The sequence below is a fragment of the Vipera berus genome, assembly GCF_964194415.1.
Source record: "Vipera berus genome assembly, chromosome: 12".
In the NCBI taxonomy this organism is placed as follows: Eukaryota; Metazoa; Chordata; class Lepidosauria; order Squamata; family Viperidae; genus Vipera; species Vipera berus.
Genome location: NC_138215.1, coordinates 18224925 through 18366162, shown reverse-complemented (window position 1 = coordinate 18366162; position 141238 = coordinate 18224925). Strand labels below are relative to the sequence as shown.

Genomic DNA, 141238 nt, shown 5'->3' with positions numbered 1-141238 from the left:
AAGGCAAAAAAGAAGGTGGCTGTTATTTAAAGCCTAAAGAGATTTCTACACTGATTTTTTTTCATCCCCATGTAGGTCAAAATCCTTTGTATTGCCATAAAGCTGGGTTGGCTGCCAATCGCTGTCTGGGTCAGATTTTAGCAGTTGCAAAGCCTATCAAAACTGGCATGATGGAAAGGAAATTGAAAGGTCGGGTGAAGGGAAACAGAAAAGGGGAGACCTGGAGCCAGATGGGCTGTATGTGGAAGAAGTAGCAAATTTGCAGCCAAAGGTGATGAGATCTTCCACAAGGCCCTACATACGGAGCCTTCTGGTACAAACTGGGACGATGAAAATTGACAAAACATGAGCCAGTGCAATGCTCCACTTTTCCTAGTTGTGTCCTAGCACTGGATGCAAGTATGTAAGTCAAGGATTTGCAGCACGACACCGCAGTGTAGTTGTTGTTATTTTCCCCCTTTGTCCCTCCCTGGCTCTTCTATAACTTAGTTAGCAGGTTAGCTACTATTGGGTGTAATCTACCATTATAATGCTCAGGATGGCTTCCCCTAAATGGCCTACATCCACCATGCATGTTTGTGAAATCTATTTGGCCCTTTTTTTTTGCACTCCTTTGAGTGACAAAAGTCATCCACCCGGATCGCTCGGATTGAAATCTGGGAGAACTGGAGAAAGAGAGAGGAGGAAGAGTGATTTTCTTTCCCAGAATGGAGCAGATTTGTGTGAATTCACTAAAACAAAACAATTCACTAAAAGAGTCACTTGGGAGAGATGGCTGGGGTGGAAATTTGATAAATAAAAAAGGTGCCTGCAGGCGTATCAGAGGGTAGCAAAAAGGCACGGCAGTGTTCAGACGCGCAAACACTGTTCTTCTTTAAATGACCGCCTTCATTGTTGTGATGCTTTTAGCCAGACAGTTTGTGTTTCCAATTGTTAACGTGGCCTCGAGAGCCACTTTGGTGTAGAGGCATCAAGCTAGAAAGCAGGCTGTGAATTCTAGTCTCGCACCAAGCCAGCTGGGTGACCTTGGGCCACTCGCTCTGTCTCAACCCTGGGTGGGAGAGAAGGGCAGACCACTTCCGGAGGACCTTGTTGAGAAAACAGCAGGGACTTCTCCAGGCAGCCCTCAGGAGTAAAGAAGGAAGGGAAAGGAAAAAGAGGAAAAGGAAGGAAGGAAGGAAGGAAGGAAGGAAGGAAGGAAGGAAGGAGAAAAGGAAAAGAGAAGAAAGGAAAAAGGAAAGGGGGAGGAGGAGGAGAGGAGAGGAGAGGAAACCTTGGTTTGACAAACTCAACCTATTCATTCTATGTGGCCAATTCCCAGTGAAGCTTTTTGAAGTCTTAGCTATTTCAAATCCCCACTCCAACTTCTGCTCAATATTTCCACTTCTGGAGCCAAACACGACTGCTTTCAAAACTCCGTCCGTACCTAAAGAACGAGCCAGAAAGCCAGGGAAACCTCTTGAGTTCACATTTCATTTCCGCAGGGAGCACGTTCACATTCCATCTTTCCTTTCCTCCCCCCCCCCAGTATTCAAGATTCAAGGACAGAGTCCTCCATTCCGACCCCAACAGGGCTCCACCGGTTTGTTTCGTGTGTTGGGTTGTTGGGCCTGTCTGTGTGCTGACAGCCCAAGAAGAACCAATCTGGTTCCTTGGGAGCACGTATCGGAGTGTGGTTCTGCCGAGTTTCACACTATGGGTTGCATGGCCAGGTTGCGTGTTGCGTGCTGGATGAAAACGAGGGATGGTCGTGCCCTTTGTAAACCAAGATAAAATGAAAAGCAGGCAGTCTGTGAATTCTGCTCTTAAAAGGAGAGGATCGCAACAACTTGGATTTAACGTTTTAGCTAGCTTCGTCTGCTGTGTTTTTAGCTTTCTCCACTGCTCAGAGCCCACTGGAGTTGGGTAGCCGATAAATACCAATCGTCCATCAATCCATCTATCTTTCCATCAATCTTTGATCTGATTCTCCAACTTTGCGGTCACAAAAGAAGGGGGGCTACGGAGGTTCTCAGTCATCATCAGGTCCTCATTGTCCCAAAGACGCTTTTTCACAAGGCAACTTTCAAAAGAAAACAAGAAACGCCAGTTGCCTTGTGAAAAAGCGTCTTTGGGACAAAAGAAGGGGGTGTAGGAAGGAAGGCAGAACCATTGCATTGCGATCCTGACCTAGGATGAACCCCATAGAGCCAGGCTTCTCATTTCATGCCCCCAACTGCCCCTTCTTTTGAAGACCCACTAAATTCACATTACACCCTACTTTTGATTGCGTGCACCTAAAGCACAAATCCTGGCAGGGAGGAACATGGGTCTGTTTCGAGTGCAAGAATCGTCATTGGAGCATGTTGGATTCTCAAGTAGCATGGCACCATCTGGGCAGGCCTTCTGTGGCCCTGGCACACTGTGGGCATCAGATCCTCTCCCAACTGGGCTGAAATTGTGAATTACAGGTGGATGCCTGGAGAAATCTGGGCAGCGTTTCAAATTATTTTTTCCCCAAGGAATTCTTGGCGGACTTGGGTTTTCTTTGGGGTTTTTTGCAGTCTTCCTACCACCATCTAGCGGACAATACTTATATTAACAGCTGTCCTTTTCATCTTGCCAACTTGAAGACTTGTGGACTTCAACTCGCAGAATTCCGGCTGGGGAATTCTGGGAGTTGAAGTCCACAAGTCTTAAAAGTAGATTCTACACCCCTGTCTTAGAGGTTCTGCTAATATTGCTTGCATCCAACCTGCCTTCCTCGAAACATGTGGGCACTACAAACCCCAGATGTCTCAGCCGGCTGGTAGATGATCCTCCATCCTTTGAGCTGCAGTTCTCAAACATCTGGACGGTGATAGGTTGAAAAGGATTAAGTGATAGTCTTTAAATCTTGTAAAGTAGCTTTTTAAAAAAAAAACTTCTGCTAACTTCGGAGACCTATCATATCCCATCCTTTTGTTGATTACTCCATCTAGCCTACTTAAAAGAAAGGAAGGAAGGAAAGAAAAGAGGGAAGGGCAGCCCTTGCATTTTGTAGCAGTCTCCATCTCGGTACCAACCCAGAACGCTCACTGAATTCATGCTCCTAGAAACACTGGCCAATTTCTTGCACAACTTTGAATGGAGAGATGTTGTAAAAATGGCTGATCATGCCTCTTTTGCACCTTTATTTCACTCAAAATGAGGAAAGGGAGATGCAAGCCTCTTAAAGAAATGAATACTCAGCCAAGAATAGTGAGGTATACATGAGAGACAATCGTTTTTTGCTTTGCAGAACATATTTCCACCCCCCCTCCAAAACTGGCTTAGTATTCAAATAAAAAACGCAGGGTTCGGAGTACCGAATTTTACTTCTCCGTGGCTTCCTTGTTTTTTTCCTAGAAAAGGAGACATAGATAGATAGATAGATAGATAGATAGATAGATAGATAGATAGATAGATAGATAGAGAGATAGAGATAGAGAGATAGAGAGATAGAGAGATAGAGATAGAGATAGAGATAGAGATAGAGATAGAGATAGAGATAGAGATAGAGATAGAGATAGAGATAGAGATAGAGATAGAGATAGAGATAGAGATAGAGATAGAGATAGAGATAGAGATAGAGATAGAGATAGAGATAGAGATATATACTGGATGTTGTTGTTGTTAGTTGCGAAGTCATGTCCGACCCATTGCGACCCCATGGACAACGTTCCTCCAGGCCTTCCTGTCCTCTACCATCTTCTGGGGTCTTCTGCAGTCCATTTAGTCCTCTCCTTTACCATCTTCTGGAGTCCATTTAGGCTCTTGGTTTGCTTCCTGCAAAAACACACACACACAATGAAGAGATTGTGTGCCATAGTAATTTGAAAGCATCCCGCCCATTCAGCCTTGCTTCAAAAACCTTGTTGCCTTTGTCACAAAACACTTGATTGCTGAATGATGTGCAGCTAATTCCACAAGCCAAACAGAGCTTTTGAAGTGCTAATTAGCAGCCCCAGTGAAAGAAGCTCATTAGTAGTTGTTATAGCTAACTCATTGACAAACCTCAATTGTTGCCGCTAATTAGAATCCTAAGCCAAGCAGAATAGGATGGCCAAATCGAAACAGACAGGCAGGGCTGAAGAGTGAGAGACAAACAAGAGACAGACAGACAAATGGAACAATGATTTAGTATTTTAATTCCTTTCTTTCTTCATTAACCAAATCCACCATAAGGACATGTCCACGTTGAATGGCTCAAACCTTGACTTAACAACAGCTTGTTTAGTGACCATTCGAATTTACGACGACACTGAAAAAAGTGGCTGACGACCATTTTTCATACTTCGGACCATTGCAGCATCCCCACAAAATGCAGACGCTTGGCAACTGACTCATATTTACGACGGTCGCAGTGTCCCGGGGTCACGTGATCTCCTTTTGCAACCTTCTGACAAGCAGAGTCACCAGGGAAAGCCAGGTTCACTTAACAACCGTGTTACTTAACATCCGCGGTGATTCACTTAACTCTGGCAAGCAGCGTTATAAAACGGGAACAAACTCACTTAACAAATGTCTCACTTAGCAACAAAAATTTTGAGCTCAGTTGTGGCTGTAAGCCGAGGACTAATTACATTATTTGGGTGCCTTCAGATTAGTTTTTCCCTCTTGGCAACTGCTTGAACAAGTCTCTGCCATTTTCTTGGCCAGGTTTTTCAGAAGTGCTTTGCTATCTCCACCTTTCCTGTGTCCAAAGTAGAATGATTTAAGCCTGGTCATTAATTAAACAGCAGCATTAAAAAAACAACAACCCAAAAAGATGCTTTTGGTCAGACCAGGTACTTTTAGTGGGGCTCAATTAAGCTGCCCACCTTGTACTGTGGGGACCCACCTCCCAATCTCCATCAAACCACAGCTCCTTGGGTCAATTAAATTCCCATTTACAACCCATTTCCCAGAAATGAGTTCTGGGGCTAAAAATCAGCCGAAGCCCTTTGGAAAGCTGCCTTGAGTGTTCTCATATATAAACGCAACGAACAAATCAACCAGTGATTGGTAGCAGAACTAAATAACCCAGTTCCAAATTCCATTCCACTTTAAAACAATAAGTAGGACCTTTTCAATTTTCCTATTTATGGCTCCTGCTATTAAGTATGGCGTGGCTTGAAGTCCGTATCCTACTGGTTATTCAAGCAACGTTCTTTCTCAAAGTCTGCCTCTTCTTTTAAAGAAGCAATTGGATGGCCATTTGTCCAAAATGGTAGAGGGTTTCATAATGCTAGGGAGCCCTTTACCCCAGAGGTCCCCAACCTTTTGGGCACCAGGGACCGGTTCTGTGGGGAAAGGTTTTTCCACGGACTGGAGGGTGCGTGGTTTTGTGTGCTGCCTGCATCCCACAGATGGGGTTTTGCTTGTTTGTGTGGACCGGTTGCTGGCATGCCGCGGCCCCGTACTGGTCCACGGACCAGGGGTTGGGGACCCTTGCTTTATATAGAGACAAAGAAGAGCATGACATCCTCTGAAAAAGTCAGCCGGGGTTGTGTGTCTGTGTGTCCTTTCACCTCTTCTTTGCATCTTAGATTGAAAAGGTGGCCTGCAATTTTGTGATTGTGGAAGGGATGGACACTTCCTGAGTTTCTCTTTGGTGCCTTTGAAGATGCTCAATTAAAGATGGTGGGTGGGGAAGTCCTTGGAAAGTTGCCCCCACTTGCAAAATGCATCGCTCGGAAATCCTGGTGGTGGAATGGCGTTATTTCAATTTTCTAGACTGCCTCCTTATCTCTGGAAAACAGGCTGACCCAAACTGGTTAAATGCTTGTCTGTTCAGAGGGCTTGCCTGTGTAATCTGTCTGCTTTTATTGTCTTGCTCAATATCCTATCAGCATTTGGCAGCTGGGACTACACACCCTGGTGGCGATGACCATCTCCTTGGCCTGCTTAAAAATCACCCCTTTCGAATGGGGAAGCAAGTCACGGAGAGGGCTGGCGCATCTCTATAAAACCAGCTTCCGGGGAGATTAAATGCTTTTCGTTACAATCCAATTAACTCTCAAATTGAATAGCAATGTGACTATATGGTGGCATTCCCAAACATCTGTGTATAAGCATATACATATATATTTTCCCCTTCCTTGCTTATCTGGAAGACCGTTTGTAAATAACTAGAGTTCACCTCTAGTTGAATCAGATAAAGAAGGATTAATTGCAGTTGACTTCTACCTGGGTGAATAGAGAAGCAGATGAGATGGGCAATTCACAAAGGAGGCATGTTTGGACAAGGGAAGGCAAATTGATTTAATGTTAAGAAATTTACCCTTCCAGCACCCAGCAGCTGTTCAGTCTCAAAACCTCAAGGTTTGTTTCTCCCACCGATGACCAAGATTGGAATCCAACCCATGAAATTTGCAATTGATTTTGGATGCTTGACTCATTAGTTAGAATTAAGGAGATTTCACCCAGTTCCTCTGTGGGTAAAATTCCCACAAATGACATTCAGCCTCGTCCTGTGAGTAAGTTGGACCACAGCAGATGTCGTAGTGTACTGTGGGGCAGCTGCTTGCAATCTTCTGGTAACCTTCTCCTCCAACACTTAGCTAACAGTCCTTGACTACTAGTCATACTTTTGACTTTATGAAGTAGTTTTGAGTTTATCCCATTTAAGCCCTTCTTCCAAATATTTTGCAGTTTCACAAATGTTGGATTCCTTCGTGTTACGAGGCTTCCCTCTTTGGCCACGAATTGTGCAGTTTTGGCTACTCAAACTCGTGAGTGCTGGAAAGGGAGGGAAAGCTACTGAATTCTTAATAAGAATCCCAATTTTGAACCCATAAATTCTTCTCCAGATCTTCTATCTCATAGGATAAAAAAGTCTATCACTTTAGAAGATGGAAAATAGAACATTTATATAGCGTTCCAATATCTGAGGGGCTGCCACAAAGCAGAGGAGGGGGTCAACTTATGTTCCAAAGCACCAGAAGGCAGGATAAGAAACAATGGAGGGAAACTAATCAAGGACTAGAAGACCTCCAAGGCCCCTTCCAACTCTGCTATTCTGTTAACATCCTGTAGGCAATATCCTAAGAAGCTCCTGAAATGCCAAATATCTTAACGGATGATTGGTGGCCCTCGTTAAAACACCGTGTCCTTCTGCGTGAGGTTAATTCCTAAATATCCCCATGCGAGGCACAGCCCAGGTCCACCCCTTGCTCTAAGTTGTCCTGGCCTAATGGCTCAAGAAAGGCCATCGGGTCAATTCTCATGATCAACTCTCATTCCCAAGCAATTACGGTCCTGTCTCCAAGGAGAAGCTGGAGATGGTGCTTGTAATTAAAAGCCACGGAAGCATAAGATGCACACAAGGCAAGATTTACCACGGAAGGCCACTTGCTTGAAAGGTTGATTAATGTACCAGGATGTGCTTCGGCATTGCTTATTATGCTCCTCTGCTTCAAGAACCAAATCACCACCTGCCATTCTTAGATTCTAAGCGTTTGAGAAGACAGTAATCACGGTCAGCTTGTCACCGGCCCCTCCCTCTCACAGGAGACCCATCTTTCTCCTCTGCTGCCCTAGATGGCAAGGGGAATGAGGCTAAGATTATGAGGGGAGAATCTGGCTGGATGTTAAAAGCTTCCTCAATAGGATAGTGGAGAAGCCAACAATTGGGGGAAACAGAATGAGCAAAGCTTTAGAAGAAGCTAAACTTTGGAGAAATTTCTTTAGGGGAATTTGAGAAGATGCTGACCCCTATACAAGTGGTCCTCAACTTACAACGGTTGGTTTAGTGGCCGTTCAAACTTACAACGGCACCGGAAAAAAGTGACTTAGGACCGTTTTTCACACTTACGACCCTTGCAGCTTCCCCATGATTACGTGATCCAAATTCAGACACATGGCAACTGACTCGTATTTACGACTGTCGCAGTGTCCCCGGGGGTCACTGCGACCTCCTGACAAGCAAAGTCAATGGGGGAAGCTAGATTCACTTAACAACTGGGTTACTCATTTAACGACTGTAGCGATTCACAACTGTGGCAAGAAAAGTTGTAAAGCGGGACAAAGCTGACTTTTAACAACTGACTCACTTAGCAACAGAAATTCTGGGGGGCCCTGTGGTTATAAACTGAAGACTTCCTGTATAATTTGACAGGCCTATTAATATAATGTCTGTATAATGTCTCAGTCTCCATGATTCAACAAACTTTCCCCACACCAAACAGGCTGTGCGGACACAACACCGACTAACATACTTGGCTGGTTTTATGTTTCAGACTATAGTTGAAAACATGCCCCTGATATTATAGGAAGGTTGAGTCAAGGGGGGGGGATAAAATGACATAAGTTCTGTATTTCCACATTTTATTTGCACCCCGTGGTTTCCTTATCAGGACTTACAGTTTTTCGAACTCCCAAATGTTCCTTTCAAGCCACTGGGAGATAAATAAGTTCCACTGGTTGAAAACCCATCCTGCTGACAGCAAAGACCCCCAAATCTGTTTGCAAAACAAGCCAACCAATCAGGCAACAAACCAAGATAGGAAAGGTGGGAGGGAGGGGGGGGAGCTGAGCTGGAGAAAGATCCTGTTTCAATCCCGTATGAAAGGCTTGTGTGAAGGGAAAAGGGAAAACGGGACTTTTGAAAAAAAAATCACCCAGTTGCAGACAGAGCGAAGATAAACTGCCGGCTAGTGAAAATAAAAGCTTGGCAATAACCATCAAGGAGCCGTGTGGTTTGATTTTTGGCAGCCTTGCCCGTTCTCCTCGAATGGAGTTGGGTTTTATCGCCTTCTGGCTTCAGACGTGGGATGTGTCGGGGTTTTTTTTCCCATGGCCTGCGAACTAATGGGTGTGTGTGTGTGTGTGTGTGTGTGTGTGTGTGTGTCATCTTTTATGTCACCCCAGCATTTGATGTGAATCCCACTTCAAAGGGTTAGGACATGATCTGGATTTTGCACCTGTTTGCCTTGCTTGTATAGCTAATATAGATGTGTGTGTTCCCCACCAACAAAACAGCCTGGTCTTCATCTCTCCTAGACTGAGCTACTCAGAGGATCCTAGTAGGACGTAATTAACTATCGGCTCAGCTTTGCCCACCCATGCAATATTTCACCTGGAAATAAATCTTCCTTTGGTTATAAAACCTTCCCTTCTACCTTCCCTCCTTCCTTCCTCCCTCCCTCTCCCCCTCTCTCCTTCCCTTCCCTTCCCTTCCCCTTCCTTCCTTCCTTCCTTCCTTCCTTCCTTCCTTCCTTCCTTCCTTCCTCTCTGCCTCCCTTTTCCTCCCTCCCTCCCTAGAAATGGCTAGTTTATACTATTATGTAAAAGCAAAAAGCTGAGATTTGATGCTATTATCTTATTCTACTGCACCAAAGGGAGTTGGAAGTCAGAGCCTTTTCTTTCTTTTTTCCCTTCTTTTCTACACTTTTCTCTTCCTTTTTCCCACCCCGGCTTTTCCTATAATTTGCTTTTGTATTTTTGTATTTTATATTATAAACTAATAAAAAGGTCAAGCAAAAAAAAATGGAAAGCAGGACCAATTTCTAATCATCATCTTCTGCTTATTAATATTATTAGTAACCATACACTACGTGCTTCCCCTTCCCTCCTTGTCTGTCTTTGGAAAACAATGACCGAAAATCGATATTTTTCATTTTTAAGGAGTCCTACATCGAACCAGACCGTACGTCTTCCTACTTTGACCTGACAGAGGTGAGTACAAACCATAGCAGCATCTAGCTTTCTAGATGTCTGGGGAATTCTGGGAATCGAAGTCCACCCATTTTCAAGCTGCCCAGGTTGAGAAACCCTGGTCTGTTTCATGGATTCGTGGAGCCAACGATTCCGATCAGATTCACAAGTGTCCTGTAAGATATTTGGGATCCTGTCCTTCTCTCTATAACTCTTGCCTCTTTGTGAAGTGGCCCACGAAGGCTAAAGCCTCATTTGCAAATTCGTTTGTTGTGGTTTTTTTTGCTAAGACGCTTGCACAAATCGGAGCCATGGAAACTGCCAAGTGGAATTGGGAATCGCTGCAGGGGGGGGGGAAGGAGTCTCATCTCTGGGGTCTCCCTCCTGTCCGTGGCTAAGGGGAAAGTGTTTTCCGTGACTGATAGGTCTCCTGTATTCTTGTCACCACCTGGTAGTCCACCATCCACCTGCTGTTGCTTTCCTGTCACTCTCTGCGGTCTTTTGCTTACAGCCTAGTTGCTAAGAGAAGCTGGGTCTGTTATAGCAACAGCCGTTACCGGAATGCAAAAGAGAGGACGGCAGATTCCTTGAAAGCGGATCCAAGCTTCTGGATCACTCTGCTCCCTGCTAGATCCTTTCTCCCTCCCTCCCTTCTCACCGCCAGCCAGGCTGCAGATCCCCTCTTTTAAGTTTAAGCACTGAGAGATCTTCCTTGTCGTAATAAGCCATCCTGCCTGGAATTAGTCCATGCCAACGTTTACCTGGGCATTTCTGCTTGAGGAAATGCCAGCGCACCTGTTTGCTTTGTTCTTCTGGAGCGCCTGTGGTTTCCTTGGGTGTGGTCATTCGGAAATGACAGGCACCTGGCAACCGGGACGGAAGCTGGATCAGTCACGCTTGCAAAGGCAGGAGAAAGCGGGAAGAAGTATCCTGAAGGATTCCCTAGATCTGGGCTGCTTAGCTTCTGCAAATGGCCTTGTACTACCGGCCGTTCTCCTCAACAGTGAGTAACCAAGGATTCCTCAGCTCTCAGGGGGCACGTAGGTATTTCCCCCCCCCCCACCCCTATGCAGCAGAAGGCAGACCTGTTCACACAAAGAAGTCTGTTGAATGATAGGGAATTACGCAATTGAAGGGCCAAACGTTTCCTTCCTTCCTCTCTCTCCTTCCTTCCTCTCTCCCTCCCTGTCTCCCCTGTCTCCCTCCCCCCTTCCTTCCTCCCTCCCTCTCTCATTTTTCCTTTCTTTTGCTCTCTCTCCCTCATTTTTCCTTCCTTCCTTCCTTCCTTCCTTCCTCCCTCCCTCCCTCTCTCTCTCTCTCCCTCTCTCATTTTTCCTTTCTCTTTCTCTCCCTCCCTCATTTTTCCTTCCTCCTCCCTCTCTTATTTTTTCTTTCTTTCTCTTTCTCTCCCTCCCTCATTCTTCCTTCCTTCTTCCCTCCCTCCCTCTCTCATTTTTCCTTTCTTTCTCTTTCCCTCCCTCCCTCATTTTTCCTTCCTCCTCCCTCCCTCCCTCTCATTTTTCCTTTCTCTTTCTCTTCATCTCCCTCCCTCATTCTTCCTCCCTCCCTTCATCCCTTAATTTCTACATTTTGAGAGCGACCATCTGCTTCTTGTTTCACAGATGCAAAACCAGAGGTTTCCATTACCTGATGCTGTAGCCAAGATCCTGCCTGGGAATGACAACCGGTAGGTCCTGTCTTAGCCCATGGGCCTTGCAGAACAGTAGCAGATATGCTTAACAACTGTGTTACTAACTTAACAACTGCAGTGATTCGCTTAACAATTACGGCAAGAAAGGTCATACAATGGGGCAAAATTCAATGAACAAACATGCCACTTAGCAGCAGATGTTTTGGGCTCCCTTCTGGTCGTAAGCCAAGGACCGCCTGTACTGCATTTACAGTTTTACATTGCACAAAACTATACCAGGTGCGCCAGGCGCCACGCATACATGTCGAAAATTGCTCGCCAAAAACGTATGCTACGGAATGCAACAATACTTAATTGACTGATTAATGTGTATGCATTAGCAGGAATGGTATAGAAATAAGGAACTTTATGCAGCTTCCCCCCCCCTTCTGCTTTGCAAGCTGCTAAAGAGACAGATCAAAATAAACATGTGATCAAGAAAAGAAAAAGAAAAAAACTAAATTAAATTGTTTTGCTAATTTTTCAGACCAGTCATTGAAGAGATCCAAGATCTGGTAAGGCAAATATAATTAGAAATAATAATAATAATTCATCAATCATTAATATTTAATGTATTACAATATTTTGCTCTTCCTTCCATCCTTTTTAATCTTTGGGTTGTTTTTTTTGTGCTTTTGAGAAGTTGATCAGCATAACAAATGGACTTCCCTCGATTTTACAATCCATCAAAAACGTCTACCCCTTTTTCACAGCTGCCACAAGCAAGCTACAGAGCGCTTTTCAGGAAGGAGGAGGAGAAAAGCAAAATGCTTGACAAAACTAATCCTTCCCCTCTGACTTGAAGGAACTGCCAAGCTGATTAATAGCCCGGTTCTAATCCTGCTGTATGTCTCGCCCTTGGCATTTGCAAAACTATCAGAGAACCACTTGAAAGATTTTTTTAAAAAAATTGGAATGAGATATAAAATGCTGCCCTCTGCAGCAAGAAAGTAACTTAGCAGGTTGGTTAAAACAAAACCAGAATAACAAGAGTTGGAAGGGACCTTGGAGGCCATCTAGCCCATCCTCCTGCTCAAGTAGAAACCCTGTACCATTTCAGACCAATGGTTGCCCAGTCTTTTCTTGAAAACCTCCAGTGTTGGATCACACACACACACACACACACACACACACACACACACACACAAAAGATCTGAAAGCACAGAAAAGCAAGTTTGACTCAGTTAAGTAAAAAGGCTGTGAAGGAAAGTAAGAAAGAAAGAGTGGAAAAGCCAAAAGAGAAGAGAAGAATTCAACCGAACCGCTCTTGGCTGGAGTAGATATGATCGGCTTTGTTTATTGTCAGGGTTGTCCACAAAATGTGCTCAAAACAACAAGATGATGTCCACAACTGTGAAATCAAAACTGAGAATAGAATAGAACAGAACAGAACAGAACAGAACAGAACAGAATAGAAGTAGGAATAGGAATAGGAATAGAATAGAATAGAATAGAATAGAATAGAATAGAATAGAATAGAATAGAATAGAATAGAATAGAATAGAATAGAATAGAATAGAATAGAATAGAATAGAATAGAATAGAATAGAATAGAATAGAACAGAACAGAACAGTAAAAGGAAGAGTAGGGAAGGGAAGGGAAGGGAAGGGAAGGGAAGGGAAGGGAAGGGAAGAGAAGAGAAGAGAAGAGAAGAGAAGAGAAGAGAAGAGAAGAGAAGAGAAGAGAAGAGAAGAGAACAGATTGTAGAATAAGAAAAGAAAAGAAAAGAGTAGAGTAGGGAAGGGAAGGGAAGAAGAGAAGAGAATGCTTTATTTCGCCAAGGGTAATTAGACACACAAGGAATTGGTCTTGGATGCAGAAGCTCTCTGTATGCAAAACAATAGAGTAATAATAATAATAATAATAATACCAATAAGAAAGGGTCGTAGAGAAGATGAGAATAATACTGCAGCCAGAAAAACATGGATAAATATACAGTGCTTACACATAAGACAGTACTCTGAGTTCTTTACTCAGACTGAAAAGAAGGGCATGAAAGAAGAGAGGTCTTCAAACAATTGTTCCATAAGGAGTATTTCAGTAGCAAATTGCACATTTGACTCTAATTTTCTCCTCTGGGGTGAAAGGAATTTCGATAGCTTCTATATTTGAGCCATTTCAAAATCCACTAGTTGAGGCCTCCGTCAAGCTGCTTAACCTTCCTCCAAGCCTTGCAAACATTGGGGTGTCCTTGTCTGTTTCTCATCTTCCCAGCTGATGGTGACTGTTCAGCAGAACCACGTGGTCCTGGGCCAAAAAATGAAGAGAAAGAAGGGGGAAAAAAGGTGGATCCATGACATACATCTCTTGACAGCCAGTCGGGGACAAGGCTGTGCCAACATCAGCAGCATTCTGTACATGCGTCAGTTTCTCTCTGGAAGACACCCAGGAAGATTGCTGGGATGCCCAAGCCTTGTGCCAGCTTGACGGGGTGACACTGAACCCAACCATCCCCCATGGCTCATCCTGTGTCCGAAAGAGCAGGAAATGAGGCATCACGCCCATAAATTCCTTGAAATCAATCTCCTTGGTCTTTAAACAAATAAACCAGCCTTATCTCTTGACGTCCTGTTGAAGGCTCGGGCGAGGTTGAGATCGGAGAAGGTCACCAGCCTGGTCCAAGGAGAGGTCTCCCCGGCCTCACAGCTGTTCTTCTACAAGGCTGTCGCATCAGCCAAAGAGTCAAAAAATCGAAGGATGTTGGTTGACTTGATGTTCAGCTCAAGGCAATTTTTAGAGGCTCTCATTCAGCAACCGCAGCAAGCTGAATGTTCGCAGCGTTCTTTTCATGTGATGCCTCCTTCCCAGAAAACCCCACCACAAAAACGCCATTGCAGACTAATTCTAGGCAACAGCGAATTTCCAGTGAGAAATGAATCTGCGCTCAGAAGCCGAGTTTGCATTTTTATACCCTTAGCACTGAGGAAGCACTATGCTATCTAGTCTGGATTTAAACACAAGGTTAAGGATTAAATTAATTTCATATTGCTATCAAGAGTTAATTAGATGGCACTTTTTTCCCCTTTTGTTCATGCTGTTAATTTGTCCCTCTATTTTCTTCCTTCCTCCCTTTCTCCATCTTCCTTCCTTCTTCTCTCCCCTTCTTTCCTTCCCTCCTTCTTTCCTTCCTCCCTCCCATTTTTTCCTCTCTCTCCTTCCTTCCTTTCTTCCTTTTCTTCTTTCCTTCTTCCCTTCCTCTCTCTCCATCTTCCTTCCTTCCTTCCTTCCTTCCTTCCTTCCTTCCTTCCTTCCTTCCTTCCTTCCTTCCTTCCTTCTTTCCTTCTTTCCTCCTCCATCTTACTTCCTACTTTCCTTTCTTCCTTAGGAAATAGACAATTACCGCACAGCCCTAAAAAAAATGGCGGATGACATTGTGTCTTTGCGCCAACATATTTCCACGCTGGAGAGGGAAAACAGTGCGTTGAGACGCAACCTTGCCTTGCATGAAGATATTGGCCGCGCTCTTCTCCAGGACATTGATCTGGATGTTATGACCAAGGCAGAAATAGTCGACAGAATATGTAAGAGAATTGTCTCCTCCTTTTCGGCCCATTCAGAAAATGGCGGGGGGGGGAGGGAGGGAGAGGGTCTACTTAAAAGGAAAGGAACCAGAGCAACCCAGAAGTCTTCATTTTCTTTGAAAATGTGTCTCACATCCATCCAGGCCAAGGAGGTCTCCTTGCAAAAAGTTAACGTTGGATACCTAAATGGCAAGATTGCCACATGTCATCCTATGACTTCCATCATTGGGTTGGGAGAAGAATTCTGACTACCTTCATTGGAGTTTTTGCCTTTGTTGTTGTTGTTGTTGTTGTTCTCAGTGGTCCTCAAGCAAAAATTATCTTCTGGGGCTCGCGAGATGGCCCGGATGAAGGATCGGATACAAAGACTGCAAAACGAATTGATTCGGGTAAAGTGTTCTTGGGATTGATTCCCTTTGGCTGCATCTTTTATTGCTCTGGCCTTCTCAACTGCTTGACAGGACAACAAAGTCTTCGTTTATTGATCATTTTTGCCCCCAGCCTAGGCTGCTGAATTAGTTCTGGCTCTCCCAGACTGAGGAATTTCTCTCCTCTCACTTTATTTTTTTCTTCCTGCAGAAAAATGACCGAGAAAAAGACCTGGTGATGTTGCAGAAAGCTCACCAACAACAGCAGATAGTGCTTCGAAAATATCAAGCCAAGATCGCCAGGATGCAAACTCTTGAAGATGCCGTCAGACAGCAGGAAAAGGTGTAGGGCTACTCTCTGGTACCTTCAAGGTGTGGGGAAGGGGCCTTTTCCTGGACAGTCATGCTCATCCGTTTCCACAAAAGGTAATCGAGAGGATGGAGAGGATGCTGGAAGGGAAGATGAAGGAACGGATCAAAGAAGCCTCATTTGGAGAGTTAACCAAAACGGCAGGTAAGTAAGCCACAAGTACAGCAGATCTTCTGTTATTCCTTCCCAGGAGATTTGGCTGCCATCCTGAACGAGATGGTTGAGTATTTCTGCTCCCAAGTAGAGAAGAGATTCTTGGTACTCACGAAGCTCTTTCCTTCTGTCTCTTTTTGTTGTTGTTGTTGTTGTTGTTGATCATCCCATACCTGACCTGTTCTCAGGTGACAATAGCTCCAAAGATGTCTACTCCACCCTATTGATGGAGAACATGAGGCTACGGGATGAACTGGGGAATACTTTTCGTTCACCCATCATATTGCAACAGCAAGCATTACCAGTAAGACTCAATAACCATTTCTCTCTTTCCTCTCCTTTCCTCTCTTCTCTTTACTTTTTGTACCTATTTATAAGTATATCCATACATCCTTCCTTCCATTAATCCATCCATCCATCCATCCTTCCTTCCTTCCATCCATCTCTTTATCTGGTTTGTCATCTCTATGTATCACCTGAGAAGTATCTTCTATTTCTTCCTTCTCCCACTTCTGTCTGTCTACATGTAAAAAAAAAGGTAAAGGTTCCCCCGCACATGCATGCTAGTTGTTTCCGACTCTAGGGGCCGGTGCTCATCTCCATTTCAAAGCCAAAGAACCAGCGCTTGTCCGAGGACGTCTCCGTGGTCATGTGGCCGGCATGACTAGATGCCAAAGGCGCACGGAACGCTGTTACCTTCCCACCGTAGCGGTCCCTATTTTTCTACTTGCATTTTTACATGCTTTCGAACTGCTAGGTAGGCAGAAGCTGGGACGAGTAACAGGCGCTCACTCTGTTATGCGGCACTCGGGATTCGACCCGCCAAACTGCTGACCTATGTCCCTAACTGTCCCATGTATCAACTGCCTGTGTTCATTTGATGGTGCCCCTGATGGGTCTGATCCAAAAGGCAGTCATACAGAATAACAGAACAAGGCTGGAAGGGACCTTGGAGGTCTTCTAGCCCACCTTCCTCCCTCAAGCAGGAGACCCTCTACCATTCCAGACAAATTGTTGTCCAATCTTTTCTTTAAAACCTCCAATGTTGGAGCACCCAGAACTTCTGGTCTCCAGTGCATACTTTCCCCACCAGCTGATTCCTTTAACCGAATAGACGAGCCCTTTGTAACCCCAAACCACACTAGTCTTTATTTGTATTTCTTGACTTTCTCCTCCATCTGTGAACAACAGACCCTTATTGATGTTCCCCCAGGACACATTTTCATCCAGCTCAGAAAAGCTCTCGTTGATTTCAAAACTGGAGAAGGCTGAAGCACGCATCCTTGCCTTGGAACACCAGGTAATTGTCATCTCGCTGGCACGAAGTTTTGGGATGATCCCTCCCCAGATGTTCCTTGGAATCCAGAATGAAATCCAACCCCTCTTCATATGTGCTCAGACAGAGCAGCGTTTCTCAACATCAGCAACTTTAGGATTGCGGGGACTTCAATTCCTAGAAGCCTTTGCTGACTAGGGAATTCTGGGAGTCCACCCATGTTAAAGTTGCTGACATGGAGCAGTGCTGAAACAGACCATTGATGTATAACTGGTGCTAACTCTTAGTGTCTTCAGTTTATGGCTCATAGCTAAATTCTGCCTGGCAAAGCTCGGAGGCAAATTCAAAAATGAGTTCTTCTAAGTTTGGGCATTTGGCCAATGCTGATGATAGTTTATTTGTTAATTCGATTTATATCCTGCCTTTATTTGGACAGCTTACCAGCAACGTTCATAATCCTATTCCTCCTATTTCCCCTTACCCCCGATAACAATTTGTGCAGTGGGTTGTGCTGTGAAGAGATGAGAGAAGGCCAGATCTTACCATCTCTCAATTCCTTGTCCAGCTCCTTAACGTACTCCTGGTGGTCAACCATCAAATGCTAAAGCATCTGCTGTATGTCATAATTGAGGCTCTAAGCCTGTAAGCATTTCTCTTCTTTGGTACAGCTGGTGGACTCTGCCAAGAACTGGGGACGAGACAAGCAGAATTACAACACTCGTCAGCTTGAAAACGACCTTGGGTTTGACCGATCGCCGTCCTCGTTCGTAATTCATGATATTTTTCCGGTGAGGAGTGGACACAAACAACAGAAAACAGACCAGGAGGGAAGGCCAGATAAAACTTCTAGGTGGCTTCAGTGCTGGTACCCATGTCTAGAACCATCCAAGATGGTTTGCTTTTTTAGATGAAACATGGTTTCACATTGAAGTCAACCAAACAGGGAGCTGAACCTTCCTCCAGCATTAGGGATGGGACAGTGTCCATCACTGCAGCAGAATAACAGAATAACAGAATTGGAAGGGACCTTGGAGGTCTTCTAGTTCAACCCCTGCTCAAGCAGGAGACCCTAAGTGGGATTTTCCTCCAATGGGATGTTCCCATGTATTTTACCAGGAAACATAGGGCAGCCTAGAAAAGTCAGTGCCCTCCTAACCATACAAAAGCACTCCAAATTTGTTGGCAAATGTCCATTTTGCTCTTTGGGTTCATGGTGACCTAACCCTAACCCTAAGTCCGTGGTGGCGAACCTATGATTCAATCAATCAATCAATTTCAACTTCTCGCGGGGGAAAAAAAGGATCTCGCAAAGTTGGAATTGATTGATTGAACTTTTTAGTCCCATCCAGTCTGCTGTTATCACCACAGCCACGCCCACCCAATGGGCCACGCCCACCCAATGGGCCACGCCCACCCAGCACCCGAGGATACATAAGTGGTTTTGGGTTGCAGTTTGGGCACTCAGTCTCTAAAAGGTTCGCCATCACTGCCCTGTACCAATCCAGACAAGTGGCTGTCCAGTCTCTTCTTAAAACCTCCAGTGATGATGGAGCACCCACAACTTTTGAAGGCAAGCCTTTCCACTGGTTAACTGTTCTGTCAGGAAATTTCTCCTTAGTTCTAAGTTGCTTCTCTCCTTGACTACTAGTTTCCATCCATTGTTTCTCGTCTTGCCTTCTGGTGCTTTGGAGAATAGGTTGACACCCCCCACACACACACCTCTTCTTTGTGGCAGCCCCTCAAATATTGGGCCACTGCTATCATGTTACCCCCAGTCCTTTTCACTAGATTGGACATAGCCAGTTCCTTCAACAGTTCGTCATATGTTGCATAAGTAGCACAACCTCCAAACATCTATTCTTCAGGGTTAGGACAGAATTTGTAAGAAAGAATTTGGAAATGGAGACCAGCTTTTGATCTGAAGGAGAACCTTTGTTCTTTACCCTTTCACAAGTCTCCCCTTTATCCACAGGACGAGAAGGAAAGGAGAGCAGATGAAGAGAAGTACAAAAAATCAGGGAGCGTCATACAAAAGTAGTTAGTGAAAGGGCTGAATCTCCTTAGAGGTCAGTGTTAATTCTTAGCCACAGTTGTAAGCCAAGATTGCAGAGCTTTGGGTGGGGGGTGGGGGAGGAGGCCACATTGGTCCTTACAGGAATGCCTTGTAGACCAATCTTCCAAAGATGGAAGAATCGGGACAAAACCTGAGCAAAGAATATTGTCGTGTATTCTTTTAAAAAAAATCAGAGGAGAAAGATAAGTGATTAATCTCTGTGTTCATAAAGGTTATTTGTGGAAATGAATACCCCAAACCACTCTTGTTTTGTGTCTGAGGTTTCTCTGAATCACATTGCTCTTTCTTTGCTGGGGGGGGGGGGTTGTTTTAAAAAATTAACCTCATTGAACCCTACCACCTTGTTCTACTAAGAGGAAGTATTTTTTAACAGTCCCTGTCTTTCCAACTTCTCAAAATAAAACCATATCTAGTTTCAAACAGGGATTCCCAATTTTCCCACAACTGATGTTTGCTCTTTTCTCTTCCATTGATTATGGAAAATTACCGTTCTTGTCAAACACAATCAGTCTGAGGGGCTACCAGGCAGAGAGGGACCTTCCACAGCAGGGGGTCTTCAAACTTGGCCCTTTTATGACTTGTGGACTTCAACTCCCAGAATTCCTCAGCCAGGCACGCTGGCTGAGGAATTCTGGGAGTTGATGTCCACAAATCATAAAAGGGCCAAGTTTGAAGACCCCCTACTCCACAGCCTTTCTGGGGGAAAAGTTATAGGCCACGCTGGAGTAGTTGCAATATTGCTATTCCTGAGAAGGAGAAAAAGGCTGGCATTTTCCTACCATCAGAACTGGTTTGTTGCGATATAGCCAATCCTGTGTGTCTTGAACCTCAGCCAATGAGTGGGAATCTCCTCAGTGGGGAAAAAAACCTTCCCTGCAACCACGTTTTTGGTGGTTGTATAGAGTCAGCATGTCCTCAGCTCAGCCTGCTTTCACTACATTGCCATGAAGTTAGACTTGGGTCAAAGGCTGTCCACACCCAATGACGGGGGGTCTTCAAACGTGGCCCTTTTATGACACGTGGACTTCAATTCTGGGAGTTGAAGCCCACAAGTCATAAAAAGGCCATGTTTGAAGACCCCTGCCCAATGACATAGGATGTTTGGGTTGGGTCCACTGGTCCCCAGAGGGGAAGGACGAGGCAACAGTGAATTGCGTTCTGACGCCGCTTCTCCCATCCTTCCTAGAAACCGCATTAAATTAACACAACTCAAGAGCCATTGGAACCCACCGCCTTTGACGTAAGTCTGGGAAGAAACTCTGGAATTCTACCTGCTGCAGCAGAACAAAATCTCTATTGTGAAATATATACCGTTATATACCTCTTTCCTGGAGAGATGAGCTGAATACAGACTTCTCTGTAAAACTACCTTATAGTCTTGGTGCCTGTTCTGTAAATTTTGTACGGCATCTAAAGCGTCTCAGCCTTTTGAGTTTGCTAATGGCAGGTGAAGATGTGCCTTGGGAAAGAGGAGGAAGAGCGGACGAGATCAGCTGATTCTACTGCAGGAAAGTGACTGTGTATATCCTCTCACAAGGGACCCTCCCTAATATTTTGGACTATTAAAGGGGTGAGGGAACGAGATACCCTTTCAGACTTCCAGGATTCTATTCATGTACCACAAAGCTAGAGATTCTGGGTGTCATACGAGCTGATTTTTTCCCCCTACTTCTGTTCTCATTTATCTGCATGCTTAGCCAACCCTTAGGTCAATGGTTCTGTTTCGAAAAGTGAGTCCGTAGCAGTCATCTTTCACTGACTATTATTATGACCTTAGTTTTCTGACTTGGCTATAGAATGCTCAATTTCAAATTTTAGCTGAGCATAAGAAAAATCCTGGTTGGAAATTGCAGAGAAGGTCTGGCCATCTAACTGTGGTTACTTTAAAACTAGGACTCCTCCATTATTTCCTCCGTTGGCCTAGGTTTTCAGGATGGGCTGTCTTTCAGGAAAAGAATAGTTCTCCTCATCTGCTAGAGGCGTCCAATGCGGTGGTTCATCAGAAGACTTGGAATGAGGAAAAGTACTTTATTTCATCCAGCACACATAATTCACATATAATCACTCGGAAGGTTGTAATGGCCGTGACAGAGCTATCATTAATAAAGGACTAGAGAAATGGACAGAGAAGAGGTCAACCAGAAGATGTAGCCTCTGTCTTCAGAAGTAGCCTTCTACCATTGGCCAAGAGGAGAAATCAAGAGTTGAGAGAACTTATAAATGTCATATCTTCTTTGAAATCTTCCCAGAGGGAATCTGGTTGGACATTATGGAAAACATAAAGATGGATGAGATGGAACATCAGTCCAGCTAGAAGCTACTTCCATCCAATGAGAAGGGATCTTCTTAAACCTAGTAATATTAAGCCTGGTAGAGTGCTCTGTGTACAGGAAGATCTGGACAGAAGAGCCTTCTTTTTTCTTATCTCAACTGTATTTATATGAGTAAAAAATGAGACCAAAAGCCAGAACATTCTTCTGCACTCCAACCTTTGTTTGATTTCTATATTTTTAGTAAACATCGGACATCGAGAACACCATTGGACTGTGATCCTAAGAGCTGGGCAGGCAACGCCATCCTTTCTCCGAGTGTTTTGAAAGAGACAACAGATGCTTGTGGAGAATTTCACCCAGTTCATTAATGGGATTGATGAGGCCGTAGCGTCAGATAGATTGGTTTCTCTGGAATCAGGATAAGGCCAAAAGTGGTACCCACCTCCACGCCTCTCTTTATTTCGACCTTGAATTTTTCCAGCATCTGAGGAAGGGGGAAAAAACAAGAGGAAGTCATACATCCCTACATAGCAAGGATTGGCCAGTGTCACCTGAGTTCTTGAGCCTGGTTGTTTTTTTGTAGAGGTTTCATGACCTAAGTAGGTAACATCATCAGTGCTAGAAAGAAGTGAGGGGAGGAAGAGGAGGAATGCTGTGGGGTCCTTGATGCTCTCTGAGCTTGGTTGTTTTCTTCAAGACATTTCATGACACAACTAGATAATATCATCAGTGCATTGATGATGTTACCTAGAAGATGTTACCTAGTTGGGTAATAAAATATCTGCAAGAAAACAACCAAGCTCAGAGAGCACCAAGGACCCCACAGTTCCATCCTGAGCTAAAGAAATATTCTCTTCTATCATCACCTGATTTGGCCCTGATCTGCCAAGTCATGATTCTTATTCAATCTTCTAAAATGGTAGCTGAGGACTTTCCCAGACATATATGTGTAAGACAGAGGACCAGCCCACCCTCTCCATATTTCTCCAGCCTGTCTTCCATTAGGAGTCGGTGGCAAAACTGGACTCACATGGATCAAAAACAGCTGCATCTCCATCTCGGCAATTCTGCGGCCAAGACACTGACGTGGCCCAAAGCCGAAACTTAGTCCTCTGAAATATTTGGAGTCCTCAGTCTTAATCCATCTTTCTGGGTTGAACTGCAGAGGTTTGGAGAAAAATCTGGAATCCCGAAACATGGCATAAAGTCCCACCTGGACTAATGTCTGTGAACAAAAGATGGGAAGGAAAAGCCAATAAATCAGAGTTGATGACTTGTATCTAGATTAAAAACAGTATCAGCCAGAATGACTTCCAGCAACTTCTAGATGTCTTCAACCATCCTTGGGCCAGCGTGCTATTAATGAGGACAAGCTCACCACCACAATAGGTCAGGTGATGCTAGAAGACAATACAAGTCACCAATGGGAACATGGTCCCAAACCAACACACACACACACACACACACACACACACACACACACACACACACACATAAGTATGGAATAATGTGTTGCACTGCTTCAGAGTGTGGAATGCTCCTTGTGCAATATCAAGTGAATGACTGTCTTCAACTTCAGAACTTTGGAGACAAGGCAGAATTTGAAACATTGTTAAAAACCACCACCACCCTCATTATCAGCGTGCTGATTACTCACATTGGTTGGGATACGGTAATTTTGAAGGACAATCTCTTGAGTTGTGTATCTCTGTAACGTCACTGCAACTGGATGGAGCCTGGGTTGAAATTGGAGGAAGAAGAGAGATCTTTTATCATCTAAAAATTTTTTTTTCCATCCTAATCTAACATAGCATGAAACAACAATTATAATGGCAGAAAGTGAAGAAGAACTAAAGAGCCTCTTGTTGCAGGTGAAGAAGGAGAGTGCAAAACTTGGGTTGAAACTTAACATTAAGAAAACCAAGATCATGGCATCTGGCCCTCTCAATTCCTGGCAAATAGATGGGGAAGAAATGGAGGTAGTGACAGATTTTATTTTCCTGGGCTCCAAGATCACTGCAGATGGGGACTGTAGCCAAGAAATTAAAAGACGCTTGCTCCTGGGGAGGAAAGCCATGGCAAATCTAGACAGCACACTAAAAAGCAGAGACATCACCCTGTCAACAAAAGTGCGTATAGTCAAGGCTATGGTCTTCCCAGTTGCAATGTATGGCAGTGAAAGTTGGACCATAAGAAAGGCTGAGCGCCAAAGAATTGAGGCCTTTGAACTGTGGTGCTGGAGAAGACTCCTGCGAGTCCCTTGGACCGCAAGGCGATCAAACCGGTCAGTCCTAGAGGAGATCAATCCTGACTGCTCTTTAGAAGGCCAGATCCTGAAGCTAAAACTCAAGTACTTTGGCCACCTAATGAGAAGGAAGGACTCGCTGGAGAAGAGCCTAATGCTGGGAAAGATCGAGGGCAATAGAAGAAGGGGACGACAGAGAATGAGGTGGCTGGATGGAGTTACTGAAGCAGTAGGCGTGAGCTTAAATGGACTCCAGAAGATGGTAGAGGACAGGAAGGCCTGGAGGAATGTTGTCCATAGGGTCGCGATGGGTCGGACACGACTTCGCAGCTAACAACAACAGGCAACCTGTGTCCCTTTGGGATATGGTTTCCAACACATTGCCTGACCAGATTCCTCAACCTCTTCAATTATACCTTCTAATGTACTTGAAAAATGTTTACAAATTCAGGGACATATTCCGAGATGAACATGTCTTGAAAGTAGCCCATGTTGAGCTGTGTAGCACATTCAGAAATTAGGAGTTGACCACGGGAAATATTTTTTTTGACCTTAGTGTTTCTTTGATGGCTGCTTTGATCAATGGGGTTGACTTCATCATCTTCACAACGTCTCCCTGGGACGATGCTCTGGCTGCAGAGATTTCGGATCTCAGTTCTTCTTGAAGGTGTGGTGCCCGCGCGAGTTCATACAGAGCCCACTGGAGGGTGATGGAAGTCTGAAAATACATCACATCAGCCCATGAGTGTTTTCTTAAGTGTGCCTTCTCAGCCACCCCTGCAAAAATGTGTGTGCTTCCCTTGGTGCAGGGCTGTCCAAACTTGTGGACTGGCTGGGGAATTCTGGGAGTTGAAGTCCACAAGTCTTAAAGTTCTCCAGTTTGGAGAGCCCTGTACAAGATTCCAGGTTCCTAACTGGACTGGAGTACCTCTGGACCTTCTTAATGTTTTAGGTCCACCAATTTATCGAGGTAGAGTGGCCACCTCTTTAATTTAGCTCAGACAGAGGAAGAGAGGTTTGAAGTGGCTGGAGATATGGAATTAAAGAAACCATCAGTGAGCAGAGGAATGCTCTGAATGGTTTTAATGAGCAGAAGAATGCAAAGACCACTGATTCCTCAGAGACTCTTGTAAAAACCTTGAATAGAATCAAAGAAACCATTTGAAGGGGACATCATGAACCTGTCAAGGTCTCTCCTTACCGTGTCCACCCCTCCTGCCATCATCTCAGTTATGCTGGCTTTGATGTCTTCTATTGGCATCTTGTTCTGTACCAAAAGACTACAGAGAATGCCTCGGTACTCTTTGGCACACTTCTGGTTGAAGCAGAGCTCTTGGTAGATGTTCTGTATACATTTGTCAGCTGGTGAGATAGAGACATCATGATAGACGTACAAATAAATGCAATACAATACAATTTTATTGAAACAAGAACATCACTGTGGAAGCTTCCTCACCAAGTTCTCACCAGACTATCAACTTTCTATCCTGTCCCTTGGTGAAGGTTGGAAGTGCACAGGTTCACACAACCATCACAGGTCACTCACCATGCATGAAGATGATATCCCAAGCGTTGACGTGGTCCTGCCAAAATTTGGAATTGATCCTGCGTAGAAATTCTGGCGGTATGTACAACATGGGTGCAGTGGAATTAAACATCAAGGTGATGGCATCAATGAATCTCTGTGCCTCAGGGTCAATGAAATCCTGAAGAAGTCCCAACCGGGTGCCGTAGAGGACATTGCATACAGCTGTGGGAAGAGAGAGATGGAGAAGATGGATGAAGATATCAAGGCCGTGTCTCCCACTGGGGCAGAGATGACCTTCTAATGAATTTGCTGCACATCACATCTGTTCCTGTGGGGTCCTTGATCTCTGAGCTTGTTTTCTTGCAGACGGTTCATTACCTAACTTGATCACATCATCACCACTGATATTGTTACCTAGTTGGATAATGAAACATCTGCAAGAAAACATCCCAGCTCAGAGGGGGCCAAGCACCCAACAGTTCAACCCTGAGCTACAAATTCCCTTCTATCAATGCTTCTGTTCCTCAAGAAGTGGGTGGTTCTCTTCCTTCTGACCCAGATTACTGAATTAGTGCATTTTCTGAGTTTGCACATACTGTATGGACTTGCACACTCCACTAAACCTTAAAGTAAGCCAATGGGCTCTTTTGCAGCTCCAGCAAAGCACCTTCCCCAAGGCCTGCCAACAGAGCTAAGCTAAAATTAAAAGGGCCCAAACTGAAGTCTGTCGAGGAGAAAAAAGTACGTGGTTGCCTAATTCTTGAGCTGCCCCCTCCACCCATCCCAATCCAACTCTTTCCCTTCCACTCACATTCCAAGGCAAACCGGAAAAGCTCGTGGGTCAGGTCAGTTGTCCATTTATCTTGCGGACTGCTTCCAACCTTTATCTCCATCCGCTTGACAAAATCCTCCCCCACTTCGTTCAGGAGAGGTATGAAGTTATCCGTGACTTTGAGGGACATGGCTTCTTTGTTCAGGGCTAGGCGATCCTGGCGCCAGCTGTCTCCTTTCCTAGAAGGTAGGAAAAAATAAGTAATCCCAAGGTTGTTTCGCTCATAATTTCTCCAATTTCTCAGCTCTTTTTTTACCTTTGGGGGGGCGGTCTCCCCATTTGCATTAAATCACAAGGGGGAACTTTTTATGACTCCTTCCCCAGCACCCTTTTCAGAGAGGGGCAGCTGAGCAGCCAAGGGAAGCATAGCAAAACCCTCAACTACAATCATGTGAACTCATTAGTGGCCAAAGAAATTCTCAAGAAATTCTAAAGCAGGGGTCTTCAAACTTGGCCCTTTTATGACTTGTGGACTTCAACTCCCAGAATTCCTCAGCCAGCGGCTGCAGAATTCTGGGAGTTGAAGTCCACAAGGCATGAAAGGGCCAAGTTTGAAGACCCCTGTTCTAAAGCAAGCTGAAGAAGAAATGGAGAAATAAAATACTCTTCCCCCCCTCCCCATGACCAAATAACCCTCAAGTTCACGTGAGCTTCAGATTTCTCTTTTTTCTGAAGCATCTCCAATCCCAACCCCTTGGTTCTGGTGTGGGGTTCAGGCTTGGCGGCCATTGTCTCATCACAAAACCTCTGGGCTCGTCCTACCACATCTTGGGGGCTTCTTACTTGAGGAGAACCCCACAAGGCTTGTTACGGAAGTCCCGATAGGCGATCCAAGGGGGCACAGTAAATCTCTCCGGGTACAGTCCTTCAGATTTGAAGAGGATAGCGGCGTCCTTGGGATCGATGATGTTGATGCTCTCGTAGCTGCCCAGTTTCTCCCTGTGAAGACATGGCACCATCTCATTTGGGGCATTAAAGACTGGACGGTGTCACAGGTGTGAAGTTATTTAAACTGAAATCTTGAGGCAGTCATGGGTGCCCAGTTTCCTCCAGTAATAATAGCAGTGTTGGGTTAAAGAATGGGAAAGAAATGATCTCCTCTCTGAGCTTGCTTATTTTCTTGCTGATGTTTCATTACCTAACTAGCTAACATCATCAGTGCTAGAAGGGAGTGGCATTCATTGAGTGTAGGAGAAGCAAAGGGGGGAGGAGGAGGAGGAGGAGGAGGAGGAGGAGGAGGAGGAGGAGATGTTGAAAAAAACTCTGTGAGATGTTTAAAAGAAATTGTCGGAACCGATCACTTTTCAAAGATCTTGAGTGTTCATTAGGAAGGACAATCCCCTGACTTTCTGAATCATAACGTTAGTTTTAAATCCTGTATTTCCCATTGCAATATCCTTTGATGAAGACTAACAGGGCAATCAATAGAAGAAAATATGTGTAGCTCCGGATTGAACTGTGGGATCCTCGGTGCTCTTTGAGCTGGATAGTTTTCTTGCAAACATTTCATTACCAAACTAGGGAGCATCAGACAGGGTTACCTAGTTTGGGCAAAGAAACATCTGCCAGAAAACCCCCAAATTCAGAGAGCACCAAGGACCCCACAGTAACAGAGGAGTGTTTGAAGCAAGAGAGAGCCAGATAGACAAAAAGAGGTGAATTGTTGCAAACTTTCACGGGGGAAACTAGCCAGTAATTTAGTTCCAGAAAGGAAAAACAAACCGGTGTCTATTAAACCTGAAAACCGTCTTGATCAAAGTGGGAGAGAGTATTTTACTTTGAGGAAGAAGAATGGGAAAAGTTTGGGAAAGGAGGCAGAATTCCACCAGATTTAAGTGACCCCACCACCACCACCACCTTACCTGTAAATAGGACCGAAGGTCTTAAACCTGTCCACCATAACGTTGTGAATGTTGTGGAAGCCATCGTCCTTCCAGAATTGATAGAGATTAAACCAACTGGATTTCCAGTTTCCTGGCAAATCGCTGAATGGCTTCAGTGCGTTTTCCCGGGCTGGAGCCAAAGGTACCTCTCTGGAAGCTGTATGGAGTTGGAGAAGGCCAGGACTAGATGCATCTTCAGGGCAGAATAGGGCCCGTAAAGGATTGGAGATGCCCAAAGCAGGAATGAAAGGATGGGGCCTGAGCAGCATTGCCACAGCAAAAGAGGAGGGGGGGGAAATAGGGAGGGGAGTCAGAAGCAGCCTGGAGGCAAAAAAAAAATCCTTGAAAATGATAGGAGGCCTCCAAAACTCACAAGTTTTATAGCCAAGGAATGGCTTGTTCAAGGATGAAGGTTGTCCAATCAGACCCGTTCTGAAATCCTAGCCTATCTGCTCATTGCGTTTTTCAAAACATATAAACACAGCTTCGCGCACACACAAACACAAGCATACATCACAAGGAGACTTGTTACCTTTAGAGCTTTTGTTAAGGTTGAGGTTTTGTTTTTGTTTTTTTCTCTCCAGTCCAATGATATAGATACGATAAAGAGAGATGAGAGAGAGAGAGAGATGAGATAGATACGATAGGTAGATAGATAGATAGATACGATAGGTAGATAGATAGATAGATAGATAGATAGATAGATAGATAGATAGATAGATAGATAGATAGATAGATAGATAGATAGATAGATAGATAGATAGATAGATAGATGGATGGATGGATGGATGGATGGATGGATGGATGGATGGATGGATGGATGGATGGATGGATGGATGGATAGATGATAGATAGATAGATAGATAGATAGATAGATAGATAGATAGATAGATAGAGATACATGAGAAACAGACAGACAGACAGACAGAGATGAGAGCTTGCGATGCACCAATAACTCAATGTTCAACTGAAAAATATTGTGGATGATCTTAAGCCAGCTTCTCCCTGTCCTGCCTTGTAAGGGAAGAGTCACATACACACAATATCCCTACCACTTTATGAACCTTTGGGCAATGTGAGTTTCAAAGAAGGGTAGGAACACCCTTAAAAACTCATAATCTTGGTAACTCCCGTCAGTAGGGATTAAGTAATTCTGAAGAACAATGTCTCGGCTGGGTATCGTGGTAGTGTCGTGATAACGGGGTGGTCTCTGAACTTGGTTGTTTTCTTGCAGATGTCTCATGACCCAACTAGGTAACAACATCATGCCTTTCAGGTGAATCAGGCCCCAAACCTCATAAGCTCATACAACTTTTAGGCAAAAGCTTCAAACTTTTCCCCCAGGTTGGGGGACAACAATTTGGAAAAAGCATTGCTTTTTCTTCTTCCGAAGAGCAATATGTTCACAAACCAAACTCATTCACAAGAAAACATCGGCCCTACGAAGTTTGGCCGTCCTTGGGACATCCCTGTTTTGGGTTCATGGAGCTAGCCTGTCTCTGTAATGTTCTACTTAAGAAAAACAATGAGAAAACCTCATTTCCCTGGGGCATCTCAAAGGAATCAAAATTGGTACCAAAGATCACGTTTACCAACAGACAAACTTGCTTGAAGAGTTTGCAGGAGGCAAAGAAAGAACTCAGCGTTCCAAAAGAGAGTCAGAAGACTGCGGTCCTTAAATATCTGGATAGCGAGCAGAACATTCTGACTTGCAATGACCACATTTGAAGATAATTTGTTCCCTGGTAATGAGTAGTTCTCATGTTTTTATGTCATGTAGATATCACAGCTGACTCATACTTACTTTTGACATAAAGTGACCTTTGCTGATTTATTAGAAATTTTTTTTAAATTTCACATAAGGTAAAGGTAAAGGTTCCCCCACACATGCGTGCTAGTTGTTTCCGACTCTAGGGGCCGGTGCTCATCTCCATTTCAAAGCCGAAGAGCCAGCGCTTGTCCGAGAACGTCTCCGTGGTCATGTGGCCTAGATGCCAAAGGCGCACGGAACGCTGTTACCTTCCCACCGTAGTGGTCCCTATTTTTCTACTTGCATTTTTTACGTGCTTTCGAACTGCTAGGTTGGCAGAAGCTGGGATGAGTAACAGGCGCTCACTCTGTTACATGGCACTCGGGATTTGACCCACCAAACTGCCGACCTTCTGATTGACAAGCTCAGCGTCCTAACCCACTGAGCCGCCGCGTCCCTACTAGTGTCCAATAGCCCAAGCTAATTACAGGATGTAACGTAACCGTCCTCTCTACAAAATCCCCTGTAGTTTTTATATTCTCATTTTATTTCCCCCCCACACCTAGTTAGCAATGAAGTCACCAGAGAAGTTGCTTGGTTTGAATCCCAGTTAATCATATTCTCCAGCCTTTGGAGAATAGGTGGACCCCCTCTTCTCTCTGGCAGCCTCTCAAATTTTGGAAGAGTGCTATAATGTGATTAGGGGTGACATCGTAGCAGTGTTCCAGTATTTGAGGGGTTGTCACAGAGAAGAGGGGGTCCACCTATTCTCCAAAGCACCTGAAGGCAGGACAAGAAACAACGGATGGAAACTCATCAAGGAGAGAAGCAACCTGGAACTAAGGAGAAATTTCCTAACACTGAGAACAATTAATCACTGGTGCAGCTTGCCTTCACAAGTTGTGGGTGCTCCATCACTGGAGTTTTTTATGAATATGCTGGACAACCATTTGTCCTGAATATTATAGGATCTACTGCTTGAGCAAGGGGTTCGACTAGAAGACTTCCAAGGCCCCGTTCAACTCTGTTACTCTGTATAAGTGATAAGGTAAAAGGGCTGCCAATTGTGTCTAGACCCTGAAGCTCAGCTTGAGTTTGGCTTTGTTGATCTTTAGATAGAAATTCACAGAGAAATCCTACAGTAGAATGCTAGGTTGGAAGTCGAAAAAAAATCCCTCCCCCAAAAGACCACTTCTGTCTTTAGAGCAACCTAAAAGTACCTAGTACAGATTTTATTTTCCTGGGCTCCAAGATCACCGCAGATGGGGACTGCAGCCAAGAAATTAAAAGACGCTTGCTCCTTGGGAGGAAAGCCATGGCAAATCTAGACAGCACACTAAAAAGCAGAGACATCAACAAAAGTGTGTATAGTCAAGGCTATGGTCTTCCCAGTTGCAATGTACGGCTGTGAAAGTTGGATCACAAGAAAGGCTGAGCACCAAAGAATTGAAGCTTTTGAACTACGGTGCTGGAGAAGACTCCTGCGAGTCCCTTGGACTGCAAGGCGATCAAACCGGTCAGTCCTTGAGGAGATCAACCCTGACTGCTCTTTAGAAGGCCAGATCCTGAAGCTGAAACTCAAAGACTTTGGCCACCTAACGAGAAGGAAGGACTCACTGGAGAAGAGCCTCATGCTGGGAAAGATTGAGGGCAAGAGAAGAAGGGGACGACAGAGAAGGAGGTGGCTGGATGGAGTCACTGAAGCAGTAGGTGTGAGCTTAAATGGACTCCAGAAGATGGTAGAAGACAGGAAGGCCTGGAGGAACCTTGTCTGTGGGGTCGCGATGGGTCGGACACAACTTCGCAACTAACAACAACAACAACAAAAGTACCTATAATAAGCAAATTAATTAATTTTGCATTGCCATCAATCAATCAATCACCAATGAAACAAACAAACATCCTTATTCTCTCCTTCTGCAGCTTAGTGTGATGCAGGATCCAAGAGGCCTCTTTCTTTTTTTAACCACACGATGGCAGTAAACATCTGCAAACATCTGCAAACAGCCAGAATCTTTCCTTCTATAGGGTGCATTCGTATCTCTGTCTGCTATTCAGATAGGCAAGAACAGACGGGACAGGGATTGCAATTCCAGCGGTCACCAGGATTTGAAGGCAACAAATAAGTCACAGTCCTATAAATTGTAGCTGCAGCAGCAACGGGAGAATTTTCAATAGAGTGTAGAGAACATCTTTCAAGTCGAAAGAATCAACAACGGGAGAGAAATCTACAGGATTTGGTGAAAACAGTCAGGATGGGGACCGTCATGCCTGTTTTTTGGTTTATTATGGCAGAAAATGGGTTTTTTTTAAAAAAAAATCAGTTGGAGCCCAGAGGGGACAATACAATCCATACAAGCAACCAAAGCATTTGGTGAGAAAGTACAAACGTACAAAAAGGAGATCTAAATAATGAGGAATTTCCTGACAGTTGGAATAATTAATCGGTGGAAGACTTTTGCCTCCAGAAGTCATGGGTGCTGCAACAGTGGAGGTTTTTAAGAGGAGATTGGATAACTATTTGCCTGGAATGATATAGGGCAGGAATATCTGGCTGGAGAATTCTGGAAGCTGAAGTCCACAAGTCTTAAAGTTTCAAGGTTGGATACCCCTGATATAGGATCCCTTGCTTGAGCAGGGGATTGGACTAGCCCAGAGGTCCCCAACCTTTTGGGCACCACGGACCAGTTCCGTGGAGAGAGGTTTTTCCACGGACCGGAGAGTGCGTGGTTTTGTGTGGTGCCTGCCTCCCACGGATGAGGCTTCGCTTGTTTGTACGGACCGGTTGCTGGCATACCATGGCCCGGTACCGGTCCACGGACTGGGGGTTGGGGACCCCTAGACTAGAAGATCTCTAAGGTCCCTTCCAACCCCATGGTTCTAATGTTCTACTTTTCCTGCAGGACATAAATACCTCGATTCCCTGGGATACAGAGAGCACCAGATTAGGATCAAAAAGTAAAGATCAGACGCGTGCAAGCAATCAGCAAATTTTCTAGACTTTATTTCCATTTCAGTCACTACAGAAAGTCACTCACTGGATTTCACTGGTAATTGAAAGTCAGAAATTTTATTTTAGGGAAATCTTATGGTGGAAGTTCAGCAAGTCAAACGCTGAAAGGTAAAGGTGCCATAAAATATGCACGAAAAATACCGAACAGTTCTGGAGATCCTTAAACAAAGACGTTTTCCACTTCAGAGGTGTATTCCTATTTTTAGCCCTCTCCACACGTGCCTTCCTTAATTATTTCCAGAAGCATTATTGTAATTACTGCTCTTCCTTTTGCATAGTTCCTTTTGTGCAAAGTTCAACAGAGAACCACTCCCAAGAAGGAGAAGCATCACACAAGAAGGAGAAGCATCACACAACTGAAACATCAAGCATCAACTTCCCCTCCTTGCCTTTTTCAACAAAGAGGTAAAGTTAAACTAAAGTTATAGAAAAACTCAACTCCTGAGGATTACCTGGGTACAACCACAGAGGTTGATTGATTGAGGACTGAATGTTGGCAATTCCAAATGATTTATTTGTTTAATTACAGATTTTTTTCCCCAACTCCCCACCCTAGCCTTCTGCTTTGGGACTTCCCTGTGAATTCCTGTCTAAGATCAATGAAACCAAATGCATCTGAGCTTCCTAGCGTAGACACAATTGTCCAGGTCTTGTACATGATCACTTATACAGACTAACAGAGTTGGAAGGGACCTTGGAGGTCTTCTAGCCCAACTGTCTGCCCAAACAGGAGATCATATACCATTCCAGACAAATGGCTGTCCAATCTCTTCTTTGAAAAACTCCAGTGATGGAGCATCAACAGCTTTTGGAGGAAAGCCATTCCACTGATTAATTGTTTTCACCATCAAGAAATTTCTCCTTAGTTCTAGGTTGCATCTCTCCTTGATAAGTTTCCATTCATTGCTTTTTCTCCTGTCCTTTGGAGAATAGGTTGACTGTCTCTTCTCTGTGATAATAATAATAATAATAATAATAATAATAATAATAATAATAATAATAATAATAATAATAATAATAATAATAATAATAATAATAATAAGTTGTCAGGGACCTTGGAGGTCATCTAGTCCAACCCCCTGCTCAGGCGGGAAACCCTATACCATTTCAGACAAATGGCCGGCCAGTCTCTTCTTAAAAACTTCCAGTGCTGGAGCATTCACCGCTTCTGGAGGCAGGTTGTTCCACTGGTTAATTGTTCTAACTGTCAGGAAGTTTCTCCTTAGTTCTAGGTTGCTTCTCTCCTTGACTAGTTTCCATCCGTTGCTTCTTGTCCTGCCTTCAGGCGCTTTGGAGAATAGCTTGACTCCCTCTTCTTTGTGGCAGCCCCTGAGATATTGGAACACTGCTAACATGTCACCCCTCACCCTTCTCTTCATTAAACTACACATACCCAATTCCATCAACCGTTCCCTATCTGTTTTAGCCTTCGGTCCCCCAATCATCTTTGTGATAACCTCTCAGATATTGGAACACTGCTATCATGTCACCCCTGGTCCTTAGACTAGACATACCCAGTTTCAACAACCGTTCTTAAAGCTTAGAATCCATCTATTCCTTTTATCCCGCTACATGGAATTTTAAACAGAGTGAGTCCCTTCCAACTTTGTTGGGGGCTAATTAGACTCAAGCAAATTCCAAGAGGTTGAATTTTAAGGATGGATTGGAAAAAACAAACAAACCTGCCGCTATTCTTTGTGGAGTTAGCCATGTTGACCAAAGTGTTTTATCACAGGGCAGAGCCTATTTCAAGATTTTTGACATACTTGGAAAGATTGACACAGCACTGGGAGAAATATCTCAATGTGTTCGTGCAAAACACACCCTGGCTGCACCCGGCAATTAACCAGCTTTATGAGGTTTTGGGTGATATTTCTAACCCACTGGTTCTATCAATCTTTTTGCTCTTACAAATGTTGACTCAGTTTTCCAGCTAAGACACGTATTCATGTCAACCAGTCTAATCCACACTATTGGTAATAATTTATGAGTGTTTTAGCTTACAAAGTTAACATTTTTTTGTTGTTATTATTATATGGATACAGTAGATTTACAGTCAAAGACTGGGGGAGACTGAACAATTCAAGTCTTGGCAAGGACCTAAGAATGATTACAGTATGACTAGGGAGATAGGCCATTCAAACTAGACAGCATTTTTTGTAAAATTAGGGTGTCCAAGTGTGATAAATTCCATATTACCAGATCTCCAGTGAGTTTAAGAAACATTTGTGCCTTTTTTTCCCTTCTGCATCAAGCCAGAAGTCCATCAGATCATTGATTCAGAAGTACAGATGGATTCGTGTTTTAAAACTGACGTTGGGAAATGGAAGTGGCTGAAATTTGGTGGGTTTCCATTGCCAAAGACGCAACGACACACACACGTGCACCATCCCTGTTATTGGCTGTGGCCCGGGAGCCAAAGGAGTGCCTCAACACCAATAGGAAATGACATTTTCTTCATGAAGCAGCTTCAGGAAATACCCTTTGGCCAAATAATAGGAAAAGGAACAATAGTCATTCTATAAGACTCCTACCGAGTCAAATTAACCATGCAAACCAGCTGTCGGGAGACAGAGGTCACTCAGAAGAGAGACATCGACACCAGCCAGAAAGAGTACGCAATTCTGAGTTGGCAAGATTAAAGATCAGCCTCTCCTTTTATTGTCTGAGGTAGTTTCGTAAAACTGCTGAAGTTGTGAGGTGTTTGTTTCTTTCTTTCTTTTTCACTGAGAGTGGGCTGTTCTTGAAAATCTCGGAAGAGGTAGAGAGGAGATTACAGGTGGTGACGGTTCAAAATTACAGTCTCACTGAAAATAGTGGCTAACAACCGGTTCGTATACAGATAAATCGCATGTGACGGGTATTATGTATTGGGCTCAATGGTAATACCAGGTGGGTTGCTGGAGCAGCTAACGGCTCTCCAGCAATCCAGACTACAAGTCTCCAGTGCTGCAATTGGCTATCCCTAGGCGGCAATGGTTGCTTCAAACCTATTGGCTGCCACCTAGGGGCTAGACTATATATTGCGGCTAGTTGCAGCCATTCCCCCAGTTCAGATTCTGCAAGAAATAAACCATGAGTTTTCCTGAACTCACTTGTCTCGTCTTCATTCCTGCGTTAAAGAACCCGCTACACAACAACGACTATAACTGAGCCCCAAATTTATGTGGCTAAGTGAAACATTTGTTAAGTGAGTTTTGCCCCATTTTATGGTCTTTCTTGCCCCAGTGGCGAAGTGCATTATTGTAGTTGTTCAGTTAGAAACACGGTTGTTAAGTGAATCTGGCTTCCCCATTGACTTGGCTTGTCAGAAGATCACAAAAGGGGACTCCGTGGCCCCAGGTCATAAGTACGAGTCAGTTGGCAAGTTACCAATTTTGATCATGTGATCCCATGACCATGGGGATGCTGTGAAAAATGGTCATAAGTCCCTGTTTTTCAGTGGTGTTGGAACTTTGAACTTTAGTTGTCACTAAATGAACTCGTGTAAGTTGAGGACTCCTACAGTGACCTGACCAAAATTCTGGTGCTGGGCAACTGGCACATATTTATAACGGTTGCTGTATCCCAGGATCATATGATCCCCATTCCCAAAGGTCCAGCTGGCTTTTGACAAGCAAAGTCAGTAGGGGAAGTTGGACTCGCTTAATGACTGCTTGATTCACTTAAGATTCACTTAACAACCTTGACAAAAAAATTGTAAAATCGGGGATTTTACATTTAACCGCTGCCTTGCTTAGCCATAGAAATTCTGGTCTCTCCATTGTGCTCATTAAATCAAGGAGACTGCCTCTGTTCTTTTTTATTTCTTTTATTCCATTTCATTCTTTGATTTCCCAAGGTTAGGCGTTCAGGTTGAACTCTACCTGTCTAGCATCTCACCTGGTTTGATGTTCTTACTCTGAGTCAGAGGAAGGATATGATTGTTAAAGGAGCAACATTTGTATATACTGGATAGGCATGCACGCTTATGTAATCTGAGGCTTTATGTGGATTTCATTAGTAATCTGGAAGTAGGGTTAAAAAAAGGAATGATTAATTTGAGAAAATAATGCACTGGAATAAATGCACTCAGGGATACCTCCTGAACATTTCCTATTCAATGAATAGCCTTCCTATTCAATGAATAGCCTTCAACATCTCAATCTAAAACGGACTACAAGGAAGCCCCACTTGTCTTTTCTAGACTTCTGGTCATAAGTCATTTCGGTCATAGGTCGAGACAGTCAGGTGACCAGAAGTAATTTTCTGACTTTTTTCGCAGTGATTGACAAGCAAAAGCTGCAGTTACTAAGCAGACGCCATGGTTATTAAATGAACTCCACAGTCATTAAGCATCTCCCTTCCTTCCTTCCTTCCTTCCTTCCTTCCTTCCTTCCTTCCTTCCTTCCTTCCTTCCTTCCTTCCTTCCTTCCTTCCTTCCTTCTTGCCTGCCTGCCTGCCTGCAGAAAATACTGAAAACTAACAAAAAACATTATGAATGGTGGTCACATGATCACAAGATGCCACAACACATTGTAAAGCAAACCCACCCAACCTACAGTTATGTGAGCACAGGTGGAGGATGGGGCAACCATTTATCATGACGGTAAGGCACCCGTTTTGTGTCCGTCATTCTTTTAACCGGTCATCCTTGACTGATGGTAAGCCGAGGGCTCCCTCTGGTTCTCTCATTCACTCCAGCTCTGGAACTGGAGTGACGTAGTTGGGAGAGGACTGGTCGTTTGAAATGGTACGTGGGGACGACCTTAGGAGATGGGAAGAGATGCATAGAAAGAGGCTCAGAAGGGACCCCCCTACACACACACACACATACACACACACTATGCTGGCTGAGGAATTCTGGGAGCTGAAGTCCACAAGTCTTAAAGTTGCCAAGGATGGAGACTCTAGACCTTACGGGTTCATCCGGTCCGCCTAATTCTAAAGAAACAAGCTGGCATCTGACTGTAATGAGATCAGACTTCTCAGGGAAGCCAAGCAGGAAACACAACAAGATGAACTAAGTAATACTTCACTGTAAGACGATATGAACAGGAACTGACTCTGAAAGTACTAATCTCCCACCGTCTCCTTTACAGCCTGAGAACCTCTGAGCCTCTTTCTCTACTTTTCCCACCTTCTAAGTTTGGAAAGGATGCCCCACTCCAATTCCATTCCCAGAATTCCCCAGCCAGCATTGTGTGTGGGGGGGGGGTGTGGGGGTCCCTTCTGAGCCTCTTTCTCTGTGTCTCTTCCCATCTCCTGAGGTCATTCCCATTTCAAATGACTAGACCTCTCTCAGCTAAGTCACTCCAGTTCCATTGCTTCTAAGAATGAAAGATCTACGGGGAGTCCTTGAATTATGATCATTCATTTTAAGACTGGTTGAAATAATGATGGAGACACAATGGGTCATCCTGAATGGTTGTGCCACTCTCCCATCTGTGAGCTCGTGACTGTAGGTTGGGGTGGTGGTGTCTGCTTTACGATGTGTCATGGCATCCTGCGATAGCTGGCTGGGGAATTCTGGGAGTTGAAGTCCACCAATCTTAAAGTTGCCAAGTTTGGAGACCTCCCTGGCCTAATGCCCTGCGAGGAATGATGTAGAACGGCCGTCTCCTTAGAGGTGAGCCTGCTTAATGACTTCTTTTCTCAAGGTTCTTACCTAGAACCAAGACACCATCCAGGGACCACCAGCAGGGCCCAGCAGAACATGATTTGCCTAGAACCCACTCAACCAAAGAGCCAGCGGACCGTGAGGATTAGATTTATTAAATCAACCCAACGTCCCCGCAGAAAAGTCCCCCTTTGTCTAAAACAAGAAAGTAAAAGAGGAAGTTTCGAGACCGCTAAGAAAGAGACGCCTCGCTAGTACTTCTGCATTGCTTCTTATCGAGGAGGTGGTTTGATTTCCACTGAATTTCGGAACAGGAATTATTTAGCTTTTCGAAGAACCCGGAAGGCTTGATAAAAGAAGACAAGATTATCTGGCTGAGGCTTGGGACTTTTCATGGCCGCTGAAGAGGCTGAGTTTGGCTGGCGTGACAGTGATGTTGGATGTACATCTTTGAGTAAAAATCCCTTTCCCACAGACGTTATCCAATGACGTGATCAGTTCCTGAATGACGGTAAACTGGCAATCAAGGCAAAGTCTTCTGATAAAAGTAGACAATGAAAAAAAGCATTTTTGCCTTTTTGTTTCAATCATGCACGTGGGCCTGAAGAAGGAAGAATGACTGGATGGGATTTTTCCTTAATGTTAATATTGAAGAGTCATTCAACGAAACTGTCTGGCAAGAATACACAAAGGACCAAAGAAAATCCAATTGTTAACAAGACGTGAATGGGACTTCCTGTTCCCAAGATACACTGAAGGGTGGGTAGGGCAGAATTTCAAAAGAAAATCAAGTATTTGGAAGACTAGCAAATTTTATCAAATGGCATCCACTTGTGCTGATGATGAATGTTATTGAAAACTTAAAACTATTCATGTAACCTTAGACAGAGAAAATGAAAATCGAACGCATTTATAACTGCTGTAAAGATCAGGTGCCATTTCTTTCCTTTTGCTTTGGCTTCTCTTTTTCTCCTTTCTCTTTCATTTTTCCCATTTTTTTCTCACCCCTTTTCTTTTCCCTTTCCTTTATTTTTCTCCTTCTTTTAAACATTTTTATTCTGTAAAAATTTCTTCAATAAATAACTCATTTAAAAAAAAAAGAAGAAGGTCCCTAGGAATTGAGTATTATTTCATACCCAGGAGAGAGAAAAATCCTATCCAGGTGAAAGGTAAAATTTACAGATCGTGAACTGTAATCTTGGAGCAGGTTGTTAATTATACTAAGATAGGGACGCGGTGGCTCAGTGGGTTAGGACACTGAGCTTGTCGATCAGAAGGTTGGCAGTTTGGCGGGTCGAATCCCGAGTGCCGTGTAACAGAGTGAGCGCCTGTTACTCGTCCCAGCTTCTGCCAACCTAGCAGTTCGAAAGCACGTAAAAATGCAAGTAGAAAAATAGGGACCACTACAGTGGGAAGGTAACAGCGCTCCATGCACCTTTGGCGTCTAGTCATGCCGGCCACATGACCACAGAGACATCCTCGGACAAGGGCTGGCTCTTCGGCTTTGAAACGGAGATGAGCACCGGCCCCTAGAGTCGGAAACGACTAGCACGCATGTGCGGGGGAACCTTTACCTTACCTTAAGGGTCTGCTTAAAATGTCTGGTTTCTTTTGAAGTCATCTTATTAATACAAACCAGAAATGCAAACTCTCTCTTTCTACCTGAATAGTCATCCCAAAGATGTGTTTTTTTTTTCACAAGGCAACTATGACCTGGATGATTGAGAATCTCTGTAGACATTTACCTGAATATTCATTTGCAGAAGTCGGGGTGGGGTGGGGGTGGGAAATCCCTGTGATATTCAAGGGTTTACAAATGGGAAGAAAGTAATTTAGGCAGACAAGATTTGACTAAAAAGAAGAATTGAAATTTGGGGCTTAGCTCTGAAAATTACCACTGAGAATGTCTGTCAACGCCTGCTAGGCTTGACTGCTTTTTTTTTTTTAAGTGAGCATCAGTACTGTTATTTATTAGAAGTGTGTCAGGATCACTACTCCCTGGGGGGAAAAAAGTCAAAATTGGTTTTCCAATCAAATTAAACCAGAATAACAACCACCAAGAGTTTCATTGGCTGGATAGATGATAGATGAGGGGAGAGGGAGAGAGATGTGACAGAGACACACGATAAAAATGAAGAGGAGGAAGAGGAAGAGGAAGAGGAGGGGGGATATATGATGGAGAGAGGGAGACAACAACAAAGATGAAAAGATAGATGAAGATGATGAAGATGATAAATAGATATGATACATGATAGACTAGATAGATAGATAGATAGATAGATAGATAGATAGATAGATAGATAGATAGATAGATAGATAGATAGATAGATAGATAGATAGATAGATAGATAGATGATAGATAGATTATGGATATAGATAAATAGATGATAGATGATAGAAGATAGATAGATAGATAGATAGATAGATAGATAGATAGATAGATAGATAGATAGATAGATGATAGATAGATAGATAGATTGATTATGGATATAGATAGATGATAGATGATTGATAGATAGATAGATAGATAGATAGATAGATAGATAGATAGATAGATAGACAGAAAGAGAGAGAGAGACAGACAGACAGACAGACAGACAGACAGACAGACAGACAGAAGATAGATTAGAGGGAGAAAGAGAGAGATGATAAGAGGGACAGAGAGCGATAAGAGAGACAAACGGAAGAATCCTTGGCGATTGGACTGGACTGTGAGCTGGATACCAAAAGCCACGGTGATGTCTCTTTGCAAGTGTGCTGCCACCCGTGGCGCATGTGTCCAGCGAGAGTAGACGCCTTTGGCAAGCACCTCTGATGACTCCTGCTGAGGTCAGAGGCTTCTGTCAACAGCTCTGCCCAGATGGGAAGCCCTTCCTTTCCCTCTTCCTGCTCTGCCCCAGCTGTGGCCAGACTTTTGCCCATCTGCTCTCCAGCCAGAGATGAGTCTCTTTGCTCCGTGGGCAATTTGAATTTGGTGAAAGTCCCTCCTTTTACAGAAAACCATCCAGTTTTGCAAGAACTAGCTAAGTAATCGTTCTTTTTCAGGCTGTGGGGGTGCTCAATTTCCCTTTTTCTAATGCCTTCTAAACTAGCCATGGTGCTCAAATAAAAGATATTCAAATCAGTGTTCTATCTTACAATGGCATGGAATATGCAAATAGCCAGCCCAGATGGGAAACCCCGTTTCAAAAATTGGAGGCTTAACATCTTCAATCCAAGAAGATCTGATGGAGTCGAACACCTTTGTAGTTAGAGTAAATGCACTTTACAGTCCTCCTTATGACCACAACTGAGTGGTCACTAAATGAACTGTTGTAAAATGAGGACTACCTATATATCCAAACAGATCCCAATAGGAGTTCAACCCACAATCGTTTTCTTTCTATAGGAAGAAAAAGAGGCAGAGCTGGAGGGCGGGATTAAACAGGTCATCAGTTTGGAATCCGTGCGTTGCCACAAGAGACCCACATCCAGCCCTTCTTGAATTCTGTTGACCCTCATCTCATGCCAATTTAGTGCTGACCGGTACTTGACTAGATTCTTGTGTAGAGGCTCTACAGGCGGTCCTTGGCTTACAATCGTTCATTTAGTGAACGTTCGAAGTTACATCTGAACTTGATGATCAGGTTGTCCAATATGGAGAGGTATAATTGGCGTCCTTCTGTTATTAGTATTCACCCCTGCACTGGGCAAGTTGTAGTTTAGCTCACTGTTTCTTAACTTGGGCAACTTCAAGAAGTGTGGACTTGAACTTCCCATGCTGGCTGGCTGGCTGGCTGGCTGGGGAATTCTGGGAGCTGAAGTCCACAAGCCTTAAAGTTGCCCAGTTTGAGAAACACTGAGTTAGGTGGTTGCTAAGATCTTTCACAACCCTTCCATCCTATAATTCTATGGTTCTCCTAGCAGATTCAGCAAGAGAGGTATTTCCATCAAGAACTGTTGTGATTCAGGGTCAGCCTGTGGGTTCGGCAGTTGGGTCGGACGACTCAGAGGAGGAGGAGGGGGGTGTTGAAGAGCTTGCTGAGGGGATTGATGAGAGCCCCCAGCCAGGCCCCTCTCATCTGGTCACGACGCAGACCCAGCTGTGTGAGCCTGACAGCGTGGATGAAGATGACCCACAGCTGGCCCTGTTCAAGGACGCCTGACGCAGGAGGCAGTCAATCAGGAGTAAACAGAGGAAGGCAATGGGGCACCTCGGAAGGAGGCAGAGAGAGGCCACGCCCTGAACTGTATTTAAGGGGAATGTGTGGGAGGGCTGGTTTGCTGAAGGCAACCGCTTGGATAGTTCCTGTTTCTTAAAGCTCCTGTTTCTTGGTTCGTTTCTTGTTCCGTTTGTTTTTGTAGCAATAAATTTGGCAGGCGTAATTCCAGCCTCTTGCCTTCTTGTAAAAGGGGTTGTCCCTGCTTTTGCTGCGGGGCCGGTAGCAGGCTGGTACAGAACAAGAACAAGACACTAGGGAAAACTCTTAGACGTAGTGACTCATCTCCAGTATTTGCTGTTGATGCTTTTATTTTTTGTTCTTTTTATTGTATTGACGAATTGAAAAATGGAAGGCTTATAACAGCTGCTGAAGCCATCAGTGTAAATAGAGCTGTGTGTGTGTGTGTGTATTATATTAGGAGCGGAACCAAGAAACAAAAAAAGGAGGAAGCAGGATAAAAGCAAGACTAATTTGGAGTTCTCTATATAGATCTAAAATACCATCACAATAGAACAGGAAAAGAAGAAACTATTCTAGAGCTGTTTTCCCCAGAGTGCCTGTGGGCAGACTTCAAAAGAAATGTGTACAAGGGCGCAACCAAAAATAACTTACAATCTGCGTCCAATCTAAGGCCAGCCGAATGACAGCAGATGTTTGTTGAGGTAGCCGTAGCTGAGCCCAGAATTAGGGTCATAAGCCGTGGTGGTGCTTAAGCGGGTCACCATGTGACTGCATCCGATTTTACAGCGTTTGTGTGGTGGTGCTTCTTAATGCTGCAGTTGTTAAGCAAATATGACAGTTGTTAAACAAACCCATTTCAGCCAAGGGCTGGGGTTGTTTTTTTTTTGCTGGAAAATGAAAGTAAAAGCCAGTTTCCAGCAAGAAGAGCCCAAAATCACAGTCACGTGACTATGGGATGTGGAAAGCGGCCATAACTGTGGATTGTTACAAATTGCTCCAAAAGCGATCATGTGATCTGCAGCTGTCAGAAGTTTGAATCCCAGTCATAAATAACCCCTGAGGAGATCTGGTGAAACTTCTAAGGTGTCTACATGCCATTAAGATTGGGATGGATTGATGCACCCACAATGAGAATTCACAGACTGCTAAGTCCCCAAAGAGTTAAGAAATGTAGACTTTACTCTGGTGGATTCTGACAACATTTTATTCTTTTATTTTTAAAGCTCTCTATTTAAAAAATACATTCAGGTACAAAGAAATTGGAAGCAAAAATATAAAAAAAGGAATGAGTCTTTGGTTCAGAGGTATCCATGAGAAATGTGCGTCAAACTCCCCTCTTCAAAATGGCGGCCACAGCCATGTGATTAAAGCCCCGGCCCCTTCTACCACACAGCTGCCATCTTGACTTTTTTGATTGCCCTTCCCCACAAAACACCCCGCTTTCGGTCCTTTCTGTTCATAATCAAAGGTTACAGCAGCTCAAAGTGTATTGAAGGACCACAAAATAACAATATCAACAACAAAGAAATGTACTGAAGCGAAATAAGAAATGGCTCTTTTTAAAAAAAAAAAAACAACCACCAATGTAGTGTAGCACAAAATTGCCTTTTGGGCTTGAAAGACCAAGAGGTACTCAATGGAAGGAAGACTGATTCTTTTCACAGTTGATTCTCCAGACAATGGTCCCTTAACAATGGTTGGATCACAAGTGAGCGTTGGGAAGTGGCTTAAGGATGAGTCTTGGTCGGCCATAAGGTGAGCAATTTTGCACCAGATTGGACAACTTCATTGCAAAGATTTACCCAAAAAACTCTCTGCTCCTCTTTAAGATCTGTTCTCCAGGAATCAGAACTTCCCCACCTCAAATGTTCAACCATTGCTTCTTCTTTCACCCACCATCTTGAAATGTGGGCATTTGCAACTAGCTCTCCTAGTCCATCTTTACATGATTGAAACCCTTCATTGACCAAGGAACATGAAACCACAACTTCCCAAAGGAAGCAATTGGGTGGATTTTTTTTAAAAAAAACAAAACGACAACAACAAACAGACCACAACTGTTTAAAGAAACAGGATACAACTGAATTGGGGGAAACGGGCAATATAGGTCAGGGAACAAATGTTTACAAAGGAAATAATTGGACGCGTTCTCTCCCACAAAGAGAAAATACAATAAATAAATATTCTGCAACCTTTCAGAAATACAAAAAGGGATTTTTCCGAAGGTTTATGGCCTACAGACCTGGACAGCTTTAGCTGGCAGTCGCTATTTTCTTTAATAAGCAGCAGTAAGACCAACAAAGGTGGTGGAGAATTGAAAATGCCATTTTCTCAAACTGGATTCCTGCACAAACATGGAATCAAGCTTGTTCTATGAATGGACAGATGAGGAGTTAACTTGTTGAAAAGCCACCGGACAGTCTTCTGGCAGAGATCCTGTGCAAATAGACCTTGTAAATCCTAATCTGCTTCTAGGCAACTCATCTTCATTTTCGAGGTTAGATTAGCCAAGGCCACCACAGAGTTTCTATGGTCTTCTTGCCTGATACATTTACTTATGATGTTAATTGTCCAATTTATAGAATTACCCATCTCAACAAGTGACTCTGAGGATATCAGTCATTTTCCTTCTCCGGAGTCTCTTCTCCTCCCTTGCCTCCATCCAGAGATCAAGAAGATCAAGGAGATGTTGCTTTGAAGACCATCTGCACTGACCTTCGATCCTCAACTCTACAGCCATCTGAACTGTGAGATGTCTTCAGCAGAAATGCTCCTGAATATCCAGCCAAGTAAGGACATGGTGTGAAAGTCTACAGAAGATCAGGCTTTATTGGATGATCAAGACTATGGCTAACATGTGCAGTAAACCCAGCCAGAACGATAAAAATGGCGTGGAGGTAAGCGCCACTGATTTTGCAAGCTTGTCCTCTTTGGCCTTAGAGGGGTCTTCCAGGTATTCAGTTAGGACTGTCTGAGAGAACCAGTCTTCGTTAGATACGCAGGAATACTTGCCATAGAGCTGGTCGGTCATATTGTCAATGAAATGAAGGCAGTGACGGTGTCCAGAACTGCAATTTGCAACTGAATGGTTATTATGGTACCAGGTGTAATTAGCATAATGAGATTCTTGAGAGCAAGTCAAGAAATAGCGGGAATGTAGAGTCACACTGACATTCTTTGAGTATGGGCCGCTAGTGTTTCCTGAGGAGAAGGAAGGAAAGGGGGAAGAAAAAAAAGGAAAGCTCAGTGGTGGGACAGACTGGGCATCCCTGTCTCCTTTTGTGAATATTTCTCATCTCCTTTTAAACAACCAGAAAAACAGGGTTGGAAGGGACCTTGGAGGTCTTCTAGTCCAACCCCCTGCTCAATAAGGGGACCCTCTACCATTCCAGACAAGTGGCTGTCCAGTCTCTTCTTAAAAACCTCCACTGATGGAGCACCCACAAGGTCTGGTGGCAAACTGTTCCACTGGTTAATTGTCCTCCCTGTTAGAAAGTTTCTCCTTAATTCTAGGTTGCTTCTCTCCTTCATTAGTTTCCATCTCTTGCTTCTTGTCCTGCCTTCAGGGGCTTTGGAACATAAGTTGACCCCCCTCTTCTTTGAGACATCCCCTCAAATACTGGAACACTGCTATCATGTCTCCTCTAGTCCTTCTTTTCTCTAGACTGGCCATACCCAATTCCTGCAACTATTCCTCATGTGTTTTAGCTTCCAGCCCCCTATTCATCTTTGTTGCTCTTCTCTGCACTCTTTCTAGAGCATGGGTATCAAACTCAATCGTGTCACATGAGGTATCATGACATTTTTTGCCTTTGCAAAGCCAGGGCAGGCATGGCTTGTGCACGACACATCTGGCTCACTGGCCACCAGTTTGACACCTCTATTCTAGAATCTCAACATCTTTCAAAGCCCTCAGGCTAGAGTCTTGTGGTAGTTCCCATGAAGTGTTTTTTTCAGGTTGCGAAGAGATTGTCTGCTCCACATCTATTGTCAAGCCAGCGTCATTAGAGGGCCTTTTTTCATATTTGTCACCAAACCCAACAAATTAAAATTGTTTATTGGTCTGGTCTGGTCTTCTTGGGAAAACTGGCTAAGAATCTCTTCCCTGTCCAAGCTTCATGGCTGGCCTTCTCTGTGGTTTCCTCCATATTATAGAACAGGGCTCCCCAACCCCCAGTCCATGGACCAGTACTAGGTCACAGCATGCCAGCAACCGGTCTGCACAAACAAGCAAAGCCCCATGCGTGGGATGCAGGCAGCACACAAAACCACACACCCTCCGGTCTGCAGTAAAAACCTCTCTCCACGGAACCGGTCCCGGGTGCCCAAAAGGTTGGGGACTTCTGTGATAGAAGATGCTAATTCCAGAGGTTCAGATGGTACCCGACTTCCAGGAAAAGCCTGAAAAATCTTCCTTTTCCAAGATGCTTTCAGCTGATTAGCACGTGTGCACCTTCACATTTCTGTATATTTTTAACTGATTATTTCAGGGTTGTGCGATTCCTAATTTGTTTCGCTTTGCTAGCCCAAAGTTTGGGGCAGCTACCACTTAACAAACCAACGAAACTGAATGTGGTGAGTTTTATAAGCCTCCATCAACTTTCAGAATACCAGGTCAGTTAATTATTCTTTCTGTTCGTTCTAAAATCACAAACTTTTTTTTCCTGCAATCCACTGCTACTTCAACACTTTGTCCGGGGGCTATTCTTTCTAACAAAACCTCATTTTCCCCCCCCTAACTTCTTCCTTTTCCTAATTTCTCATGGGCTTTTTAAAACGTATTTTCACAGATCTTTGCAGGAAACATCTGCTGCCGCCTTCTTCTTTACACTCAAGTATTTTTGTGAATATTACCTCCGGAGGTCAAGTTGTTTGAAGTAGGACAAATGTTTTGAGGGACATCATGGCTTAGAGACTGCAGTAAGGTTCTGAAAAAAAGAAAAAGAAAAATCAAGTTAAACATCATATTTCTTCATAAATTAGGCCATCAAAGAGTCAGCCTGCTGCATCTCCATAAAAGATATACAGTAGTACATGATTATTTACATTTGTTTAGCTGGTCAAAAAGAAAATAGCTGAAGATTCATAATCAATGAAGAAAATTTCATTGCCTTATTCGGAGGCCCCATTTTTACACATTTTTACTGGTTTGCTAAATTAACCACTTTTCTAGTTTTGTACAATAAACTACCGGTAGTTCAATCAACAATCAACTTGGTTGGCTTCATGCAAGAGAGAAGCCATTCAAAAAAAGTCAACACTAACCAAGCTTAGCATGTGGGAATATAACCCATAAGATCTTTGCCTGACTTAACTAGTTCAGTAGCAATCAACTTGGTTGGGTTCATGCAAGAGAGAAGCCATTCAAAAAAGTCAACACTAACCAAGCTTAGCATGTGGGAATATAACCCATAAGATCTTTACCTAACTTAATGGACCACAGTTGCATGAATACACCCAACTGAGAAAGTGACATCACACTTATGTTTTACAAACACTTGTCTGGTTTAAGAAGCTCTGGTGATCTCAGACGTGCCATGTCACCATCAAACCAATTATATAAATTATGTAACCTACCCATTTTCCTGCTCATAAATAGAAGTACATTCCTCATTGAGCCATCCACAGTAGGGGTCTCTGGACAGCACACAGCTCCCACAGTTGTTCTGATATGCCCCACAAGAGGCCATGGGGAGCTGCACCACCTCGTTGGCCGAAACCACAATTAATTCATTCTGCAAAATAAAACAAAGGAGCCATTGAAACGAGCTTCCTTGACCCATCAAGAGAGAGTCAACCAGCTGTGGAAAATGGGCAGCCATCCCAAGGTCATGAAACCAAAAGTTGACATCCTGGTCAGAAGGACCAATGATAGAGGAAGCTGGAAACCGGAGTCCAACAACAGCTGGACACTCACGTGCTACCACTCATCGTGATTTAAGTCTCCACACTGTAGAGTCTTTCTTACCCTTGAATGGTCTAAAGTCATGGCAAGGATGACCGCCTGGGATTGGAAAGGCTGGATTTCCAGAATATTCATGGGTCCTTTTGGCAAGACGACCACCTTATGGATGCTTCCTTTGTCTGTATGTGAGATGAGGAGAAAGAAGGATTAGCAAGATGAAGACAGGGACATGGATGGTGAGGAGGAAAAAAAACACACCACGAAATCATATAGAGGATTCCCTTAATATGAATTAGGATAAAGATTCATGAGTCAATAGAGGTATATATTATTCCCCACAGTAAAGAGAAGCAGAGATGGTCAAACTGATTCTTTTGTCCAAAGAAGAGAATATATCTAATCCTGTTTCTGTTTTGAAACTGCTTCCGGATACTGTGCTTGTAATGAAAAAGAATAAAGGAAGTTTTGCTTTTGCTTTTGCTAATTAGATAGGTTTATTGTTATAGAATAGGGACGCGGTGGCTCAGTGGGTTAGGACACTGAGCTTGTTGATCAGAAGGTCGGCAGTTTGGCGGGTCGCATCCCGAGTGCCGCGTAGCAGAGTGAGTGCCTGTTACTCATCCCAGCTTCTGCCAACCTAGCAGTTCGAAAGCACGTAAAAATGCAAGTAGAAAAATAGGGACCACTACGGTGGGAAGGTAACAGCGTTCTGTGCGCCTTTGGCATTTAGTCATGCCGGCCACATGACCACGGAGACGTCCTCGGACAAGGGCTGGCTCTTCGGCTTTGAAACGGAGATGAGCACCGGCCCCTAGAGTCGGAAACGACTAGCACGCATGTGCAGGGGAACCTTTACCTTTTATTGTTATAGAGAGGGTTTGCACACATTGTTGTGTAAAAGTAAAAAAGCTGCGATTGTAATGTGGTTATCTTCTCCTGCGCTAAAGAGAGTCGGAAGTCGGTGCTTTATTCTTTTCCCTCGTCACACTATCTTTCTTTCTTTCTTTTCCCTTCCCTTTCTTCTAAGTTTTCTATTACTTGTTAGAGTTTTCTCTTTGTACTTTATAGTTTGAGAAAACAACAAAATTAAAGTTTTGTCCATCCAAACGACAAGAGTCAAGGGCACCCGAGAGGCAAGATGGCGTTCTCCACTTTGGTGGATTTGACTATGTAACCCTTTGGAAAGGACCTTTTCTCCTGCTCTTCCATCCTTGACTAATTCCCATATTATGGCCTTATCCCAGCAATCAAACATTTGGATTCTGAGAATTCTCCGCAAGAGTTCTCATTCGAGAAATAGCCGGAAGATTCCAGGAAAGATGAGAGTGGAGCAGATGGCCACACAAGTGATCACACAATTCTTAACCCCACCCCCACCCCCCTGATAAGCAAGAGACAACACCTCTCGTCATGGTGACACGAACCCGATACGGGCAGCTCAGTCACACAGAAAGCAACAACACTCAACTGTGTAGCCCATCACGCCCAAAGCTGGTAGGACAGGGAATTGTTCAAGCATCAAATCTCCCTTTTCCAAGATCACAGCACTGAGAAGGCTGCTGAAAGGGAGAATGCAAATGAAAAGCCAAGCTCAGAGAATTCCTACCACCCATTTCTCCAACTCTGATTCATGGCTATATTCAGGCTACTGAAAGGGAGAATGCAAATGAAAAGCCAAGCTCAGAGAATTCCTACCACCCATTTCTCCAACTCTGATTCATGGCTATATTCTCCGCTGTTGCAATCTAACCTTTATCTGGGTCAAAGCAAGAGAGAGTTAATTCAGAGAGAGCTACAAGGTCCAGCACTTGCCAAGTTCAAGAGGGCACATTTCAGGAGTCTCCCCCTACAAAACAAGGGGGAGAGCAGCTGAGCCAAAGTTTTATACTGTTTGTAGGAGAACACACACACACACACACACACACACACACGCACACGCACGCACACCAAATGCTTTTATATTGAGTTGAGAAGATCTCTCGCACAGCCACAGAGGCTTCCTACCAAAACTTTCACGCACAACTTCTGGAACTAGCAGGCACATTACAGATTGCTTTGTTGTTTACCTGTGGCTAAATACAGAACATTGTAGATCTCGTTATTTGCCGCCTCAACCTGGTGGACGCCGAGTTGCTGATAGTGATGTTTGCTGTAGAAGACCATTTTCCCGTTCATTTGGGCGGCCAACTCTGGATAGCTGTCGATCACTTTGAAAGTCTCAGGTGGAGTCTTTTCATTTCCTTCTAGACACTGTCAAGAAAGTCACAGAGATGATAACAAGGAGATGAATAGAGAGTTCCACAGAGACCCAACATTACACGCTCTTTGGCCTTTTGATTTACTAAAAGCTTAATCAACCTGCAGGTTTGCAAGCCATGAGGAACGGAGTCCTGTTTTCAGAATGACTAAAGCAGTGGGGATACTCAACAGCTAATACTGGAGACATGTCCATCCTTTTCACAAACCTGTCATGGATAGGGAGGATGGGAGGGAGTACGGTCAAATATGTCGGAAAAGACACCAAGGATTGGATAGGTAGGCAGATGGTATAGATAGGAAAGTAGAATAGAGACAGGGCAGGAAAGAAATGGGAGGAAGGAAGGAAGGAAGGAAGGAAGGAAGGAAGGAAGGAAGGAAGGAAGGAAGGAAGGAAGGAAGGAAGGAAGGAAGGAAGGAAAAATGAGGGAGAGAAAGAGAAAGAAAGGAAAAATGAGAGAGGGATGGAGGAAGGGAGGAAGGGAGGAAGGCGAGAAAGAAAAAGGTGGGGTGTAGGGATAGGTAGAGAAATGGTTGAATGATGAAGGGTTGGAGAAAGAGAGATGGAGGGGTGAATGGATGGATGGATGGATGATAGAAAGAGAGAGAGAGAGAAAGAGAGAGAGAGATGACAATGGATAGGTGAATGCATGAATAGAGAGACAGAGAACTAGGATGGAAAAATGGATGGACAGATGGATGAATGAATAGTGGAGGGTTCAGAGAAAGAAAGAGAGAATAGATGGATGGATGGATGGATGGATGGATGGAGCAAGCCCCAGTTTGCTCCAGCGTGACATTTATTTTATTTTTTATTTTATTTTAATTCCATTTATATCCCGCCCTTCTCCGAAGACTCAGGGCGGCTTACAAGCTTAGCAGTAGCCTTCATTCTATGTATATGCCTGCTTATTAGGGCTTTCACACACACCCCAAGCGGCATTATTACAAAGTCAGCTTATTGCCCCCAACAATCTGGGTCCTCATGGATGGAGATGTGCTTTAAACTGAAGTAGACAAGTGTTCAGAAAAGAACTGCTCCTAAATGTTTCATGTGTGACTAGTGGAAGTAAAAACGAAAAGGAAAACTTGTACAAAGTTCATTTTCTGAAGCTAAAAATCCCTGATAATTTGGACTGGATAGACAGAGCATGGCGTGCAATCCGTTTTTAAACAAATGCTCTGTTGATTTCTTGTAAAATTATATACACATGTAAAAGACTAAGAAAAAATGAAATTAAATACGGACAAGCTGAAACCACAACATCAACACAACCCAAGTAAACTCATTAGTGATTTTATATTTCTGGCAGGCACTTCTGCATCTGCAGTAAAAAGGAGTGGAAGAAGATAGGATGGAGAAAATTGCCCTATACTATTAGTCATTATTATTTAGTCATTAAGCGCCGTGGTTAGAATGCAGTATTGCAGGTTAATCCTGCCGACTGCCAGCAGTTCGATCCTGACTGGCTCAAAGTTGACTCAGCCTTCCATCCTTCCGAGGTTGGTAAAACAAGGACCCAGATTGTTGGGGGCAAATAGGCTGACTCTGTAAACCACTTAGAGAAGGCTGTAAAGCAGTATGAAGCAGGATATAAGTCTCAGTGCTATTGCTATTGTCCTTCCTTCCTTCCTTCCTTCCTTCCTTCCTTCCTCCCTCCCTCCCTCCCTCCCTCCCTGCCATCTGCCAGGAGTTCGATCCTGACTGACTCAGCCTTCCAAGGTTGGTACAATGAGGATCCAGATTGTTGGGTGCAATAGGCTGAATCTGTAAACCGCTTAGAGAGGCCTGTTAAGCAATGTGAAGCGGTATATAAGTCTTATTGCTATTGCTATTATAGCTCATCCTCTCTGAGTTATCATGTAGTCTCCAAATTGACTACATATCGGAAGGATCACTTTTCCACCCAATCTTCATCGCTGCTTTTTACCTGTCCTGGCTTCACAGCAGGGGTTTTTCCACTATAGTTTTTCAAGGGAGACGTTCTGAAGAGTTTGCTGATGTCACTAACAGAATAGACGCAGACCGCCGAGTAACCCCTGCGGAAAGGAGACACAAGCAACCAGCCTTCCATCAATGGGCATTCTTATTTTTATGGCGTTTCTTGTTGCCAATAAAAGTGAGGCCCTTGCCATAATCTAATTCCATGCCACAAGGATAAAATGGGGAAGAAGGAAGAAAAGTTCCTGCAAGGGAAGAAGGTTCTCCACCTCCATGATGAAAGCCAACCCAAAGTCCCCTGGTGGTTTATTTATGGCCAAGGAGCAAAAGACTCACCACTCGTTGAGGAAAAGCCCGTAGATCTTGGTCTGAGACCACTGGTCCGATTCAACGATAAAGACGTCTTGAAGCCACTCAAAGTTTCGTTTAGTGGCTGAGTCCACACAGAGCAACATGGCCTTCAGGAGAGTTGTCCACTTGGCTGCTGAAAAGGACCCATTGCCCCCTTTGTCACCCTGCAGAGAGAAGGAAAGAAAGAGTTTACTAGGAAAGCAGCAAAAAAAAAATCTCCTGAGCTTTGAGTGGCCCTTCTGATTTTTTTTGAAAACAGAGAATTAAATGTGATCTTTGCGGAAGCCATTTATGGCTCCAGGTCAAAAACTAATCAGAGATGGTTTAGATGGACAGCATCCCATTTCACCAGCCTTCCCATTCCTTTTGCACAAATCTAAGTTCAGATATAAAATCTTCCAGGGGAATGAGAAGTCCCAAATTGGTTCATACATTCTGCTAAGCAATCATTTGTAAGAGAAGAGCAGGCAAAGCTAGAAGGGAGGAGTTAAGCATGTCATCAGCTTAGGATCATTGCGTTCCCACAAGCGCTCCAAGTCCAGCCCCTCCCGAATTCCATTGACCCTGATCTGGTGCCAATTTTGTGCTGAACTTTAGTTGACCAGATTCTTGTGCATAACCTTGAATAAATCTTTTATGTTGGAACCTTATGAATGGTCCCAGTTCTTTGCTTCTGACATCATTGATTGAAGAAGCCACCATGACTGGATTCAACTCTGGTTCCAAGCCACAGACCCCATTGGCTTCTACAGAACCCATAGCAAGCCACCTGGAGGTCACATTGCCTGGTGCAGCCTAGCATTATTGCACCATTGACGCAGTGGTATACCACTGAATGACTTCTACATATTGTGATGTCTGATGCAAGTAGGCGAGCCAAATTGTTTGCATCATAATATGCTTGTCATCATTCACCCAGGATTGTCGACAGTCATGGACTGGTTCCCACCAAAACTAAGCTACCAACATAGCAAAGAGTCCCAATAGTCTTCTCAAAACCCATTCTTGACCTTGCACACTTGAGCCACCCTGGAGATCTTCCTTGGGGCCAAAGGATTATTTGGCCAGTTCGGGTTGTCCTCTCGGAAGAAGAAGTAGATCTTGTCGTTATAGGCCTCTTCTTGCTTGATCGGTGCAATCTTCACAAACCGTGGATCTGGCAGGAGTGAGATTAGAATGAAAGCAGTCAGCCTGGGCAGATCTTTCTCCTCAGAACCTTCACAAAACACCCCATGCCTGGTTACTCTCAACCGTTTTAACGGTCATGCAATGCATTTAACCAGATCAAGGGAAAAACCGTTCAGGTGTACCACAGGAGTCCCCAACCCCCAGTCCGTGGACCGGTGCTGGGCCACAGGATGCCAACACCCGGTCCACACAAATAAGCAAAGCCCCATCTGTGGGATGCAAGCAGCACACAAAACCACGCACTCTCTGGTCCGTGGAAAAACCTTTCTCCATGTAACCGGTCCCTGGTGCCCAAAAGGTTGGGGACCTCTGGTGTATTAGATTCACACAGCAAGCCCAGTTAGAGTTAACCTTGGTAAAGCTTTGGGGCTTACTAAGTTGTGCAAACAAAGAAAATGAGTTAATTTAATCAGAAGACCCAGCAACACCAACACATCAGACAAGCTAAGTTTTCACCATCTGCTAAGCCCTCCCTGAATCTCCCAGTGACCTAGGTCCAACCATCCTTGAAGGTTTAGGCAAGAGATAAGTGTTTTTCCACCCATGAAGACAGTTTTGCACTTCTGAAATCCATGGCCTTCTCCGAGCTTGGCCACCCCTCCCTTCTGTGCATGGAAGGTGCCCCTTGGGCTCTGTTACATCAAGGCTTAAAGGCCAAGTTCGTAACTAGAGGAACGTCAACTCCCTGCATGGAGGGAAGCCCAGCCAGTCCCTTTTGTGCTGTTTGGAAAGGCCCCTGAGCTGGGAATGGAAAAGTCCTCCAGAGGGACCAAGGGAAGGAACTTTGAATCATCTGGGGCTCATCCCCAGAGATTTCCAACTTTCAAGAACTCATCCTCCATGACGTTAATTACACAGCAGACACCTGAATGGCTCTTTCTTGTTCCATCTAACTCCTGGGGGCAAGAGTTGTGTTTGTTTTAAGTCTTCCTCCATAAGCCCAAAGCTCATCTTCTACTTGGTGGGGGTTGAAGAACCCCTGGTCTCTCTGCTCTTGAGAGAACCGAGCCTTGTGAACAGGGGAATCCAATTTCCCATAGAGTTATGGTTGCAGCAACATTGATCTGCACCGTTTCTGGGTAGGTGGGAACACCTATTTTAAGAAGGCCCCCACAATGCCCCATGATCTTCCAATGCAGGGCGTCATGGGAAAATTGAAATGGTGGTCTTCAACCTCCTTGAAAAGGAGCTTCTGAGGACTTGATCAACCGGCTGAGCCAACTGAGTTTTTCTGACTAGCCATTCTGCCTTCCAGCCAGCCCTCAATGCAAGCCATGTTCTCACAGCACGTCTTGAAGGCAAAGCAGGAACTAACTGCGCACGTTGCCTTATCCCTCCTTGCCAGGCACTATAACCCTGTCATATTTTTTTTGCCAGGGTTAGAAAGCACAACATTGTCGCTCAATTGTCTCTTCCAGAACTGCAACACTTACTCGTCATGACTGTGTCACTGGTGTAAAGTTCGGCAGCTCCTCGGACCCGCCGGAAACGAGGGATCCGTCCATTGGATTGGTATTTCCGGATAGTCGAATAGATGTCATTGCCTATGAGACAAGAAGGAAGATGAGGAAGAAGCTGAAGAAATGTGTCAACCGACCAATTCCAAAAAGAGTTCTCACAAGGGAGATATGTAATTTCCCCTGGGGATTCCATCACGGGGATTGTGCAATGAGAAATGTCTACAACGAGCCTTCCCAACAGAAGGACGTACCCTTCAAGAGGGAACTTGGATTCCAGAAACAAGGGAGATACAAAAGACATCATATCCGTCTATTTAAATACTTACAAAAATTAAAAGGGGGTCCCAAAGCCACCCCAAGACCTTTTATGACATCATGGAGAATGTAAAACTAACTCTACAGTGAATGTGGAAGGTGGCTTCAGAGCAAACGATCTGGAGAAGTTCACTGGTGGATTCACCACGAAGAGCTTTGATTTCATTAGACTTACCATCAATAAGGACGAGGGAATTTTTATCAAGGCCAAAAGGAGCTAAGCTCTGGGCACCGATGCCCGGCTCTTTCTTCCCATCAACCTGCAGAGGACAGAAAATAAGGTCAAAGGTGATATCCTCAAGTCTCATTTTTGCCAATGTTCCACAAAGGTCACACAAAAGGGAGGAAGAGGCAACCATGGACCCTACCCAGTTCCAGCAGGTTGGCCTGCAGGCGTTGGTGCCACAAATCAACACCTTGTCCTGGTACTTCTTGATGAGGGTGAGATAATTGGTGGCTTCCTCCTGAAAAAGAAATGAAGAAAAGATGAAGATGAAGGTGAGGAAAAAGAAGGAGGAGGAATGGAGGGAAGGAAAGAAGGGAGGGAGGGAGGGAAGAAGGAAGGAAGGAAGGAAGGAAGGAAGGAAGGAAGGAAGGAAGGAAGGAAGGAAGGAAGGAAGGGAAGGAAGGAAGGAAGGAAGGAAGGAAGGAAGGAAGGAAGGAAGGAAGGAAGGAAGGAAGGAAGGAAGGAAGGAAGGAAGGAAGGAAGGAAGGAAGGAAGGAAGGAAGGAAGTATTAATCCAAACTTACGGGATTGTCACACAGGGACCTGGATATATCTACATCAAAATGTTCCTGTACAAAAGAGGAATGGGGAAGAAATAAGACAAGAAACAATGAAATGGAAATCAATCAAGGAGAGAAGCAACCTAGAGCTTAGAAGAAATTTCCTGACAGTGAGGACAATTAATCCGTGGAACTCCTTGCCTCCAGAAGTTGTGGGTGTTCCAACACTGGAGGTTTTTAAGAAGAGATTGGACAACCATTTGTCTGGAATGGAATAGGGTCTCCTGCTTGGATTAGAACAGGGGCCCCCAACCCCCAGTCTGTGTACCGGTACTGGTCTGTGGCATGCCAGCAACCGGGCCGCACAAACAAGCAAAGCCCCATCCGTGGGATGCAGGCAGCACACAAAACCACACACCCTCCGGTCCATGGAAAAACCTTTCTCCACAGAACCGGTCCCTGGTGCCCAAAAGGTAGGGGACCTCTGGATTAGAAGACCTCCAAGGTCCCTTCCAACTCTTGTTATTCTGTTCTGTTCTGGCTAGCGGGCCTACCGAAGGGGTGCGCTCCATTCTGCAACAGCTTTCTGCAGGTACTATAAAACTTTCCACCCCGGTTGTAAACATAACAACCCATCTCTTGTTGCTGCGGCAGTGCCATTAGCTACCGACACATTGCCAGTTTCTAAACCGGTCCCAGGGGAAGAGATGATTCAGAGAGGGGGGGGGAGTGGAAGTCCCTCATAAGTGGCAGGGGATACCAAGTGTTTTCCAGAATCCAGCACCTCTTGAGACGGCTGGATCGGAGAACTCTGCAACTCTAAAATTAACTCTCCAACTCTAAAATTAACGCTTGGAGGATCAATTTCGCCCTCCCTTTCCCAGCCTCCTTACCACGTGGCTGGTGGAGTCCTCAAAATTGTAGTAGTAAAGCTTGTTTTCTGCTCCCACCAAGACGGAAGAAGAGCCCTCTTCGTGGTAGAGGGTAACGTGTCTCTCCGTGGTATTAAACTGGAACTTTTTCCCACCTATGAAAGAGGGGGGAGGGGGGAGGGAAAATTCAGGATTGAGCCCAGACTGAGGGGAAGCGTTGAAGCATTTCATTCAAAGGAAACTCAAAGGTGATGATAGAAACGCTCAGACTGATCTGTGACTCAGTGAATGTCTGGTTTTTCCAGGAGCTTTAAATCAACAGTCTCATTCTTGACCAATTCACACTGTAGTGTATAAATAATATATACATCCAGCAGCCTGTGGAACCCCCCCACCCCCCACCCCTTTCTGTTTTTCCATTGTGAAGGGGTTGATTCCACAAGACTGCTTCTATATGTTTCAAACATCCCGGTTCTGGATATTTCTTTGTTTTATTCACTGGATTTTTATCTCACTTTTATTACTTTATAAGCAATTCGAAGAGGCAAACGTACCTAATGCTTCTTCCTCCTCCTATTTTCCCCATAACAACAACCCTGTGAGGTGTTTTCAGCTGAGAGAGAGAGATTGGGCCAAATTTACCCAGTCAGCTTTCATGCCTAAGGCGGAACTAGAATTCACTGTCTCCTGGTGATTGGGCCAAAGTCACCCAGCTAGCTTTGATTCCTAAGGCGGAACTAGAATTCACCATCTCCTGGGGATTGGGCCAAAGTTACCCAGCTGGCTTTCATGCCAAAGGCAGGACTAAAATTCACCATCTCCTGGTTTTTAGGCCAGCAGCTTAACCACTAGGCTGGTGGTGTAGTGTTGAAGGCATCGGGACAGAAACCAGGAGACTGTGAGTTCTAGACATCAAGTTAGCTGGGTAATCTTGGGCCAGTCACACCCTCTCAGCCCTAGGAAGGAGGCAACGGCAAACTGAAATCTGGCCAAGAAAACTGCTGGGACTTCTCCAGCCATTTGTTGAGAGTAAACCCTGATTTGAAGGCACCACCTCAAAAAAAAAAATAGATACAATCAGCACACATGAATCAACGCTACACCCACACCTTCCTTTGGTCCCTCTGCCCTGTGATGCATTTTCAAAATGTTGACACGTGAATATGACCCAGGAAAGCCTCCCGCATCAAATCAGCAAGCCCGCCGCCTCTTTCTTTCTCACTTCCTCTAATGCTACCCCAAGCTGCTTCCTCTTCTGATCTTAGATTGCAAATTGCTCCCCCAGACTGCAGAGAGCAGAATCCACGTTAATTGTTCAGATTGACCCTAACTCTTTCTCCGTTGCTTCGCTACCTCTTCCCTCCGCACGATGCTCAGGAATTGTCCAGATTGCGAGGAGGGGATCGAGGGAGGAAGGGATGAGAAAAGAGAGAACGGACAAAGAAGCCATTTGCTCAAGGATGGAACACCGTTTTCCACCGTGTTTTTTTGTTTTCTTCTCCTTGATCCAGCTGTCTGGGAAAAGCCAACCTACACACACACACACACACACACACACACACACAGAAAGACAACTGGATTTAAAGCTAACAACCACACCTAACCACACCACTTGTCCGGTCGACACTGGAATTGCAGAGGGAACTAACAAGAAGTTAGATAACAATACAGCTCCCTTGTAAACATCTGCTGACCTTCGATCGCCCAGCTTGGTTTGGGTTTCTACAGATGACCCTGAATCACATCGGTGGGAGGGAAGGAAACAAGCTTTTCTTTGTTCTCACTTCTCAGCCCCACTGAGTTTAGACATCTCCCTCTGCCCTGTTTGATTTTGCCTATCGTTGCTCTCTTTCATTCAACCCGACCCTGAGCCCAGGGGGAGGAGAGCAGCGGGGCTGGGTGGCCCACCTGCAACCAGCAGGTGGGCAGATGGACTTCCACCAAAGCCTTCTCACAAGGAGGCGCCCAGATGAAACGGTAGATAATCAGGCTGGGATAGCCTCTCCTACTCTCAACTTTGTCCATCCAGTTTGGCAACAGGATGAAATAAGAAGTCAGGCATCTAAAATACAGGTTGCTGATTGTCTGGGGAATCAGAGCTGCAGTGGAGGCAATACAACATCTCATTTGCTAAGTAATCTGACTTTTGACTCTCTCTCTCTCTCTCTCTCTCTCTCTCTCTCTCTCTCTCTCTCTCTCTCTCTGGAGGTATTGTGTCACGTTCTCAAGGGACAAAAACAAAGTCTTCTCTTGGGCCTTCTGACTCAGCCGTGATGACTAAAGCAGGGAATCCTCTGTTGTGACCATCCAAGGTGGAAGATAATCTCTCGACCTGGGTCCCTCAAGGCCTCTGAGCTCTTCTGCTTAAAGCAGATCAACAAACAACCTTGGAGCAGCTGGCATCGGACAGATGCTTTGTTGACAAGAGGAGAGAAATGCCAGTAGCCAGGGGGGCTGGGACTCCTTTCCAAAACAGGTGCTGTCTTCTTACACCCCCCCAGCCCCCAGCCAGGGGAGGGGGAAAAAAGATGGTTTCCTTCAGACCTTGGGGCTGAAGGAAGCTGAACTGCAACACAAAAGAGCACGTTCAGGAAACCAGGAGGTATAATCCTTGGTTGCTCTCCTTGGGAGTGTGGCAAAGATCTAAAAGAAGAACGTGACATCTTTGCAAGACTTGGGCGCAATCTGCCATGGGTGGATCAGCTGCAGTTCTACCTTGCTGAGGCTCAGGAAGGAAATACGCTGAGATATTCTCTTGAAATTGACCTCTATCCTTGTAGGGCCTATTTTGCCCCCTGACCCAAATTCCTCAACCTTCTTGGGGTTTGAAGTTGGCTTATGAGGGTGAGCTGCTGAAAATAGTGTTTTGACCTGAGGATCATTTTCGAACTTCCATAATCCAAAAATCCCCAGGGGCTTTGAGTGACAGATGCTTAAGTATATATTATGCTACTAAATTCTAGCTTCCGTCCAACCAGCTGTTTAATCAGCCAGTGGAACGGCTTGCCTTCAGAAGCTGTGGGTGCTTCATCATTCGAGGCTTTTAAGAAGAGACTGGACAGACCGTTGTCACAATTCATATAGGGTCTCCTTGCTTGAGGCAGGAGGTTGGACAACAGGACCTCCAAGTTCCCTTCCAGCTTTATTCTGATGGATTGAAACAGTTATACGTTGAGGACAACCTGTTAGGTCTCCACGGCTGTGGCTGTGTCTGGCTCGTACAAACGAAGGCGCAATGTTTGCAAAGCACAGCAATCCGCCTCGGCTTTCTGCTTTGCTCTGCAGTTCGGGCTGATGTCGGGCTGAAGACACGGTCCAGCAGCTGAAGGAGGGGATGTTATGAAACACACCCACACCTGACGCATGAAGTGTTTGCCAGGTGCCAGAGGCAGCTATCCCAGCATCCCGATCTGCACAAAAGCCAAAGGCTAAAGAACACACAGCGTCAGCTAGTCAAAACCTCCCTGTTCAGCAAAGCAGAAAGCCACGGCTTGTTCCAGAAAGAATGCTTACAAAGGTTTTATTATTCTTGCCCTCTCCATCGCATTCCAGACCTTGGTTTCCTTCCCTAAAACAGCCAGCTCTGCCCAGTTCCCCATAATCACGTTCAGTCACTGATTTTTTTTTAAAAAAAATAAATAAATAAACCCAAGGGTCACCCAGACTTCTTGAGTCTGCCAACTCTGATCTAAGACAGCCGGGGTCAAGAATCCTGACCTTTGACCTGGACAAGTTTAGCAAAAGCCATCCTATTTTCATCAAGCCCCACGTTCTGTCCAGCACATTCCTCCAATTCTGCATGTTTACGCCACAGTTCTTCCCTGCGCCTTTCAAAACATTTTCCCTCAACAGAGCATCAATTCATGCCCAGGGATAGGCTTGGCTCGGAGCCCACGTATGCCAGTGATCAGCAAAAGCACAAGTGGGCCAGGAGTGTCTTCAGCTTCTGAGCTGAGAAAGGCAACTTCAAGAAACGATTTCTCGTTCTCCTCAGTTCCTTCGTCTTGTCTGGTCTAGTCGTCGATTTTGCAGATCGTCTGTGAGATGCCCGCCTTTGTGAGTTGTTTAGTGTCCCGATATGTTTGGTGCCTGATGCCCAGTTGCAGCTGCCCGTGAGAGCATTGACCAGTCGAATCAGAGGACGGGCGAGGCCTTCAACGAAGGAGAAGAGGAAGGGAAAGGGGGAGAGGAGAAGGAGAGGAGGAGGAGGAGAAAGGGAGAAAGTGAAGAAGGAGAATGGAGAAGGAGGGGAAGCGAGAGAAGGGGGAGAAGGAGAAGGGAGGGAGGAGAAGGAGAAGGAGAAGGGAGAGAAGGAACCAGAACAGCCAAGGACTGTTTATTAAGACAGGGAGGTTTTAACAAAAAGATACTTGAAGAACACAACATCAACCACGCCAGCATTGTTCCTAAAAAATCCCTGCCTAGACGTGTCCAGGAAGCCATCAGGCAATGTCACAGTTTCCAGAGGGACACAATAACTTCATTTTAAAAGCATACACGCACACACAATTCAAATCACTGCCAAATTCAGCTATGCATTTGCTGGTGCTCTCCACCACTTGCTCAGACCTTCCGTTAAGTTATCTTTAAAAATTTAAAGCTGGGAAGTGTTGTGGTTGCCTCCCTAATGCATCTGCTCGAAAAGTCCAAGGAGAAGAAGAGCTGATGGGGGAGCATCGCAATGAGCAAAGGGAAACCACGATGAGTGGAGAGCAAGCCACGTTTGAAGGAAAATACTAGGAAAAAAGTACTTCAGGGACTAAAGCGGGGGGGGGGGGAGAAGAGAGAGAGAGAGAGGAGAAAGGTTAACTTAGACCTCTATCTCAATGTCCTTATGCAGATTCACACACTTTTGTAAGCCACATTGTGCTGAATGATGTTTTGTTGGGGGAAAAAAACCCACAATTAGCACTCCTCCGAGCCAAGAACCAGGTATCTCAACATGATCAAATTTTGAAAAGGTAAAAGGGTAAAAGTTTCCCCTGTCTGGTCATGTCTGACTCCAGGGGGTGTGCATATCTCCGTTTCTTGGCTGAGAGAGCCAACGTTGTCTGAAGACGTTTTTCTTGTTGTGTGGCCGCCATGGCTATACACCAAAGATGCATGGAACACTGTTACCTTCCCACGGGAATGGTACCTATTTGTCTACTTGCATTTGCATGCTTTCAAATTGCTAGATGAGCAGGAGCTGGAGCAAGGGATAGGAGCTCACCCCATCGCACGGTGCTCAGGTCTCGAACTGCTGCCAACCACCCGGCTGATAAGCCCAGCGTCTTAACTGCTAGGCCACCCCATCCCTGTTTTTGTAGAACGTTTGCTACACAAAGGCAGAACTTTCTCTGTAGGACGCAAATAAACGTCTGGACACTTTTAGAGACTGCCTTGGCTTTATTACTACGGTTGACCCCACGCCTTGCGACCACCCATGTTTTCGTGGGCGAATGTGAAGAAGCTGGGTGGTTTCTCTTGGTGGGCACCATTACTCATTCGGAAAACGGAAAAACAACAATGCCCTTGAAGGGAGAATGCGGGCTTTTTCCTTCCAACCTGACAGTCAGCCAAAAGTTAGTCAGAGCTGGAATGGATGAGCTTACAAGGCTCTTTCTGAAAAATTGCGGTCAAGATTTGCAAACTGCCAGGAGTCTAAGAGTCACTCATGGCTGGCGCAACCAAGCCCAGAAGGAGATAAAGAAAACATTGACCTGTTGTGGAAAAGGGAAGTATTTTCATTCCTGGAAAGGCTCTTTGGATGCATTTTCCTTTCCTCTGAAGGGCAGAGTATTTCCACCGCCCCCCCCCTTTCGAAATCAGGAAATTAAATTTTCTTTTTTGAAGCAAAATCGTAGGCCTCCATCTCCAGTCACTGAGGTCAAGGTTTCTTAATTTCAGCAACTTCAACAGGTACGGTGGACTGGAATGATGTAGACAGTTGAAGCCTATACTTTTTAAAGTTGTGGAGGTTGAGAAACGTTGATTTAGAGAGTGGCACAAACCACCTTTGTTGGCTTAATCCAGAGGTCCACCTAATTCAGCATCCTGTCTCCTACAGTGGTCTTCTGGAAGCCCGCAAAATAGCCCAAGGAGGACCTGTCAGTCATTAGACATTTGAACAAACAAGCATTATTTGGGTATCCTCTGAGAGGGGGGTTTCCAGCTTGTTTTATTAGCCATAATTGTTTTTAGAAATTGATTGATATCTTCCCTTTCCTGTCAAAACTCAGGGCTGCATTATTAAGGGGAAAAAAAAGACATTTATGTTTCTACTTGGAAACCACTTCTGGACTTCGTGCTTGAGGAAGAAAAAAAAATGAAACTCTGATTGTGGGTTTTACCAATTAGATAGGTTTGTGGTTCTAGAAGTGGCTAGTTTATACTATTACATAAAAGTAAAAAGCTGAGGTTTTTATCTTGCTATTATCTTATTTTACTGCATCAAAGGGAATCAGAAGTCAATACCTTTCCTTTCTTTCCCCACACTTTTTACTTCCCTTCTCCCTCCCCTATTTTCCTACAATTTTCCTTTGTATTTTTTTTTACTTTATATTACAAACTAATTTAAAAAAAAACACCTCACGGCAGCATTCATCCCCTTCTTTCCTCCAATTCTTTTTGTAAGAGAGGGAGAAAAACTTTCTCCATTTCTGTTAAGATGTCTGGGGGCGGGGGGGGGGAGGTGTTCCACCAACAACACAGTGTTGCAAGGCTGACACGGCACACTGATCTAAAATTAAAATATGTGGTCAAGACCACACCGCTGGCTAGACGCGTAGACTATCTTTCTGACGAGAACTGTATTTATGGAGGGGGAAAGTCAACAACCAGCTTGGAGAAGCTGCTAAACAGCTTCAGAAATATTTGTTCATGTTCTGGTGTTTCTCGATTCTCAAGAATACTCTGGTGTTGACACAGTTTTCTATGTAAATAGCATGGCTTACACTATTATAAACTGTCTCATTTGCAGATAGTAGGACTGCTGCCGCTCTGCCATTTCTAAAGGGCTGATCAGGAGATTCAACACATACTTCCTCGTGCATTAAAGTGAGATGCTGGCTAGCACAAGATATATTGTTAACCCTCAATTCAACAGCAGTTCATTTAGGGACCATTCAAAATGACAACGGCACTGAAACAAATGACTTAGAACCATTTTTCACACTTACACACTGCAGCATCCTTAGGGTCACGTGATTTACATTTGGACCAGTGGTGGGATTCAGCCACTTCGCACCAAAGGGCCTGGAGGCAGGACAAGAAGCAACGGATGGAAACTAACCAAAGAGAGAAGCAACCTAGAACTAAGGAGGAATTTCCTGACAGTGAGGACAATTAACCAGTGGAACTCCTTGCCTCCAGAAGCGGTCAATGCTCCAACACTGGAAGTCTTTAAGAAGAGACTGGACAGCCATTTGTCTGAAATGGTATAGGGTTTCCTGCCTGAGCAGGGGGTTGGACTAGATGACCTCCAAGGTCCCTTCTATTATTATTATTATTATTATTATTATTATTATTATTATTATTATTATTATTATTATTATTATTATTATTATTATTATTATTATTATTATTTTGGCAGAACTGGTAGCTAATTTTTTGTTGCCTAGGCCCACACAGAGAACCGGTCATTCACCTGTTTGAATCCCACCACTGATTTGGATGCTTGGCAACTGGCTCACATTTATGACAGTTGCAATGTCCTGAGATATTGTGATTCCCTTCTGCGACCTTCCGATAAGCAAAGTCAATGGGGAAAGCCAGATTCACTTAACAACTGTGTTACTAATTTAACAACTGCAATGATTCTTTTAACAACGGTGGCCTGAAAAAGCATTAAGTGAAGCAAAATTCTCTTAACAAATGTTTCACTCAGCAACCAATTTTGGGCTCAGTTGTGGACATAAGTTGAGGACGACCCGTATTGTACAGATGCAAGAATTTCTGTGTAAGGCTTTAATTTTCTTTAAAGGCATTATATCATACTGAAGTAGGCGATGACCTGGGAAAACTCATGCAATAAATTGCAATACCTTTCAGTGTACACAAAGTTGCGCTTGACTCCACCCAATCTGTTCAATCTAATTATTGACCTAATTTGTTTGTGTGTTTGCACAATGTACCAAACCTTAACCCAACCAAACATTCAGCATCAGGTGTCAATTGCACCACTGCCCAGATGCAGTTACATAAGAGAAACAATTTCTGTAACAATTAGTTCATTCAGATCAAGGACGAAGGTTATCTGCAGCCAAACTAAAGAAAATACATTTTTTAAAAAAAACACATACACAGTTAACCACCGCATGACCTGTTTCCCAAGAGACAGGGTAGAAAAAAAAATCTTTCAAACCGAAACATGTTTTCCAAACTGCCTTTTAAAATAAGGAACACAACAATCCCCATGCATTGTAAACAAAATTATTTCCTTTAAGAGGCAACATTTGGAGCAAGATAAGAACGAGAACAAACAAGGGAACAAAATCTCTCTTATCTTTTGAGAAACAATTACATATAAAACAGGGTGTTAAATGTTGCTGAGGCATGATTTTTCCTTAGAAAAAAATCTACAGCCAAAATATTACAGCTTATTCTGAGGAAGCAACATTGTTCATCAATGTTTTCATTGGCAAAACACGCTAAATTAACATCAAATTATGTAGTGTCTGGATTCAAATGAGTCAGCCATACAAAGACGGTTGCTTGCCCTGAACGTGCTGAATTACAACAACCTAAGCCATGAGCCATGGTTCACAAACCATGATGTTCCTAACATTCTAAGATATAAACTGAGCAATACTACTGCTTAATACAACCTGTTAACCTAGTCTGGGTTGTTCAACAAAACAGGTAAGCAAGCCATGGTTAGCATGAAGGGTGAAGCAAGCTATTGCACAGAGAACCACAGACTCGTAAAAAAATAGAAAGAAAGAAAGAAAATTAGTCAGTTGGGACGTTGGGAATGGAGAAAGATTTCAGCATCCCATCTTATAGATAGCAGTGAGCATTATTTAACTCAAAATGGAAAGAGCCTATTTTGAGAAAGAACTAGAGGAAATTGACTAATCAAGGAAGAGAGTAAAAAAAATAAAAATAAAGGCTATCTTGAGTCAAACTCTGTTTCTGTTCACCAACATGGACATATCTGTGCAATCTTCTTGCTGCGATATAGGAAATAACAGGGGCACTGCTACTGGCTTCGCAGAAACATTGCTTGTTGCAAGCCAGTGCCAAATGCTGGAACGAATAAGCTTTTCAAAAGGACCCTACGTCAACCAGGACTTGACCAGGACCCTGTGCTTCCATTATTTATTATTTTATTTATTTATTTATTTATTTATTAATGGGATTTATATCCCGCCCTATCTCCCGAAGGACTCAGGGCGGCTAACAACAAAACATATAATAAGTACAGAAATTAAGATAAAAATAAAATTAAAATCATCTGTGCAATAAATTAAAATTAAAAATTAAAAATAAATTAAAAATTGTAAATATAATTAAAATGCCTGTCAGTCCAGGTCAGCCAGGTGGAAAAGGAGTGTTTTGGGGGTGTTTTAACCGTTCTACTGTTTTTTAATGGTTTTATCATTTTAGAATGGGTAAGCCCCGCAGAGTCATTCGGTTGAGTTGGGCGGCTATAGAAACAGAACAGATCCATAAATAAATTAGGAAATGGAACAAGTTCGAGGAAGCAAACTTATCAAGTCCAGAAGATTTCCTCAAAAACCAACAATATCATGGATATCTGGAGATGCCCTAAGTTCTCAGTTATCTTGCCAACCACATGTCAACTATGTTCAGCCAACATTAGTCATGGTGATCGACTGACTCTTTGCTGTTTAGTTATGATTTAGCGCGCGGGTGTGTATCGCACAAACACATTTCCTCTTCTACACATAGATTATTCTACTCCATACTCTAACTAGAAAGTATGGTGGATGTTAGAGCTGGTGAAGAGTTTCTCCATTTCTCCTGCTCCACATATGACTGGTCGGTCATGTGGGTTTTAATTATTCATAAAACAGCCTTTCATTAGAGATCAATATTACTGTGGCCTTAACGGCCCAGCTCTTTCTAAAAACCCAGTGGTCAAATCTAGGTTAGAGAAGAATTTTGGTCAACACCCCACGCTGCTGTCTTTGAGTCAGGTCTGAAAGGAGAACGGGCTATGTCAAAGTCTGCAAACTCTCCTAGGTTGGAATAGCTTCCCAGGTTGTTGTTGTTGTGGGTTTGTTGTTGTGGGTATGTGTGTGTAGGGGGAACTCAGTGGAGCTCAGTTCTTACATACAAGTAATCCTCAAATTACAAACTCAATGACACTCAGCAAATTTGCCCCAAAACCGGTTCTTGGGTGATTTTAAACTCTAATAAATACCATGAGTTTGGGGGGGGGGAGTATTTATAGATCAGAATTAGTAATTGGACAAACTCACTCAAAAAGATTCTCTCGGCAAACACAACTCATTACATTATTATGAATCATTCTCCCTCTCTCTCTCTCTCTCTCTCTCTCACACACACACACACACACACACACACATACATGTATGTATATAGGGGAAACGTGACAATGCTATTTATTTCCTGCCGCATCAGGAAATGAACCCCATTGTTACATGATGAAATACAGCACAAAAGAAAAATCATGATCATAAAAGGCTTGAACCAAAGTTGCTTCAGCAGGAAAGAGGAATTATATATATATAAAAATGTTTGTGGTTTCTATTTTTTTCCTGCCAAGATGCCAAATATATCTACGTATGTAAATCGATCAATGCCAATAGGAAATTCTTCTATTAGAGAGTCTGAGCTATACCAAGTTAGAGAAATACAAGTTTTGGAAGACCATTTGCAAGACTTCTCGTTTTCAGTTTCAACTTCTAGAACTTCAACAAGGTGGATTCCAGCCCTTTTATAACTTCTTCCAGACATCTCTTTTCTTCAAAATCAGATAGGGGAAATAGAATATATATTTTTTTATTATTATTATTTTAATTCCATTTATATCCCGCCCTTCTCCGAAGACTCAGGGCGGCTTACAAGCTTAGCAGTCGCCTTCATTCTATGTATATGCCTGCTTATTAGGGCTTTCACACACACCCCAAGCGGCATTATTACAAAGTCAGCTTAATTGCCCCCAACAATCTGGGTCCTCATTTTACCTACCTCGGAAGGATGGAAGGCTGAGTCAAACTTGAGCCTGGTGGGACTCGAACCTGCACTAATTGCAGGCAGCTGGTGTTTTTATTTTATCAGAATTTCCTCTGATCTGGTGTTCTCCAGGAGTTGGAACTCTGAGGAGACCCAACTATCATGACCCACCTGGAACAGTATTATAGGAGTGCTTGTCCATAACTGTTACTCAACCTTGATAACTTCAAGGTGTGTGGATTTCAACTACCAGAATTCCCAAGCTAGCCATTCTGCAGAGTTGAAGTTCACACATCTTAAAGCATGCCAGTTGGGACTGTCTAGGACAGGGGTCAGCATGAGGAATTCTGGGAGCTGAAGTCCACAAGTCATAAAAGGGCCAAGTTTGAAGACCCCTGGTCTAGGAGGACAATGGTTGTCAACCTTTTCTTCCCCACAGACCACCAAGGCTTAACTCAAGATTTAAATCGTAACATTTCTTCAAGCCTTCGTGGATCCCCTGTGACAACACTGTAGCCCCTCCCCCGGGGTCCATGGACCACAAGTTGAGAACCACCGCTTTAGGATTTGAAGTCCACACAACCTTAAAGTTGCCAAAGTGAAGAAACACTAACCTAAACAAGTTACTTCTGTCAGACATGGCTGGATCTGGGATCAGCTTGTTTAACTGTGTGAGAAGTAGTGTTCACACAAACCCAGAGTTCATTTACACTTTCATCTTAGTTCAGGAGATACAGATTGTCAAATAATTCCACTTCGCAAACCATAACATGTAAGTGGTTGGATGACCCTTCTAAAGTTACATCAAATAAACGTTTCTACTAAAGGACGGGATCGTATCCAACAGTGTTGGATTGTGGAAGAACTTTCTTTGCCAGGTCAACATTAGCACACCTTGACTTTGGACTTTCCACCGGCCCCTAGATTTGGAAACGACTAGCACGCATGTGCGGGGGATCCTTTACCTTTTTATCACAATGCAGAAGTTTTAACTTTTCTCAAAGAGTGAGCACAGGCCAACGGTTGGAGAAGGACTGGGGGGAAAAATATAACTCCAGAACCAATCGTTAAGAAATACCTTGTGGCATTGTAGCTCTTTTATATATGCTCATTCATTAAGGCATTCTTTTCCTCCAGAAGCTCTTTCAGTAAAGAAAAAGCAGAAGATCAAGGGCTATGGGCTAAATTGCAGGATAAACTTGGCAGGAAAGGTTTAGAGAGACGATCACCTTCACCCTCTGAGAAGGAGATTGAAACAGAACATAGTTTAAACTTGAAGCCATAAAGATAACATGGGATAGTCTTGCTGTCCTCGGAATTTTCCATAAGGGGAGTTCAGATAAGATAGAAGATCAGGAGGATAACGAAGTAGGAGAAAGGTAAAAAGAGGGACGGAGTTCTGGATCCCTGCAAACTGGTCAGGCGGACTAAAGATGGACACTCCCACAGAGGTGAAGCAATCCCAGTTAGCCTTTAACCCATTCAAGAGCACTGTGTCACTTCCTAAAACCCACAGCCTGAGGGATGGTTGCGGTTTCGTCCTCAGTGTTTCTCAAGCTCAGCCGCTTGAAGATGGATGGACTTCAGCGCCCAGCCTTGGGACTTCAACTCCCAGAATTCCCACCACCACCACCACCACCATCACCAGCAATCTGGCTGGGGGAATTCTGGGAGTTGAAGTCCACCCATCTTCAAGTGGCTGAGCTTGAGAAACATTGAGCTACCGTAGGTTCATAAATAGGTAGGTAGGTAGGTAGGTAGATAGATAGATAGATAGATAGATAGATAGATAGATAGATAGATAGATAGATGAGAGAGATATATATAAGTAGATATATATATATATAGAGAGAGAGATTATATATATATATATATATATATAGAGAGAGAGAGAGAGAGAGAGAGAGAAAGAGAGATAGACAGACAGACAGACAAACAAATAAATAAATAATTTTTACACTCCTTAAGACCACAGAGTCCTTTCTGAATTCTTTGCATATTTATCTCACTAACTGGATTCACACACCCACACACCAACTCAGGCTAGCAGAATGCTTGCAGGTGGCTTTGGGTGGTGGCGATTCATGCTTTCTTCCTAAGCCTTCATGGATCAGGGCTTGAAATATTTGAGGCTACTCAACAAAAGGATTGATACTACCTGCAACTCACAACTGACTCATATTTACGACGGTCGCAGCATCTCCCGGGGTCACGTGATCCCCTTTTGCGCCCTTCTGATGAGCAAAGTCAACGGGGGAAGCCAGATTCACTTAACGACCGATTGACTAACTTAAACAACCGCAATGATTCACTTAACAACTGTGGCTAGAAAGATCATAAAATGGGGCAAAACTCAATTAACAACATCCATTTGGGGCTCAATCGGGGTTGTAAGTCAAGGACTTTCTATAAATCACATTATCGGTGGTGTGGTGATTATTTTTAAAAAGGGTCATTATAATCACGACGATGTCCGTGTTTCATTCAGGAAACATCCCATGGGGGTGTGTCAGGCTACCTTCTTGGTTGATGTGTGAACACGCAGAGCCAGCTCTCAAACTATACTATGGGCCATTTGGCCTCCTGAGATGACTTGTGGCAATTCGGGAGTTGTGAAATGATGCGTTAAATTGTTCAATTTGAGACTGTAATTTTTCTGCCTCTTGACTAACCTCACCGGAAAACATTTTACTACATTTCTCAGAAATATTTCAGGCAAATTTTAGCCTGTTCCTTACTGTATCACGTATACGCTCATCTGTGCATGTAATAAAGGAAGGAAATCAGATCTGAACTGTTCAACTTGCATGCAACAACAAACAAGGGGGGGAAAAACAAAAATACCCCAAGAAGAGCTTTAATACAAAATTACAAAATCTGGGAGCAAGAAGGAAGATGTATGTTGAAAGCAGATCAAATATTCTTTACGTACACAAATTTTCCCCACAATGTTTCCCTGCAAAGCAAATTTCTGCTAACCCTAACCCTACCTTGTCCTTTTAAAGGAAGGAAGGAAGGAAGGAAGGAAGGAAGGAAGGAAGGAAGGAAGGAAGGAAGGAAGGAAGGAAGGAAGGAAAAAAAATCTTTCTGACCCATTATATGCTAAATAAATCCAAGAGATGCTTTTTTTGAGTTTCTTTCTCATACTTGTTTCAATCTCTGGACTGAGCAATCCAAGGTTTCTCAATCTTGGCACATTTAAAAGGGGGTGGATTTCAACTCCCATGCTGGCTGGGGAATTCTGGGAGTTGAAGTCCACCCCTTGAAGAAGAGATGACACCAATGCCATCTCTTCTCCAAGGCAATCAACTTTTGTCCAGGGAATCACGGACGAGCGTCTAGTCAAGCCGGCCACATGACCACGGAGACGTCCTCGGACAAGCGCTGGCTCTTCGGCTTTGAAACGGAGATGAGCACCGGCCCCTAGAGTCGGAAACGACTAGCACGCATGTGCGGGGGAACCTTTACCTTTACCTATTCTATTCCTATAATACCTATCTAAATTCTGCAGGTTGCAGATCCACGGGCTGAGAGATCCCCATAAATTGGATTTAATCAACAATTCCAAGGCCGTGTGCAGCACCGGGATCAGAAAACAAAAGCTACAGAAGTTCCCATGCCAAGAAATAAGGTCATAATCCTCTCTTCGTAAGCAAGGTTGATTCATCTGGCACGGAAATCCTTTGGAGACCTCGTAATCCCATCTCGGGAATCAGGATGTATCTTTTATTATGTCATTCCCATCTGGGCCTGGCAATTTGAGCTGACATAACTCCTCTAACAGAGATTAGACACTACAATATGCAATGCACAAATACGCAAGGCTAACTCTCACAGTGTGCTGTTAAGATTCGTCTCACAGTTGCAGTTTCTCATCCGGACTCAGAAGAGTTCTGGATCGGAACACCCTAACCAACCCCCCCCCCCAGGATGACAAATGAAAGAAGCCTAGGTTAAATTAAGGGGTTCTGTACAAGTGATCCAGAACCTCCACCTTCAGGAGCAGTCTTCCACTGAATATCAATGCCTTGGTATTCATTCCTCCTCTCTCTTATGTTCCTCTGACCTGATTGGTTGAAGTGGGGATGAGTTGATTTCCCTCCCAACGAACTCTTGCCAAGTAGAAGTGAAATTGCCTTTATGTGGTCAAAACATGTAGAATTAAAAATCACATGAAGGATTAGTACCGCTTTATAGTAAGACCACAACTCGAATCCTGCATCCAGTTTTGATCATCACATTACAAAAAAGAGGTTGAGGTTTTGGGAAAAGTGCAGAGAAGAAGATCAAAGGCCTGGAGACTAAAACATAGGAAGAATGGTTGCAGGATTTGCGTATGGCCAGTCTAGAGAAAAGGACTTGTGTGTGTGTGTGTGTGTGTGTGTGTGTGTGTGTGTGACACGATAGCACTATTCCAGTATTTGAGGGGCTGCCACAAAGAAGAGGGGGGGGTCAAGCTATTCTCCGAAGCACCAGAAGGCAGGACGAGAAACAACGGATGGAAATTAATCAAGGAAAGAAGCAACCTGCAATTAAGGAGAAACGTTCTAATGGTGAGAACAATCAACCAGTGGAACAGCTTGCCACCAGAAGTAGTAGGTACTCCAACACTGGAGGCTTTGAAGAAGGGACTGGACTTGTCTGAAAAGGTATAGGGTCTCCTGCTTGAGCAGGGGGTTGAACTAGAAGACCTCCAAGATCCTTCTCAGCCCTATTCTGATTGATGGTTCATCCTTGATTTCTTTGGTGTGACTTGATAATGTCTATTGGAATTAACGGTTGTACAGATCCCTATTTATGCCTCCTACTGGAGATACAGATCTTGGAAGCAGATGAGTGAGAAAAAGTTTGCCTCCTTGATGCACACATATTTTTAGGAAAACATTAAAATATTCTCCCTGACAATTGGACTGCCGGTGGCCAAGTTAATGGAAGTAACCAGGGATGGATAAAATCCTATTTGGCAACCCTTTGCAACCACAAAAATATAACACAAAGAGAATGCATCCCTCGAAAAAAATCAATAAATCCGGTACATTCACGGATCATTTTGCCCGGCTATAAATCTCACGTCACCAGCGAGACTTTGCTGAACCCACAAAGAGCACCTTAAAGGTGACATTATTTTGACCTCTTAAAAAGTAAAACTACAGGGAAGTTAAAAGCAGGCTAACAAACGCACCCTCCATCCACACCTGTCATCCCACACAACTTTAGAACGCCACCGATGAGAAAAAACTCAGCCAGAATATGAACCGGTCCCTAAAGAAATCCTTGCGTGCACCTCCCCTGGTGACCTATTTAGAGAGAGCGTAGAAGAGCAAGCAAATCTCCGCTAGCCAGAAAGGAGAGAAGGATGAAGGGTTTTAGGAAACGGAGGCGTTTTCTACGGTCCTTGATCATTTCTCTCATTTCCCAGCACATCCCCTAGAAACCCCTGGAGATGCCTCCTCACCTTGCCAGCTCCAGGGCTGGAGAGGTAAGGGGTTTGATTGTTTGTTTTTCCCGTTCCCACCATCCAAACGAAAAGAGATGCAGCAGAGAAAGTTTTATTATTGCAGTAACAAGGTGAGTCAACAGAGTAGGCTAAGTTTGTGGCCAACGCAAGCAGGGCAGTGGGCGCATCCTTCTTAGCATGAGGGTAAATCCTACTAGCACTTATGGCGTTACCTTGTAATGAAACGTCTACAAGCAAGGAATCAAGCTCAGAGAGCACCAAGGAGCCCACGTGTTGCTTTGTTTTTATCTGGCTCCATCTCCCAGTTAGGTTCAGGATTAATGGACCTTCTCTCTCCCTTCCTTCCTTCCTTTCTTTCTTTCTTTCTTTCTTTCTTTCTTTCTTTCTTTCTTTCTTTCTTTCTTCTTTCTTTCTTTCTTTCTTTCCTTCCTTCCTTCCTTCTTTCCCTTTCTTTCTTTCTTCCTTTCTTTCTTTCTTTCCTTCCTTCCTTCCTTCCTTCCTTCCTTCCTTCCTTCCTTCCTTCCTTCCTTCCTTCTCTTTTTTTCTTTTTCTTTCTTTCTTTCTCTTTCTTTCCTTCCTTCCTTCCTAGTTGGGTAATGAAACGTCTACAAGCAAGGAATCAAGCTCAGAGAGCACCAAGGAGCCCACGTGTTGCTTTGTTTTTATCTGGCTCCATCTCCCAGTTAGGTTCAGGATTAATGGACTTTCTTTCTCTTTCTTTCTTCTTTCTTTCTTTCTTTCTTTCTTTCTTTCTTTCCTTCCTTCCTTCCTTTCCTTCCTTCCTTCTTTCCTTCTCTTTCTTTCTTTCTTTCTTTCTTTCTCTTTCCTTCCTTCCTTCCTTCCTTCCTTTTTTCTTGTCTTTCATCAGCCGCCCATCCCGCCCGCGGATTCCTCCCCCTCCCCAAAGTTCCCCTCCCGAACCGAACAGGTGGGAGGACGGCCTCGCAAGAGAGGGGGGTGTCGCCGCGTCCCCAGGAGCCCCGCGACCCCCCCCCCGCCCTCGCTCCCCCCCCCCCTGCCAGCGCCCCGGAGACGCGCCCGCCCGGCTTACCCAGCGCCCCGGTCAGGATGCGGGGACTGGCGGCGTGAGGGACGGCGGCGCAGCGCAGCAACGGCAGCACCAGCAGCAGCAGCAGCAGCGCCGGCGGGCGGCGGGCGACGGAGGCTGCGGGGCGGCGGCGCGGCGGCGGTGGGAACATGCTGAGCGTCTCTTCACTTCGGAGCGGCCCGTCTCCGACTTCGCTTTGGGAACCGGAGCGAAGGTGAAAGCGGCTATAAGAGCTGGCCAACCCCCGGCGGGGGCGGGGCAAGGTGAAGAAAGCGGCGTGGGAGAGGGGCGGAATTTGGAACCTGAGCTAGATGCCTCCATCCGGGGTCTCTCTTAGGTCTGTAGAGCAGGGGTCTTCAAACTTGGCCCTTTTATGACTTGCGGACTTCAACTCCCAGAATTCCTCAGCCAGCTTTGCTGGCTGAGGAATTCTGGGAGTTGAAGTCCGCAAGTCATAAAAGGGCCAAGTTTGAAGACCCCTGCTGTAGAGATTCTCAATCCTCCGGGTCCTGGGATTGTGTCCCCACCCCCTCCCAAAGATGCTTTTCCAAAAGGCAACTAGACTTTCTGGGGGTTCTCCCCCCCCCCCGAAACGATTCACCTCTCTGTCCCAGAAGCTTCTTCAGTTCTGCCAGATGTCAGAACTGGGGAGTATCTCTCTACAGATGGTCCCACACCTCCAGGGCCCAGGCGTAGCCACAGACATAGAATCTCTCTATCTCTACACCTACATCACACAGGTATTCTTAAGGTGCTAGCTGTCAATAGGTAGGTTAGGTGGTTAGGCAGGCAGGCAGGCAGAGGGAGGGGAGACAGATGAGAGAATAGAGATTAGATAGATAAGAAAGAGAGAGAGAGAGAGAGAGAGAGAGAGAGAGAGAGAGAGAGAGAGAGAGAGGAGAGAGAGAGAGAGAGGGAGAGAGAGAGAGAGAGAGAGAGAGGCAGGCAGGCAGGCAGATTATAAGTAGAAAGATGATAGAAGCACACATATACATACAGTGTATGTATATACACAATCTCTCTCTCTCTTTATCTATCTTATCTATCTTATCTATCTATCTATCTATCTATCTATCTATCTATCTATCTATCTATCTATCATACTATCCTCATCTTACAAATACAAAATTGGGACCAGAATTTCCATGGCTCTGCATTAAGTGAATCTTGCCTGATTTTTTTTTTACCACGGTTGCTAAGTGAATCAAAGCAGTCGTTAAAAATGTGTGTGGTCGTTAAGCCAATCTGGCTCCCCCTACCACATGACCCCCCAGGACAGTGCAATGGTCCTCAGTGCACGCCAGTTGCAAAGCACCCAAAATTTAATCTTGTGGCGATCAGGATATTGCGATGGCGTTCACTCCAAGGAGCGGTCCTAAGTCACTTATGAAGTCAAAGGACTTTTCAGCCCAGCCCTGAGAGCTACCCAAATGCCTCATTCTCCATTTGTATAATATGAATCATAAAAGGGCATCAGTAATCGCACACATTCTGTAAATGTTTATGGGGAAAGGAGGGGAGAGGAAACGAGCAGATAAAGAATTAAAAGTCTTCGTGCTGGGGGCCAAAAATTGGGGAAATCAAATCATTGATAGGTCCTAAAAGTTTAAATTGATCAGACAGATCCTAAAAGCTTCAGCTTAGGGGAGGAAGCAGTTGTTGTTGTTTTTTTCAGGAGTTGGGGTCTTGCGCACCTATACAGCTTTTAAAATTCTTACCATGGGTTGGAGTTACACGGGGGAGTAAGGTGGAAGGGGGTGGCTTCCATATCCTGAAGGACCTTTCTCAGCAGTTGCAACTAAGGAAATGGCGACACATTTATTCTATTATTCATTCATTCATTCATTCATTCATGGCATTGTTGCCCATATCACCATCTCTTTGTCTCGGCGATGCCAGGAAATGTCCTTTTAGCAACGACCAGAAAGGCAGAAATATTTAATAACTCCGGGCGAGAAAGCATTCAGAGGCTTTGGCTACACGGGAAAACTTTCACCGCCATTTACTGTAATAGTTTTGGGTTTCATAGTCTCTAATAGCAATAGCAGCGGGTAAAAGCAGCGGGAAGGAGCAGAGGGAAGCTGGTTGAACAATGCAGACAATGGGAGCGTGTTGCAGAGGGAAAGAGAGCAGAAGCCTCACCGGGATCGAACCTGCCACTGCAGCAAAAGTGAAAACATTGGGAAGAAGAGAAATATGGACAGCAAAGGGTTCCTCCTTGGGGAAATGATTTGACAGCCCAGGCTGGGGCGGTGGGGTGGGGGTATCACCCCCCAAAAAATTTCAGGGTTCATTTGCAATCCTCCCTTCAACGCATGGGAAAGCATTTGAACAAGAACGTGGATTGAAAGAAGGGACATCTGATCACACAAATGCATCAGTTCTTGCAAAAGGCGGTCCAAAATAGAGGGGGAGCAAACCGGTTTGGATAACAGAATAACAGCATTGGAAGGGACTTTGGAGGTCATCTAATCCAGCCCCCTGCTCAAGCAGGGGACCCTGTACCATTTCAGACAAATGGGTGTCTTCTTAAAAGCCTCCAGTGATGGAGCAGTCACAACTTCTGGAGACACGTTGGTCTACTGGTTAATTGTTCTCACTGTCGGGAAATTTCTCCTTGCTTCTCTCCTTGATGAGTTTCCATCTGTTGCTTCTTCTCCTGCCTTCAGGCGCTTTGGGGGAATAGGCTGACCCCCTTTTCTTTGTGGTAGCCCCTCAATATTGGAAGACTGCTATCGTGTCCCCCCTCGTCCTTCTTTTCACTAGACTAGACATACCCAATTCCTGCAACTGTTCTTCGTATCTTTTATCCTCCAGTCCCTTAATCATCTTTGTTGCTCTTTTCTGACCTGACCTTGATCACCTGACCTTGATGGCTAGCTGATCCCCAGATGTTAGTTAGTTAGTTAGTTAGTTAGTTAGTTAGTTAGTTAGTTAGTTAGTTTGCAAAAAGAAGGCTTGTGAGAGAGGCTAATACTCAGTCTTGTGTTTTCAGGCTGCAATGGGAAACATCAGATGAAACATTTTTCATCTTTCCAAGCAAGGTCTCCTGACCTCGTGATGAATGACAGACGGCTGTGTGATTATTGTAAGCAGTGTGTAAGCTTGTGTGATTACTGAAAACAAGTGGTGAGCAGGATATCAGGGGTGAATCCAGGGGAAACAGAGAACAAAGCAGAAGCAGGAGTTAACCAGATTCTCACAATCTGATTATTGGCGCCTCCCTGACACGGAGGGATGATGGTTCAGAACTCAGCAGCTTGCTTCTGGTCCTCTTTTCCTGAAACTAGGTGGAGTTGTTCTGGAGTAACTCAGCCACTGTTTCCCAGCTGACGGAGCTGGGTCAGGTTGGAAAAATAGTTTTAAAAAGAAGAGTTGGCCTAGAAAGCAGAAGGGTGCAAGTTCCAGATTTTCCTTAAGCACAGACACCAGCTGGGAGATTATTAGGTCAATCCTGACCCACCTGGCAGGGTTGTTGTGGTGGTGAAAATAGGAAGTGGGAGCATCCAGTACGCGGCTTTATGTTGCGCAAAATAAAGGGAGGATCTAAGAATGATTTTTCTTAACTAATGCAAGAACTGTATTCCTGGTTCTGCAAAAGGTTGCATTTCTGGAGGTAATTTATGTCATGCTAATTGCTCCAGCAGATTGTTATATTTATGATCATTTAGCCCATGAATAATATCATAATGCTGGAGATTTGCCAGCTGATTATCATAATGATATTTACGACACTTTATCCAGCTGGTGGTGAGGATTTATAATCATCTGTAGCTATAGATGTTAATTTATTTCAAATCCAACTGGACACTGATTTCTCATGGAAATTATTTTTTTTGATAAGCAATTTGCACTTCTGGTTTTTCGAGGAATACATCCTGATTAATGTTTTTTTTCCCTTAAGTCTGGCTGCCGTGTCTTCCTGTCCATCCTGGCCAAGTGGCCGGACATTTTTCTGGGATACAGGACTGGTTTGAGAGTGCCACTGAGTTCAAGGATGAATTTTTTTTATTTTTTTTATTTTAATTCCATTTATATCCCGCCCTTCTCCGAAGACTCAGGGCGGCTTACAAACGTAGCAGTAGCCTTCATTCTATGTATATGCCTGCTTATTAGGGCTTTCACACACACCCCAAGCGGCATTATTACAAAGTCAGCTTAATTGCCCCCAACAATCTGGGTCCTCATTTTACCTACCTCGGAAGGATGGAAGGCTGAGTCAACCTTGAGCCTGGTGGGATGCGAACCTGCAATAATTGCAGGCAGCTGGTGTTACTTAAGGAGGCATTAGCCCACTGCTCCACCAAGGCTCTGAATGGTGTGATTGAAGTCATTTCCTACAGAAAACTCAAATGACCATAACTATGCATGCTTACTGCAACTTCCCAAAAATCTTCCAGCCCTTTTGTTGGAGGAAAATACACCCAGTTTGGGAATGGAATGGACAATGGGGGTTGAGGGGAAACAACCAATTCAACCCCCTCTGGCCAGGGAGTTCTTTCAGGTAGTGAAAAACAATTCCTGCTCAGCGGACACAGGTTCAAATTTGTTCTCCAAAATTCCAAAAGCTTCTTTTATAATTTTCACCCTGTTCAGAAGGACAAGCAAAAGCTTGCTTTGAAAGCTTGGGAAATACAGGATAACAGAGTTGGAAGGGATCCTGGAGGTCTTCTAGTCCAACCTCCTGCTCATGCAGCATATCCTATGTCATTCCAGATAAGCGGCTTTTCTTAAAAGCCTTCAGTGATGAGACACCCACAACTTCTGGAGGCAGGTCGTTCCACTGGTTAATTGTTCTCACTGTCAGGAAATTCCTCCTTAGTTCCAGGTTGCTTCTCTCCTTGATTAGTTTCCATCCGTTGCTTCTTGTCCTGCCTTCGGGCGCTTTGGAGAACAGCTTGACCCCCTCTTCTTGGTGGCAGCTCCTGAGATACTGGAAGACTGCTTTCGTATCGTAGGCCTTCTTTTCACTAAACTAGACATACACAATCCCTGAAACCAGGAATTGTTTTCTAATCGGGGTTGATTTCAAGTGTCCTACTTGTCTTCTCGTGGAAATGGAAAAGATCCTGTCTTCTCCGAGCAAGAGGCTCATAGGTTTCATATTTCCCCAAGTGTTGTGGCTATCTCCCTTTTATCTACCTGCTGCCTCTTCGATCCCAATTTTTTTGCCTATGATGCACCACTTCGCTCAATGGAAAGTTGCAAACAATCAAAGACACACAGAAGTGTGCAGATGATAACCATGTCAAATTTAGCGTGGATGTTACTTTTTAACCTTGGGTTTCTGAACCCTACGGATTGCAACTCTGGCTAGTATTAGATGAGAACTCTGCCTCAATTAAATTACACCTGGTCTCAAGTGGACAGAAAGGATTAAATGATGGATTCAGAATTCAAGCAGAGAACAAACATTGTGTATAGTGCCGGATTGACCTTCACTGGTTGCGGTGGTGTAGAAAGCAGAGAGATACTTTCGCTTTGAGTACATACAGAATATCTTATCAGCCAGAGACAGTCGGTGAAAGTTTAAAAAGGAAAGCCAGTGAAACCTCCCACAAAGAATGTTCAGAATAATAGCAACAACAATAGCCCTTAAACTTATATACCGCCTCACCGTGCTTTACAGCCCTCTCTAAGCGGTTTACAGAGTCGGCATCTTGCCCCCCAACAATCTGGGTCCTCCTTTTACCGATCTCGGAAGGATGGAAGGCTGAGTCAACCTTGAGCTGGCCAGGATCGAACTCCTGGCGGTGAGCGGAGTCAGCCTGCAATGTTGCCTTCTAACCGCTGCACCGCCACTCTTTCACAAAGCTATTAAAGTGATTTCCAGATCTTAAACTGGCGCCATGGCTTAGGGGACAAGGGAACTCTCCTAGGTTGAGAGCAGCACAGCAGCAAGATGACTATTGCATATAACCTGCAAATATCTCACCTGGGTTTTCCAAAGGAAGTGGTTTAAAAAAAAAGTCAGCTTTCACAGTGGGGTCCAATCTTGGCAACTTTTAAGACTTGTGAGCTTCATGCCCACATATCTTAAAGCAGCGGACCCCAAGCTTTTGGGCACCAGGGGCTGGTTCCATGGAGAGAGGTTTTTCTGTGGGCTAAAGGGGACATGGTTTCACGTGCTGCCTGCATCCCATGGATGGAGCTTCGCTTTTTTTTAAATCCCATTTATATCCTGCCCTTCTCTGAAGACTCAGGGCGGCTTACAATTTAAGCACAAACCAATGTGCTTAGCAATAGCCTTCATTCTATGTATGTGCCTGCTTATTAGGGCTTTTGGGCCCCCGCAAGCGGCATTATTACAAAGTCAGCTTATTGCCTCCAACAATCTGGGTCCTCATTTTACCTACCTCGGAAGGATGGAAGGCTGAGTCAACCTTGAGCCTGGTGGGACGCGAACCTGCACTAATTGCAGGCAGCTGGTGTTACTTAAGGAGGCATTAGCTTGTTTGCATGGACCAATTTCTGGCATGCCACGGACCGGTGCCGGTCCACAGTCCGGGTGTTGGGGACTCCTGTCTTAAAGTGATCAAGGTTGAGAATCACTTCTCTAAGACATGACGGGACACCCTAGCATCCTTCAGCTACTGTAAAACCTATCATCCTGGCCAACAGCCAAGGAGGACAGGTTTGGGAGACCAACCTCTTGGAGATCACAAGTTCTCCAATCCTGGCCTTCCAGATTTTAGAGGTTGCCACAAATCTTACCTTAGGAGCCACCAGCTCCTATGTCCTATTTTAGGGAGACAAATCCTAAACTTATCCTCTGCCAATGCTCAGTGTCGCGCTTCCAAGTCTGAACCTAGCTTACATGGTTACCCCTATTTGCTTTAGCCCAGGGGTCCTCAACCCCTGGTCCGTGGACCGGCACCAGTCCATGGCAGGCCAGAAACTGGTCCGTGCAAACAAGCGAAGCCCCAACTGCAGGATGCAGGCAGCAGCCAAAACCACCTCCCCACCTCACCCCACCCCGGTCTGCGAAAAACATCTCTCGCCACAGAACCAGTCCCCGGCGCCCAAAAGGTTGGGGAGCTCTACTTTAGCCCCCAAGCCTGATCTTGCAAATTAAGCAAACCTTAAATTTTTAGAATCAGAGAAGCGGCAGCATTCTTGTCCCGCTGGATAGCGGTTGCTGCTTAACCAAAGCCTTCTCTGCGGCTATTTTAAGCTGCATTTGCTATTTATCCCACTCCAGTGAGATCATGGGCGTTTACAGGAATGAGATTGTTCAGTGTCCCCCTTGTAAAATAAATGTCATTCGAGGGGGGTGGGGGGGGCTATTTCCATTTATCCGCATTACTATTGATTTTGGCCTTGCCAGCAGTTGGGAGAAAATATGACTTCATTCTGAATGAACTGCAGGGAAAAATCAAGTTTTGGGGCCTGGAAATTCGTGTTGGAAAATTAGAAGGACTAAAATGTTGGAAACGGAGATTAGGAGGAAAATGTAAGGTGAGATTGCTCTGCTTAACCGCCCAGAGAGGAAGCTAAAAAAATGCATTTTAATGAGGGATGTGGGAATAAACACATTATTAACTATCCAGTGTTGCTTGGATAAACCCGCGTCTCGATATAACGGAAGCTTTTCCAGCAGCCTCCTAAGTGCCAGGGGATATTTGAGAATTCAGGGTGGCAGCATAAAACTCACCGAGCCAGAGAAAAGCAAAACGGATTTGAAACCATCAACCAATATTCTGGTTTAACGGCGTCTGGGGCAGGTTACTTCCTGCAAGCCCTGAAGGAGTCTCATAAATGTCTTTGGATACGCAAGTACGCAGCTAATAGTTTCTGCAAGGTGCAATTACTTGAATTCCAGTGTGTAATAAATACCACAAGAAGGCATAAATGCTAAGATGGGTTTTCAGTTATCTGCTTCAGATACCACATCAGTGTTTCTCATCCTTGGCAACTTAAAACTTTGTGGACTTCAACGCCAAGAATTTTTCAAGCTGCCAACTTTATGGACTTCAACTCCCATAATTCCCCAGCCTCCAATCCCAGGCTGGCTAGGGAATTATGGGAGTTGAAGTCCACAAAGCTTCAAGTTGCCAACTTTCTTTGTGGACTTCCAACTCCCAGAATCCCCCAGCCTGCAATCAGGTTGCCACAGTTGAGAAATACCAGTTTAGACCGAGCCTCTCCCAGTAGCTGTCTTTGGTCCCACTTTTCAGGAGACACAAGAATTTTATTAGTGGCTTTTAAGATCTGTTGATCATCCACTACAGCCATTTCCCTCAATCTTGGCTGCATTGAGATGACTGGAATTGGCAGAAGAAGGTCAGGATCTAGAGCAGGGGTGTCAAACTCAATTTCATTGAGGGCCGCATCAGCATTGCGGTTGCCCTCAAGGGGCCGGGTGGGTATGGCCTGGGTGGGCGTGGCCTACTGGGTGGGCGTGGCTAGAGTGCCTATGGCCTACTGGGTGGGCGTGGCCAGCTCTACATCATTCGCATCAAGGGTGCCCATGGGGGCCTGGGCAGGAGTGGGACAGATCTGGGGGTCTCTGCCAGAAGGAGGGTCTCTGGGCCAAGGCAGAGGGGGCCGTTCCCTCACTGTTTCCAGGATGGCTTCGCGGGCCGCATGAAACCACTTTGCGGGCAGGATTTGGCCCCCGGGCCTTGTGTTTGACATGTCTGCTCTAGAGAAAGCACACTCAGGGGCAACACAGAGTTAATCGGGAAGAAGAATTTGCAGGCAGGAAGCCTGTGGGTTGTTTTTTTTAAAAAAGGTTGATTTCCAGTGCACGCCTGAAGTGAGAAAGAAACAGTCAACCGTCCCATTGCAATCGGTTTTCCATTTTCCTCTGCAGCTCCGGAGGGCAAACGGTTCTCGTGGGCAGAGGTGCAAAGTAAAACAGCAGCAACCGCACCGCTAAATACGGTTAAACCTTTGCCACATCTCCACCTTTCTTATTTTTCCTCCGCTACTGCAGTTCCAATTTGCCAATCGTTACCTTCGGCGTGGGAAGAGGAACACTCGGTGTTTTGCAAAACTCATTCTGAAGGCAGCTTTGCGTCGATCTGAAATCACCCCTGGAAAACACACCCGGGGGGTGGGGTGGGGTGGGGTGGAATGAAAATTGTAGGTTCACACCTTTCACCCTCCGAAGGTTGGGTGGGTGTCCTGAGCCATCGTGGGTAAAGGTGAGCCTGCTTGCAGGTCTTCCATCACTTCTGAGGGGTTGAGTCGGGGGCTTCTGGAGATGGGGAAGGCCCTCAGCCCGAGACTCTAATCCAGTCTGATAAAAAGACAACTTTCAATAAAGGAGGATATTTGTAGTTTGGGGTTGAAATGAGGGCTCCTTGGTGCTCTCTGAGCTTGATTATTTTCTTGAAGACGTTTCATGACCCAACTAGGTAACGTCATCAGTGCTGTTGCCTAGCTTGGGTAATGAAATACGTGCAAGAAAAAAACCAAGCTCAGAGTGCACCAAGGGCCCCTCAAAGACAAGTTGGCCTTTAACCCAACAATATTGAAAAACGCAAACCGGGCTTTTTCAACATGAGATGCTGGAAAGGTTAGATTCTTTACATTCCATTTTAAAAGAGCGTTTAGTAGAATTGTGGGTAACCCTCGGCTTACAATCAGAATTTCCTTTGCTAAGCCAAAAGCTATAAAAGCATTCAATTCTGGTCCATCCTACTCCTGAGAAAGGATGTTTTTTGGAATTTCTGGAAAATCTCTTGCAATTCCTACATCTCCAACGTGGCACAATGCACTTTTCACTTTACTTGAAAGAATTCTTTCATTCCTGTTGGTCAAAGCAGCGATTCTGGTTCCAACCCAAGGATCCGCTGCCTGAAAAGTGCTCTAAAAGGTCACTGAGGCAGGAATCCAGCAGATTTTTTAAAAAATTATGGGAGGGGGGGAAAGAGAATTTTTGTTCCCCTGAATCTCTTTTCTGAAGAAGTTGGCTTGAAATCTTTAGGTGGTACTGCATTGTTGATGGAGAAACAGCGCCCTCTGCAGTCCAAAAAGATTATTATTTTTTCCTTCCATTCGATGGTTTCTCCAAGAATGTACGGAAAAATCCTTGCAGTTTTCTTGGCAAGGTTTTTCCAAAGTGGTTTGACACTGTCTCCTTCCTGGGGCTGAGAGAAAGGGACCGGCCCAAGAACACCCAGCTGGCTTTGTGGCTAAGGTGGGACTAGAACTCACAATCTCCTGCTTTCTAGCCCGCTGCCTTAACCACGACACTGAACTGGCCGTCAAATTAACAGACACTCCGCTATCTCAAGACCAGATTTGCAAATGTATCCCTAAAGGAACTAATATTAGATCACACTGAGCTTCAGAGTTTGCACAAGGACATAAAAATTACAGGGGGAAAGTTAATGGAAGCAAAAAGAATTCCTTTTTGCGTCTCAAGATGGCGGGCAGCGTGCCATTGGGTGAACGCCATCTGCCCTTGAATTCTAACGGCCCAAGCGAGAAAACCAATCTTGGAAAAGAAAGTAACAGTTGTTCAACATAGGATTCAAAAATCTTTTATGTCCCTTAATGGCATCTCGTGGGCCTCACGTACAGGCTAAGTCCTTGACTTACGTCCAAAATCGGGATTGGAATTTCCATCGCTAAGCGAAGAGGTCGTGCCCAGTTTTATGCCTTTTTTTTGCCATGATCATTGAGCAAATCACTGCAGCTGCTATGGGAAATGTGTGGTCATTAAGGAAATCCAAATCCCCCCACTGAGTTTACTTGGCAGAAGCCGGCTGGGATGGTCACAAACGGGGATCATGTAACACACACCCCCAAGACGTTGCAACCATCGTAAATCCATGCCAGTTGCCAAGCGCCCAAATTCTGATCAAGTGATGGTGGGAGATGCTGCAACGGTGGTTTAAGTAGGAAGACCAGTTGTATGGTCTTCCCAGTTGCAATGTACGGCTGTGAAAGTTGGACCATAAGAAAGGCTGAGCGCCAAAGAATGGAGGCCTTTGAACTCTGGTGCTGGAGAAGACTCTTGCGAGTCCCTTGGACTGCAAGGCGATCAAACCGGTCAGTCCTAGAGGAGATCAACCCTGACTGCTCTTTAGAAGGCCAGATCCTGAAGTTGAAACTCAAATCCTTTGGCCACTTAATGAGAAGGAAGGACTCCCTGGAGAAGAGCCTAATGCTGGGAAAGATGGAGGGCAAGAGACGAAGGGGACAATAGAGAATGAGGTGGCTGGATGGAGTCCCTGAAGCAGGAGGTGTGAGCTTAAATGGACTCCAGAAGATGGTAGAGGACAGGAAGGCCTGGAGGAACGTTGTCCATGGGGTCGCGATGGGTCGGACACGACTTTGCAATTAAACAACACCAGTTGTAAATCACTTTTTTCCCCAAGGCAGTTCCAACTTGGAACTAAAAACTACACAAATGGTTGTTGAGTCAAGGATTAGCTGCCGTGATAACCTCAGCAGCAGCAGGAGGAAGAAGCAAGCAAGAGATTGTCTGGAGGAAACTAAATTTAATGAGACAGTTTAAAAGTCCAGCAAACCACACGGGAAGCTCGGCCAGGGCAGGAATAAAAACCACCACAAAGCGGAGAGGGAAATGAGCGCATTCAATTCTTCAAATGATCAAGGAGCCCTCTGGGGATGGGGCACAGCTGGGGTCACCTCTGGAGCAGGCCATAACATTCTGATCCAGGAACGCTCCCGTCTTAAGGCAGCTGTTTTGCCAAACTGCAGTCCGGTGTTCAGAGCTCCTGTTGAAAGGGTCCTCGTCCGGAGTCAAGGAAAAAGAGACGGGACACAACGTTCTGGGACACCGCAATGAGAAGGGAGAAGAGCACACCGGGGAATGGGGGGGACGCATGTCAAAGGGCTGGCTTGGGGGGGTGTGCAGAGATCGGATGCGTCGCGTCACCTCCTGCGGGACCGGAGGCCTTGCGGAGGTTAAGGGGCTCCTCCTGCAAAGATGAGCTCCAGGGCAGCCTGGATGTCTCCCCCGGTGGCCTGCAGGGCGCGGAGGCTCAGCTCGTCATCGTGGATGCCCATGTCTCGCAGCTGCTGCAGCTGGGGTTGCCACTGGCTCTGCAAGGGGAAAGCGGACAAAGGAAGGGACACCAGGTCAAGCACCATCACGGACACGGAAATAGCCACTGCTGAGCCTGTCTTTCTGGGGTGTTGGGAAGAGGCCAGCAGAACCGGGTACTTTAGACAACTGCGGAGTCCTTGCGGCTCTCGGTGGTCTCTCGCAGATGTGTCATTACCCAAATAAGTATCGTCATCGGTGTGAGTGAGTGTGGGGTCTGCTCCCTGTTTGTGGACAGGGAGCGTGCCCTGCCAATGCTGGTGGGGGTGATGGGGGTTTTCTCCTTGGTAGTTTCCTGATTAGGGTGCCTGTTTGTTTTCCCCGTTTGGTAAGTTTGTCTGGTGTTAATCCCTGCTTATCTGAGTGTCAGCTACTGAAGAGGCTGCGTTCAGCTCTTTTCGTTTCCTTCTTAGCTTTTCCTTTTGCCTCTTTTGAAGGGTGTGGAAATGTGGTTTGCCTCCATGTGTCTGTGGATGGCTGATTTGACTGAATGCCAAGCTTCCAGCTATTCCCGGCATTTTTGAGATTTAGCCTGGCGGTCTAGGATGCCCACAGTTTCCCAATTCAGACTATTGGAGGGCTGAACCAAAATGCAAGGACATGAATGAATAAATGAATGAATGAATGAACGAACCATCCCAGCTTCATGAGGTTTACAGACCTGAAGATTAGGCTGTCCTGATGCCTGGAGGGCATGCTGCAAGGCCTGGCTGAAGAGGTCATTGGTGATGGGTGTTCCCGACTGCACACTAGAGGACATGGGAGATGTGCCGGAGGAATGTCCCTGAAAAGGCAGAAACTGTCGCTCAGGAGTAGGCCACGCCTCTCTACACTTGCCAGACCCATTCCTGGCTTACCAGCCAGCTTAGCACAAAGGAAGGCGACGTGTAACAACATTTATAACTCAGGATGTTTTTTTATCAAGAAACTACATGAGACTGCTTGCATGCCTCACAATAAGAAAAGGCTTATCCGCAGATTTATCCAAGTTTTTTTCCCCCCAGGCTTTCCTGCCAGCCTAAAGTTGCCGCTGCTTTCAGCGTCACGCTAAAGACGTGCTGCTTTAATGATTCCACTCATTAAAGCAGCTGCAGCATATCTTCCTTTTTTATATAAGTGTGATCAAGCCTGAAAGAAGATGAGATCCTTGCAGAAATCCAAAGCTCTTCTTCCAAACCACTTTTGAAGCCAGCGCTGGACTAATATCAACATTTCCTCCACCTGGTGCCCTCCAGGTAAATCAGACTGCAAGGCCTGCAACCCCAGACTGGCTGGGGAATTTTGGGACTTGAAGTCCACAATGCTTTAACGTGGCCAAGTCTGAGAAACGTTGCTTTAGACCATGGGTCTTCAAACTTGGCCCTTTGATGACTTGTGGACTTCAACTCCCAGAATTCCTCAGCCAGCGTGCCTGGCAGAGGAATTCTGGGAGTTGAAGTCCACAAGTCATCAAAGGGCCAAGTTTGAAGACCCCTGCTTTAGACCAAGTCTTTCCCACTGTCGCCTCTCAGGAGGGACTAGACCTCTCCTGGTGGCTTCTGAGATCAGCCAAACTCTCTCTGCATCCTGCTGACCTGTGTTCCGGGCGTTGGGGTATGCGAGCTGCTTTCCGGGGTGCTGGCCAGGGCCAGGGCGGTCGCCAACTCGCTCTGAGTGATGGGCCGAGGCCCTGCTGCGCCTGTGTAGCCAAGAGATGCTGGCCGGGATCCAGAGGTGCTGCTGGATGGGGTGGTCCTTGTGCTCTGTTGGGAGAGAACAGGCTTCACTCAGAACAAGGCTTGGCTAAAAAAAAATCCTTAATCCCCATTCCTACCAAGGATAAGAAGAAGCTGCTAAGAGTTCCAGAGTTTTTCAAAGCCACATTTTAAAGCCAGAATAATCATCCCATATTGCTCCCAAGAGAAGATCTGAGAAAGGTACAAGGGTGTAGATCTGGACCTTCTAAACTCACGGAAGTCCTGTATATTGCGCGGGTCGGAGGGCTGAGAAAATAACTAGAGACCCCTCGCATCCTGGACGTAAACTGTTTCAACTCCTCCCCTCTGGACGCTGCTACAGGACATTGCGTGCCAAAACAACTGGGGACAAGGAGAGGTTTTTCCCTCCTGCCTTCACTCCGCTGCACACCTCGCAGTACTGCCTAATGTCTATTAACCCATGTAGCATGGCTGCAGTATTATTTATCCTTATTATATTCTTTGCTCCCCCCTCTTGTTAGCACTGTGACTGTGATGATGATTATCATTATTCTGTTGCATTGCCTCTAAACTGAGAGCTTTTGCACTGGGGACAAATTCCATGTGTCTAATCATACTTGGCCAAATAAACCTAGTCTATTCTGTTCTGTTCTATTATTTCTGTTCTGATCTACTCTACTCTACTCTTATTCTAAAGGTAAAGGTAAAGGTTCCCCCGCACATGTGTGCTAGTCGTTTCCGACTCTAGGGGCCGGTGCTCATCTCCGTTTCAAAGCCGAAAAGCCAGCGCTTGTCCGAGGACGTCTCATGTGGCCGGCATGACTGGACGCCAAAGGTGCACGGAACGCTGTTACCTTCCCAACGTAGCGGTCCCTATTTTTCTACTTGCATTTTTACGTGCTTTCAAACTGCTAGGTTGGCAGAAGCTGGGACGAGTAACAGGTGCTCACTCTGCTACGCGGCACTCGGGATTCGACCCGCCAAACTGCCGACCTTCTGATCGACAAGCTCAGCATCCTAACCCACTGAGCCACCGCGTCCCTTTTATTCTACTCTCTTATTCTACTCTACTCTAATTCTATTCTATTCTACATTGTGTTCTATTTTATATTCTATATTCTGTTCTATATTCTACATTCTATTCTTTTCCATTCTAGTCTCTACTCTCTGTTCTCTATTCTGTTCATGCTTTGGCCTTCCCTTCTCAGAGATGCCATCTTCTCACGTTACCTGATGGAAGTCATCTTCATCGTCGGAGAGACCTTCAAACAGGAACCCTCCTGGACCAGAGAGAGAGAGAGAAAGAAAGAAGCCACGATGAACCTGCTCCCAAAGCCAGGCCTCTCCCACCAGGCGCCAAGGGCCATCATTTCAGTGACCAGGCATAAGCCACCATTCATTCAACGCCACCCTCACTTCAGGCGGCGAGGACCCCCTGTAGCCCCAAGGGTTAAATCCGGCCATTTGTGCTCCGTGCCATAGCTTCTTACCCGGCATGTCACGGTAGGAGCTGGAAGGCATGCTGCTGCGCGAGGAGGTCTCTGCGGTGGGCAATGGGGCACTGCCTGCCACAGAATGAAGGACCAGGACGATGGCGTTCACCAAGGCGGGATGGCTTGGGATGAGTCTAGGAAAAGCAGCGAGAACGAACCGGGGAGGAGGGCTAGAGAGGCGCTGAACCATAGAGTTGGATGGCGTCAAAGCTCGCCCAGTCGGGTCCCTCAGCCTAAAATCTGCTGGATTTCCAGAACACAGGCAAGTCCCCAATTTACACCCCTTTGTTGAGTGACCCTTCAAAGTCACAACACCACTGGGAAAAGCAACCAGTGACCGTTTTTCACACTTAACAACCGTTGCAGTTGTTAAGTGATTCAGTAACATTAACGTGCTACTTATTACATATAAGTAATATGTTACTTATATGTAAGGCTGTAGGTCTATGCATAAGTTGTATATAGTTGTATACATAAGTTGTATCTAGTATGTTTAAATGTGTGTTATGTATGTGTACATTTTGAGAGCAACTAAATTTCATTTTTAATGTATTCCATTGTGCCCACAGTAAAAAATGACAACAAAGATTATCTATCATCTACCTACCTACACACCTATCTACCTACCCATCTGCCCACCTACCTACCTATTATACAGTTTTATCTTTTAATATTGCGAGCCACCCAGAGTTACCGTATGGCAAAATAAGAAATTTTACAAATAAATAAATAAACAACATGATTTATTTATTTTTTTAAAAAAAAGCCTCTGTAGCAAACCTACGTGTCCAGCATGGCTGGGTCAGCAAAAACACAGAACAGGTCTTTATCTTGCAGGACCCCTGTGAGACAAAGAGAGCGGGATCACTAATGAGCAAACGGCAGACAATATTATATCTCCTGAAAAATAAGGAAGCCGAAAAACCAAACCATCCTCTTGGGAGTTGAAGATAAGACCTGATTAAAAAGACTGATCTTTCCTGCGCAGGCCAGGTTTTAATGTTCATCCTTTTCATTTTTATTTCCAGGTTGTTGTTGTTTTTCTTTGTCCCACCTCATACAATTCTTTCAAGCCTCTTTTAGAAATCCAATTTAGGAAAATGATCCAAGTCAATGGTGTGTACTCATAATTCTCGAGAAGAAAGCTTCGGCATTTGGCCGAGGAGTTACCACCCAGCTCTAACATCCCAGACGACAGCCTAACCCAGTTTGGGGTCTACGACTCACCCAAAGCGATTGGATCACCGCTGAGGCCTGGGGTAGCGACAATGATCTGATCCAGAGACTCCTTATTGCCCAGCATCTTGAAAACCTGCGTGGAAAAGCCAGGGAGATTCAGCTAGGCCAGAGGTCCCTAAACCTTTGGGCACCAGGGACTGGTTCCGTGGAGAGAGGTTTTTCCGGGGACTGAAAGATGCGTGGTTTTGTGTGCTGCCTGCATCCCATGGATGGGGCTTTGCTTGTTTGTGTGGACCGGTTGCTGGCATGCCGCGGCCTGGTACCAGTCCACGGACCAGGGGGTTGGGGACCCTTGAGCTAGGCCATGCTAGGAAACAGCAGACTAGACCCCGGACCCTCGGGAAGCCAAATAAAAAGCACAGAAATAAGAGCAGAGTTTTGAGACTCACCGAATCCCTGAAGACGGGGCTGCTGTGCAGCGCGGTGTGCAAGACGCGGAATTCCCGCACGGCAGCCATTTTATCCACCGGCTCTGTGGAAGAGACAAGCCACGGTCACTCTCGAAAAAGCGACACGGAACGAACCTTCGCAGAACTGAACTGCCCAGGGATTCCACCATCGGAAGAGATACGCAAGTAGAAATGTAATAAAGGCATTCCTCGCTTTCACAACCGGGGACTTAGCAGCTATCCCAAGTCATGACACGTTTTACGACTGTAATTCCAGGCTCAATTACGCTTGTTAAGTCGAGGACAACCTGGACTGCTAAATAACATGCCACCCCAGCCTCTCCTAAAAACCTGTCCAGTTTGGACTGTGGGATCCCGATGCAGCAATGAAGTCACTGTTGCTAAGGTTGTCGCCATTTCAACGCTTGGATTTTTTATTTTTTGCCAATAAAGGAACAACAAAGCAACCGAGAAGCACCTTCGGATTCAAAGCAGAAAATTTACCTGGTTTCTGTTCCGGTTCAGGCCAGGATTTTCGGAGAACGTGAATGGTGGAGCCAGATTGAATCCCATAGAATTCGAGGGTCTGTTCGTCCCGCAGTTTACGCCCACAATAGATCAGATCTGAAAGGCAGCCGAGGCTTATATTGAACCCCCCAAACACAAAATCCAGCCGATCGCACACTCAATGGATCTTAGTCATAAACGCCACCCATGTTTAATAAGGCCAGTAAAAAGGAGATGATTTAGAATGGACTGGAAAAGCATTAGAGATAGCCCTTGACATACAATCATTCATTTAGTGACTACTGGAAGGTACAAACAGCCTGGAAAAAGCGACTTATGACCATTTTTCACACTTATGACTGTTGCGGCATCCCCGTGGTCACATGATCGCAACTGACTCATGTTTATGACGGTTGCGTCGTCCCTGGGGGAATGTCGTGTGATCCCCTTTTGCATCCTTCTGACAAGCCATGGGGAAGCCGGGTTCACTTAACAACTCAAGCGATTCATTTAACAATTGTGGCCAAAAAAAAGGAATAAAACTCACTTAACAATTGTCTTGCTTAGCAGCAGAATGTTGGGTTCAATTGCAGTCGTAAGTCAAGGACTACCTATATTTGACATCGTCGCATCTCCAGTTTGATCCAAGGCCCAATTTTTTCAATAAAAAATAAAAAATCAAGGAGCTGGCTGGAGGATTCTGGGAGCTGAGGTCCATGCATCTTAATGGCCTATCACCCTTTCCCAGGGCCGTCAAGCTCAGCCTGGTGCAGCCACCTGGGTCTCTGAGAAAACCACGCAGTACCAGCTTACCAATGAACTCTGGGTCAGGGATGGACTCCTGTAACTTTCCCGTGATGAGCTGTTTCAGGTAGGAGATGCTACAACCCCCCAGCGGGCACTCGCCCAGCTCGCTTTCCGGCAGCCTCAAGATGGATTTGGGAGCCAAGGGTTGGTCGGCTAGCTTCACTGCGATGTAACACTCCGAGACAGACATGGTGGTGCTGGGGTGATTCGATTCTCCGAGGTCCCAGTCTGAATTCCAAGCAGAATCTGGAAAAGAAGCTATGTCAGAAACAAGAACATCCATCCATCCACCCATCTTCCATCTACCTGTCTATCATCTATACACAGCATCCATCCATTTATCCATCTTCTATCATCTATCTACAGCAATCTATCTATTATCCATCCATCTACGTTATCCATCTTCTGTCATCTATCAGTTGATCAATGTATAGCATCTATCTATCCATCTATCCCATCAATCCATCCACCCATCCACACCATCCATCTTCCATCTACTTATCTATCATCTATACACAGCATCCATTTATCCATCCACCCATATTTATCATCTAAATATCAGTTGATCGATCAATCTATTCCATAGCATCCATCATCTACCTATCATCTATTTACAGCATCCATTAATCCTACAACATCCATCTATCTTATCTTATCACTCTGGTGTGTGTGTGTGTGTGTGTGTGTTGCCATCTCTCTCCCACCTAAAACTAGCTCCAATCACCGTATGCATTCAATACTAGTCCTGCTTCTGCCAACTCCCATGAAGGCAAAAGGGAGCTAGTTGGGACGCGCTGGACTACCTCGCAGGGTTGTTATGAGGATACAAATTAACGGGGGTGGGGGCAGGGAGCCACTGAAGCCTTGGAAGAGGATCGGAGTAAACCATGCAGGAAAATAAGAGTTAAACCAAAGATAGGGGTTGGGCCTCCCTTCCCCCCGCCCCCAAAAAAATAAGGCCACACTCATCAGCTCTACCCATTGGGCAGTACTGCATTCCTTCTGACAGTGGCCCAGGCGAGTAATGACTCCGCTGAGGTTCACCGCTATGCCTTCTGGGAGAAAAAAAGGGGAGGGAAAGGGGACCCCCCACAAAAAAACAGACCCTCCATAGCACCCCAACCCGCCCCCTCCCCCACTAAGACCTTTTATTCTTCCTTACCTGGATGTTTACGACCAGCCGGCGGCTCCAACCGGAAACGCTTGCCCGAGCCCGCGCGAGGCATGCCGGGGATTGTAGGCGGCCGCAACCAGCGCTCACATTCTCCTGCTAAGCCAAGGCGCGCCGAGTGGAAAAGAAAGAGTCCGCCCGCGGGGTAGCGGCGAACGGCAGCGGAAGCTCCGCCCTCCGTATCAAAGGATGCTGGGAACTGCAGTCCTGAGGGAGGCGGGCTTGGGAGTCGAGGCGGGCGCATTGCGACGCCTCGGCCTTCCGCGTCCTCGCCAATCGAGAAAGAGAGGGAGGGAGGAGGCGGCCAATGGGCGCGCGGGGTTCAGGGGCGCGCGGAATTCAAAAGTTGCTAGAGGCATCCCAAGGAGGCATCCTTTGCTATGCGTGTATTTCACGCAAGAGACCGCGTGAAAGGTTTGCAGGGGGTGTGGAGCTTTTTATTCCCTGTGCAGGAGGACTACACAGCCCATTTGGGATGGGAGAGGAGTTTTCCTTTTACTGTCATTTTTTTTAAAAAAAACAGCCAGTTTTACTGATATTGACAGCCAGTAGAAACACACCAAGTCATAAAGAATATATCAAAGTCTGTAGACTCTTCCAATTATTTTTTTAATCACACAAGTTTTACAAAGATACTTTAAGATTGTTCTCCTGGAGGATCATGAACTAAGTATTCATTTGTTAAAATTTATTGTTGTTGTTGTTAGCTGCGAAGTCGTGTCCGACCCATCGTGACCCTATGGACAACGTTCCTCCAGGCCTTCCTGTCCTCTACCATCTTCTGGAGTCCATTTAAGCTCACGCCTCCTGCTTCAGTGACTCCATCCAGCCACCTCCTTCTCTGTCGTCCCCTTCTTCTCTTGCCCTCAACCTTTCCCAGCATTAGGCTCTGCTCCAGTGAGTCCTTCCTTCTCATTAAAATTTATAGGATTGCCTAACTCACATGCCGTGGCTCCAGGAGGCTTAAAAATTATTACAAATCCACAGTAACAGAAACCCATACACCAAATTTGCAGATGCAGAAAGGCCCAATTTGTCGTCTCCAGTCAAAAATCTCTTTTCTTTAGCTTTCTTTTTCTTTAAAAAGAAAAATAGTATCGGTGACGTATAACCACCAGAAAATAGGGCGAAGAATGACTAGAAATATAACAGGGCTATTAAAATCAGAAAAGAATATACAGTCATTAAATGAGAGGCATTCGAAGAAGCAAAAAAATATATCCATAAAACTCAATCCATTTATTAATAGCTAGATTTATTTATTTATTTATTTATGCCCTCTATCACTCCATTTTCTCAATTTTGGTATGTTTTTTCAATGCAATATTGATAGCATATCATTAGATTCCTGTAATAACAGAGTATTAATTAATAAGGAGCCTTAGAGTACTGAATATAGATAAGGGAGAAAAAGTAGATATTCTAGCAATATCAATTACAGATTCAGATACCGATCTTACAAGCATGATGATTATTCTCTCTCTTTTTTAAAAAGTTTCCATCCTTTGTGCCTTAGGATCAATAGAGTCAATATTCCAAGTGAATTATAAACTGGGACCGCTAAACAAGCATTCCCTTGCAGGTTGCCAATTCTTTTTTAGCCAGGCATCATTTCAGAGGCTGGAATGGTATAGGGTTCCCTGCCTGAGCAGGGGGTTAGACTAGAAGACCTCTAAGGTCCCTTCCGACTGTTATTCTGCTTCCAATACCACTTCGACATGTGGATAGTGAATAGAAGCAGCAAAAAAACCCCCAAAACCCTCATAAGCACTTTTGGTGTACAATAGCTGGGCCAAATTCCTCATACTCCTGTTTGCTGATGCACATATGCTGAAAGTGAGAAAGAGAAGCTAAGATGGATCCTCCGACCCATGCTGAGTAGGTGCGATTTGAGGGGGCAAAGATCTTGATCTCTGTATTTCGGGGAGCCAGTGCCTCCACCTCCGGCTGCAACCTTTCAACGAAGCCAGGGAACATGGAGGTGCCACCTGCCAGCACGACATTTTTCCACAGTGTGCGGCGGAGGTCCTGCTCACACTTCATGACGGCATTAAAGAGACTCTCGTGGATGCCACAACATATTTTACCTGCGAATCGGGCTTCGAAGAGGGCTTCGGGGCACCTGAAACGCTCACTGCCGATGGTGATCACTTGCCCGTCGGGTAGCTCATACTGCTTCTCCAGAGAGGCGGGCGTGCCAGCCGCCATTTCTTTCTCAAAATCCAGGGCCACGTAGCAAAACCTCTCCTTGATGTCCTCTACCGTCTCCCTCTCTTCTGGTTTGATGTGGTAGCCTTTTTCCTTCAGCATCCGCAGGAGGACGTCAGTCAGGTCTTCGCCACACAGCTCCATGCGAAAGAGAGCCTTGTTGACCACATGGCCTTCGTAGATGGGGATGGGATCTGTCCGGTTGTTCTTGATATCCAGAACTACTCCAGTGGTGCGGCCGGAAGCGTGGAGACAGAGAACGACTTGGATGGCCAGGTAGAAGGCGGACGTATTGAAGCTCTCAAACATAATCTGGGTCATCTTCTCCCGGTGGCTTCTAATGTTCAAGGGACACTCAGACAGCAAGACCGGACGGTCCTCGGGAGCCACCTGCAACTCGTTGTAGAAAACGTGGTGCCAGATTTTCTCCATGTCATCCCAGTTGCTAATATAGCCATTTTCAATGGGGTACTTCAAGGTCAGGATGTCTCTCCTGCTCTGTGCATCGCTTCCCACATAATAGGCCTTTCTGCTGGCGTCTTCCATGGCACTCTGCTGCTTGGGCCTCCCTATGACGGGAGGAAGTACTGCTCGGGGCAAGTCCTCTCCTGCAAACCCTGCCCTGCAAGTCCTAGTGCTGTTGTCCACCACAAGTGCTGTAATCTCTTGGCTGGCCATTGGTAGGTAAACCTAGGAGAGAACCAGGCAGAGACATGAAGGACACACTTCCTATTTCTATGGACTCTGTGTCCTGCAAATGCAGTACATAAGGGGGTCCTTGGTGCTCTCTGAGCTTGGCTGATTTCCTGCAGACCTTTCATTACCCCACTAGGTAGTGTCATCAGTGCCAGAAGGGAGGGGCGTTTGCTTGTATTTCATTTTTGTAATTGTTTTGACGCTTTTTTATATAATAAGAGCCTTGGTGGAGCAGTGGGCTAATGCCTCCTTAAGTAACACCAGCTGCCTGCAATTAGTGCAGGTTCGCATCCCACCAGGCTCAAGGTTGACTCAGCCTTCCATCCTTCCGAGGTAGGTAAAATGAGGACCCAGATTGTTGGGGGCAATAAGCTGACTTTGTAATAATGCCGCTTGGGGGGGCGAAAGCCCTAATAAGCAGGCATATACATAGAATGAAGGCTACTGCTAAGCACATTGATTTGTGCTTAGAGTGTAAGCTGCCCTGAGTCTTCGGAGAAGGGCGGGATATAAATGGGATTAAAATAAAATAAAATAATAAATAAATAAATAAATAATACACAGCACCGCAGATGATTGGACTGTGGGCTTTTGTTTTTAAATGAATATATACGGAATTGTTTCTCTTTTGTTTGGAGGGGCGGGTCAGTGACGTGCCAGCCGAGTCAAGTTAAGGCATTTTCCAAATTTTTGAGACGACAAGCCAAAACGTTGACCTAAAGTAACCTGTCTTTTTTTGTGCCCTTCCGTTTTCCCGTGTTCAAATGAGGGGGGAAAAACCCCACATAGAGTTAAGAGCTGAATAACTTGCGCTTTCAGGAGACAAGGGCTGGAAGAAATGGATTTAATTGACTATGACTTAATACAGTCGTAGCCAGGGTCCAATTGAACACGCAATTCCCGAAGAGCTTTGGTGGAGGAGCAGTGGGCTAATGCCTCCTTAAGTAACACCAGCTGCCTGCAATTAGGGCAGGTTCGAGTCCCACCAGACTCAGCCTTCCATCCTTCCGAGGTAGGTAAAATGAGGACCCAGATTGTTGGGGGCAATTAAGCTGACTTTGTAATAATGCCGCTTGGGGTGTGTGTGAAAGCCCTAATAAGCAGGCATATACATAGAATGAAGGCTATTGCTAAGCACATTGGTTTGTGCTTAGACTGTAAGCCGCCCTGAGTCTTTGGAGAAGGGCGGGATATAAATGGGATTAAAAAAAAAATACCTTTTCTGCAACAGCCCAGAATATATGCTAAAGTTCAGTGACATTGTGTCTGATGATTTTGGTAAGGAATATACAAATTAGGGCTGGGGAACGTCGTAGAAAAATCTTCTGGATGACCATTAAAAAGAGCTTCCTAAACAACCACCTATTTTCGGGCAGCATTAGCTGGACTACAAGGTCTTCCCAAGCTTCATTTAGTTCTCAGTTTGGTCTGGTTCTGTTCTGGCTCTGCGTCCCATCTCACTTGCTCTTCATTCCTTCGTTCCATATTCCTGTTTCTAGCCCGTTCTAGATGCTGCTCACAAGGGCAGGGTTCAAACCTAGAACTTTTTGAATGCAGAGGGGATGTTCTACCACCAAGCCAGCAGCTTCTGAGCTAGCTTTGAAGAGAAACTATAATTTCTTGGTCTTTTCATCTAACATCCTGTTACAAAATCAGCTTCTCTTAATCCGCTACTGGCAACTGCATTCAAACCAATATAGGCAGAACATTTAGGGAAAGTGATGGTTTAAATCTAGTCTATACTTACCCCAAGACAGAGTGGTTAACTCGGCAATTAATTCCACAATTGTCTCAGCAAGAATCAAAATCCTTTCCTTTCCTCTGATTTTTTCCCCACTGGTATTTAACAGTTTCCTGCTCGTTTTGCCCTTTGATCCTATACTTGACTTATCTGTGAACAAATGTGAATATAGGTTGCTTGTGCAATAAGTAAATATCATTAAAACATAACTATTCCGTAAGGAGGAAAACTGCAGTATAACCAAATAAGGCTAAACAGAAGCATTTATATCTTTGGATGTATTCCAAAAATCCTTCTGTGTATATTGCAAGAACATTTCCTGGTGCTTACTCAGTTTCAGAGAGCGCTATAATGTAAACCATGGGATGTCATAGAGATTTGCTTGTTAAACTAATCAAGATATATACATATATATAAAGTGTTTGTTAAGTATTTTGAATACCTTGCTAGGCCCCAAATATGGGGCAAATCTTATTTTCTGTTTCAGCCTAACCCAAGGCAATCTACAGGCTGTAGTCACAACAGTGACAGATCCAAAAAAATTACACACACACACATATATAAACATTTATTAAAATCAAGTGTTTGCAGTTTCTCAAAAACAGGGAGGGAGGGAGGGAAGGAAGGAAGGAAGGAAGGAAGGAAGGAAGGAAGGAAGGAAGGAAAGAAAGAAAGAAAGAAAGAAAGAAAGATACAGGCAGGCAGGAAAATGACAACTTTTCAACAACGTACTAAACCATTGCTTTAAAGTTAAATCACATAATGATCCTGCCCTTCCTTCCTTTGTTCCGATAGTCCAGTTCCTTCCTAAATCCTTGCCTTTTGCTTTCCTCTGAATTCAACTTTCTCATGGTCTGTTGACCTAATGGATCAACAACATCAGCTAGTATTGTGGGCCCAACTGGCAAGAGAAAGCTCAGGCCTGTATTGATTGGAAACAGGCGGAAGAGGCCTCCGTGCTGCAGTGGATAGAGCATGGCTACAACGAGGTTGATGGTGGTGGTGGTGATGGTTTGCAGCAAGCAACACAGCTAGTGTAAAGATACTTTTGAGGCCACAAAGCATGGCAAGATGGAATGAGTCAAGCCCAAGAGTCACATCTACCATCTGTTGTGAGACGTCAACAAGTACCACTGGTACTTGTTTCTCCATCCTCTTCAGTACAAAATTTAATCAAACCAGGTGACACTATTTTGTATTATTTTCCTTACAGTATTAAATCTCACCGTTTGCAGTTGGGTTGACCCAGTTTTGCACAATCCAGGTGTTTTCCCCTTATCTGTGCAAGATGAATGGCTTTGTTTCCCCAACCTTTTTTCTCCCTCATCCTTTAAATATTTCAAATGTGTGTTTCATTCTATTCTTGCACGCTGATAAGATCGCGAATCATTTCAGCGGATTTGGAATCCAATTGCCCCGGGAAGCAATGCAACAATGCATAAGACTAAACTATAATTTAAGAAACGTTGGACTGAATGCGTTGGCTAAAAAACACAATTGAGCATATGGTACTGTGGGAAGAATCCAGAGGAAGAAATATTTTGGGGAAATATTAGAAAGGCAGAATACATTTCCCCAAAGGAATAATGGAGAAGATCTTTAAAACAAAACAAAAACGACAGAAACCAGCCCTAGCCCCTCTCCCCCCAAGCAGAAACTAGGCAGAGGCCAGCTTTTAGAAATGCAGATGTGATAATCCTTTCAGAAAGGTTGGAGCCAGGAAGCTAGAAGCTGATGAGATTAGGAAGACAAAGACGCCTAAAATCTACATAGGCACTATCAGAATACACTCAGACTCAGGTCGAAGTTCACCACACAAGAAATAGAAAGCCTCAAACAGGAACAGGAAACAACTAACCAGTGGAACAACCTGCCTCCAGAAGTGGTGAATGCTCCAACACTGGAAGTTTTTAAGAAGAGACTGAACAGCCATTTGTCTGTCTGAAATGGTATAGGGTTTCCTGCCTTAGCAGGGGGTTGGACTAGATGACCTCCAAGGTCCCTCCCAACTTCTTCTTCTTATTATTATTATTATTAACCTCAAAAGCCCCACTCCCAGCTACATGTGATCTGCTTTCCCCGTCTCCTTTCTATCTGGCTCTGCTCTTCAATAAACCACAAACTTCTTTCTAAAGCAGCCTCCATTTTATTTATTCCCGACTTGGACTGGACCCCGATGAAGACTTCTCTTTCAACAGTATTTTTAAGCGAAATCAAAACGCTAAAGTGAGTTTGCCCAAACTTGGGAACCTGGGCTGCTATGCGCACGCGCCATCACCATAACTTTCCCCCCCTCCCGATGTAATTGCAATATTCTCGCGCCAGGAGGCATTTATATTTCCTGCGCGCTCCCATTGGCTGTCCACTATGGAAGGCCCGCCCTTTCCTGGAACGGAAGACTACGGCGCTGCCTTTGCTCCACCCCTTTCTTTGGCCTGCCGCTTCGCGGTTGCTATGGTAACCGCTCAAAGAATGGTTTCCCTAGCGTTGCTCCCGCTGCCTTTTTTTGTTCTTTCCATTCCCCCTCGTTATTTTCCTCCTGGTTCTGCCTCAGTTTTGTGCCTCCTATTCCGCAAACTAGAGACTACTAAAGCAACGTAAAAATAACAAATATAAAACCCGACTTCCGGTCTGAACGGTTTTCCTCCATGGAGGCCAACTACAACGTCGCTCTGTCTTTGAGATCTCTGTGGAAAAAGGGGCATCGAGGCACGAAGGGATAGAGTGGCACCCCGTTCACCAGTACAATACAGCCCTATAAAAAAAGGCACAAGTAAAAACCACCCTCGCAAAAGCCTGGACTTTCTGGCCTCCACCCAAAAAGCAAACCAACCCCAAACTAAACCGGAAGTGGCGAATGGGTCCGGGCCCGCCCGCTGACGCCTCTTCCGGCGCGTGGCCCATAGAGTCCCCTCCTCCCGCCCCTCTTTCCGGCCGGGTGGGGGAGGGGGTTGGGGGCGCGGCTGAGGCGGCTGTGGCTGTGGCGGGCGCCGCGCCTGTCGCGAAGGAGACCCCGCCGGAGGACGAGGAGGCGGCGGCGGAGGCCGAGGTGAGGGGCGGCGGGGAAGGAAGGGGATCGGGGCCGGGCTTTCCTCTGGAGGAGGGCCCCGGGGCGCTCTCCTGCCGCCTTCCCCAACCTGGCGCCCGCCAGACGCCTTGCAAGCGGCGCCCGCCCTCCCCTCCCCCAGCCTCAGCACGCCTCCCTACCCCCACCCGGGCCGAGGCGGTGGGCGGGGGGATGGGAGTTGTAGTCCAGAGCTCTAGGTAGCCTTGGGTCTGTGTGTGCGTGCGTGTGCGTGCGTGCGCGCGCGCTGCAGTTGTCCCCAACCTGGCGCCTGCAATGGGTTCACCTTCTTCCCTCCCCTCCCCTCCCCCGATACGTCCCCTCCCACCATGTGGGGGGGAAGCTGATGGGAGTTGTAGTCCAGAGCCCTCTAGAGCAGCGTTTCCCACCTTAGGAACTTGAAGATGCGTGGACTTCAACTCCCAGAATTCCCCAGCCAGCTATGCTGGCTGGGGAATTCTGGGAGTTGAAGTCCACGCATCTTCAAGTTCCTAAGGTTGGGAAACGCTGCTCTAGACAGCTGCAGGTTGAGGGGGGGGGTGTCTGCTGCTGCTGCTGCTGTCCCCAACCTGGCGCCCGCCAGAGGTGCTGCGGTGGCTTCCCGTGCTCCTTGCTAGGCCCCTCTCTTTGCTGTGATGTGAAAAGGATGGGAGCTGTAGTCCAGAGCACTAGACATCCCCAGGTTTGGGGGGAGGGAGGGTCTGCAGCTCTCCCCAGCCTGGCGCTCTCCTGCCCTCGTCTCCCCTCTTTGCTGCAGAGGGGGCTGTGAGTCAAGCCGCCAGATTTTATTCATTTATTTATATCCCGCCTTTATTATTTTCACAAATAACTCAAGGCGGCAAACATATCCAACGCACTTTCCTCCTCCTTTTTCTCCCACAACAACAACCCTGTGAGGTTGGTTGGGCTGAGAGAGAGAGAGTGACCCAAAGGCAGCCAGCCGGCTTTCATGCCTAAGGCGGGACTAGAACTCGCTGTCTCCTGGTGATTGGCCCAAAGTCACGTCTAAGGCAAAACTAGAACTCGCTGTCTCCCAGCGAGTTGGGACCTGGGGCCTCAACCACTAGACCAAATTGATAAGCCACAGTTGGTGATGGCAGCAAACGCTCTGCCTCCTTTATGTAGTGCTTTTAGTCGTGGCTTATACAGTGAAGAGCATCGCCCTCTGATCTCCCCCCCCCCCAGTCTTTTGGGGAGTAAACCTTGAGCGCTGCTAGAATAAGGACTGTATAATTAATTGCCTTTTCAACCTGCTGCTAATTAAGTCCCTTTCAGTTGCCCACTGTATAAAAAAGAAATTCTTTTTTCCGCCTGTCCATCATAACTTTATCAACCTGTTACAATGAAAGAGCTGACCGTTACATTCAGACATACTGAAAAGCTGTGGATTGTTGATACAAGATGAGACAAGCCTTCAGGTTCCATGTTCCCCTACCTGCCAAACATGGCTATGAGTTTTTGTATTTTCTTTTTTCTTTTAACTAACTGCTGGTTTGAGTTATGTCCATACTTAGAATTGTGGCTGATCTGGGCCTTTGGGATTTTTCAAAGCCAGCCTGTATCATGTCACTCAGCTGTGGGTTATCATTATGCACAAAGACTGTCTTAGTGCTGGGAGGGACTATCCTATTAATATGCAAATGTACTTCTTGCACAATTGAGGTTTCCAGGAAGCTCACTTTAGGCTGTCTGAGTTGGAATGAGAGGATGTTTGAAAGTGTACATAGATTTTCTTTGGAAATTAGTTTATCTCTCGCGATGTACGTGCATCTGGAGTGCAGGAATGTAGCTATTTTGTAGGTGGCTTTATGTGCAGGCGGCCCTCACTTAATGACTGGTGACTTAGCAATTGTGCAAAGTTGTGACAATGCTCCCCCCCTCAAAAGACAGTTATGACCAGATTTTGAAATTCTGATGGTTGCAATCTCCACCCCCCAATTTCAACCATCAGAACTTCAAAATCTGTCCTAACCACCATTTGGGAGTGGGGCTGTTTGACTTTGCACGGTGGTCACATGATTGCATTTTGGGCACTTGGTAAACGTGGGGATGCTATAGTGGTTTTAAGTGTGAGGACTAGTTTAATAGTGATTTTTTTCCAGTGCCATCATAAGTTCAAATGGTCACTAAACCAATGGTCATAAGTCAAGGACTACTTGTAATTTAAGCATGTTTCAAGTCGTGTTGTAAACCTGAAGAGTTTTATTAGCTGTTACCATTGTGGCCCTTAGAATAATGGTGGGATGGACGTTCCCGCATGCATTGAGTTGTCTTTGTAGTTTAAAAAGAACAACTGTAAAATCGGGAACAATCCTCAGTGTTAACAGGATTGCTTATGACCTTCCAATCTAGTTTCACAGAGCATTCAAGAGACTCACGGGAAATTCTTGATGAATCGGTCTTTCTTAAAATAGCAGAGGAGTTATTTTATTGCCGCTGGAGATGGCATATTTAATTTTAGCAAAATATCCTATTGCTCTTTTGGAGGGTCTGTTTTGCTAAAGCTATGCATCTTATCTCGGTTGAAGCTAAGTGTTTCTCTGCTGGCAGAGGAGCAGATACAACAAAAGCAAACCAAAAAACAGAGGGAATTATTCTTCTACCCTGCTTTGCAAGTTTGGGTTTCTCACCACATCAGGAAATTCTGCTCCAATAATGATTTCTCCCCACCCCACCCCCCAATGTATTTCCGCCCTTAATGATCGCGGGTGGCTTGTCGCCTTTCATCCTTTGACCATCAAGCTCATTCATTATTTATTATCCTCTTATTCGTTATCTCCTTGCAGATGGCACTTCACCGGGATCCGGTGCCCTGTGGTGTTTCTAAATTAAAATTTGGGCCTAGGGGAGAAAAGTAAACTTACCTGGAAGGCAGAAGTCGCAAACAAAGGGAAAGGTGTGCAGAGGGTGGGGGATACTAGGGGCTTATATTTGCCTTCAAATAGTAGGCCTCGGGTTTCATTAACACTTGTTATTACATCTGAAACTCCCAATTGCTTTTTTTTGATTGGGGGGGGAGGGGAAGATGGCGGACAGACACTTGATCTCATAATTGCCAGCTGCAAGAGTTTGCTTGTTACTTCTTGCCAGCCACTCGAGATCTGCAAACTCACTATAGGTTTGTCCTCGATGTACAGACGTACATCCATTTGTTTGCTGACTGAAATTACAACGGCGCTGGAAAAAAGGGACCGTTTGCGACTGTTTTTCACATGACCGTTGCAGCCTCCCTGTGATCACAACGATCAAAATTCAGAAGCTTGGCAACCGGCATGCATTTGCCACGATTGCAGCATCCCCGGTGTGTGTGGGTGTGTGTGTCTGTGTGTGTCTGTGTGTGTGTGTGACGCGATCACCCCCTTTTGTGATCTTCTGACCAGCAAAGTCCGTAGGGAAGCCAGCTTCACTTAACAACCGTGTTATTAGGTATAACTGCCACGATTCACTTAACAACCGCAGCAAGAAAGGTCATAAAGTGGTGCAAAACTTACTTAACTGTCTTGCTTTAGCGCTGGGCGCTTTGGGCTGAATTGCACTGCCTCTATTTTTTTCCTCTCTGGGGGTTGATTTCCACCTCCCAGTGCCTGAACGAAAACAGCTTTTGCCACTGTGAAAAGTAAAAGATGGCCCTTCGTTTGCATTGGTTTCTTGAATTGGACCGCCGAATGTTGTGTACGCCTTCAGCCACCCCACCTCCCGTTTTTATTCTAATAATTGCACTTAGACTTCTACACTCCTGCATAGGGCTTTACAGCCCTCTCTAAGCGGATCTCCTGGAATTACAGCAGCGTGTAGAACAGGGGTCTTCAAACTCGGCCCCTGTATGACTTGTGGACTTCGACTCCCAGAATTCCTCAGCCAGCGTGCTTGGCTGAGGAATTCTGGGAGTCGAAGTCCACAAGTCATACAAGGGCCAAGTTTGAAGAACCCCTGGCATAGAAGAAAGCAACGAAGGGGGGGAAAAGTTGCCTCTAGAAGACATTTCTGAATAAAGATCTTTCTGCATACCTTTCTTAGAGTGTAATGCCAGAACAACAATTGGTGGACATTGGGGCATGCGCGTGTGTGTGTGTTGGGTTTGTTGTTTTTTTGTTTTCCCCTTCCCTGGGCTGTAATCCTATTCTGCTCGGATTATACAGGAACCGAGTATTTGCATAGCATGAAGAGAAAGTGTCAAAGATGTTTTCAAAGAAAAAACACGGCAGGGTGAGAGGCAGAAAGTGGTCTTGCGTCCACATACGATAAAAGTCATTTCCGAGGCTGATTTGGGACTGGGTTTTAGACGAGGAAGTCATTCCCTTTGCAAAGAAGGCTTGGAATTCAGCAAAAAACGTGAATTCCACCTCGGCTTTCCCCCCCCCCCGTCTGCTTTCTTTCTTTTTTTTTTGCGGGCCCTTGGAGCAGGGTGAGGAGGGGTGGTGGTGGAAAGAAGTAATTCTACAGGCCAATATTTGTGTTTCAGATCCTGCGAAGGCTTTGTCTGGAGCCGCGTCCCTCCGAACTCCTTCCTCCACCCAGCCATGTTAACAACAGGATGAAGCTGGAGGCAGTTGTGGAGCAGCTGCAGAAGCAGCAGCAGCAGCACCAGCCCATGGAGTCCAGGGACCGGCCGCTGAGGCAGGTGAGAGAGAATCAGCTGCAGTTCCCCCAACAGATGACGGTCCAGCAAGCTGGCCTGGCTGCCGCGTCCGGCAAAGTGTCCGGTGGGCCCCTCCTTGGACCTTCGGCGAGAGTGCCCCCTGCCCTGGGGGCTTCTCGGACATTTGATCAGAGTGCTCTGAACTCCGAGGAGGAGGAGGAAGAAGAGGAGGAGGAAGAGGAGGAGGAGGAGGAGGAAGTTGAGGAAAATTCAGAAGACGGTGATCTGGAGGACAGTGCTCCCAGGACTGGCCAGGATGCGCGATCCGCTCTGAAATACTTTCACGCTTCCAAAGCGGTTTCCCACAACCAAAGAGTGACTCCTTCCTCTAAGCTTCTCCCAGTTCTGGGGGTCCAGCGGAACCTGCAAGGAAAGGACGAAGTGGGGAGAGAAGCCCCCAACTCGCTCTATTCCGGCCCCTCCTCTGGGAGACCAACGTGGAGGCTGGACGAGCAGCTCAAACAGGTCAGTCAAAATTTGCACACACACACACACACACACACACACACACACACACACACAGCCCTCCCCCCCCCCCCCCCCGGGATGCAACCGAAGCTCGCAAGTTTGGATTTTGTTGTGTCATCTTAGATGTGGCTCTTCCTTAAGCTGTACAGGGAAAGCCATGCACCGTATTTGGGCGTTAGTTTCCTTTTTTTTCCCTTTACAGGCAGTCCTCGACTTACGACCGCAGGGGAAATCACACACACACACCCAAAATTTCTGTTGCCAAGCGAGACTGTGGTGATGTGAGCTTGGCCCCGTTTGACGACCTTGCTTGTTAAATGAATGGCTGCAGTTGTTCAATGAGTCACACGGCTGTTAAGTGAATCTGGCTTCCCCATTGATTTTGCCGGTCAGAAGGTCGCCGTAAAAGTGGTCACATCACCCCAGGACATTGCGGCCCTCCGTAACTATGAACCAATTGCCCAGCGTCCAAATTTCGACCACCCGGCCACGAGGATGCCACGACGATTGTCGTGGGAAATGGCCCTAAGTCCCCTTTTCCCAGTGCTGTCATTTTGAACTAAATGGACTGTTGTAAGTCAAGGACTAACTGTGTGTGCCGCTTTTCACCAAGGAGTTGGTCTCCTTGTTTTATTTTCTTAGTCAGCCCCCCCCCTGCAAGGTAGTTGAGCCAGAAAGATATCGGGGGGGGGGATCCTTTGGTGAAGCAGAAAACAGGGTAAGAAACCTTAATCAGCCTTTGACTGCAGCCGAGCCTTCCATAATAGTGAGCTCTGGGAAGTGAGCCACCCCTTTCCTAAGCCCTCTCCTCTACACCCCCCTTCACACACACACACACACACACACACACACACAAACGCAGCAGCTCCTTTGCACTTTTTTTTTAATGAGCAGAAGTGAGAAACCTTTGGGGGCTCCTGACTGCCACTGTGAATTAGGCAAGGGGAAATGCGCATAGAAGAAAAGAAAGAAAGAAAGAGAGAGGGGAGGGAGAAAGAAAGGAAAGAGAGGAAAGAAAGGAGAGAGGAAGGAAGGAAGGAAAGAAAGAAAGAAAGAAAGAAAGAAAGAAAGAAAGAAAGAAAGAAAGAAAGAAAGAGGAAAGAAAGAAAGAAAAGAAAGAAAAAAGAAAGAAAAAGAAAGAAAGAAAAAGAAAGAAAGAAAGAAAGAAAGAAAGAAAGAAAGAAAGAAAGAAAGAAAAAGAAAGGGCTTTCTGTCTATATAGACTCCAGGAAGCCTCTCCTGTTTCCCCTCGCAAGTTCTGTCGTGGCTGAGAATAACTTGTGCTTTTCAGTGGCCGAAAGAGCCTTTGAAGTGTTGCAATTAACAAGCAGGCCGGGTGATGCAACTGGAAAGAGTATTTTGCTCCTCCTCCGGTGCAATTAGGCCTTTTGGTCTACTCACTTCCGGAATCTGTGTGTGCCTCAAGTCAGTGCACCGGTCATATTTACTACCACATTTCTGAGTTGGGTACCGCCTGCACGTTGCACAAAAGTTGCTGCGTGCAAAGGCCAAGGGGTAGTTGTGTGTTGTTGTTTTTTTAAAGAAAAACAAAGCCACTTTTTCTGGTGCTTAAGTGTGTAATTTGCATCTGCTTTGGTGGTGGGGGTGGGGGGGGGTTCCACGCTCCTTGCGGGGGGTCTAGTGCTGTGGGTGACCTTTTTTGTGGCTGTGAGGCTTCCCTTAAGTAGGTAAGCAAGCATTTCCTGCAGGGGTCCCCAACCCCTGGTCTGTGGTACCGGTACCGGGCCGCACAAACAAGCAAAACCCCATCCATGGGATGCAGGCGGCATGCAGAACCGGCCCCCTGGTGCCCAAAAGGTTGGGCACCTCTGATTTACTGGACCATTCTTAAAAGGCTGTATTGAGAAGGCAACTGAACTGGCTTGATTAATTTTATTTATTTATTTTAATTCTATTTATATCCCGCCCTTCTCCGAAGACTCAGTGCGGCAAGACGACTCTTTCACGGCTGCTTTTCCATCTGCCAATTTTCCCATCGTATTTCCATGCGCCTTTTTTTTTTTTTGTTGTTGTTGCACGGTCTCTCAGATGCTGAGCACACGGAGGGACTGGTTTTTGAGAGCGGGCGCTTCAAACATCTTTTTTTTAAAAAAAAAATTTCCAGGATATTTTGCCCTGGCTTTAGCAATGAATGTCTTCTCTTTCGCACTCGGATTCCGGAATGCAGCCCCTGAGGAGTTGGGCTAAGCCCTCCGCTCTTGCTCCCTTTCAGAAATCTACAGAAACGCATTTTCCAGCCAGGCCTTTAAAAATTAATTTGATGTGCAAGGTTGTTTTTTTTTTAAAAAAATTCTGTACCTTTAAAAAAAACAAACACAAGTTGCCTTAGAAACTTAGTGGCCGTTCAAAGTTACCACGGCCGCTGAAAAAAAGTGCCTTATCGTTTTTCACACGTACCACCGTTGCAGCATCCCCCATGGTCAGGTGATTTACATTTGGATACTGGACAGCTGACTCACATTTATGACAGTCGCAGTGTCCTGGGGTCACGTGATCCCCTTTTGTGACCACCTGACAAATCAGTGGGAAAGCCAGATTCACGTAACCGTGTTATGAATTTTAAGAGCAGCGATTCCCTGAACAAACATAGCAGGAAAAGTCGCAAAATGGGGGGGGGGGGCGAACTCGCTTAACAACTCAGACATGAAATAGCTCGGGTATCTGCGGAGGGCATTCAGATCCAGGCGGGCAGGGAGAAGCGGGGTGGGATTAGAATGGAGCAGCCAGCAACATTGTGAGCATTGCCTGAATGCCTCTTTCATGGAGTTAGAAGAGGATAAGTATATAGTGTATATATAGAGAGAGTGGAAACCGAGTTTAAAAAAAACTCAATTTTACAATGCCTTCTCTGCCATGGCAATCGAGCAGGCTTTGCACTGATAGCACCGTGGGGGGGGGGGGGAGAAATGGGAATTGTCTAGTTAGTAACTTTGAATAATTGTTTCAAAGTTCTACTGCAGTTATTTTTCAAATCCCTTCGAGTGTGACCACCAGCAATTGGGAGTTGAATGACAAGAGTTGGAAGGGACCTTGGAGGTCTTCTAGTCCAACCCCCTGCTCGGACAGGAGACCCTATACCATTTCAGGCAAATGACTGTCTAATCTCTTCTTAAAAACCTCCAGTGGGGGAGGGAGGGAGGAAGGAAAGAAGGAAGAATAGAAGAATATCAGAGTTGGAAGGGACTTTGGAGGTCTTCTAGTCCAACCCCCTGCTCAGGCAGGAGACCCTATACCATTTTAGTCTCTTCTTAAGAACTTCCAGCGTTGGAGCATCCACAACCTCTGGTGGCAAGTTGTGCCGCTGATTGATGTTCTAACTGTCAGGAAATTTCTCTTTCGTTCTAGGTTGCTTCTCTCCTTGATTAGTGCGGACCACTCTCACTCATTCACTCTCTCTCTCTCTCTCTCTCTCTCTCTCTCTCTCTCTCTCTCTCTCTCTCAATTACCTGTCACCTGTTTAGGGCACCACCTCACCTTTCCCTGGCCATGTCTTGCAGCCAAACAAAGCCAGTGCTTCAGATCCAAAGGCCACCCACCCCTTGTGTACTCTGCTTCTGTGGGCAGAAGAAAATGCCAGCGGATTGCAAAACATCCTTCTCGTTTTTGCATGTTGGAAGCTTTTGAGGGTTGAAAGCTTATTCGTGTTACCGTAATTGATGTTTACGCAAGGGATATTTATACCCCACGTGTATAAATGGTGCAGTGTGGGCTACTTCGTCGGAGAAGGGCTGCGCTGAGAACAAACAGCTTCAGTCACCATCGTCAGCTTTCTAAACCCTTTCACCGAAGGGGGAAAAACAACAACAACAACAAAAAACAGGCATACAGGTGGTCCTCGACTTAGGATGGTCCTTGAGCCCAAAAATTTGTGTTGCTAAGTGAGACATTAGTGAAGTGAGTTTTGCCCCATTTTTCCCTGCGACCTTTCTTGCCACAGTTTGTTAAGGGAATCGCTGCGGTTGTTAACTTAGAAACCTGGTTGTAAAGTGAATCTGGCCTCCCCTGTGGACTTTGCTTGTCAGAAGGTCGCAAAAGCAGATCACGTGACTCTGGGACATTATGACCGTCACAAATAGGAACCGGCTGACAAGCATCTGAATTTTGAACATGTGACCGTGGGGAGGCTGGCAATGGTCATAAGCGTGAAAAATGTCCCTTTCTTCAGTGCCAGTCTAACCGTGAGCAGCCACTAAATGAATTACTATAAGTCAAGGACTAAATACCTGGAGAAACCTACCTGTCTGAGGCCTCATGTGAAATAATCTCTTTTTTCTGTGCCGTGAGAGGTGGGTTTTCTGGAAAATGTTGAAAGAGAAGTGTCACTTTCTGCTGTTCCCCTCCCAAACTCCTTCCTGTCCCTTTAAAAAGGTTTCCAGTTGGGATCGTTTGCATCAGTCTCCATCTTACTTCCATCCAGTCCATGAAGCCACTGGGCTGTTCCTGGTTTCTAAGAATCTTTCCAGTTTGGCCTTTAATGAGGAGCTTTTTCCTCTGCGGGGGGTCCCCATGGCTGTAAAAGAAAAGCCCTGTATGATGGCATGGTGTCAAATTCCACACCTAGGACACCAAAGTGATGCTGGCCTAGAATCCAGATTTCTGAGTGACTTTGTTTTAAGATTCTTCTGGAAGTTAGGTTCTCTATATACGCCGCTGGAGGACTTTTTATTGCCGTGTTAAAAAAAAACAACCTCACAGGGTAATTGAATATACCTCTGATATTCCATTCTTCTCCTTCTTCTCCTTCTCATCATCTCCATTTTAGTCGGTTAGATAATTAAGAGTCTTGTTCTGTGCTGTCGGCAAAACTATCGTCCACTTCACGGGGGGGGGGGGAATACAGATAGTCCTCCACTTAAAACAGTTCATTTAATGACTGTTCGAAGTTACAACAGCACTGGAAAAAAGACTTGTGACCGTTTTTCACACTTAACGACCGTTGCAGCCTCCCTGGGATCACATCAAATTTCAGCCGCTTGGCCAGTGGCTCATTTTATGACGGTTGCAGTGTTCCAGGATCACGCGATTACCTTTTGCAACTTTCTGACCAGCCAAGTCAATGGGGAAGTAAAATGATAATTATTATTATTATTATTATTATTATTATTATTATTATTATTATTATTATTATTATTATTATTATTATTATTATTATTATTTTATTTATATACCGCCCTTCTCCCAAAAGACTCAGGGCGGTGAACAGGGCAAGCATAAAAAATACAATACAAAAGTTAAAAAGGATTAAATATATGCCCAACTAAAAACAGTAATTACAAATATTAAAATAGCAAGTAAAAACCCCACCCATTCCCCGTCAAAACTCCCTTAACAGCTTAAAACTCCCTTAACTCCCTTAACAGCTGTCTCACACAGCAACAGAAATGTTGGGCTCACTTGTCATAAGCTGAGGACTATGAGTGCACATTTTTTTACGTGTCTCTGTCGTGTTGTAAACCAGAGCTTATGATCATGATTTATTACTTGTATGTACACTGATATGAACCGGAGACAAATTCCTTGTGTGTCCCAACCATGCTTGGCCGATAAAGAATTCTTTTGTTGCAAACCAGAGAGCTGAAATCAGTTCTTCTTATTTAATTTAAAGGAGAATCTTTGCTTGCCAGGAGTTCTTTTGAGGAACATTCAGCAAAGGCATCCTCCATCCACAGTTCGTTTCACTACCCCGGGATTACGGTGTCTATTAATAGGCAAGGTTGACATTGGGATGGATGTCAGTCACCCATTTTGTAAGAGGAGAGAAGCAAGATGCCTATTTTTGTTCCAGGCAGCCCTCTCATCCCTTAATGTCTGGGAAGAATTAAGTCTTTTGCCTGCCCTTTGTAATGTTCTCCTGTCAGGAGCTACTTAAATTTGCATTTTGCATTAACCCAGAAGGGTGGTTTGATCTAAAAATGGCTTTCTGCGTAACGTCGTTTGAAACTGATGCATTCAGAACTAAGAGGTGTCTTTGGTGTTATATTTGTTTGGGGTTTTTTTTTAAATTTCCCTCTTCACTTCCCCGTTTTTCTTTCTTTCTTTCTTTCTTTCTTTCTTTCTTTCTTTCTTTCTTTTTTAAAAAAACCCCTTTCCTTTGGAGAAAAGTCAACTTAAAGCCCCCTTGAACGTTTTTTTTCGGTTAGCAAAGAGTCCTCTCAAAAGGAAGAAGGCTGTTGAGGCTTGTTTGCTTTGACTTCCATTCAGTGTCCACCACAAAGTAATTAATGGTCACAACAGCCTTGCCGACAAAAGAGCCAGCTCAGCTTCTGACCGAGGGGCGGTGAGAATATTGTCAACGCAGAACAAGGAGGAAGCTTTGGCTGTCTTTCAAGGGGTTGGCAAAAAAAAAAAAAATCCTCAAAGAAACGCGAAGGGAGTCGATTTAGTTTCTTTTCTCCCTTTCTAACACTTCCCAAATTCACGCAGAGTTAAACCACAAAGGCTGTAAGAGCAACAGAAGAAAAACATATCAAGGTATCAAAATATATCAAGGTATCTTGATGGCTGTGGTCAAAGGAAGTAGAAATTAAAATAAATAAAAAAATAAAAAGTTTCATTCAGGTTGAGATTTCTTTAATGTTGCTCCCTGCCTGTACAATAGACCTCGAGTTATGCGCACCGTTGAGCCCAAAATTTATGTTGCTAAGGGAAACATTTGTTAAGTGAGTTTTGCCTCATTTTACAACTTTTCTTGCCACCGTTGTTAAGGGAATCGCTGCACTTGTTAAGTCAGCAATACGCTTGGTAAGTGAATCAGACTTCCCCATTGACTTTGCTTGTCAGAAGGTCGCAAAAGGGGATCACGTGACTCCGGGACGCTGTAACTGTCGTAGGTATGAGTCAGTTGCCAGGCGTCCCAGTTCTGATCACGCGACCCTTGGGGATGCTGCAACAGTCGTAAGTGTGAAAAACGGCAGTCACTTTTTTCAGTGCCGTTGTAACTTTGAACGAACTGTTGTAAGACGAGGACTACCTGTGTAGTGGGTTTTTTTTGTTGGTTTGCTTGAAAAGTTTGAGGGAGAAATTATTTTTAGGGGTGCTCATTTGCACAGGTGCTTGTCTTTTGGCTCAATGCAAACTCAGCCCCTTCAAAGTTGTTGGAATTAAAGCTGAAGTAAGTCACGAGCATCGGAGTAGTGAGGGTCTATCTCAGGCTTCCTCAACCCTGGCAACCTGGTTGGCTAGGGCATTCTGGGAGTTGAAGTCCACATGTCTTGAACATGGCCAACCCAAACACTGTCCATTGTGGTAGGAATGTAGCCTTAAACAACACATTTAGAAGCTGGGGAGGAATTTGGAATCCAAAACAGCCATTTTTGAACCATCAAAGTAATCAGTAATTACATAAAGGGGCAGGAATTAAATTGACAAGCATTATTTCTGCTCTGTAGTTTTGGTGAAATGTTGTTTTTTTAAAAAAAAATCAGGGGGACCTGGCTCACAGCAAAACCTACTACTATAGTTGCAAAGTAATCTGGATTAAATATGCACTCTAAAAGGCCCACCTTTACACACACACACACACACACCCTTAAAAAGCATAACACAATCTATTTCTCAAGCATTTAAAAAGCTGTCGATGCCAGGAGAGGAATCTGTACCGATAAGCTTAGCGGTGCTTTTCCTCTTTTCTCAGACTGCGTTTGTTGTGAGACGACTGTCTTTATGGGCAACTTAATCTCAGCAGAGATTTATGCTACCGGAGCTTTTTTTTCCATGGCTCCCGGTTCACTTCCAACAGTTCCTCTCCACCCACAAAAGGAATTTGGCTTGTTTCTCTAATAATCCCCAAATTGCATCTCCCACCCACTTAATTCTCTGGACTGAATTCACACAGCTCCTCAAAATAGCTGCCTTCTTTAAGAAATAGCCAGGGTTTTGGAGGGGGGGAATTGTGGTATAGAACCACAGCGGTACAGGTAGTCTTTGACTTACGGCCACAATGGAGCCCAAAATTTACATCGCTAAGCGAGACATGCGTTAAGTGAGTTTTGCCCCATTTCCCAACCTTTCTTTCCACAGTTGTTAAGGGAATCACAGCAGTTGTTAGGGTCGTAACACCCGTCATTAAGTGAATAACTGACTCCCCCCCCCCCCCCCGTTGACTTGTCAAAAAGTCACAAAATAACCTCTGGCGCAATGCAACCCTATCCTAAATACATGCCCAGTTGCCAAGCGTCCGAATTGGCGATCCTGTGAATGGGGGGGGGGGTGCTGCCGCAACGGTGGTAATGTGAAAAACGATCACAAGCCACTTCCCCCCCCCCCAGTGCAGTTGTCATTTTGAACAGTCGCTGAACGGAACGGTTGTAATTTGAAGGCTAGAAATTGAACAAGGAAGCACGTTCTGAGCTCTCCAAGAAGAACCTTTGTGTAGAAAGCCTCTTGCACACATCAGCCTTGGCTGTTTTGTTTGTTTGTTTGTCCCCCCCCCCCCCCGCTACACACACCCACACACGCGTGCACAGGCAAACAGCTTTTGCAGTGAGAATAAACGGCTCCTTCACAAAAACCCTAAAAGGCGTTTGATGAGATTCCCCGTTGGTCTTAAAACGCCCTCTTTTCCAGAAGCAGGTCCCCAAATGATTGGCAGGGTTTCTTTTGTAGAATTCCAAAATCGGAGGGGTGGGGTGGGATGGGCTGGGGGGGCTCGCGATCATGTTAGGAATTTCTAGTGTTGCCCTCAAGGAAAGGATTCAACAGGCTTTTTGCAAGTGGGGGGGGGGCAGGGGCAGAGAGAGAGAGAGGGACTGCAATTGTTTTGGCCCTCTGCATTCCACTCTAATAAGATACTCCAGGTGGCTTGGGAGTAATCCTAAAATAGCTGCGGCTCTTAATTGCTTCTGTAGTCAAGCTTGCCTGCTCTGGGGAGGGGCCGACATGCTTTGATAGTTAACTGGAAGGTGCCAGCAGTTTGGGTAGAGACAAAGCTTTGGAGATGCCTGGAGGACTTAACACCCCCCCCCCACCGCCCTGTAGAACAACACCATTTCAAAATGCTTATTTGGAGCTGCCCGTCCTTTAGAGCTGACTGGAGACATAGCTGCGTGCCCTCACATGCCGGTTTATGACAAGCGCACGGGTGAATTCTACCCAATCTCGGTCAGAGACTCAAAAGAATAAAAACACGTTCTGTACTGGGACTATCCAGTCAAAATCCCAGGAAGTCAACAACAAATAGCTTGCAACCAGCTTGTAACCATCTGCAGCAATGTTCCCCAAGCTTCTGGGCGCCAGGGACCGGTTCTGTGGAGAGAGGTTTTTCCACGGACCGGAGGGTGCGTGCTTTCATGTGCTGCCTGCACCCCGCGGATGGGGCTTTGCTTGTTTGTGTGGACCGGTTGCTGGCATGCCGCAGCCCGGTACTGATCCACGGACCGGGGGTTAGGGACCCCTGATCTACAGCAAGGGTCCCCAACCCCCTGAGTTGTGGATCGGGAGCAGTCTGCAGCACGCTAGAAACTGGGTCACACAAACGAACAAAGCACAGACAGGATACAGGTGGTGCACGAAACACACACACACACACACCGGTCTGCAGAAAATCATCTCTCCATGGAACCGGTCCCTAGCACCCAAAAATTTGGGGGCCACTGGTCTATAGCATTGGTGTCCATCCTTGGCAATTTTAAGACCTGTGGACTTCAATACCCAGAATTCCCCCAGCCAGCATGACTTCTGGAAGTCCACAGGTCTTAAAAGTTGCCCGGGTTGGACACCCCTGGTCTACAAGATGAGTTGGGGGACAAAAGATTACCAAGGAACAAGATGGGGGGGAGAAAGAAAAGGAATTCCAGTAGGGTTAGTTTAGTTTAGTTTTTTTTAAGGGAAGAAAAAAGCTAGAATACAAAAAGATGTGTAGGAAAGAATGTCACTGGGGGACTAAATGGGTGCCGTCATTGACGGATGTTAAGGAGATATAAACCAATTCTTCTGCCAGCTTTGGAGAAGAGCAAATTCACGTAGTTCTGTCCTGTATTGGAATGTCCTACCAACACTAAAACATAGGGTGATTTGGTTTAAATTGGCACTTCCTGTTAAAAGTTCCCTCTGGAGGGAATGCATTCCCGTTTTAAGACCTCTTTTAAGAAGAGGTTGGACAACCGCTTGTCTGAAATGGTATTGTGTTGCCTGAGGAGGGGTTGGACTAGAAGACCTCCCGAGGTCCCTTCCAACTCTGTCATTCAACTGCTTGTGGTCACACTTAAAATGATTTGAAAACGAACGCAGTAGAGCTTTGAAACAATTATTCAAAGTTACTGACTAGACCAGGGGTCTTCAAACTTGGCCCTTTTATGACTTGTGGACTTCAACTCCCAGAATTCCTCAGCCAGCTTTGCTGGCTGAGGAATTCTGGGAGTTGAAGTCCACAAGTCATAAAAGGGCCAAGTTTGAAGACCCCTGGACTAGACAATTCCCATTCCCCCCCCCCCACAGTACAAAAAGCCTGTTCATTTTCCGTGGCAGAGAAGGCATTGCAAAATTGATAGGTTGTTGTTGTTTTTTTTAGATTAGATTAGATTAGATTAGATAACCTTCATTGTCATTTTTTTACTGTGTTTCCTCTATATATACACAAAATGCTAAGCCTGGTCACTTCCTTGAAGATAAAGGCAGAAGCTGATTTTTCTCTTAGCAAGGCTGGTCCTTGGAGAGATGTTTTTTTGCCCTGTTTTGAGATATAAACAGCAACAGTGTTTATTTCCTATCGAAAACATTTGAAATTTGCCACTGTGGTTAAGGGCGGCATATGGCCGGTTGCAAGGTATATACACAATAACAGATAAATATTTTCCTGTGCCTTGGGTAAATTCAAAAAATAAATCAATCCCAGGAGCGTGAATGTTAATATTGTGCGGCTTTAATAGGAGAACTTAAATCATAAGTATGAGTCACTTGCCAAGCGTCTGAAATTTTGATCACGTGACCACAGGATGGTGCGGCGGTCATAAGTGTGAAAAGCGGCCGTAAGTCACTTTTTCCCCAGCGTCGTCGTAACTTTGGAACGGTCTCTAAACAAACTGTTGTAAGCCGAGGACTGCTTGTGCCTGTATCAGGATGCTAACTTGCCTTTAGGGATGCCGGTTGGCCGGTATTGCGAGTGGCCAGTTTAGTCGCGTGGAGAACCTTTAGCCATCCTGCTTGTCAAGACGAGATTTGTGTCTGTAGCTCTTTCTGAAGTTGGCTCAAGAGAGGCAACAGCTGCAACAAAACAGCTGACACAACAGAAGCAGCCATAATCCTCCATTAAATACATTTCGGCTGATGGGCCTCACTGTATAATTGACTTTTCAGCCGGAATTGCTGGCTCATATAAAACCAGCAGGCTTTAAGGCAACCTGTGCCATTCAAAAGATTGGTGTGTGTGTGTGTCTGTGTTTGTGTCTGTGTGTGTGTGTGAGAGAGAGAGAGAGAGAGTCATACTGCCCATCCCCGAGCTATTCATCTTGTTAATTCAGTGTGTGTGTGTCACTGCCAGATGACACTAAACTGTAGGCATTAAAGTGGCTCTAATTAAAAACTGTTTTTTGTTTGGAAACCCCTCCCTGGATTCAGTGGCTTTTCATCTGATTTAAGATCCTGTGTGCTTACCACCAGATGGTGGGTCACACACACACATCCCCTGGCATTTGACCTTATTGGTTTCGCTTTTTGCCTGTTGCCCGGGCGTTTTTGCATTGCAATGTTTGCAGTTGGGAGGGCTATAGTAGTCATCCTTCTATTCCCACAATCCTTAGAAAGTCGGGACTACTCTTCCGTAGCCTTCTGGTCCCACCGCTGCTTGGGCTGTTTTAGTAATCCCTGGTTGGGTTTAGCCTCTTAAATTAGTAGTTCTCAACCTGTGGTCCACAAATCCCTGGGGCCACATGCTTTCACAGGCTTGAAAAAAGTGTTATAATTTAAATCTTAAATCTTGGGGGGGGGCGTCTGTGGCCATGGTCTGTGGCCACAAAAAGTATTTAAAGGAGGTCTGTGCTGAAAGAAAAGGTTGTCTTAAAGTAGAGGTGGGGAACCATAGCCCCTTTATGACTTGTGGGCTTCAGGAATTCTGGGAGTTGAAGTCCACAAGTCATAAAAGGGCCATCCTTCTCCACCCCTACAGTCTGGTTGCCTTTTTGAAAAGCACTTTTGGGACAGCCATGACGTGGACGATTGAGAATCTCCATCGATGCCTGCCGCTCTTTTCTTTTAATAGCTGTCTGCTTTTGGTTTTCTTCCTCTTCAGAACGGGAACCTAACTTGGAGCGAAGAAGCCGACAGTAGCAGAGGAAGAGAGATATCCCGTGATTTTGCCAAGGTCAGTGCAACAGCTTAGCTTTGATTGTCTGTTTGCATCAAGGGTGGAAATGATGCCTACTAAACTGTCGCAAAAACTCTGCTGCCTGGGGTGGCTCTGCTATCTGAAGGGGGCTTGAAAAAAGAACTTTCAAACAGTAACTTGAGTCTTTCGCAAAGGAGGCTTGAATTCCTTCCAAATCAGCTTTCATAGATCTCTTGATCCGGCTGGGCTGATCATCCCTTATCTAGCTTCCTTGGGTTGTAATTTTTAGTACCTCTTAATTATAGTCCTGGCTTCAAATCCACAGGGATTTATTTAGCAAGCATGTGGTGGTGATGGTGGAGCCATTGATCTGGATATCTTTGATAGCCTTGTGTCAGATTGTTTAGGAAAGTGTTTCTCTTAATCTTGGCCACTTTAAAATGCACAGACTTCAACTCTCACAATTCTGGCTGGGCTGGGCTGGGGAATTCTGGGAGTTGAAGTCCTCGCATCTTAAAGCGGACAAGATTGAGAAACGCTGGTTTAGGACATGTGTTTTCTTTATAGCCACCACCTTCTTCTTCAATCCTCACCTCCATTTCAGAAAATCGATAACTGCTGCAACGTTAGCCTCCAAGAACTCGATTTCTAGATCCATATTATCCGTGGCTGGAATGCAAACTACCTGTGTCCCCAGCCTGATTTTTTTTTAAAAAAAACTTGAGGCTGAATTAAACGGGAGCTTCAAATCTGAGTTGAATTGTGCTTTTCCACCCGCTGAACATGGCTCTGGAAACTTGTTTTCCTTTCTACGCCCAGCCCAAGTTAAACTGCGCTTGCTTCATTCCACAGTTGTATGAACTGGACAGTGACCCCGAACGGAAGAAGTTCCTGGACGATCTCTTCATTTTTATGCACAAGAGGGGTGAGTGGGCTTTAGCCTGAAAAAGGGGGAGACAAACACGTGGCTGCTTGTTCTGTATACTGGAGTGAGAAACCTGTGGGGAAGCAGTTTTGTGAGGTGGGAGGGAAAAGGACTCAGGACCTTTTCTTCCAAGGGTATCAGGTAGCACATTTATTGGACAATAGGTCATAAGGATGCCCTTTGTTCCATCTTCCTCAATATCCAGCTCAGTAAAATAGGCGTCGCTTACTAGAACAAAAAGATAAAAAAATCTTCATCTCTAAATTATCCAAAGTTTGGCAGGAAAAGGCAGCAAAGGGGGAACAGAGATGATCAACTGCAATTATTCCTGTTTGACTTGCAATTCAGGGTATATGAGAAGAATTGTGCAGAATCGAACCAGAAGCTCTGGCTCCGAGTTCTGTTCTCACAGTGGCCAAGAAGATGACAATAGGAAGCTGACAAGCAGGATATGCCTGCAGAAATCTTCCTTTTCTCTCTCTTACACACACACACACACACACACACACACACACACACACAGAGAGAGAGAGAGAGAGAGAGAGGTGTTCCCCAACAACTCATTTTGAGAAGCTGGCTACCTCTGAAATGGGAGGCGATACCTGTCTGTCCTGATTAATAGCCATAGATATCCTTCTCCCACAACCTGATACACAGAATAACAGAGTTTGAAGGGTCCTTGGAGGTCGTCTAGTCCAGACATGTCAAACACAAGGCCCGGGGGCCGGATCCGGCCCGCGAAGTAGTTTCATGTGGCCCGCGAAGCCATCCTGGAAACAGTGAGGGAACGGCCCCCACTGCCTTGGCCCAGAGACCCTCCTCCTACCAGAGACCCCCAGATCTGTCCCACTCCTGCCCAGGCCCCCATAGGCACCCTTGATGCGAAGGATGTAGAGCTGGCCACGCCCACCCAGCAGGCCATACGCACCCTAGCCACGCCCACCCAGTAGGCCACGCCCACCCAGGCCACACACACCCCACCCCGAGGGCAACTGCAATGCTGATGCGGCCCTCAATGAAATTGAGTTTGACACCCCTGTTCTAGTCCAACCCCCTTCTTGATCAGGAAACCCTGCACCATTTCAGGCAAATGGCTGTCCAGTCTCTTCCTAAAAACCTCCAGTGATGGAGCAGCCACAATTTCTGGAGGCAAGCTGAATTCCACTGATTAATTGTTCTCACTGTCAGGAAATTTCTCCTTAGGTCTAGGCTGGTTTTTCTCCTTGATTAGGTTTTTTCCTTCTTGTCCTTCCTTCCGCTGTTTTTCCAACTTGAGGAGTTGGTGGTCCTTGCAGCCTCTTGTGGCAGTGATTCTACTCTAGGCTGATTCTTTCCAGTCTGATGCAATATTTCATTTTGTCTCTTCTGAGTCTTCTTTCAGTTTTCATTCTTTGTTTTAGTTTTTTTCAGACAACTTTATCTTAATTACCTGGGCAACTGATCCTAATTATTAACTGGTTTACTTAACAACCAGCATGTCAGCTCTTCTGCACTCTTCTGATTCTCTTTTACCACTCTTCATGCTCATAAAATCCCAACAGGCTCAGTGACCTATGTGATTGATCTGTGTGGGGGTTTTTCAACAGCAATATGGAAATTGCTTTCCATTGCTTTATTTTGGGATGCTTTTCAATTTTCCAGTCCAGCTGACAGCCTCAGAATTTCAAAGTGGTCCTATTGAAGGACTAAGAAATCCTGATCCTTCTTAGGGTCCAGACATCAAATGTAAAAGATTGTCCTTGATAGAAACATGGCCGCAATCGGATCAATTTTAAGTCCTGCCAAAGGCTGAACACAAAGCATTAAGGTTGTGAAGTCAGCTGAGATGTGTTTGAATGGCCTCCCTATCTGTCTTTCAAACTCATCTGTCTTTGAACTATAAATGGATTTTTAAAAATCAATCCAGTCTCCTCGACTCTTAAAGAAACCAATCTTCAGGAGAGAGAAAGCTTTGATGTAGCTGGAATGCTCATGTACGGGCTACTTTTATCATAAAAAGAAACTCTTTGTGGTGTTTATCCTTTTACTTTGGTTGGCTACTTCCTTGTGGTAACTCACAAGACCCAAGAAAAAGACAAAATTATTTCTACTTAGTATAGGTAGGAATGCTTACTCTTGATTTTTTGAAAATCCATTTGAACTCAAGAATGTTTGTGCATTTTTATTTTTGATTTACGTTGCCTATAAATAATTTGTTGGAGTGGTTTATTCTCTTGAAGTTGCCATAGAAATACATAAGTTGTTGCAGGTTGGCATATTTGACAATCAAAAGAGAATATGGAAGAACCGCAATCACTGTAGAATTGTGCAGTTGAGGTTCTGGACATGTTAATTATAGAGTGACAGTTGTATAGATCATGAGTTCTTTCCCGAACAAGTCTCCATGATGGTTAGGGTTAAAACTAATAGCACAATAAACTGGGAAACCACAAAACCATCTAACTTTTGAGCAATGGCGTAAAATAGCTCATTCCAGTTTCAACTGACAAGCTATTTACTTCCCTAACTGTGGCCTTGAGTAGATGACAACATTTAGGAGACCAGGAGAATCTTTTAAGGCCTAAGAGTTCCCATTTGTCTGAGGCAATGGCTCTTAACAATTACGCTGTTGACAATTATGGTCTCGTCGAGAAGCAGATGAAAAATTAATACAGTTGTGACCAAGAACTGTTAACTCTCTCGCGCGCTCCAGTTTCCCAAATTCTCAGCGCCGTTCAAATTCAGGCAAAGTTTTTCAACTTTTCTGTTCAATGCACTGGCTTTCTCTTCTATTTTCTATTGGAGATATAGCCATCTGCTCACTCTCCCCCCCCCCCCCAGAAACCTTAATAGAAAGAGGTTGGCTGGGTGGAAAACTGAAGCAGGCAGAGACCATTTGCAGATTCTGCAACTCCAGTGCTGTAAACGTATGAATGATTCTGTGGTCATGAAAACGGTTTTGCTCACACCACACACACACACACACACACACGCACACACTTCAGATTATATAGCTTTGCCGCTGCTCAAGGTTGTACATGACCTCAGTTTTCCCAGATGGCTTGTTCTTCCTACATTTGATGGGTCTCTCCATAGAAGGAGCTTTGTGAGCCTGACTAAATGGCTTCCTGTTGTTGTGTATCTTATCTGCTTCTTTTCAGATGTGGAAAAACTCTTAATATTGCTAACTGCTGCTGCTGGAGGCTGGGGGGGGCAGTTTTATCTCCAGCCAGCAGTGGCACTAATCAAAGTATCTGGCAGGCAGCCTTATGAAGACCCCCTCAGTTGTTTTAAGTTTGCTGTCTTCCCATTTACCTTCCAGTTAGTTACAAGCATTTGAGCTTATCCACTGATGAACCTTTGATGCAGCAGGACAACGGCCCCCGTTGTTCCTCTCCTGTCCCAAAAGTGCTTTTTCAGGAGGCAACCGGACTTCCTTGTTCTTCTTTGAAGACGTTTCGCTTCTCCTCCGAGAAGCTTCTTCAGCTCTGACTGGAGGGTGGGGAATGGAGCTGTCCGAGCTGAAGAAGCTCCTTGGAGGAGAAGCGAAACGTCTTCAAAGAAGAACAAGGAAGTCCAGTTGCCTCCTGAAGAAGCACCTTTGGGTTAACTGTGAGCTGAGCATCTCCATAGACCAGGGGTCTTCAAACGTGGCCCTTTTGCAGCTTGTGGACTTCAACTCCCAGAATTCCTCAGCCAGGCGCGTGTGCCTATCAGGACTAACCCATTGGGCTGAGCTTAGTCGGTTCGGTTTTAATTTAGAAGGTTTTAGGCTGGTTTTGATTTAGAATATTGAGAATATTGGACGGCTGTGGCCAATTACAGTTTGTAAATCACTGCACAGGTAGTCCTCGAACTACAGCAGTTCATTTAGTGACCATTCAAAGTTACAGCGCCACTGAAGAAGAGCAACTGGCGACCGTTTTTCACCCTTCCAGACCAGTGCAGCATCCCCAGGGTCCCGCCATCGTGACATTCAGATGCTCAGAAACTCAGCCATTTTTGCAACGGCGGCCGGGTCCCCGGGATCCCCCTTTTGCGACCTTCCAACAAGCACAGTCGCCGGGGAAACCAGACTCTCTTTACCAACCGTTGTAACTGACTTGACCACCGAGGCGATTCATTTGACAGCGGTGGCACGCAACGTCGTAAAATGGGGCGAAGCTCACTTTCCAAAAAAAAAAAAAAAATGTCTCGCTTAGCGAGGGGAACTTTGGGCTCCCTCTGTGGTCGTACGTTGAGGACTAGACTTTTCGATGGCTTCGTGTGCTATTTTAAGGCCAAAATCTTTCGATTTCTTTGGTAAACCCGGCGTTTCTCCTTCCGATTTCACCGGGGAAGGAGAGCTGGCTCACGGGTCAGCAGTAGCCCAGCTGTCGAACATCTGGTGGAGGCGTTGAGAGAGAGCAACCTATATTAAACCCAGCTGGGCCAGGAGGTGTCCAGCAACAGAACCCTTTGGAGGCTGAAGGCATCCGGGGGCCGCTTCTGGCTTCTGGCCCAGCGGCTCCACGGGGCAGCAGGAGGTTTAGCAGCCATATTTGGGGGGGGGGGCAGGTATCTGTTAAGGCTGCCTTCAACTTGGCAACTAGGCTCCGAAATAGCTGTGATCTGTCAGTCTGGCCCTCTTTTCTGGGGGGGGGGGAAGCCGAACTGCATGGCATTTCCATAAGGTAAAGGTAAAACTGGGGCTCCTGTCAAATAAGGCGTGATTGATTGCTTCCCTGCTCCTGCTTTGATAAGCAGGCGTGACAGTCTGCAGGCTTGTGAAGTCAGGTAACTGAGCGCTGCTGCCACCTCCGGAGGTGCAAATACCCGCTGTGGAAACAGTCCAAGATGGGGCGGGGGGGGGGGGCTGGAGTAAATTAAGCTGGCCAGACCGAAGCTGCTTTCTCAGCTTTTTGCCTTACTTGTTTCCAAATAAAATTGAAGGGCAGAGCTGGTGTCCTTTCATGTGAAGAGAGAACCTAATGGCTGGCAACATGTCTTCATGACTGGTGCCTTCTGAGGTCTTCCTTCCTTCCATTCCCATCTTCCTTCCTTCCTTCCTTCCTTCCTTCCATTCCCATCTTCCTTCCTTCCTTCCATTCCCATCTTCCTTCCTTCCTTCCTTCCTTCCTTCCTTCCTTCCTTCCTTCCTTCCTTCCTTCCTTCCTTCCTCCCTCCCATTCCCATCCCCATCTTTCTTCCTTCCTCGCATCTCCCTTCCTTCCTCCCATTCCCATCTTCCTTCCTTCCTCCCCTTCCTTCCTTCCTTCCTCCCTCCCTCCCTCCCTCCCTCCCTTCCTTCCTTCCTTCCTTCCTCCCTCCCTCCCATTCCCATCCCCATCTTTCTTCCTTCCTCGCATCTCCCTTCCTTCCTCCCCTTCCCATCTTCCTTCCTTCCTCCCCTTCCTTCCTTCCTCCCTCCCTCCCTCCCTTCCTTCCTTCCTTCCTTCCTCCCTCCCATTCCCATCCCCATCTTTCTTCCTTCCTCGCATCTCCCTTCCTTCCTCCCATTCCCATCTTCCTTCCTTCCTCCCCTTCCTCCCTCCCTCCCTCCCTCCCTCCCTTCCTTCCTTCCTTCCATTCCCATCTTCCTTCCTTCCATTCCCATCTTCCTTCCTTCCTTCCTTCCTTCCTTCCTCCCTCCCTCCCATTCCCATCCCCATCCCCATCTTTCTTCCTTCCTCGCATCTCCCTTCCTTCCTCCCATTCCCATCTTCCTTCCTTCCTCCCCTTCCTTCCTTCCTTCCTCCCTCCCTCCCTTTCTTCCTTCCTTCCTCCCATTCCCATCTTCCTTCCTTCCTTCCTTCCTTCCTTCCTTCCTTCCTTCCTTCCTTCCTTCCTTCCTTCCTTCCTTCCTTCCTTCCTTTGTTGTGGGTGCTCCATCACCGGAGGTTTTTAAGAAGAGACTGGACAGTCGTTTGTCTAAAATGATGTAGGGTCTAGGGTCTCCTGTTTGCGCAGTGGGGGGTTGGACTAGAAGACCTCCAAAGTCCCTTCCAACTCTGTTATTCTGTTCTGTCTCACTGGGTTGATTATACTAGAAGAGTTTCTCTTTGTGGCCCTCAGTCCTTTCCTATCTGTCTCTGTTGTTATTAACTCCAACCACAAACACAGTTGGGGAGAAATTGAGGGAAAGTACCTTACGAGAGGAGGCTTAGGATGATGGAGAAACCTCACCTTTCCCTTAAAAAATGAATAGCAGATATTTTGGACATTTTGATGAGATTTGTCTTCAGTAGCCTTATTGAATTTGATGGGGATCGTGATTCAACTACTAATAAAGATGTCCAGTTCGCGAATGCTGAGCTAGTATTGATGGGCGCCCCAGCTTTTCACAATTTGAAAAAGTGAGGATTCAAGCCTTTCTTCCTTAAAAAGCTGCTTTCTTCTGAAGTCTTTCGGCCACTGTTGTTTTGGTGGCTCAACCTGGTCTGATTTTGATTTACCCACATAGCTTGGGATCGGGTAGCCCGAGTGGAGGGGCAGGCCCAGCAGAGGAATTGGGACCTCCAGGTTACATCCGAAGGCAAAGCAAGGGCTGACCTCTCCCCACTAACAAAGATGGGGACTTTTGCAGAGTTGCAGACTCACGGTCCCTGTGCAGAGATGCTGGAAAATACAGTAATTAAAAAAAAGGTCCCCGTATCAAACGGCAACAAGTCTTATTATGCCTTTGCTGTGGTCGGTGACCTTTCCCTCTGGAATTCTCCCCTCTGACCCACAGATCATTAATCCCCACCCTGCCAGATGACAGTCATCCATCATGAGCTCTGACAAGCCTTGCAGCCAGCTGTGAAAAGATCAGGCCTGGCCTCTTTCCATCCCAAGATACTCATTTTTCAACTTTCCCGTTTCAGCACCAGGGGCTTCCAGGAACAACTTATCACCAGCCCCTTCTGGGGGGGCGGGCTGGCTCTGGAAGGGGAGGTGGGGAGGAGGGCACCCAGTACAAGACCTTTCCACACTTACTGGGTGTGTGTGCTTATTTCTCCTCACCTTTGCTTGTGAGAGGCTCTTGAGGGTGCAGACCTCCCGAGAATGGGAAGGCAAACTGTCTTGCACACACACACACGCACACACACACACACACACACACACACTTTTCTCGCTGAGTCTATTTTAAAATAAAAAAGAAGGAGAGAGAGGATAGGAACATATTTTATTCTGTTCTTCAGATAATCTCTCCATTTGGTTTGAGTTAAAAAAAAATTAAATGAGCTGTCCAAGTTGGATGATGATGATGATGATTATAGCATTTTGAACAGCAGCACAAAATATTGTCTGTTAAAGTTTGGGAGGATGACGTTTTTCTTGGTAAAGCTGAAAGCTGAGGGGTCCTGGTTGAGCTTCTCTTGGCAGGTGGTTTGTAGAGTAGGATTTGCAAACTGTCTGGGGCCCTGATGGATGGGTAGACCTTTGTGTTTTGCGGGTTAGAAAATGCAGATAGTTTTAAAAGGTTGGCTCTTTAAAATTAAGAGCCAGGGTGGTGCAGTGGTTGGAATGCAGTATTACAGACTAACTCTGCCCACAGCCAGGAGTTCAATCCTGGACCGGCCCAAGGTTGACTCAGCCTTCCATCCTTCTGAAGTCGGTCAAATGAGGACCCAGATTGTTGGGGGCAAATGTGCTGACACTCTAAACCGCTTAGAGAGGGCCGTAAAGCACTGTGAATCAGTAAATAAATGCTATTCCTTCCCTCCCTTCCTCCCTCCCTTCCTCCCTCCCTCCCTTCCTTCCTTCCTTCCTTCCTTCCGCTTAGAATGCAGTATTACAGGCTAACTCTGCCCACAGCCAGGAGTTCGATCCTGGATCAGCTCAAGGTTCACTCAGCCTTCCGTCCTTCCGAGGTCGGTCAAATGAAGACCCAGATTGTTGGAGGGCAATAGGCCTGATTCTGTAAACCGCTTAGAGAGGGCCGTAAAGCACTGTGAAGTGGTATATAAGTCTTAAGTGCTATTGCTATTGTTTTTGTAGAATCTCTAGAGGCCACATTGCATCCTTTAGGTGTTGTTGTTGTTAGCTGCGAAGTCGTGTCCGACCCATCGCGACCCTATGGACAAAGTTCCTCCAGGCCTTCCTGTCCTCTACCATCTTCTGGAGTCCATTTAAGCTCACGCCTACTGCTTCAGTGACTCCATCCAGCCACCTCATTCTCTGTCGTCCCCTTCTTCTATTGCCCTCAATCTTTCCCAGCATTAGGCTCTTCTCCAGTGAGTCCTTCCTTCTCATTAGGTGGCCAAAGTATTTGAGTTTTAGCTTCAGGATCTGGCCTTCTAAAGAGCAGTCAGGATTGATCTCCTCTAGGACTGACCGGTTTGATCGCCTTGCAGTCCAAGGGACTCGCAGGAGTCTTCTCCAGCACCATAGTTCAAAGGCCTCAATTCTTTGGCGCTCAGCCTTTCTTATGGTCCAATCCTTTAGGTGTGCCAGCCACCAACTCCTGTAAATTGTCTTCCATCTGGAGACAGTCATCATCATCATTTTGGCAATCATTCAAGGACAGAATCCTGGCTCGATTCACCCATAAATAAGCCATAATTAATCTGTAGCCAGCTTGACCTCCTAGGCCTTCTCAAAAGCCAACATTAACGTCCATCATATATGGCAAAGGTGCCCCTTTCCCAGTTGGGCGCCATATATCTGGCCATGTGAACATCCTCTGGGACAGGCATGGACATCCCGCACCAAGCTCAAAACCAATCTTCCAATTACGATTTAGTAATTTGAACCTCAAGCCAACCACCAATTTTTAATTAGCAAACTTTCTACTAGAGGCTACGCGCAAGAACAGCTGCTCCGAAGCATTTGTTCCTAACCCAGAGACGTATTAATCTGTCAAGCTTTTAGACATTAAAAGCGGTAGAACAGTACATCAATACTTTTCTGCTTTGGACCTTGAGCCCAAGTTACAGGAAATCTGTTTTATGGGCAAAATCTCTTTAAGTTTGGAGATTTCTCACCCTTTCCGGTCAAACTGGCTCTTATCTGTGATGTTCTCCCTGCGGCATTTCCTATTTTTCTTTGCAGTGTGTGTGCCTTCAGGATTTCACTGGCTAGATTGGTTTATAAAATGCTAAAGCAATGCCAAAACTTTAACCCGATCATCTACTTTCCTGCTCGAAAAATGGCTTCAAGGGAGAAGCCTGTCTGAGGGGAAATGATCTGTGTTTCTTAAGAGCAAATCTATTTTGTGTAAACGAGAGGAAAAGTTCTGAGTGGCAGTGCCTTAAGAGTTTGATTGATGGGTTAGGGTGGTTGTGTGCAGTAGAGCCTAGAGAAAGAGGAACGGACAATCTTTGGGGCTGTCAAAGGATTTCAGACCAAATTGAGGGGCAGGTCAGAGGTCAGTTGTTAGTGGTCTGTCATATCACACTGGCTAGGGAATCCTGGGAATGGAAGTCCACCCGTCTTAATGTTCCCAAGATTGAGAAGCAATGGTCTAGAACAGGGCTCTCCAAACTTGGCAACTTTAAGACTTGTGGACTTCGATTCCCAGAATTCCCCAGCCAGCATTTGCTGGCTGGGGAATTCTGGGAGTTGAAGTCCACAAGTCTTAAAGTTGCCAGGTTTGGATGTACCATTTGAGACTGGGACAAAAGACCAAAAAAAAAAAAGACGGAATACAGTTAGATGATGCTTCCTTAGCCTTTAATAAATGTCGGGAAGGTTAAAGGAATCAAGTCTCAAGTCCTGGTGGAAAATACCTCCATTGGTGGAAGGAAATGGGGAGCTTTCCTTGGTTTGTAGAAGCGGTGCAAGGTGGAAGGTCTCCTGGTAACCTGTTGTCTTTTTTTATCCTTTCTCTTTCCTCCGTGCTGTCATTCAGGGACACCCATCAATCGCATCCCGATCATGGCCAAGCAGATCCTTGACCTCTATATGCTCTACAAGCTGGTGACCGAAAAAGGAGGCTTGGTGGAGATCATCAACAAGAAGATCTGGAGGGAGATCACCAAAGGCCTTAACCTCCCCACCTCCATCACCAGCGCGGCATTTACCCTTCGCACCCAGTAAGTCCTGGCAGGACTGGGTATGAGCATTACAGGAAGAAGAGTCAAAGGCCTTCGGTCCCTTGGTGTCTGGGAGTTGAAGTCCACAAGTCTTGAGGTTGCCAAGGTTGGACACCCCTGCCCTAAAGTTTTTGTGCACTTCTTGCTTCAGAGTGGTGTCTGACCTGACTACCTTCAGCCCAGGATATTAAACCACCGGCTCAAGAGAATACGTGGATTCCTCCATCTTAGCAGGCTCTCTCAAACTGGGCAACTTTAAGATGTGTGGACTGCAACTCCCAGAATTCCCCAGGCAGCATGGGGAGAAACACTGCATCTTGGTAAACCTGAGGTGTAATAAGGGTGCCGTGTAGGACCAGAAGGCCTTCACAGCATTCCTTGGTGACACCAGAATCCCTTCAGAATAGGTGGGGCTTTCTTCTTGTTGAAGGCCTATATTTTAGCACACACACACACACACACCCTCATGCAAACTAGGGCTTCGGCCCTCAACTTGTCACGCCAAGAGTGGCCTACATCTTTCTTTGGCTGTGTGAAGTTGCTCATTTCCACGGTAGGCAATCCTGTCGTTTGTCTTTTTCACATAACAAGGGGAGGAAACCCAGCAGTTTGGTTTCTGGATCATGGTTTACCTCGTAGGCCAGGACTCCTTCAACAGTGGCTTATTATCAGGTGTGAAGAATTTTTTTTTGGGGGGGGGTCACAAGCTGAGTTTCAGCCAAGCTAATGTATTGCTCAAACCTGTACACAAGAATCTAGTCAACTATCGGTCTGGGCTAAAATGGCACCAGATAAGAAATAACCGAATTCAAGACTTAGACCGTTTGTGACAACAACCTAATGATTCCAGGCCGATTCCTCTCTTGACTCCATCCCCGGGCTCTGCCTCTCCTCGTCCTGCCCTTAGCAAGATGCGTGGCGACTTCGTCTCGTTCTCTTGCCTCCTGATCCAGCTGAGCCCCTCCCGTTTTCCTCCCCAGGTATATGAAGTACCTCTATGCCTACGAATGTGAGAAGAAGTCCTTAAGCTCACCTGCCGAGCTGCAGGCCGCCATTGACGGCAACCGGCGGGAAGGCCGGCGGCCCAGTTACAGCTCCCCTTTGTTCAGCTTCTCCCCCGCAGCCCCAGGACCCCCTTCGCTCCTCTGTCCCCCCAAGATCCGCTTCCCCCTCGTCAGCCTCGCCCCCAGCAGCACGACTAGCAACCTCCACCTGTCCTCAGCAGGCCCTCTCAGGAAAGGTGAGCCGGTCCTTGTAAAAATTATAAGTGTTATTGGTATTGTTTTGTTAAGCACCGAAGCAGTCTTTTGTGGCTTTTTTTTTTAAAAAAAGGATGCCAAGCAGGGCTGCATCCCTGCATCCGATTGGGGATAATCCAGGATTTTAGGGCAGGTGGGAGGATGCTAAACTTAGAAGTCATAAAGCTTGAAGAAACGGCCGTGGGAAATACAGGGGATTTTGGATGCTTGGCAAGAAATCTGTAGCTGTTCTGCGTAGTTATTCAGAGTCTCTCCGTGTTGGGCACCGCCTGCGTATAGCTCTTTTGGGGTTTACCCTAAAGCAGTGATGGCGAACCTTTTAGAGACCGAGGGCCCAAACTGCAACCCAAAACCCACTTATGTATCCTCGGGTGCCGGGTGGGTGTGGCCCATTTGGGTGGGCATGGCTCATTGGGTGGGTGTGGCTGCGGTGGTAATGGCAGACTGGGTGGGACTAAAAAGTTCAATCAATCAACTCCAACTTTGCAAGATCTTTTTTTTCCCGTGAGAAGTTGAAGTTGATCGATTGAAACTTTTTTTTTCTTGCACACGGTGGAGGCCTAAAGTGAAAAGGTTTTATAAAACCCAGCTGAAGGCCTAGGACGGGCAACAGCGCGCATGCCCACAGAGAGGGCTGTGCGTACCACCTGTGGCACACGTGCCATAGGTTCGCCACCACGGCCCTAAAGCAAAGATATCCAACCTGGGCTTCTGGACTTCAACTCCCAGAATTCCATTCTTACTAGAGAATGCTGGGAGTTGAAGTCCACCAATGGGCCGAATGCCACCTCAGAGACTTCACGTTGGACATCCCCGTCCCAAGTCCTCTGCTGGCTCCGTGGCTGGTTTTGCTCTCCACGTCAGGCCCATCTTTATAATCTAGGATGAAGCTTGGTCTGTTGGTTCCATGCTTGCCTGTTTCTTGAGTGAACCCAGGTGCTTCTCCCGCCTTACGCAAGGTCCTGAGAATTACTCTCCCCGCTGCAGGGGATGGCCTGCCTTTGACCACCTCCGCGCCAAATCGTCTCGCCGTGCCCGTGGGCTTGGCCGGCCAGCAGGCCACGGCAGCCACCAGAACGGCCACCTTGGAACAGTTGAAGGAACGGCTGGAGTCCGGGGAACCGGTGGAGAAGATGGCCCGGATGACGGAGGAAGAACAGCGCTTCGTCCAGCAGGCCTTTCAGAGGAACCTCTTCAGCATGGCCCGACAGCTGCCCATGAAGATTAAGATCAACGGCCGAGGTGAGCCCACGCTGGCCAGCCGGGCTGCGGTCTCTGTCCCCTCGCTTGCTCCAGCCCAGCCTCGGCCCCAGGGGAGTCTCTGCTCCATTTGGTCTCGATTTTCTCCCCCACCCCCAAACGACCATTGTTTTCCACAAGGTGTCAAGTTTCCGACTTGTGTGGGTCCGAGGGATTGTTGACCTTAAAAGTCCTTTATTAGCCTAATACACCCGGCAAATGCTTGCTGGAAGGAAGCTGGAATCTGAAGTCTCCGCCCCTTGCACAATATATTAAAAGACAATTCTCCACCTTTCTAATTTTGTCTTTAATCATATTCTCCAATTAATTTGAAGAATCAGTTTCCCTTCCGTTAGAAGACCCGCCAAAGCCTTATCTTCTTAATTAGAGATGGCCTTGAAAAGTGCAATCCTACTCATCCCCCCCTCCTAACCTTAAACTAAAACAATACACAAGTCTTAAAGCCATACACAAGTTTAACATAGGAAATAGCTACTTCCTCATCTCCTGTCAAGCAATAACATTCGATGTTAGCAGCGTTGACCCAAGGATTCTTATTAATTTCAGTGTTTTGTTTTAAATTCACACGGACCCTTAGGGTGGAGGAAGTGGGGAGACAAGAGTCAAATCCCTCTTGGCTTCATCCGAAGAGTTTGAGCCATTCGGATCTTAAGGAACATCCGAGGCCTTCGGATTCTCCCTGCTCTCCCACCTCCCCAATAACAAGATGGGGGCTACTGGCTTTTCACCGGGTGGGGGAAAGTGAACCTCACTTTGGGAGTGGCTGCGTCTCTAGCCCCTGGTTGAGTTATTACGTCGTCATGCCGTGCCGCCACCCCCCCTTTCCAATCAAATAGTTTCTTTTGTGGCTTAGCAGGTTCTCTGAGTCCTAGCTTGGTCTGCTCTGCAAGCCAAACCGCGATGGGTCATTCATTCAAGCAAGCGTGCTTAGGCGCCCTGCGGGCTTAAAGCAACGTGGGAACCAGATTGTGGGTTTTGTGGCAAACTTCCCTCCTGTAAGCGGCTCCAGGTAGCAGCTTCCGTGGCATCTGATGGGTGCTGGGATCAGGCTGATCCTTTGCAGAAATCCCATCCCGGTAGATAAGCTGTTGTATAAGTTGCAAGCCTCAATCAGCCCTCCTTAGTTTTTCTGCTTTTTTTTTTCTTTCTTTCTCCCATTCTCTCCCCCCCTCTCCAGAAGATAAGTCAGATCCAGCAGCAGCAGCTTTAAACTGGACCCCTTCTGGCTTCGGCAGCATCAATATGTCAGTGGAAATCAACGGCACAATCTATGCAGGTGAGAGCATCGGGAAGTAAGCCCAGGGGTTGAATCCAGTTTCAGAGAAGCCTCCCCAAACCACTGCCTTGGGCTCCGTAGTTGGGATTTCTCTCACGCTTCCTCGCAGCACATGGGGACCTGCCAAGGGGAGCTCCCAAGCCAGAGGGATCCCTCTGGGCATAGAGGCCCCGGGGTTGGCCTCTGGAAGATGCGGTTTCTCCTTCCCACCACTCAGATCTTCTTGGGAGCATTGACAAGAGTTTGGATGGTTCATCTGCCCCCGTGTGTTGTTTTTTTTTTTTCTTTTCTCAACCTTGGCAACTTTCAGATGCGTGGACTTCAACTCCCAGAATTCCTCAGCCAGCAAAGCTGGCTGAGGAATTCTGGTAGTTGAAGTCCACGCGTCTGAAAGTTGCCACGGTTGAAGGCCCCCCCCTGCTTTATGTACCTGGCTGAGCTCTGCTTCGAAGCGGTCAACTAACCAACCCTCCTCCTCTCTTTCCCCCCTCAACAGGCGTCCTCTTTGCCCAAAAGCCCGTCGTCCACCTCCTTGCCGGCTCCAACACCCAGAGCACCGGCGGGGCAATCAGCAGCTCTCCCAGCCCCACCTCCTCCTCCAGAGGCACCCCCAGCGCCGAGCCCTCCACCAGCTGGTCTCTCTGAGGGTCCCAGCCTCCAGCGGCTCCTCCGTCCCCAGGAGAAGTTGCCTCCACTCCTCCCTCCCCCCCAACACCCCGTTGATCTGGTCCCAAGCAGCCTCTCCTGCCCCCGCCCGGGAGAGCCCGCCAGCCGTGTCTGTGCTGGCGAGTTTCCCATCCGGATGGACCTCGCTGGCCTTTTAGCCTTTTTTTTTCCCCAGGTCTTGCTGTGTCCTCAGTGGGGGGGCGGGTTGAGTGGGTAGGGAGGGGGGCAAAGGGACACGAGGCGTGTTTCAATCAGGGATTCTCTGGACAGGCTAAGCGGTTTTGTAGATGACTGAGCGTGCGAGGAGGAGCCTGTTTTTCCCCTTGGAAGCCTAAAGGAGGCGCTCTCGTGCTCTTTTCTTTTCCTTTCTGTCTGTCTGTCTCCTCTCTTTCTCCCTTTCCAAATACGACTGACTGCCAGTGTGTTGACAATCCTACCCACCGCCCCACCCCAAGGCAGGGGGAAAACATCGCCCTTCGTTCCCGATACCCTCTTATTATCCTTAGCCCAGCCCGGCTCCCCTTCATCCTTCCATCTCTCAGATTCCCTGCCATTCCTCCACTTTGCCGGAAGAACGATTTTGGCACTGCAAGCTCCTGGCTCCGGGCTTTCATTTGCAGCAATTAAATCATAGCTAGCTTCTCTATTTTAAAAAAAAAAGAGAGAGAGAGAAAGAGAGAGAGAGAGAGAGAAAGAGAGAAACCAAAACTCAGATGTTCAATGGCCAAGGGCTGTTTGTGGAACTGCCTCCAATCTTATCTGCAGTCGAAGGCCTGACATCCCTGCCAGCGGTTCTATGTTTCTTTGCTCCCTCCTTACTGTTTTTTGGGTGTCTGCAAAGAAATCGTGGGAAGTCAAATCCCAGCAACCGAAAAATGGCAGCACAGGCAGAAACAGCCTTGGGGTCAACACTTGGGGGTTTGCTTCGAGCAAAAGAGGCGGGTGTGTAGCATCGGTCTTGATGCCTTCCCTCGCAGAATCCTCTGTAGGGCCGCCTCCGTTTTCTCAAACCAAAAGAGAAATGGGCTGTTTTCGGAGCCTGCCTGCCGACGACGCATCCCAGTTCTGCAGCTCGTAAGGTTCTCCTGAAACCCGAGTGTGCTGAAAACTAGGGTTTGTTTTGGCTTTTTTCCCCTCCCCCGGTCCAATTTTCTCGTGCCTCCCTCAAATCCAACTAAGATCATCTCGGTTTCTTGCTTGCTTGTTTTTAAATACAGCTGCTGTCCGCTCAGCTCAGCAGCACGTCACTTTCCCAAGGGGAAAACATCCCGTCCTGGTTTAGCTCAGTCATCCTACAGAACTGCGACAGCTTCTCCCGAGCAGATGAAATACCTCAAAAAAAAATATGTACTTATTGCTGTGTTGTTGGGTTGGGTGGGTTTGGGGGTTTTATTTTATTTTTATTTTTTTTCCTGTTTGTTTTGTTTTTTCCCCCACCTCTTCTGGAAGGATTTGCCTATGTTAAAAGCTTCTTTTTTATATGTCTCGTCGACTGCTTTTTAGTTTGAATTTTATATATTGTAGCACCAAAGAGACACCAATCAAGAGAGAGAGAGAGAGATTGAGAGAGAGAGAGAGAGAGAGAGAGAGAGAGAAAGCAAAAGAGGAACAAAGCTTTTCCCTGGCTTGAAGGAATGAAGGTTTGATATTTTCAATAGGTCAGGGAAGTGGTTGGCACAAACTGCCTCGGGTGTGGATAGAAACCAGCTCTGGTGGCAGGTTAATTCCCTTTTCCCCCTCCCTCCCTTAACCCAGAAAAGGGCTTACCCCCTTTTACAGCAGTATTTCTCAACCTTGGCAACTTTTCAGAGGAGTGGAGTTGAACTGGCTGGGGAATTCTGGGAGTTGAACTCCACTCCTCTTAAAAGTTGCCAAAGCTGAGAAACACTAGTCTGCAGCATTGGGCTTCTAAATGTGTGGGACTTCCAGAATTCCTAACTGGAGAGGAGCTGTGGCAGTTCCAGTTCTTGGAATTGTAATCCTGATCTATCTGAAGAGCACTCAAATGGGTCAAGTCGGTTTATGAACTCAGGGGTTTCAAAGTCACTCCCGCATCCATGATTGTTGGCCTCGGGAGACCTAAACCCTCCCTCTCCTTGCCTTTCTGGCCAAGCCTGGCATGTCGTTCTGATATTTTTTTTTAGCGTGCAAATGGAAAACGTGACCTTAGAGGGAATCCCAATCCTGTGTGCATGGTAGTTTGGTCACTCCGGGGAGAATAAATGAATGAATGAATGAATAAGCTTTTGAGCGACAGGATTATCCGCTCAGCCCCCCCCCCCCCAGCCTTTAGACTCGGGTTCATAGCCTGCTTGCATGTCAAAAGGAAGGCAAGAGTTTCAGCTGAGAAGACCATCTTGAATATGATTCCTGCGACAATATTGAATCATTATGGATTTCGTTTTGCGATCCAAAGAAGTTGGTTCGACCCATCTCTTTTGTTTGCATGGCGTTGCTTTCTGGACAAATACACCCAGAGGCGAACTCCCATGGGGGAGAAATGGCTCTGGAGAATTGCCTTTGAAGATCAGGAAGGGAGTCCACCGGATAGATCTTTGCTGGAGAGAGATCTTGGTTGTTAGGATGCTACCTCCAGTTCTCCTCAGTTTTTGTGGGGGGAAAATCCACCTGTTTCCAAACTGTAATGGGAAGGACTCGGGTCTGAAGCTACCCTCCTTCCCCTTGGCAATTTAATCGAAACAAAATAAAAAAAATAGTGCCAGGTCTACGCCTCCTGCTTTGCAGAAGCGGGATGTTTTAGAGGTCTGAAGTGGCTGCTTTGAAAAGGGAAGGCTTCATTAGCAAGCTGGCCTCTTCTTGGTCAACTTCAAAGAGATATTCTAAAAGGCATCAATATTAGCTCCTCCTCGTGATCTTTCTAAGGATTCAGTGAAGGCTTTCTGCTCCTGCTGGTTGGGATGTTCTTGCCGTCTTGTTTTGTACCAGTTTTAGAATAGTAAAGACCCACTGCCAGTTGTCTCCTTAGGCAAGGCAGAGGAATCTGTCATCTCCCAAAACTTGCTAAGAACCTCAACGTGGCCAATAACAAGAGACCGGATCCCTCAATTTCTATTTCAAACAGGTCTTTTACGGATCTTTTTCCTTCTCCTCCTCCTCCTCCTCCTCCTCCTCTCTGGCCGATAAGACTTCATTCCATCCAAGCCGAGAAACATTTTAGCCACGCAGAAATTTTAAGAAATTTGGTAGGACTTTTTCTGGTTGCTACCTAGCAGTGGGGCAAATTAAGAGAAAAATGATACTTGGACCGCCCGGATCTACCCAATGTGGGCCAGATACCTTGCAAAATAGCCCTACCTTTCTTTCCCATCCCTCCCTTTCTCAATCGGGCTGTATTACCGGTGGGTTGTGAGCAACCCACCCGTGTTTTCATCCACCAAGAAAGAAACGTTCTTGAAAAGAATCCGTAGAGGAGCGTGAATCGGTCTTTGGCCTTTGTATATCAAGAGCTGGACATGCCAAACCCCTCCGACAGGCAAGAGGCCCAGATTGCAAAAAAGGACAGCCCATGTTATCTCCTGCCCAGTCAACCGGAGCCCCCCATGGCCACGCTCGGTCCTGGTGGCCAAGATAAGCTCTAGCTGGTGGGGCTTATCTGCAACCAGCGCAATAGGCACCTCCTTCGCCGTGCTTGGCCCTTGCTTCAGAAGGCAGCCATCTTTCTCACTTGCGTTGCGTCTGCCTGGGGCCGTGTTTAAAGTCCCTCTCTGCTTCCTTTCCAAGCCCAAAGATTGTGCTCCTTGGGGGTGCCACTTCCCCTGCCCATCTTCCTCCTGCTAAAGACGGCGTAAGTAGCGAAGCCTCATGGTTAATGGAGTCTTCCGACTGAGGCAGGTGGGCAGAGAGGCTAAAAGGAATTGACCAGTCCAGGATCTGCCAAGCTTTCCGAGTGACTTGTGGCTTTTTAGCCAATTTTTTTACACACACACACACACACCCGTAGGATTCTTGCATGAATCCTCTGCATTGTTTAAAAGTTTCTCTGTGCGTGTGTGTGTGCGTGTCCATTTAAGACTGTCACATCTGTTATAGTACTTAGGAAACCATCCCAGCCGTCTCCCAGCTTGTAAAACCGAACCCTTTGGCGGTTGTTTGAAGGAAACGCTGGCCATCTCTGCCAGAGGAGTCATCTCGAAAGCACATCCCATAATTCTGACAGTTTCAAACCCAGGCTGGCAAGAGCAGAGAGAGAGAGAGAGAGGGACAAGGGAATACTTTTGCCAGACACTTGTGGGTGTTTTAAACTACTATTTATTTTTTTAATCACGCTGACCCCCTCTCCAGCAATTTTTACCCCACCTGAAGCCTTCTTGAAGATCAAAACCTGGCTTTGGAGGTAAAGCCATTTTGGGGGAAAGGTGAAAAGCGATGGAAGTTTGCAAGCCCAGGTGATTTCTCTCCCCCCCCCCTTATTTTTGTCTCGGAAAAATTAACCTCCCACCACTGCTGTCTTCTCTTCAGTAGGTCTCAGGCCCGAGTTTTAAAAATGATTGTGCCTGTCCCAGCCATGCTTAAGTTTGCATCCCTTGCACAGAAAGCTGTTTTGGCTCACTGGAGTGGCTTTCCCAGGGCTGGGGTGGGGTGGGGGCCTTCATTCCTTTTAGCAACGGACGCAGCTAACCGGGAACCAGGCAGGGAGGTAAAAGGGTTTGTTCTTCTCCAGTTTTAGGGAGCGGGCGGGCGGGGGGAGCTAGATTTGAGGGGGTTTGTAAACGATATATATATAAATATATAAATAGAAATATATACCTCATTCAGATAAGCTGCGGCATCACACCCTGACTCTCTTAATTGGGGTGTTTGTTGGTTTTTTGCTCTGCCGGCCGCTTTTTTGACTGTGAAGACAGGAGCCCCACCACCCCAGTTTCGGAGGCTACCGACCTCGGTAGCGTTCCTCTCTTCTGTTTGGATTTTGGGGAGGGGTCCATAAGCCAGCAGCAGAGTAGGCCTCAATTGGGAGGCGGGGGGGGGGTGGCAGCTTCCCCCCACCTTACCTAACTCGGGATATTAAAAGATTGTATGGCACTCAGGACTTTTCAGTTACGATGGGAAGGGCAAGTTCTCCAATGACAGATCCGTATTTCCAGAGGCGGCTTCCTCCCTCTTCCCCCGTTTCCCCCCCCCCCTCCTCGCCGTCCAAGGGCTTGGGGTCAATTTGGGTGGGCAAGCTGGGAATCAAGGGCGCTCCAGCCCATACCTAAAGCGTTTGCCTTGTCTCTGGACTGCTCCACGCCAATTTTCTGGCTAATGAACTTCGGTCCAGCCAAAGTCCCGACTTTTTGAGCTATCTGAGGATCCAATCCTGGAATGCCAGCCGATAAAGCAGGGCTGGCCGGGGTGGGTGTGTGTGGGTTAGGGTTGGGGGGGGGGCTTCCATCAGAGGCTTCAGTGGTTTGGCTTCCCCCCCCCACACACACACACCCCTTTTGCCCTTAGTCCAGCAAATGGGCTCCAGCACTTTTAGGTAACGCCAGAGATCGCCAGAGATCGGGTGGATGCGATCCATCAAGAACGGAAGGGCTAGGGAGGTGCCCCCCCCACACACACACACACCCCAGAAGGATCTGCACACAAAAACCCTACACAGCCCTTTTTGGCTGCTGTTCTTCCTTTCCTTCCCGAGAGGTTAGAAAAAAGGAAGGAAGGTAGTAAATCTTCAGATCAGGTCGACTGCAGCAGCCTTGCAACTTAGCTTGTTCTTAACTATTGAAAGAAAGAAAGAAAAAGAAAAATGTGATAGCCTAGAATGGTGAATAACTAAATACCTCAGATGTTTTCCTTCCAGCAAGTGTCTGTATATGTTGTCGTTGGGGTTGTTTTTTTTGTTTCGTTTTGTTTTGCTTTTTTTTTGTTGTTGGTTTTTTTTTTCTATCTTAACAAGTTATCTGAATGTTTATATTCCAATAAACTTCTACCTCTTCAGAGCGTGGCTGTCGTCCTCCTTGTTTTGGAGCACAAATTAGGGACTCGAATCCGCCGGAAAAAGGAGGCAGATATTTTTTGGGGGGGTGGTGGTGTTCGAAATCTTTATTACGTTAAGATTTCTGTTTATTAATCTTTACGATCAAATATTTCATGAAATGGCTTTCTTCCCCCCCCCCCTTTTCTTTAAATGATGCCACCGTGCCACAAATGTTGCTGGTTTCACTAAAGCCAACACAGGCTTTTGCGGCACCGTAGAAACCAGCGGGAGCCCGTCAGACGTAAAATAGCGCCGGACGGTGGATCTGAATTATTGAAGCTGGATTCGAACAGATCTGAGCTACAGGCGGGAGGAGCATTCTGCTCTCCTTTGGCCTCCAGATTTGACTCTCGGCAATGCAGTGGTGTGAATGATCGCTTTGGCACTCTTTTTAGTGATTTTTTTTCCTTTATCCTTTTAAAGCGTTTTT

General features: G+C 45.7%; 6 protein-coding genes across 10 annotated transcripts in view; 2 read left to right on the top strand and 4 right to left on the bottom strand.

Moving 5' to 3' along the window:
* The window catches only part of CCDC33 (coiled-coil domain containing 33), a gene marked incomplete at its 5' end in the record, with an annotated part of 80529 nt that extends 59975 nt beyond the window's left edge, over positions 1-20554 (top strand). Inside the window, 12 exons of the mRNA XM_081337243.1 lie at positions 9607-9657; positions 11259-11323; positions 11814-11841; positions 14653-14848; positions 15149-15237; positions 15428-15559; positions 15643-15730; positions 15928-16043; positions 16953-17039; positions 17684-17803; positions 18988-19081; positions 20276-20554. Of these exons, the coding sequence (XP_081193369.1) occupies positions 9607-9657; positions 11259-11323; positions 11814-11841; positions 14653-14848; positions 15149-15237; positions 15428-15559; positions 15643-15730; positions 15928-16043; positions 16953-17039; positions 17684-17803; positions 18988-19053 (1038 nt within the window). The 3' untranslated portion in view covers positions 19054-19081; positions 20276-20554. The remainder of the gene's footprint in view (positions 1-9606; positions 9658-11258; positions 11324-11813; positions 11842-14652; positions 14849-15148; positions 15238-15427; positions 15560-15642; positions 15731-15927; positions 16044-16952; positions 17040-17683; positions 17804-18987; positions 19082-20275) is intronic.
* A 461-nt stretch (positions 20555-21015) lies between these two features.
* On the bottom strand, positions 21016-27985 carry CYP11A1 (cytochrome P450 family 11 subfamily A member 1). The gene is made up of 9 exons (XM_081337166.1): positions 27830-27985; positions 26751-26906; positions 25947-26146; positions 25154-25357; positions 24809-24969; positions 24159-24325; positions 23020-23098; positions 22393-22587; positions 21016-21846 (listed from the first exon to the last, which is right to left on the bottom strand). The coding sequence occupies exons 1-9, from the start codon at positions 27865-27867 to the stop codon at positions 21727-21729; spliced, it is 1320 nt and encodes a 439-aa protein (XP_081193292.1). The 5' UTR covers positions 27868-27985; the 3' UTR covers positions 21016-21726.
* Positions 27986-43561: 15576 nt separating this feature from the next.
* On the bottom strand, positions 43562-75828 carry SEMA7A (semaphorin 7A (JohnMiltonHagen blood group)). 3 transcript variants are annotated; one of them, XM_081337351.1, is made up of 14 exons: positions 75045-75828; positions 57412-57545; positions 56543-56587; positions 56161-56256; positions 55968-56052; positions 55451-55561; positions 53840-53985; positions 52815-52993; positions 52468-52576; positions 50347-50530; positions 48344-48459; positions 47953-48110; positions 47230-47303; positions 43562-45576 (listed from the first exon to the last, which is right to left on the bottom strand). In XM_081337351.1, the coding sequence occupies exons 1-14, from the start codon at positions 75190-75192 to the stop codon at positions 45203-45205; spliced, it is 1959 nt and encodes a 652-aa protein (XP_081193477.1). In that variant the 5' UTR covers positions 75193-75828; the 3' UTR covers positions 43562-45202. The 3 variants fall into 3 exon arrangements, with proteins under 3 accessions (XP_081193477.1, XP_081193479.1, XP_081193478.1); XM_081337353.1 differs by lacking the exon at positions 75045-75828 and adding an exon at positions 63093-63246; XM_081337352.1 differs by lacking the exon at positions 75045-75828 and adding an exon at positions 61108-61301.
* A 10649-nt stretch (positions 75829-86477) lies between these two features.
* On the bottom strand, positions 86478-94480 carry UBL7 (ubiquitin like 7). Of its 3 annotated transcripts, none has more exons than XM_081337479.1 (11): positions 94361-94480; positions 93205-93444; positions 92389-92508; positions 91885-91967; positions 91484-91568; positions 91041-91098; positions 90254-90390; positions 89994-90043; positions 88641-88808; positions 87728-87850; positions 86478-87065 (listed from the first exon to the last, which is right to left on the bottom strand). In XM_081337479.1, the coding sequence occupies exons 1-11, from the start codon at positions 94422-94424 to the stop codon at positions 86928-86930; spliced, it is 1266 nt and encodes a 421-aa protein (XP_081193605.1). In that variant the 5' UTR covers positions 94425-94480; the 3' UTR covers positions 86478-86927. The 3 variants fall into 3 exon arrangements, with proteins under 3 accessions (XP_081193605.1, XP_081193606.1, XP_081193607.1); XM_081337480.1 differs by lacking the exon at positions 94361-94480 and adding an exon at positions 94177-94200; XM_081337481.1 differs by lacking the exon at positions 94361-94480 and adding an exon at positions 93903-93956.
* A 1650-nt stretch (positions 94481-96130) lies between these two features.
* On the bottom strand, positions 96131-97261 carry LOC308673404 (actin, cytoplasmic type 5-like; the record flags this gene model as incomplete). The annotated part of the gene is made up of 1 exon (XM_081337029.1): positions 96131-97261. Exon 1 carries the CDS (start codon positions 97253-97255, stop codon positions 96131-96133), a length of 1125 nt encoding a protein of 374 aa, XP_081193155.1. The 5' UTR covers positions 97256-97261.
* Positions 97262-101958: 4697 nt separating this feature from the next.
* On the top strand, positions 101959-134990 carry ARID3B (AT-rich interaction domain 3B). The gene is made up of 9 exons (XM_081337058.1): positions 101959-102063; positions 106541-107182; positions 119430-119501; positions 120318-120390; positions 130184-130367; positions 131348-131607; positions 132614-132868; positions 134064-134162; positions 134659-134990. The coding sequence occupies exons 2-9, from the start codon at positions 106613-106615 to the stop codon at positions 134805-134807; spliced, it is 1662 nt and encodes a 553-aa protein (XP_081193184.1). The 5' UTR covers positions 101959-102063; positions 106541-106612; the 3' UTR covers positions 134808-134990.
* The last annotated feature ends 6248 nt before the right edge of the window (positions 134991-141238 follow it).

Coding starts and splice junctions, on each gene's coding strand:
- CYP11A1 (XM_081337166.1), bottom strand. CDS start 27,867: ATGGTGGACAGGTTTAAGACCTTCGGTCCTATTTACAG. Junction 24,970..25,153: donor GGATATCATCTTCATGCATG/GTGAGTGACCTG, acceptor CTATCTCACCAG/CTGACAAATGTATACAGAAC. Junction 24,326..24,808: donor TGGCAGGAGGGGTGGACACG/GTAAGGAGAGAC, acceptor ATGTATTTTCAG/ACTTCCATCACCCTCCAGTG.
- SEMA7A (XM_081337351.1), bottom strand. CDS start 75,192: ATGTTCCCACCGCCGCCGCGCCGCCGCCCCGCAGCCTCCGTCGCCCGC. Junction 56,053..56,160: donor GGCCAACCTGCTGGAACTGG/GTAGGGTCCATG, acceptor TGTCCTCTGCAG/GTTGATGGGAAGAAAGAGCC. Junction 47,304..47,952: donor ATTTATGAGCAGGAAAATGG/GTAGGTTACATA, acceptor TCTTTTTTTCAG/AACCTTACTGCAGTCTCTAA.
- UBL7 (XM_081337479.1), bottom strand. CDS start 94,424: ATGCCTCGCGCGGGCTCGGGCAAGCGTTTCCGGTTGGAGCCGCCGGCT. Junction 87,851..88,640: donor CCCCAACGCCCGGAACACAG/GTCAGCAGGATG, acceptor CTGCCTTTTCAG/GGACATTCCTCCGGCACATC. Junction 87,066..87,727: donor CAGGACAGCCTAATCTTCAG/GTCTGTAAACCT, acceptor TTCCCCTTGCAG/AGCCAGTGGCAACCCCAGCT.
- ARID3B (XM_081337058.1), top strand. CDS start 106,613: ATGAAGCTGGAGGCAGTTGTGGAGCAGCTGCAGAAGCAGCAGCAGCAG. Junction 107,183..119,429: donor TGGACGAGCAGCTCAAACAG/GTCAGTCAAAAT, acceptor CTTCCTCTTCAG/AACGGGAACCTAACTTGGAG. Junction 134,163..134,658: donor CAACGGCACAATCTATGCAG/GTGAGAGCATCG, acceptor CCCCCTCAACAG/GCGTCCTCTTTGCCCAAAAG.